The sequence below is a fragment of the Macaca nemestrina genome, chromosome 20 (assembly GCF_043159975.1).
Source record: "Macaca nemestrina isolate mMacNem1 chromosome 20, mMacNem.hap1, whole genome shotgun sequence".
Lineage (NCBI taxonomy): Eukaryota > Metazoa > Chordata > Mammalia > Primates > Cercopithecidae > Macaca > Macaca nemestrina.
In genome coordinates, this window is record NC_092144.1 from 54809298 (window position 1) to 54950003 (window position 140706).

The 140706-nt window shown below is 48.8% G+C and overlaps 4 protein-coding genes, 2 long non-coding RNA genes and 1 pseudogene across 16 annotated transcripts in view; 6 read left to right on the forward strand and 1 right to left on the reverse strand.

Moving 5' to 3' along the window:
• The first annotated feature begins 21700 nt into the window (after nt 1-21700).
• Nucleotides 21701-50333, forward strand: LOC105478511 (immunoglobulin superfamily member 23). 6 transcript variants are annotated; one of them, XM_011735898.3, is made up of 5 exons: nt 21701-21874; nt 38624-38893; nt 42113-42266; nt 46834-46898; nt 49150-50333. In XM_011735898.3, the coding sequence occupies exons 1-4, from the start codon at nt 21748-21750 to the stop codon at nt 46865-46867; spliced, it is 585 nt and encodes a 194-aa protein (XP_011734200.2). In that variant the 5' UTR covers nt 21701-21747; the 3' UTR covers nt 46868-46898; nt 49150-50333. The 6 variants fall into 6 exon arrangements, with proteins under 6 accessions (XP_011734200.2, XP_070943198.1, XP_011734198.2 ...); XM_071087097.1 differs by lacking the exon at nt 21701-21874 and adding an exon at nt 32077-33458; XM_011735896.2 differs by lacking the exon at nt 21701-21874 and adding an exon at nt 32077-33233.
• A 3759-nt stretch (nt 50334-54092) lies between these two features.
• On the forward strand, nt 54093-77114 carry LOC105478510 (PVR cell adhesion molecule). Of its 2 annotated transcripts, none has more exons than XM_011735894.2 (8): nt 54093-54439; nt 58120-58467; nt 60457-60753; nt 64533-64650; nt 68867-69015; nt 69845-70003; nt 72323-72354; nt 72753-77114. In XM_011735894.2, the coding sequence occupies exons 1-8, from the start codon at nt 54361-54363 to the stop codon at nt 72822-72824; spliced, it is 1254 nt and encodes a 417-aa protein (XP_011734196.1). In that variant the 5' UTR covers nt 54093-54360; the 3' UTR covers nt 72825-77114. The 2 variants fall into 2 exon arrangements, with proteins under 2 accessions (XP_011734196.1, XP_070943197.1); XM_071087096.1 differs by having other exon boundaries at nt 54096-54439; nt 58197-58467.
• On the forward strand, nt 55778-57426 carry LOC139360316 (mitochondrial import receptor subunit TOM6 homolog pseudogene; annotated as a pseudogene).
• A 3814-nt stretch (nt 77115-80928) lies between the features above and the next one.
• Nucleotides 80929-94262, forward strand: LOC105478514 (CEA cell adhesion molecule 19). Of its 4 annotated transcripts, none has more exons than XM_011735902.2 (8): nt 80929-81762; nt 82368-82736; nt 86008-86158; nt 88769-88852; nt 90193-90239; nt 91131-91216; nt 92494-92547; nt 93351-94262. In XM_011735902.2, exons 1-8 carry the CDS (start codon nt 81708-81710, stop codon nt 93405-93407), a joined length of 903 nt encoding a protein of 300 aa, XP_011734204.1. In that variant the 5' UTR covers nt 80929-81707; the 3' UTR covers nt 93408-94262. The 4 variants fall into 4 exon arrangements, with proteins under 4 accessions (XP_011734204.1, XP_011734205.1, XP_011734206.1 ...); XM_011735903.2 differs by having other exon boundaries at nt 93354-94262; XM_011735904.2 differs by lacking the exon at nt 88769-88852 and having other exon boundaries at nt 93351-94224.
• LOC105478513 (uncharacterized) lies at nt 84513-87369 on the reverse strand. Its single transcript, XR_003017335.2, has 4 exons — nt 87163-87369; nt 86687-86859; nt 86037-86301; nt 84513-84814 (listed from the first exon to the last, which is right to left on the reverse strand). It is a non-coding gene; the product is annotated as an uncharacterized lncRNA (long non-coding RNA).
• A 16120-nt stretch (nt 94263-110382) lies between the features above and the next one.
• Nucleotides 110383-121495, forward strand: LOC105478515 (CEA cell adhesion molecule 16, tectorial membrane component). Its single transcript, XM_011735906.3, has 7 exons — nt 110383-110492; nt 112357-112489; nt 114327-114671; nt 114998-115276; nt 116549-116827; nt 118779-119105; nt 121272-121495. Exons 2-7 carry the CDS (start codon nt 112453-112455, stop codon nt 121280-121282), a joined length of 1278 nt encoding a protein of 425 aa, XP_011734208.2. The 5' UTR covers nt 110383-110492; nt 112357-112452; the 3' UTR covers nt 121283-121495.
• A 13493-nt stretch (nt 121496-134988) lies between these two features.
• LOC105478516 (uncharacterized) overlaps nt 134989-140706 on the forward strand; it is a 6117-nt gene continuing 399 nt past the window's right edge. Inside the window, exons 1-5 of one of the 2 annotated variants that reach the window (XR_011617641.1) lie at nt 134989-135068; nt 135932-136031; nt 136598-136663; nt 139190-139354; nt 139998-140706. The exon at nt 139998-140706 is cut by the window's right edge and continues 399 nt beyond it. This is a non-coding gene — a long non-coding RNA (uncharacterized lncRNA). Of the gene's footprint in view, nt 135069-135452; nt 135605-135931; nt 136032-136597; nt 136664-139189; nt 139355-139997 lie in introns of those variants that run through there. The other variant, XR_985354.2, reaches the window with a different exon arrangement.

The following is a 140706-nucleotide window of genomic DNA, read 5'->3' on the forward strand; positions in this document are numbered from 1 at the left end:
CTATAAAACTCCCTGCATTTCACCATGGACCAGCGACCATTTTTCTGGGACCCCTCTCTGTAACAGACAGCTAGTCTCTTTCTTTCACCTATTAAACTTCCACTCTCAACCTCACTCTTTGTGTGTCTGTGTCCTTGTTCTCCATGGCTGTGAGACAACGAACCTCAGGTGTCACCCCAGAAACAAGGCCATTTCACAACTTCATCTTCTATAGGAGCTGGGTAAAATAAGGCTGAGACTTACTGGGCTACATTCCCAAGAGGTTAGGTGTTTGTAGTCACAGGATGAGATAGGAGGCCAGCATAAGACACAGGTCATAAAGATCTTGCTGATAAAATGAAATGTGGTAAAGAAGCCGGCCAAAACCAAGATGGTGGGTGACAAGACTGACCTCTGGTTGTCCTGACTACTCTAATTATAACACATTAGCATGCTAAAAGACACTCCCACCAGCACCATTACGGTTTACAAACGCCATGGCAATGTCCAGAAGTTATCCTATATGGTCTGAAAAGAGGAAGAACCCTCAGTTCCAGGAAATCCCTGCCCCTTTCCTGGAATACTCATGAATAATCCACCCCTTGCTTAGCATATAATCAAAGAGTAACTATAAGTATACTCAACTGAGGAGCCCATGCCACTGCTGTGCCTATGGAGTAGTTACTGTTTACTCCCTTACTTTCTTAAAAAACTTACTTTCACTTTACTGTATGGACTTGCCCAAATTTGTTCTTGCGCGAGGTCCAAGAACTTACTCTTCGGATCTGGATCAGGATCCCTTTCTGGTAACAGAACCATATACATCTATCACCTTTGCCATATTCTACCTTGGGGCCAACTCAGAGTCTGTTCCACACAATGGGAAAAGCCCACAGCCCAGAGCTGGACACCTAATGACCACTCACTAAACAGTAGCTGGAATACATTTTACACCTTTGAAACAGCCTCACTGTCTGGGGTAATACTCGAGGTTCGTTGTCTCATGGCCACAGAAATCAAGGACGCAGACACACAAAGAGCGAGGTTGAGAATGGAAGTTTAATAGGCAAAAGAAAGAGACTAGCCTCTGCTACAGAGAGGGATCCCAGAAAAATGGGTTGCTGGTCCATGGTGAAATGTAGGAGGTTTTTTAGATGAGCTGGTGGGGAGGCACTGTCTGATCTACATAGGGCATAAACAAATGGTTAGAACAAGGTGTGCTATTTGCATAGGGAGTGAATTTCTGGCAGCCCCCACCCCAATCTTTTATTATGCAGGTGGGTTCTCTGCCTGAGCTGAGCCATGTTGCCAATTTCTTTCTTACTGTACACGTGCTAACAAAAAAGGGAAGACAGAGCTTCCATGGTGAACATGCCTGCCCCCCAAGGAGTCCATTTATTTATTTTTTATTTATTTATTTATTTATACAGAGTTTTGTTCTTGCCGCCCAGGCTGAAGTGCAATGGCGTGATCTCGGCTCACTGCAACCTCTGCCTCCCGGGTTCAAGTGATTCTTCTGCCTCAGCCTCCTGAGTAGCTGGGATTACAGCTGCCAGCATTCCCCATGCAAGCTTTCCAGCTTGCTTATCCATGTTTGTAGCTCGATTTTTCAGGCTGTTCTTTGTTAGAAAAAAAAAAAAAAAAGATTTCTTGGGCTGTTTTTTGTTATAAGGGAAGCTCTATGGAGGACTCTTTTACCCCCACTATCTGCCTAAATAATTTCTTTCTACCTCCTGTATCACCTTCATGGTGGAAAAATTGAGAAATTCAGATTAATTAAAAAGATAAATTGCAAACCTCCATAATCACACTGTGGAGAGCTATTTAATTCCAGTTAACATTTTGCTAACTGGCATATTCTTCTAGTCTTCTCTCTTCGCATATTTATATGCACACTTTATTATTTTACAAAAGAATCCCCTTCACATCTCTGGGTCTCATGTTCCCCATCTGTAAAATGGACACAACCACACCCAACTCACAGCCCCATTCTGAAGATAAAATAGGACGTGCCTGCTGGCATTGCTGCTTTTTAAAATACTTAATCTCTTTTAACTCTATAGTGTGAAACCATTCCACCCATCAAATATTTAACAACTGGACCATCACCGCTACACAATGTGTAGAACCCCATTGTCCGGGTGGATTAAGCAGGTCGTGTTAACCATCCCCACTTTTGGGGATACACGCCACCATGCCTGGCTAATGTAGGGTCCAGCCCCACAGCATCAGTGAGTTTTTCTCCCTGTGTGTGGAGACGAGAGATTGTAGAAATAAAGACACAAGACAAAGAGATAAAAGAAAAGAGAGCTGGGCCCGGGGGACCACTACCACCAAGACGTGGAGACCAGTAATGGCCCCGAATGCCAGGCTACGCTGATATTTATTGGATACAAGACAAAGGGGCAGGGTAAGCAGTGTTAGCCATCTCCAATGATAGGTAAGGTCACGTGGGTCACATGTCCACTGGACAGGGGGCCCTTCCTTGCCTGGCAGCCAAGGCAGAGAGAGAGAGGAGAGAGACCATTATTTCTGCATATCAGAGACTTTTAGTACTTTCACTAATTTTGCTACTGTTATCTAAAAGGCAGAGCCAGGTGTACAGGATGGAACATGAAAGTGGACCAGGAGCATGACCACTGAAGCGCAGCATCACAGGGAGACGGTTAGGCCTCCGGATAACTGTGGGCAGGCCTGACTGATGTCAGGTCTTCCAGAAGAGGTGGAGGAGTAGAGTCTTCTCTGAACTGAATAGAGTCTGCTCAGTTGTGGGTGTTTTTCCTTGACACTGATGCTACCGCTAGACCACGGTCTGCTTGGCAACGGGCATCTTCCCAGACGCTGGTGTTACCACTAGACCAAGGAGCCCTCTGGTGGCCCTGTCCAGGCATAACAGATGGCTCACACTCTTGTCTTCTGGTCACTTCTCACAATGTCCCCTCAGTTCCTATCTCCATATGGCCTGGGTTTTCCTCGGTTATGATTGTAGAGCGAGGATTATTATAATACTGGAATAAAGAGTAATTGCTACAAACTAATGATTAATGATACTCATATGTAATCATATCTATGATCTATATCTTGTATAACTATTCTTATTTTATATATTTTATTATACTGGAACAGTTCACGCCCTCGGTCTCTTGTCTCGGCACCTGGGTGGCTTGCCTCCCACAGCTAATTTTTGTATTTTTAGTAGAGACAGGGTTTCACCATGTTGGCCAGGCTGGTCTCGAACTCCTGGCTTCAAGTGATCTGCCTGCCTCAGCCTCCCAAAGTGCTGGAATTACAAGCATGAGCCACTGTGCCCGGCCTCAAAAATTATTTTAAAATAGGCTGAGTGTGGTGGCACACACCTGTGGTCATGGGAGGCTGAGGTAAGAGTATCTCTTGAGCCCAGGAATTTGAGGTTACAATGAGATGATTGCTCCACTGCACTCCAACCTGGGTGACAGAGCAACACTATGTCAAAAAAATAAATAAATAACTAAAACAAAAAAAAAACTTAGCGAGCACTCCTGCCAGTTGGAACTCAGCTGATCCTTCATAGTTGAACGTTGAATGAATGAATGAGTTAATTAATTAATTAAGCCAGGCACTGTGCTGGGTGCTGGAGATGTGGCAGGGTGCAGGACCAAGTCCCTGCCCTTGAGGAGCTGACATCCAGCCGGGAGACAGCCAATGAACAAGGCAAATGGGCAAATTACAGGGTCTGTCTGAGGATGGTCGATGCTATGGAGAAGGCAGGAACGGGGAAGGGAGATGAGAAATGTTAGAATGCTAGGAGGTTGGGGAGGGGTTCTCTGAGGAGGAGATGCTTGAGCAGACCTGGAGAAGGTGAGGGAAGAAGCCAGGGCAGATCTGGGAGAGGACCGTCTAGACGGAGGGAGGGCGTCCCAGGGCAGAGGTCCACCTGGAGCTGGAGGGTAGCCTGGCTGTGTGAGGAACAGGGAGTAGAGGGTGTAGCTGGAGGAAAGTGAGTGAAGGGAGAGGGTAAAAGGAGAGGGCGGAGAACTGCAGGGCGAGAGGGGGTGAGTGTGGATTATATAGTCACTGTGGACTTTGGCTTTGACTCAGCCTGAGACTGGAGGCTTTGAGCAAAGAAGGGGCGAGATATGATTTAGGCTGTTTGTTTGTTTGAATGTTTTTGAGATAGTGTCTCACCCTGTCACCCAGGCTGGAGTGTAGTGGCAGGATCGCAGTATCATGGCTTAAGCAGCTTCAACCTCCTAGACTCAGGTGATCCTCCCACCTCAGCCTCCCAGGTGCGTGCCTGTAGAAAATATTTGCAAATCATATTTCTTCTTTCTTTCTTTCTTTCTTTCTCTTTCTTTCTTTCTTTCTTTCTTTCTTTCTTTCTTTCTTTTCTTTCTTTCTTTCTCTCTCTCTCTCTGTCTTTTTTCTTTCTTTCCTTCTTTCGATCTCTCTCTTTCACTCTTTCTTTCTTTCTTTCCTTCCTTCCTTCCTTCCTTCCCTCTTTCCTTCTTTCCTTTTCTTTTGAGAAAGGGTCTTGCTCTGTCACCCAGGCTGGAGGGCAGTGGTGCAATCATAGCTCACTACAGCCTTAAACTCCTGGGCTCAAACAATCCTCCCACCTCAGCCTCCCAAGTAGCTGGGACGACAGGTGTGTGCCACCCCATGCCTGGCTAATTTTTTAGATTTTTGTGGAGATGAGATCTCACTACATTGCTCAGGCTGGTCTCAAACTCCTGGGCTCAAGCAATTCTCCCAACTCAGCCTCACAAAGTGCTGGGATTACAGATGTGAGTCACCATGCCCAGCTGCAAATCATATTTCTGATAAGAGATTGATATCCAGAATATATAGAAAACTTCCAGAACGCAACAATTTTAAAAAAACAAATTTTTTAATGGGCAAAAAGAACTTGCATAGACATTTCTCCAAAGAACATAATAAATGGCCAATAAGCACATGACAAGATACTCAACCATCACTAATCATTACAGGAAGACACATCTAAACTACAATGAGATATTGCCTTGCAGCTATTAGAATGGCCACTATCACAAAAACAGAAAATAACAAGGATTGGCGAGGATATGGAGCAATTGGAAACCTTGTGTGCTGTTGGTGGGAATGTAACCTAGTATGGCTGTTGTGGAAGACAGTATGGTGGCTCCTCAAAAAATTAAAAATAGAGGTTGGGTGTGGTGGCTCATGCCTCTAATCCCAGCACTTTGGGAGGCACTTTGAGAGAGAGAGGGACACTGAGAGAGAAGTCCCTGAGGGGATTTGAGCCTCTGGTTCTGGGTGTCTCTATGCTCTCCTGTCTTGGAACTCATTTATAACAACTTTCCCTTTGTGTGTAAACTGCCTCAAGTTGGACTCCTGCCATCTAGACCCAAAAGACCCTTAAGAGTTACACCTGCCCTGACAGGATGCATCCTGCACTCCTCCTCCCAGAGAGAGCATTCTGTTAAGACTAGCTTCAGCTACAAGTAACAGAAAACCCCAAAATCAAATGTCCTCAACAAGATGGAAGTTTCTCTTTGACATAAATGGAGTCTGGAGATAGAGAGTTCGGGGCAAGTGTGGCAGTTTCATAATCCTGGGGACGCAGCCTCCTTCAATTATTATTGGTCTGTCATCTTCAGTATGTAACTTGGGGTCCAAGATGGCTGCCAGAGCTCCAGCCATCATATCCACAATCTGGTCAGTAGTGAAAGGATTAGGAACAAAAGTTGTCCTTAAGGCCAGTCCTGGCAGCCTCATATAACACTTCCACTTCTATCTATTGGCCAAAATTCAGCCACATGGCCACACTTAGCTCCAGGGAACCTAGAGAACATATTTTTTGCTGAACTCCCATGCATCCATTTAAAAATCAGGGTATGCATTACCAAGGACGTAGAGGACATAGACATCAGAAGCATCTCTTCTGAAACCTTATTCCTTCTGCAGAGATGGTGGGCATCCTAAACCTTCAGCCCCTGAGGGTCTCTAAACTGAAAAGTTTCCTGACAGACATTTGGAGAACTGATTCCACCAAAAACTACCCACAGTGGGCCAGTGGATGTCACTCACCTGGAGCAGATGGCGACCTGGGAAACAGGCCCAAGGCCAAGCAGCCATTCATCTCCTCTTGGAGCCCAGCCAGAATAAACTCTTGATAAGAATCCTAGCCCCAGCCAAGACCAGGTCCCTGACCTGCCCAGCTGGGAGCCAACGTGAATCAACAATTCACTCTTCCCGCGTGGCAGCCACAGGGAGTGTTTACCTGGTGATCTTCGGGAACTGTAAATGGGGTGGGTTCTGATCTTCTTCACCTCCCCAACCCAGAGATGAAAGATTCAGTCTTGCACCCCATCTAGATGAGCCCTCATCCCACCCCTGTCCTCACCCAAAATACATGCCTCCACCACCAGGGGACGCCATTCACACAGAGCACAATAAATGGCTCCCATCAAGGTGGGCAAGGCAGTGGTCCTGATTCTGGTCCACAGCCAACTGGGATGAGAGGGGGGTGTAAGAACTAGCTTGAGTGGGGTATCGCCCCTGTATCCACTTCCAGAGAAGGGCAGGGCAAGGTGGAGCAGGATGAGATAGAACAATAATAATAGTACTATATATCATTCATACAAGATAGATTACTCTTGTTACAGCCCAAATGACAGAGTCATAGACAAGCAACAGGAAGAATTTGGTGGCAAATGGAGGACAGTCTAGGAGAAGAGCAGAGGGCAGCCTGGCCCAGATAGCACATAACTATTCTCTCAGGCATACCTGTTAGGGTCCTGACCAGCTCTCTAGATGAGTGGGAATTGGGAGTTGGGAGCAGAAACCTTTGGGTATTCTTTGGACAGTTGGAGAAAAGGGAAAGAAGAATGGGCATGAGACCAGGTTCTGGCCAATGCCAAGTGACAGGAAGTCTGCTGGGGGCTGATGGGAGAGATTTTATTGGATCTTGAAGAGAACTAGGAGCAGCAATTCCCCTTTTGTGTCTATGGATGTGGCTGGCCACCATCTTGGACTGGGAGGGAAGTCACCATGAGAGGACAACCTGCTGAGGCTGGGGTAGGAAGATGAAGAACCTGGATCCTTGGTGTTATTACTGAGCCACTGTATCGACCAACATGGGAACTGCCCTTTCATTGGAATCCCTGCTACATAGGATAATACATGTCAGTGTTTTAAACCACTTTGAATTGAGTTATCAATTTTGTATGGCCAAAAGCATCCAAAAGTCATATTTGAGGGGCTGGTTTTCTCGTTGAAACATAGCCCAGTCTCATTTAAGCATAGGATGGGATGAGGAACAGGAACACAGGAGGCAGGGAGGAATGTCCCTGAAAATGTTTGTTAATGTGGGGTCGACACCAAGAGGCAGAGGGGAAACTCAAGTAAAACTTGAAGACTGCAAGTTGTCACCATTGTAGACGTCTCAGCTTTGCAAGAAGTCAAGAGTTTTCCAAATGCCACTCTTCAAGAGACAATTGGGCAGATGTGGATATTATTCCAAGATATGGGAAAACCTAATGTCATCATTAACCTTTGAATGAGATACAGCTGAAAGTGACAGGTTCTTCAGTCCAAATGACTGGCCCAGATTCTCAGGCATCCTAGCACAACACAACCAAAGTTTGCACTCTTCTTTCCTACTTTGTTTATTTATCTTGGGGATGCAAAACGCTGCATGCATCATCTTCTATTTATTAGTAATCCTGGTACTCCTATTTCCTTTCCCATATTGTTACATTTTTACTGTATTAGAGCCGCTTCTTTGTTCTCCTCTCAGGACTAAAAAAATGTGATTGCAAGAGTTTGCCTTGAAACTCTAGGCTGTTGTTAACTCCTGGAAATAAAAAATCTCAGCAGCCTAAAAAAGAGAAAATCATTCTCTCTTCTGCAACTATAGAAAAGCAGATGCTCTTTCCCTCATAAAACCTTCCTTGTAAATGTGGTTCTCACAAAGGAGTCCTATAAGACACCCAGACTTCAGAGACTGCTGTTGCTGCATCCTGCGAGAGCCACCTCTAACTTCCCAAAGCTGGGCTGATTGTCTTCATTTATAATTTGTTATTCCTGGTAATGACACTCCTTTTTCCTAAAAAGTACAAATAATTATGAGTTTTCATTGGCCATTCTCCCTTCCTCCACCCTCATAGAACTAAAAAGACCACCCAGGACTCTGCTAGATATTTTTATTAAAACATAAAGATAATGTAACAGTCTTCTCTCATTTAAATGAATATTTTCCTTTATGCTGATATATGGACGGCGGCTGAAAACAGCAAGATGAGAAAATTGCTTTCATTTGGAATGCTATTGCACTTGTGTTTCCCAAGATATTTCAGGGGTCAGTCTGTTGTTAGGACATTCTTGTGCTTCTAATTTGATTGAAGATTGAATTAACTCAAATTCTTTTTTGTTTGTTTTTTACTTTTTTAATTTTTTTTTAAAGACGGGGTCTCACTCTGCCTCCTGGGACTGGCTGGGACTGGAGTGCAGTGACAGGGATCATAACTCACTGCAGCCTCGGACTCATGGGCTCAAGCAATCCTCCCACCTCAGCCTCCTGAGTATCTGGGACTACAGGCATGCACCATACCCAGCTAACTTTTTTTTTAAATAGATGAAGTCTCACTGTGTTGCCCAGGCTGATCAGGAACTCCTGGTCTCAGGCAATCCTCCCACCTTGGCCTCCCAAAGCACTGGGATTACAGATGTGAGACCCTGCACCTGGCCTAATTCAATTTCTCAGAAGGCGAAGGGAACAGATCCATCCCTGGGACAGACATCTGAGTGTCCTCTGATGGAAAAGAGAAAGGACTCTGACTCCATTAGGCCCCCACGATGACCTGAAGCTGCAAAACTGACCCATCAGAGGAGCTGTTGTCTCCACCATCACAGGCAGGTGGGGAATCAAAAAGCTGCTGTTTTGCTGCTACTGGAATTGTCAGCTCCAGACCTATGCGGGCCTTGCTGAATTCACACAGGCAAGAGCCTCTCAAAACACACAAAGCTAGTCACTGGTGGTGATACAGGAGATAGAAAGAAATGATTTAGGCAGATAGTAAGGGCAACAGAGTCCTTGGTGGAATTTCTCTTTTAACAAAAACCAGCCCCAAAATCATTTCTTTTCTAAACAAAGAGCAGCCTGAAAAATCGAGCTGCAGAAATAGATAAGCAAGCTGGAAGCTTGCATGGGTGAATGCCGGCAGCTGTGCCAATAGAAAAGGGCTACCTGGAAGCCAGGTATGTTCAACATGGAGGCTCCATCTTTCCTTTCCTTTGTTACCACATGTGCGGTTAAAAAAAAAAAAAAAAAAAAAAGGCAGGCACATGGCACTGGCCAGGTAGACAACCTATCCACATAATGAAGCTGGGTGGGGCAGCCAGCTTCTTTGCACACTATGCAAACGGCACGCTTAGTCCTAACCAGTTCATCATGTGCTATGCAAATGGCACACCTGGTCTGACCAATCTTTCGTGCCCTATGTAAATCAGACACTGCCTCCTCAACTTCATCTATAAAACCTTCTGCATTTCACTGCCGAAGTGGCAACTTATTTTCTCCAGGACCCCTCTCTGCGCAGAGAGCTCTTCTCTTTCTTTCACCTACTAAATTTCCCCTCTTTATCTCACTCTGGCGGTCCATGTCTTAGTTTTCTGTGACTGTGAGACAACGAATCTCGGATATTTACCCCAGACAATGACACTGCTTCAGTGGTATCTCAAAAATATATATATAAACCGGGTGCAGTGGCTTACGCTTGTAATCCCAACACTTTGGGAGGCCAAGGCAGGCAGATCACATGAGGTCAGGAGTTCGAGACCAGCCTGGCCAAAATGGCAAAACCCCATCTCCACTAAAAATATAAAAAATTAGCCAGACGTGGTGGTGGGTGCCTGTAATCCCAGCTACACAGGAGGCTGAGGCAGGAGAATTGCTTGAACCTGGGATGCAGAGGTTGCAGTGAGCCAAGATCGCAATCACGCCACTGCACTCCAGCCTGGGCAAGAGAGTGAGACTCTGTCACAAAAGAAAAAAAAAAGAACCTTGGTCTCCACAACAACTTATCTTATCCCAGACACTCCTTTCTATTGATTCCAGGTCTTGAGATGATAACTTAACTCTTTCAACCAATTGCTAATCAGAAAATCTTTGAATCCGTTTATGACCTGTAACCCCTCTGCCCCACTTCTAGTTGTCCCACCTCTCCGGGCTGAATCAGTGTGTACCTTACATGTACTGATTGATGTCTGCCTATAACTTCTGTCCCCTTAAAATGTACAAAATCAAGCTGTAATCCAACCATCTTGGGCACACATTCTCAGGATATCCTGAGGCTGTGTCATAGGGCATGGTCCTCACATTTGGCTAAGAATAAATATCTTCAAATATTTTCAAGCTTAGCTTTTTTCATCAACAAATTACATCCTTAGTCCTGGCCAGAAGTCAGAACCAATTGAGAGAGAGAGACAGATCAGCATGTCATCAGTATTTCCTTTTTTTTTTTTTTTTTTTGAGCCGGAGTCTCGCTCTGTCGCCCAGGCTGGAGTGCAGCGGCTGGATCTCAGCTCACTGCAAGCTCCGCCTCCCGGGTTCACGCCATTCTCCTGCCTCAGCCTCCCGAGTAGCTGGGACTACAGGCGCCCGCCACCTCGCCCGGCTAGTTTTTTGTATTTTTTAGTAGAGACGGGGTTTCACTGTGTTAGCCAGGATGGTCTTGATCTCCTGACCTCGTGATCTGCCCGTCTTGGCCTCCCAAAGTGCTGGGATTACAGGCTTGAGCCACCGTGCCTGGCCATCAGTATTTCCTAAGCAATATGCAGTATCAGGGAATGTGGCCAAGCTGTGGAGCCCAATGGGTTTGTCATCACCTCCCTTGCCTCCTGTCACCTCCAATCTAAATATCTTAACATCAGATGTAAGTTTGGATGCTGGTGATAGATTAAAAATAACAGTGGTTTAAATTCCATAGAAATGCATTTTTCTCTGTCCTGTAACAGTCCTAGCTGGTATGCACCTCTGCTTTGTGAGGGTATCATGAGTCCGTGCTCTTCCATCTTGTTCTCTGCTATCCCTATGATGCTGAGCTTGTAAACCAAAAATATAATTCAACGCCGCCACCTACCGCACACCTAAACCATCTCAATGGACTGCCTCCTCAGCCAGGCCACCCCAAATTTAACCTGAAAGACTGGTTCAGCCCATGACGGGTGGGATGGGGGTAGGGGTCGAACGTGCTGAAGCAGGGTTGTTTGTCTTGGATAATACCTGAGATTCGTTGCCTCACACCAACAAAATCAAGGACGTGGACACACAAGGAGTGAGGTTAGGAGCAGAGGTTTAATAGGTGAAATAAAGAGAAAATTTTGCTGTCTTCTGCATTGAGAGGGGATCCCAAGAGGGTTTTCTGGTCCACAGTGAAGTGCAGGAGCTTTTATAGATGAATTTGAAAAGGCAGTGTCTGATTTACATAGGGCATGAAAGATTGGTTCAACCAGGTGTGCCATTTGCATGGCATGCAAAGAACTGGATAGGGCTAGGTGTATCTTTTTTTTTTTTTTTTTTTTTTTATACTTTAAGTTCTGGGGTACTAGGTGTACCTTTTACATAGCTGCTGAAAAAACTGGCCACCACACCCCAATCTTTTATTATGCAGATGGGCTCTCTACCTGGCTGGTGCCATGCCACCTGCTTGCTTTACTGTACATGTGGTGACAAAGAAAAGGGAAGATGGAGCCTCCATGTTGAACATATCTGGCCTCCAGGTAGCCCTTTTCTATTGGCACAGCTGCCGGCATTCACCCAAGCGAGCTTCTAGTTTGCTTGTCTATGTTTACAGCTCAATTTTTCAAGATGCTCTTTGTAGAAAAGACGTGACTTTGGGGCTGCTTTTTGTTAAAAGGGAAATTCCACCAAGGACTCTGTTGCCCTTACTATCTGCCTAAATAATTTTCTAGCTCCTATATCAGTGCCTCATTATGGCCTCATCCCTTTCGGAGTTCGGGAAAAACAGACCAGCATTTAACATCAACACAGACCTGAAGTCTGATAAGAAACATTTGCAATTTATTCTCTCTGAAGGCTGCTACCTGGAGGCTTCGTTTGCATCATAAAACGCTGATCTCCATGATCTCTTATCATAACTCAGACATTCCTTTCTATAGATGATAACTCTTTCAACCAATTGCCAATCGAAAAATTTTTAAATCTACCTATATGGAAGCCCCTCTCCCACCACTTTGAGTTATCCCACCTTTCTGGACTGAACCAATGTATATCTTAAATGTTTTGATTGATGTCTCATGTCTCCCTAAAATGTATAAAACAAAGCTACACCCCAACCATCTTGGTCATATGTTTTCAGGATCACCTGAGGGCTGTGTCATGGGCTATGGTCACTCATATTTAGCTCAGAATAAATCTCTTAAAATATTTTACAGGGCCAGGCACAGTGGCTCATGCCTGTAATCCCAGCACTTTGGGAGGCCAAGGTGGGCAGATCACCTGAGGTAAGGAGTTCGAGACCAGACTGGCCAACATGGTGAAACCCCATCTCTACTGAAAATAAAAAAACTTAGCTGGGCGTTGTGGTGCACGCCTGTAATCCCAGCTACTCGGGAGGCTGAGGCATAAGAATTGTTTGAACCTGGGAGGTAGAGGTTGCGGTAATCCAAGATTGTACCACTGTAGTCCAGCCTGGGCAACAGAGCAAGACTCTGTCTCAAAAAACATGTATATATTAGAGGACTTGACTCTTTTCATCGACATGCTTGTTTCCAGGGCCCCTAGCATGTCCCCATGCTTGTTCCCAGGTCACCCTAGCATGTCCCCACTTCCACCTGAAGGAAGGGAAAACAAGAAAGGGAGACCTTTATCGAAGGGCATGACCCAGAAATGGCACACAACTCTTCTGTTCACATACCATTCACCAGAATGTGCTCACATGACCACAGCTGCTGCAAGGAAGGCTGGGAAATTTAGTCTTTATTCCAGGCAACCATGGGCCAAACTTAAACTCCTCTAACTATGAAAGGACTCATAGATTGGGGAGGCACCACTGGCTTCTCTGCCATATATATTTACAACCCCAATAGTTGCTACCTCTGCTAGTGCAAGTACATTGTCACACGGTACGAGGAAGCAGACCAAACTGTAGTCTTTCTGGAGACAGGTAAATCCAAAAAATGGGAGAAGGAGAGGATCTGAACCAAGTAAGCTCATTTTCTTCTCCCAAACTTACCAATCTCATAGCAGGGGACAAAAGCCAAAAGCCTTATTCCAACTTCAGATTTCTAACTGGAGCATGATTAATATTTTAGCTGAGACAAGTTTCTGTTATATGGGACAGTCCCACCTATTATTGCAGGAGGTTTTGCCCAATAAATGTCACTACTGTTTCATCCTCAGGCACTGTGACAACCAAACTATAGGAAGACGGGCTGGGCACAGTGGCTCATGCCTCTAATCCCAGTGCTTTGGGAGGCTGAGGTGGGAGGATTACTTGAGGCCCCAAGTTCAAAACCAGCCTGAGCAACAAAATGAGATCCCATGTGTACCAAATAAATAAATAAATAAATAAGTAAAATTGTACGAAGATATTTCCAAAACCTCCAGGAGGGGCAGGGGATGCCTTCGACTGGGAATGATAGGGGCATTTGTAATCACACCAGACCAATCTGATTCAACTTTTATGTAACAAAATTGTGAGTTTTCAGTTGCCATGGACTCCCAGATTGAACGTCCGTAATTTAAGCATGCCCAGGTGAACCAAATGTGTAACCTTGAGTGGAACCTAAGTACTCAGACTGAGAAGTGAGGATTGAATTAAGAAGCGGACACTGGATGGTGGGATCCAGGATCCAATCACATCGAGCCCTGGCATCACCCCAGGGCAGGGTCCAATCAAATCATATCTCCCCACATCACCTCATTACAAGATCCAATCAGATCATGCCTCCCTGCAAATAATTACGAATATAGTACGAGAAACACTGAGGTTTGGGAAATGTTCACAATAAGGCAAGATCCAATCAGATCATGCTCATTACCCTTTTGACTATAAAACCTGTCCCAACCCCTAGCTCAGGGAGACATATTTGAGCCTGACTTCTGTCTCCTTGCTTAACAGCCTTGCAATACACTTTTCTCTCTACAAAATCCCAAGGTTGGCTAGGTACAGTGGCTCTTGCCTGTAATCCCAGCACTTTGGGAGACCAAGGCGGGCGGATCACGAAGTCAGGAGATCAAGACCATCCTTGCTAACATGGTGAAACCCCGTCCCTACTAAAAATACAAAAAATTACCCGGGCATGGTGGTGGGTGTCTGTAGTCCCAGCTACTCCGGAGGCTGAGGCAGGGGAATGGCATGAACCCGGGAGGCGGAGCTTGCAGTGAACCAAGATCGTCCCACCACACTCCAGCCTGGGTGACAGACTCAGACTCTATCAAAAAAAAAAAAAAAAAAAAAAAAAATTCCCAAGGCTTTGGTGTGTGGCTTTCCATTGTGTACAGGCAAACAGACCTAGCTCAGGTCGGTGACACATCCTTCTCACAGAGATGTGAGAAATGCAGGATTCCCTCACACAGGGCAGGAGGAATGATGACTGATGGTCTAGGGACTCAAGGAGCCGGGAGAACAGGTCTTGACCTTGAATGTCAGTAAATTCATTGTCTGAGGATGGGAGGAAGGAAGTGAGGCTGGCTCACAAGTTCATGGGTGAGGGCAGGAAATAAAATGTGTTCAGACCCAACAAGTGAAATTTAACCAGAGGAAGCCGAGCTGGTTCTCGGGTATAACTATGAGAGTGATCTAGGCTTTGTATATGGCTGTAAAGGCTGGAATGACTGCGGAGAAAATTGGAACCAGGAACTGACCAAGGAGATATAAACGGATTTCCAGAGGTTGCTGAGGGTCTGTTTGAAGCTGGGCACATGGATTTGTGGAATATGATGAGGTTTTTTTTTTTTTTTTTTAGATAACCCAATCAATCTTTTATATTTTTTAATTTATAGTACCCCCTCTTTTTTTGCCTTTGTTAAATGCTCAGACATGCCGCAGTACCAAGCATTATCAATACCAGCTCACATTCCTTTCCTTATTAAAAAAAAAATAATAACTTTCTAACTTATTACAAACACCCTTTCCCCTTTCCTCTCCACTTTCTTTTACGTGCCCACCTTATCTGAAAAAACACAAATGTTTAGCCAACCAAAATTAGTTTAAATTGTACAACCCAACCCCAGCCAATGGGGAAAGGGTACAGGAGCAAGACTTGCGTCAAAAATAGACTCTTGTGCCCCTTTGTTCAGGTATGCTCTCATGGCAACTGGCCAAAGACACGCCTCTGCACAAAAATAAAATTACTTTGCTAAAAATCCTTTGGTCAAGGGTTCAATTTCCTTAAAATTTTAAACGTTATTCCTAACAGATTCCAAGTGGTTCCAGGACGGAAGGACAAGTTGAACCTGTCCCTTCAACTTGGAATGCTCCTCCCACAGCCCACACTCTCACCCAACACCGACCTCTCTTCACCTATCACAGAGCCAAACTCAGGATTCAAGGTCCAAATCCCTAAGTCCAAATCCTGGTTCTGCCACTTACGTGCACATGACCTTGGACAATTCGTTTAACCTCCATGAATCTCTGTTTCCTCATGTAAAAAAATTGAAGCAATTTCTACCAGCTAGGGATGTTAGGAGATACAAATGACTTTAAAAGGTTGTTGCACTGGGCCGGGCACGGTGGCTCACCCCAGCACTTTGGGAGGCCGAGATGGGCAGATCACGAGGTCAGGAGATCAAGACCATCCTGGCTAACACGGTGAAACCCCGTGTCTACTAAAAATACAAAAAAAATTAGCCAGGCGCGGTGGCGGACACCTGTAGTCTCAGCTACTCGGGAGGCTGAGGCAGGGGAATGGTGTGAACCCGGGAGGCGGAACTTGCAGTGAGCCGAGATCGCGCCACCGCACTCCAGCCTGGGCGACTGAGCAAGACGCCGTCTCAAAAAAAAAAAAGGTTGTTGCACTTAAGACCACAGGCTCCAGAGCCTGATACCTGGGTCTGCCCATTGATTCGGCAGCTTTGTGGCCTGGATAAATCACTTAACCTCTCTGTGCCTCTGTTTCCTCTTCTGCAATAGGAGAACAGCAGCACCTGCCTCATAGTGTTATTGAAAGGATAAAAGAGCTAAATGATGTAAAGTGTGAAGTTACATAAACGAATATATGTAAAGCTAATATATGCAAAGAGTAGGACCAGGCTCAGAGCCAAATTCTTCATAAATACTAGCAATTGTCATGACTATTTCCTCCATACGGGGCTCCTGTTCTTTTGGTGACACACCAAAAATTCCACATGGTATGTGGACAGATATGTTTTATTTTCATTTTGTTACTGTCATCTATATTTAAATGTAATTAGCATATTCATAGATAATTTTGTGGATGTTATTGTTTAAAAAAAATGAGTGAACTTATTTTAGATGAGTCATTTTAAAGAAAAATATTGAGTAAAGAAAAGTGTAGCCGGAGGCCAGGCACAGTAGCTCACGCCTGTAATCCCAGCACTTCGGGAGGCCGAGGCAGGTGGATCACTTGAGATCATGAGTTCAAGACCAGCCTGGCCAACATGCTGAAACCCTGTCTCTATTAAAAATACAAAAATTATGGTGGTGGGTGCCTGTCATCCCAGCTACTTGGGAGGCTGAGGCAGGAGAATCACTGGAACCCAGGAGGCAGAGGTTGCAATGAGCTGAGATCACGCCACTGCACTCCAGCCTGGGTGACAGAGTGAGACTCTGTCTCAAAAGAAAAAAAAAAAAGTGTAGCCAGGTGTAGAGGCTTAGGCCTATAATCCCGGCACTTTGGGAAGCCAAAGCAGGAGGATCACTTGCACCCAGGAGTTTGAGACCAGCCTGTGCAACATAGGAAGACCCCAACTCTACAAAAAAAATATTTTTAATTAGCCAGCCGTGGTGGTATGTGCCTGTAGTCCCAGCTACTCAGGAGGATGAGGCAGGAAGATCGCTTGAGCTGAGAGGTCAAGGCTGCAGTGAGCTGTGGTCACACCACCGCACTCCAGCCTGGGCTACAGAACGAGACACTGTCTCAAAAACAAAAGAGGAAAAAAAAAGTGTAGGTGATGTGTGCATATGGAAAGAATTACCAATGTGGTATGAGAAACACTGAGGTTTGAGAAATGTTTGCAATAAACAAAGTGGGACATCAGTTAAAGCTATGAAAAAGATCTTATTCAGTAACCACTGGCAGTAGGGGAAAGAGCTGAGCTCCATTCAGATTACTGCAGAGGTGGCTGCGTGTCTAGAAGGCAGAATGAGGGATGGGGAGAGAAGTGCACTGCAAGGAAAAATCATAAAAAGTTGGCTGGCTCATGCCTGCAATCCCAGCACTTTCAGAGGCCAAGGCAGGCAAATCACCTGAGGTTAGGTGTTCGAGACCAGACTTGCCAACATGGTGAAGCCCCATCTCTACTAAAAACCCCAAAACTAGCTGGGCATGGTGGTGTGCACCTGTAATCCCAGCTACTCAGGAGGCTGAGGCAGGAGAATCTCTTGAACCTGGGAGGCAGAGGTTGCAGTGAGTCAAGATCATGTCACTGTACTCCAGCCTGGGCAACAGAGCGAGACTCCATCTTAAAAAAAAAAATTGTACAGTGTCAGTAGGATTAGGCCAGCTGTGTCTGCTAGTTGGCAATTGTCATAGTTAGAATTCTATCCTCCCACAGAGACCGGGAAACGGAGGTCCTCTCCTTCTGATGATTCTATTTCAAAGGAATGGCTTTCAGATCCTCTAGAAACACCCCTGAGTTGTAGGGTATAGACACATATACACACACTTTTGAAAGAGGAAGGATTCACAATTGTAGGCCCTTTTTAGTAAATGTTCTGAAAAGGGAAATTAGGGGTATATTGCCAGATGTTGGCTCGGTCAGACAGTAAATTCTCCTGGCAAGGTAGAGCTTTCTCAGGTGGCATTTTAATGGGGGGCTGGAGTCATCCTAAGAACATGACCTTATTCTGCTAGACACCCTGCTAAAGTTTGATCATCTCTCTTTCTTTCCTTTTTTTTTTTTTTTTTTTTTTTTTTGACAGAGTCTCCTTCCATTGCCCAGGCTGGAGCCCAGTAGCTCAATAATAACTCACTGTGGTCTCACACTCCTGAGCACAGGCAGTCCTCCCACCTCAGCCTCCCAAGTAGCTAAGACTACAGGCGCATGCATGCCACCATGCCCAGCTAATTTTTTTATTTTTTTGTAGAAATGGGGTCTCGTTATGTTTCCCAGGCTGGTCTCAAACACCTGGCCTCAAGCAGTCCTCCCACCTCGGCCTCCCTAAGGGCTGAGATTTCAGGCATGAGCCACTACAACTGGCCTTGGTCATCTCTTAATGCAGAGGTTTGCATGGAGTTCTGCAGTTCTCAGAAACAGTGAGCTGCTAAGTTCTCCTCCTCCCACAGCGGTCAGCTTCGCCATCTCTTCCCCAGAGTCTTCCCTTATTCAGCCTGAATCTCAGCTAGAGTAGAGAGTTAGATCCTTTCAAAGCTCTGTTTTCCATTTTTCCTTTTAATCAAAATGCTTTTTTTTGTTTTGTGTTTTCTTTTTTGTTTTTTGTTTTTTTCTTTGTTTGTTTTGAGACCGAGTTTCACTCTTATTGCCCAGGCTGGAGTGCAATGGCCCGATCTTGGCTCACTGCAACTTCCGCCTCCCGGGTTCAAGCGATTCTCCTGCCTCAGCCTCCCGAGTAGCTGGAATTACAGGCATGCGCCACCACGCCCAGTTAATTTTGTATTTTTAGTAGAGACGAGGTTTTTCCATGTTGGTCAGTCTGGTCTCGAACTCTCGACCTCAGGTGATCCGCCTGCCTCAGCCTCCCAAAGTGCTGGGATTACAGGTGTGAGTCACCGCGCCTGGCCTCAATCAAAGTTCTTTTGGGATTTAAAGTAATCCCAAAACAAACTGATTTCAGGGGAAACAATGAGAATACACAGACCAGCATAGCACACAAGCTGAAGGATCAGCATGGATATCAGGCACAGCTGAATCTAGGTGTTTAAATGATGCCATTAGAAATCTCTCTTTCCGTGCGCTGACTATGCTTTCATATGTGTTAGCCTCGTTTTTAGGCAACCTCTCTACTCATGATAGAAAGATGGCCCCCAGCAGCTACACACTGAGATCTCTTCAGCTCAGCAAACCCGGAAGCAAGAAAAAAATGCTTTTAGGCTGGGTGCGGTGTCTCACGCCTATAATCCCACCACTTTGGGAGGCCAAGGCAAGTGGGTCTTTGGAGGCCAGGAGTTCAAGACCAGCCTGGGCAACATAGTGAAAGACTGTCTCTACTAAAAATACAAAAAAAATTACCCAGGCATGGTGGCACATGCCTGTAATCCCAGCTAATCTGGAGGCTGAGGCATGAGAATCTCTTAAACCTGAGAGCTGGAGGTTGCAGTGAGCAGAGATCACGCACTGCACTCCAACTTGAGCAACAGAGCAAGGCTCTGTCTCTAAATAAATAAATAAAATTTTAGAAATAGAAAAAAAAAATTGCTTTATTCCCCAGAGTTCCAGAAAAATCCCCAAGAGACTGCTTCTCCTTGGCTTGTTTTGGGCGCCATGCCCAGCTCTCCAGAAATCACTGTTGTCGGGGGTTGAAGTGCTCTGATTGGTCAGTCCTGGGCCCCTCACCTCCCTGGAGCCATGAGGAGGTTGGTTTCCAAAAGAGAACTCCAGGTGCTGTTACTTGGATAAAAGAGAGCACTGGCTCGGCAGAAACCCCAGATGGTTATTAATTGCATTGCAAATATTTACTTTTTGTCTACAGTGGTCTCCTGACCTAGCTAATCACTCCATCAGAGGACTTCAGACCAACCATAAAAGAAGCACTTTAGCAAATGCTAATAAAGGAATAACTGTGTCATCTGATGACAACTATTATTAGAGACTCATGGGTGAACCTTAGCCCCTGGGTGGAACCTGAACCTCTCTGGGAGGGAAAAGCATGAGCTTCTGCGTCAGACAGATCTGAGTTCAAGTCTGAACACTCCCATTTCACTCACTTGCTCTTTATTTATTCACTAAAAAGAAAACATGTAAGCTGGGTAGGTGGTTCATGCCTGTAATCCCAGCACTCTGGGAGGCTGAGACGGGAGGATCACTTGAGCCCAGAAGTTCGAGAGCAGCCTGGTTAATATAGTGAGACTCTATCTCTACCAAAAAAAAAAAATTTTTTTTAATTGGCTGGGAATGGTAGCGTGAACCTGTAGTCCCAGCTACTCAGGAGACTGAGGCAGGATTATTGCTTGAATCCAGAAGGTTAAAGCTGCAGTGACCTGTGACCGTGCCAGTGCACTCCAGCCTGGCTGATAGAGTGAGACCCCATCTCAAAAACAAAAACATGTATTGAGGACCTGTTATGTGCAAGGCACTGTTCTAGTCACTAGGGACACAGCCACAAGCCAGACAACATCCCTCCCCTCCTGGATCTGACATTCAAGTTGGAGAGGTGGGACTAAGGAAGGAGAGGCAGATAACACAAGTGGACAAAGAAATAAATCATCTAAGATAGCATTCAATGATGTAAAGAAAACAAAACAGTGTGGCTTGCTAGCAAAGAGCTGGGGAACTGAGTTGCAGCAGGCATTAAGAAAGGCCTTTTTTGCCAGGCACGGTGGCTCACGCCTGTAATCCCAACACTTTGGGAGACCGAGGTGGGCGGATCACGAAGTCAGGAGATCGAGACCATCCTGGCTAACATAGTGAAACCCCATCTCTACTAAAAATACAAAAAATTAGCCGAGCGTGGTGGCGGGCACCTGTTGTCCCAGCTACTTGGGAGGCTGAGGCAGGAGAATGGCATGAACCCAGGAGGCGGAGCTGGCAGTGAGTTGAGAACGTGCCACTGCACTCCAGCCTGGGGGACAGAGCAAGACTCTGTCTCAAAAAACAAAACAAAACAAACAAAAAAAAAGGCCTTTTTGAAAGGGTGATATGCGTGAATTAAGCCAAAATAATAAGATACAGTCAGCTTTGAGATTACATGAGTAAGGTTCTAAGGAGAGGGAACGGCTCATGCAAAGGCCCTGTGTTGGTGCCTCCAAAAACTGGTAGAAAGCCCCTGTGAATGACTGTGTGACAGTAGGTGAGTTACTCAGCCCCTGTGCATCATGGGAAAATGGAGATGCCCATATCGACCCCTCGAGGTTGGTATGAGGATTCAATTAGGCAACCGTGTTACAGGGTTAATGCTGTGTCCGGCATGTAGTAGGTGTTCAACAAACACCAGCTATTAGTTTGAGCATGATAATTATTATTCGAGGAGGAAAGAATAGACCCAGGGAGTGAGAAGGGTGAGGAAAAAGGAGCTAGTGTAGCTTATCCTTCTAGAATCTAAAATTCAGGATATAGTCTGAGCGAGGTCCTGATAATGGGATTCTAAACATGCCTCCAGGACATCCTAGACACCAAATTATAATTAGCATTAACTTCATAGTGACTGCCATTCGTTGAATACCTACTACATGGCAAGGCACTACTCCAAGCGCCTCGTGTCCATGGCCCCGTCTGACTCTGGGGCAGGCACTATTATTAACGCCTCCATTTTACAGAGGAGAAAAGGTGTGGTTCAGAGTCCAGGGGAGAAGCCAGGAGGCCAGCAGAAAGCCCCGTCACCTCCTACCAGGTTGACCTTTGGCCATTCCTTAACTTTGACGTGAGTGATAGGAGCGGGCGATTCTGCTTCTCCCTCCATCTCCCCGTGGGGATTGTAGGGTGAGAGAATGAGAGCAAAGCCTCAGAGCCCCCTCCCCAGGGACACTGTCCCAGCCTGGTCCCCACCCACCACCACCACTGGCCCGATACTGGAGAAGGATGCGGCTGGAGGTGACTTCCGAGCCAACTTGGTAAGTCATGTGGGGAAGTGGCCAGGGTAGGGCATGGTCATCGTGGGCGGGGTCCTGCAGGGCGGGGCCAGGGCTGCAGACATGACTGTATAGGTCTATAAAGACCCCACATGTGACGAGGAGACCTTCTCTGCACAGTCCTTGGACAGAATACAAGATGAGGAGTCCTCTGGACATCAGCTCCAGCCACACCCCTGCCTGGAGGAAGCTGCTTTTAACAGGTGCGTTGGAGACAGTGGCTTCACCATGGGCCAGGGACAAGGAGGAGAGAGTCTCCTTACAAGTCCAAGTCGCCCCCACTCAGAGCTTCGACCCTGTCAGTTTGAGGCCCATGCAGCTCAGGCACCCAACTCATGGGAATTCTTGAATGTCACTCTGCCACAAGAGATGACCCTACTGGCTTCTTTTAGGAAGAAGGGAAGTGAGGTGCAAAGAGGGGACCAGGTCACCTACCCAAGATGGCAGGGCTGGCAAGGGGCAGGATCAGAATTTGAGACCCCAGCCCAGCCCCCTTCCACCAGAATGCCCTGTCTCACCCCAGCAATCTGCAACCTAGTAATAATAAATATAAATAACAGCAATCATAAAATAATAACATCAGCCATAATAGAAGGTCACTGTAACTGAATAGGTCTATACACCAGCCTGTTTGGGGCTTTTGTTTTTTTGTTTTGTTTTGTTTTGTTTTGAGACAAGGTCTTGCTCTGTTGTCCAGGCCAGAGTGCAGGGGCCTGATAATGGCTCATTGCAGCTTCAACCTGCTGGGCTGAAGCCATTCTCCTGCCTCAGCGTCCTGCATAGCTGGGACCACAGGTATACGCCACCAAACCCAGCTAATTTTTTATTTTTAGTAGAGATGAGGTCTTACTATGTTGTCCAGGCTAGTCTCGAACTCCTGGGCTCAAGAGATCCTCCTGCCTCGGCCTCCCCAGGTGCCGGGATTACAGGCGTGAGCCACTGCACCCAGCCTGTCAGCCTGTTCTAAGTGCTTTTCTGTAGTAACATTTAAGTCTTATCACAACTCTTTGAGATCAGGGATGTGTGATCCCTATTTCACAGAAGGGGAAACTGAGGTTCAGAGAGGTCATGTGCCCTCTCCAGGTCGCACACTTGGAAGTGGCAAACTGAAGATTTGAAGCCAGATGGGCTGGCTTCCCAGACCACACTTTCCAGAGACCACACACATCTGCCTCTCAGATAGTTAATGAATTGCTTCCTTATCCAGGTCTTAAAAGTTCAGTTCTGAGCCGGGCGCGGTGGCTCAGGCCTGTAATCCCAGCACTCTGCGAGGCCAAGGTGGGCGGATCATCTGAGGCTGGGAGTTGAAGATCAGCCTGACCAACATGGAGAAACCCCGTCCCTACTAAAATCACAAAATTAGCCGGGCGTGGTGGCGCATGCCTGTAATCCCAGCTACTTGGTAGGCTGAGGCAAGAGAATTGCTTGAACCCGGGAGGCGGAAGTTGTGGTGAGCTGTGATCGTGCCATTGCACTCCAGCCCGGGCAACAAGAGCGAAACTCCACCTTAAAAAAAAAAAAAAAAAAGTTCAGTTCCGTGTAATTTTAAAACCCCAAAGTCCACCTAGTTCAAAGCATTGCTCTGTCCCCAGCTCAGGCCTGTGTCTGGAAGGTGGAAAGGAACGCGGTAGGCCTCTTCCCTATTTCACCAGAGCCGTTGTCTTAGGCGTCTCTCAGGGCAGTAGGCAGAGGGGAGGAAGGAAAGAAAAGGAGGCTGGAAAGTTTCTCTTAGGCGGCTGTAGTTTTATGATGCAAACAAGGCATGCTGTGCGTTGCTGGCTCTTCCTGGGGTGGGGGCGGGGAGGGTGGGGTACTTTGGGAATTGGCTGTGCCACTGGATAAAATAGCAACCAGCTTTTAGAAAGTGGTTTACAACATGTTTGCAAAGTGAGGTGGGGGAGCTTACAAAACATTGTTCAAACAAAAACAAAGCAACTGTGCCGCAAACTTCAACTCTGTAAACACAAAATGTTCTCTCGATAACAGCAGGTGCCTGGAGAGTGTAATGAGGACAAGCGTAGGGGTGGAGGTCAAGGGAGATTTGGCTTTAGATGGGTCTACATTTTTTCCTAAGGAAAAGCTCTTGTATGATTAAAAATTAATTTTAAAAATTATGAAAAACCCTCAAAGAAAATATATTGCCCAAAGTGGTTATCTGAGTATTAAGCTTAAGGATTTGTTTTGCTGCTTTTTACCTTACTTTCCAAATTATTCTATAATGAGGAGCAAAGGTTATTTTCTGTGATGCCTTGTAAGAATTGCTGAATGTAATTCTACTTTTTGTTTAAAAGAAATAGAAACAGCCGGGTGTGGTGGCTCACGCCTGTAATCCCAGCACTTTGGGAGGCCAAGGCAGGTGGATCACGAGGTCAGGAGATCAAGACCATCCTGGCCGACATGGTGAAATCCTGTCTCTACTAAAATACAAAAAAATTAGCCGGGTGTGGTGGCGCGTGCCTGTAGTCCCAGCTACTCGGGAGGCTGAGGCAAGGGAATCAATCGCTTGAACCCAGGACGGGGAGGTTGCAGTGAGCTGAGATTGCGCCACTGCATTCCAGCCTGGCAACACAGCAAGACTCCATCTCAAAAAAGAAAGACAGAAAGACAGACAGACAGACAGACAGAAAGAAAGAAAGAAAGAAAGAAAGAAAGAAAGAAAGAAAGAAAGAAAGAAAGAAAGAAAGAAAGAAACAATAAGAAACATAAAGCTTAAAAAAAAAAATAGTAAGTTTCCAAAACATGGCCGGGTGCAGTGGCTCACGCCTGTAATCCCAGCACTTTGGGAGGCCAAGGCGGGAGGATCACCTGAGGTCGGGAGTTTGAGACCAGCCTGACTAACATGGAGAAACGCTGTCTTTACTAAAAATACAAAATTGGCCGGGCATGGTGGCACATGCCTATAATCCCAGCTACTAGGGAGGCTGAGGCAGGAGAATCACTTGAACCTGGGAGGCAGAGGTTTCGGTAAGCCGAGATCATGCCATTGCACTCCAGCCTGGACAACAAGAGTGAAACTCCGTCTCAAAAAAAAAAAAAAAAGGTTCCAAAACATAGTGTTTATCTCTAGGTGTCTAAGTTTTATGGTATAAAAATGGATATATACATATATGAGTATATATGAGTAATACTATATATAGAGAGAGGGAGAGAGAAAAAGAGAGAGAGGGAGAAAGGTCTTGCTCTGTCACCCAGGCTGGAGTGCAGTGGCAGGATCATAGCTCACTGAAACCTCTAAGTTCTGGACTTGAGGAATCTTCCCACCTCAGCCTCCTAAGTAGCTGGGACTACAGGCACGTACCACCATGCCCAGCTAAGTTTTTATTTTTGTAGAGACGGGGCCTCACTCTGTTGCCCAGGCTAGTCTTGAACTTCTGGCTCAAGTAATCCTCCAGCCTTGGCCCCCCAAAGTGCTAGGATTACAGGTGTGAGCCAACACACCAGCCTACTCTTATATTTAAAAAAACAACAAAAAAAAATCCCATCAGGAGTGAAAGGATTAGGGTGTGGTGCCCAAGAGACGCAGGGTTTTCCTGGGAGATGACGAAAATGTTCTACAATTGATTGTGGTGATGGTTGCACATTTCTGTGAGTATGCTAAAAGCTCTTGAATTGTACACTTTGAATGAGTAAATAATTGGCTAAGAAAGTAGATTTTATGTGTTCTCGCCACAAAAAAAATAAGGACATGAGGTAATGCATATGTTAATTAGCTCACTTTAGTCATTCCGCAATGTATACATATCTTAAAACATCACACTGTACACCATAAAAATACACAATTTGTATTTGTTAATTTTAAAAAGAAAAAATAGAGGCAAGGTTATAACTTAATCAGTGTCCAGAACAAACATTATGTCACCCTTTAAAAATGTACCATTCACATTGAATTATAACCCACTACTATTTCAAAAGAAGGTGGTGAGAACATGTTGGGTGGGGGTGCTGGGTAGGAGTAAATGGATTGGTATGTGCATTAGCTCATTTTGTGTTGCTATACAGGAATACCTGAGACTGGGTAATTTATTTTTTTTTTTTTAAAAGAAGATGTTGATTTAACTCACAGTTTTGCAAACTGTACAAGACAAGAAATGTGGTGCCAGCATCTGCTTCTAGTGAGGTCCCGGGAAGCTTACAATCATGGCGGACAATGAAGGGGGAGCAGGTGCATCACATGGCGAGAAAGGGAGAAAAGGATGCCAGGCCCTTTTAAACAACCCACTATCGAGTGAACTAACCAGGCTAGAACACTCACTACCGTGGAGAGGACACCAAGCCATTCACGAGGGATCTGCCCCCATGACCCAAACACCTCCCGCTAGGCCACAGCACCAACATTGGGGATCACGTTTCAGTATGAGATTTGGAAGGGAATATTCAAACTCTATCAGTATATGAATTACATATCAATAAAGCTGTAAATTACACACACACATACGTGCGTGCACACACACACACACACACACATACATATATAGGCTCTCAGTTAAAGCCATGTGTAGAAAAGCAGAGGAAGGAAGGCATGTTCTAGAGACAATGCCAGGTAGAGTATAGTTTTCACAATTTCCAGCAGAGGAGAGAGCAGTTAGGTTGCCCCAGAGAACAGGACCTCCTTACTGGGAATGAGAATGAGGATTTCTCACTGGAATGAGAATGAGAAACAGGTTTGGCCTGGGGAGGCCGATGCATTCAAGCTGAGAGTGCTAGTACCTAAGTTAGATTGACCTCAGCTGATATGATTTGGCTGTGCCTTCACCCAAATCTCATCTTGAATTGTAGCTCCCAAAATTCCTGCGTGTTGTGGGAGGGACCCGGTGGGAGATAATTGAATCATGGGCATGGTTTCCCCCATACTGCTCTTGTGGTAGTGAATAAGTCTCACCAGATCTGATGGTTTTATAAGGGGAAATCCCTTTTGCTTGGTTCTCATTCTCTTGCCTGCCCCCACATAAGACTTGCCTCTTGCCTTCTGCCATGATTGTGAGGCCTCCCTAGCCACGTGGAACTGTGAATCCATTAAACCTCTTTTTCTTTATAAATTACCCAGTCTCGTGTATGTCTTTATCAGCAAGGTGAAAACAGATGAGTACAGCAGCCCTAAAAATTCATGATCTCATTGCATCTCAGGCACTCCTGTGAAATGGTACTCTCACCCTCCCTCCTTGATGAGTGGAGAAACTAAGGCTCAGAGCCCAGAAATAATAAGTGGTAGAGTCAGAGTTATGAACCCAGGTCTAGCAGCCTAAAAATCTACAGGTAGAGCTATGCTTCCACACCAGATGGAGCAAGGGTGGCTAAGATGTGAGGTCTTCTGCTTAGGATGCTTTGGGGACACTGCCGGAATCACCAGGTACCTGCTGCTGTGTCAGAGTTAGAACGCAATTCCAGAATGCAGACTGCATGGCCTGAGATCTTCCTTTCTGGTCATTTGTTCAATAAACACTCCCCAAGTGTTCCCTCTGTGTCCAGCCTGCATGGGATGGTGGAGGGGACACTACCGCGACCAAGACAGCCTCAGCCCTGTCCTCCCAGGGCTCACAGTCCAGGGGGAAAGACAGAGCCATGTCCAGGAAGCAGTGACCCAGAGTGGGTGGGGAAGGACCATGCAGGGGGAAGAGGGAGACCCAGAAGAGAGGGCTGAGATCAGAAGCTGGGGAGGCAGTGACCAGGCAAGACCTTGAAGCTGTCGAAATCAAAACAGAACCTCAGAAAGTAGGGCATTGCTGACACAAACCGCATCTCTGTGTGCTTTGTTCCATGATAGTGTATGAATGCAGCATTTTATTCCATCAGAATAGAAAAGCAAAACCTTGAGCAGGTATTTATAAATTATATTAAAGTTATAAGACTTTATTCCTGTCATTTTGTGGCAAGACCTTCCATCACCCCCATCAAAGTCATTCGAAGTCCCCGTCCAAACATTGTAGTATGTATTAGCAAGCACGCCTAAGGGTCAGGAAGACCAGAAGAGGGAATGCCTGTGCAGAAACTTTCCTTCCTTCCTTTCCTTCCCTTCTTTCCTTCTTTCCTTCCTTCCTTCCCTTCTTTCCTTCTCTTTCCTTCCTTCCCTTCTTTCCTTCTTTCTTTCCTTCCTTCCTTTCTTCTTTCCTTCCTTCCTTTCCTTCCCTTCCTTCCCTTCTTTCCTTCATTCCATTCTTTCCTCCCCTCCTTCCTTCCTTTCTTCTTTCCTTCCTTCCTTTCCTTCCCTTCCTTCCCTTCTTTCCTTCTTTCTTTCCTTCATTCCATTCTTTCCTCCCCTCCTTCCTTCCTTTCTTCTTTCCTTCTTCCTTTCCTTCCCTTCTTTCCCTTCCTTCACTTTCTTCCTTCTTTTAAAACTTTTCTTCTTTCTTTCTTCCTTTCCTTCCTTCCTTCCTTCCTTCCTTCCTTCCTTCCTCTCCTTCCTTCCTTCCTTCCTTCCTTCCTTCTTTCTTTCTTTCTTTCTTTCTTCTTTCTTTCTTTCCTTGCTCTGTCACCCAGGCTGGAGCAATCTCAGCTCACTGCAACCTCCACCTCACAGGTTCAAGCAATTCTCCTACCTCAGCCTCCCCAGCAGCTGGAATTACAGGAGCCCACCACCACACCCAGCTAATTTTTGTATTTTGAGTAGAGATGGGGTTTTGCCATGTTGGCCAGGCTGGTCTCGAACTCCTGACCTCAAATGATCCACCTGCCTCAGCCTCCCAAAGTGCTGAGATTACAGGTGTGAGCCGCTGCACCCAGCCTATCTATGCAAAAAACTTTAATCACAGGAAGTTAAAGAGTCAAGACGAATGATATTCTAGGTGGGGAGAATAGCATTGGCAAAGGCCTGAAGGCCAAAACAACTGCAAGGAGTTCAGTCTGGCTGATGCAGAGAATGAGGGGAGAGTGCTGAGAGAAGTAGGGAGCAGTAGTAGGAGAACCAAGAGAAGGAATCTTCACTGTGTCCTAAGGTTACTAGGGAGCCATGGAAGATTTATGAGCAGGGTGGGTAAAAAAGTCACACCAAGGCCGGGTATGGTGGTTCATGCCCAGCACTTTCAGAGTCTGAGGTGAGAGAATCACTTAAGGCCAGGAGAGAATCACTTAAGGCCGGAGAATCACAAAGGCCAGCCTGGGCAACATAGCAAGACCTCCATCTCTACAAAAAATGTTTAAAAATTAGCTGAGCATGGTGGTGTGCACCTACAGTCCCAGAGACTCGAGATGCTGAGGTGGGAGGATTGCTTGAACCCAGGAGTTCAAGGCTGCAATGAGCTATAATCACAGCACTGCACTCTAGCCTTGGCCACAGAGTGAGACCTTGTTTCAAAAAAAGAGAAAGAAAGAAAAGAAAGAAAGAAAGAAAGAAAGAAAGAAAGAAAGAAAGAAAGAAAGAAAGAAAGAAAGAAAGAAAGAAAGAAAGAAAGAAAGAAAGAAAGAAAGAAAGAAAGAAAGAAAGAAAGAAAGAAAGAAAGAAAGAAAGAGAAAGAAAGAGAAAGAAAGAAAGAAAGAAAGAAAGAAAGAAAGAAAGAAAGAAAGAAAGAAAGAAAGAAAGAGAAAGAAAGAAAGAAAGAAAGAAAGAAAGAAGGAAGGAAGGAAGGAAGGAAGGAAGGAAGGAAGGAAGGAAGGAAGGAAGGAAAGAAAGAAAGAAAGAAAGAAAGAAAGAAAGAAAGAAAGAAAGAAAGAAAGAAAGAAAGAAAGAAAGAAAGAAAGAGAGAGAGGAAGGAAGGGCAGTTACACCAGCTGTTGACCTGGAGATTAACTCAATGGAGATGGGCAATGAGTGACCCCCCACAACTCCCAGCTCTCCACTATGACCTTGAATCTGAGACTCAAATTTGCTGTCCCTTAGTTTCCCTGCCTGTAAAACAGACCAGCACCAACTTCAGAGTTGTTCAGGGGGCTCAATGAGGTATCCTGGTCAGGATACCAAGTTGGTAGGGCTTGGCATGGTCCCTGGCACTCAGCCAGCATGCAGTGTCAGCTGATCACCTGAAGCTGCTTCTGAGATCTCACACACCCTTCCAGAGCCCAGCATGTTTGTATCTGGTGATGAGCTCCTGGGAGTGGTTATCTCTAGCCACCACATTTCATTCATTTAACCAGGAAGACAGCTGATGTTTTAACATTCATCTTGTAAGTGGATACTTCTGATCCTTAAAGGTAGCCATCTATTATATTGCTTTTTCAAGAGATTTTTAAAATAAGTGATTACCGTACACCCAGGACTTGCTGTTGAGGCAAGAATGATAACAATGAAAATAATGATAATTATAATGTCAAGCATTTAGCCACAGTCACCTTGTTAGTATACTGTTCTCAACACTTCACAAACATTAGAGCAGGGCTTCTCAATATTAACACTCCATTTTCTATCTAGAGTGCTCACTTGCACTTCTGCCATGGAATAACACAGCAAGAAGGCCCTTACCAGATGCCAGTACTATGCACTTGGACTCCCCAGCCTCCAGAACTGTGAGCCAAAATAAATCTTTTTTCTTTGTTAAAAAAGAAAAAAAAAAAAGAGCAAAAAATACATATGTTAGCACTTAAGGACAGATGGTGCTTTGTTATTGAGGACTGACCTGCACATGGTAGCATCCTTGGCATCTACCCAAAAGATGCCAGTAGGACACCCTCCCCCAACCCCAGTTGTAACAACCAAAAAGATTTCCAGACATTGCCATTGTCCCCTTGGTGGCAACACTGTCCCCAGTTGAGAATCTTTGTTCCTTAGATAAAAATCCTCACAAAGTCATAAAAAGGAGATATTATTCCCATTTTATAGATAAGGAAACTGAGGCCCAGAGAGGTTGAGTAACTTTCCAAAAGTCACCAGAGTTAGTAAGTTTCAAGACTTGCACCCAGACAGTCCAATTCTGGTAACTGCATTCTGGTGTAAATTTATGTGTACCTACATGCATGTGTGTGAGAGAGGCAAAGAAGAACCTAATTTATATTCTCATTTCTTTAATTCAAGTTTTTTTAATTTAGAGTAGGCTATACAATCTCATGGTTTAATCTCAAAGATATATAGAATACTTTGTCTTTTTATCCTATTCACATTACCCAGTTCCTCATGTCACTCCCCCCACCACACACACAAATTGTCACTGTTTTCTGTTTCTTTATCCATTTACAAACCAATACAAATACATATATTTTTTCTCCCTCATTTACACCAACAGTAACATATCATCTAGACTATTTGGCAGCTTGAACTTAGATTTTTGCGTGGGTTTTTGTTGTTGTTATTACTGTTTTTCTTTGAGAAAGGATCTCACTCTGTTGCCCAGGATGGAGCGCAGCTGCACAATCATAGCTCACTGCAGCCTCCAGTTCCTGGGCTTAAGTGATCCCCCTGGCTCTGCCTCCCAAGTGGCTGGGACTACAAGCATGCACCACCATGCCTGGCTAATATTTTTCAATTGTTTTGTAGAGATAGGATTTTGCTATGTAGCCCAGGCTGTCATTTGTATCTTAACTGCTTTCCTCAGTGATTTTTTCCCACTCAGTTCATAGAGTTCATGAATTCTTCCTCATTCTTTGGCATAGCTATATTATTCCATTGTGTGGAAATAATGGTTCATTATTTATTTAATCAGTCCTCTATTGTTGAAGAGTTGGGTATTTCCAATCTTTTGCATTGTAAATAAGGTGTAGTAAAAAAAAACACTATGCACTAGTCATTTTGTTCTGTGAAAGTCTATCTATAGAACACATTCCTTGACATTTAATTATGGGGTCAAAGGCTATAGGAATTTGTAGTTTTGAAAGACTTTGCCAGATTGCCCTCTGTAGTGGTTGTACAAGCAAAGTGTGGGAGTTCCTATTGCCCTCAGCATCACCATAACAACAAGTCATCAAACTTTTGGATCTTTGCTGAAAGGGTTATTTTGGTTTGTTTTAATTTACATTTCTCTTATGATGAGTAGAATTGAGCATTTTTTCTATGTCAAGAGACAGTTAAATTTTCTTTTCTATGAATTGCCTATTCATATGCTATGTGTATTTTTCTGTTGGGTTGCTGATATTTTTCTTATTGATTTCCAGGAGCTTTTTATATATTAGTGAAATAAGCTCTTCATGACATCAGTTAGAGTTTCTCCTGGTTGTCATTGTTCTTTTGACTTTGCAAATGATGGGATTTTTTTTTAACCTTTCAGGTGTTTCTTTTCATTTTATATCTTTTTTTTTCTTTTTTTTTCTTTTTTTTTTTTTTTAGTCTTTTATGGCTAGAGCTTGTATTCCTACCACACCATTCCACTGAGAGAAAGAATAGGTTGGGTAACTGCTGGGATCCAGAACCAAACTCCAAGGGTTTGCCTCCAATTTCTAAGCAATATGGAAATTTAATGAGAGGAAGTGAGAGAAACTAAGGCAAGAGTTGGGCAGTATAGTTTAGTGGCTGAGAATTTTGATTGCCTGCTTGTGGATCACAGTACTGCTGTTTACCACCTATGACATCCTGGAAAAATGTTTTAAATGTTCTGAGCCTCTGTTTCTTCATCTGTAAATTTGGCATAACAGTCCTATCAGGGTTGAGGCAAGAAACAGATGGTCTACTCTAAGGGAGTAGTAAGGAGAGTTTAAGACAGGGACTATTTGCAGCAGAGGTGTAGGTGAGGCATAGGAAGAACAACATGGGATAATACAGCACCCAGGGGCTAACAACAGCAAGGAACTGTCACCTCCCTCAGGCTAGAAGCCATAAGGAGAAAAGCAGATCCCAGAACCAGAAGACAGTAGTAGTATATGGAGAGGGACACTCAACAGGGGCTGTGGGCTGGAACAAAAGGACCCAGCCAACTGTAGGACTAATCCCTTCAAACTTACTTCCCTGCTGCCCTCTCGTCTTCTGCCAATGTGCCCGCTGACAGAAACCAACCAGCAGCAAAAGGTAAGGGGACCCCAACAACACAGCTCAGAGAAGTCAGCCTTTCAGACAGCAGAGTGGAGCAGAGAAGGGTAGAAAACCACTTTTTGCAACATCCAGTATAATATAAGTGTGTGCTTCATGGGATCAAGGAGAGGAATCAATGATTTGATACACATTCAGCACTTCGAACAGAGTCAGGCTTGTGGTGGGTGCTAGTGAATGTTCTCTGTTATTTCTACTCTACTTTTATCATTATTGTCACCGTCATCAGCAACTCTTGATGTTCCACGCTCACTTTCAGTGGCTTGGGAACGGTCACTTGCAGGGACAGCATTTTGCCTTTGGTCTCACTTGCTCCCCTCATCTCCTCCTCCTTCCCTGCTCCTCCAAGGCACCCTGCTCACATCCTGCACCTGCTCTGTCTTCTCGGAGCTGCCCTTCTCGGCACAGCTGAACACCTTGACTGAAGGAGCCAGTGTCCACCTTCCTGTCCCCGGAAGTCTTGAAGGTATTCTCACCACGTCTTGGTTCCGAGGGTATGACGCCCAGCCAGCAGCCATGATATTCTCCCCGGAGGGCCTCCCAGGACCTGCTCACACTGGCCGGGAGATGCTGGGAACCCAAGGCAGCCTGGTCCTTAGAAACGTGACGGCTCAGGACTCGGGCAGCTACACCGTTGTGCTGGAAACCAGCAGGGGACGCAGGAGTGCAACAAAGCAGATCCATGTCAAGAGTGAGTGGGGCCCCACAGTAGGAGGGATTGACTTCTCAGAAAGCAGACCCACAGGACCCCAGAAGAGCCCACAGGACACATTCTGTGCTGGTTATCCATTGCTCCCCATTAAACCACCCCAAAACTTAAAACGTCAATCACTTATCCAGCTGGACAGTTCTTGTGGTCAGCTGTTGAGGTGTCTGGGTGTTGGCTGATCGAGAATGAGCTCCTTCATGTGCCTGGCCATGGACCAGCTGGTGGCTGGAGTGATGGGGGTGAGAGGGCCGCAGAGCCTCCCAACCTCCAGCAGGCTATTCTGGGTTTGTGCACTGAGCAATGGAAGAGGAATAAGAGGTGAAGTTCCAAAACTCCTTCAGGCCCAGGCTCAAAACTGACCGCCATTGCTTCCGCCACCTTCCACTGGCCAAAGCAAGTCACATGGCCAGCCCAGCTTCAACAGGAGGGAAAGAGGTCCCACCTTTTAAGGAGAGGAGTTGCAATGTGTTGTGGCTATTTTTTGTCATTGTGTTAGGTTGTTCTTGCATTGCTATAAAGACATACCTGAGACTGGGTTATTTATTTTAAAAAAAAAAAAGAACAAGACGTTTGACTGGCTCATGGTTCCACAGGTGGAAGCGTGGTGCCAGCATCTGCTCAGCTTCTAGGGAGGCCTCAGGGAGCTTTTAATCATAGCGGAAGGCAAAGGAGGGGCAGGTGTCTCCCACGGTGAGAACAGGAGCAAGAGAGAGAGAGAGTCAGAGAGGAAGTGCCACATTTTACAACAATCAGATCTCATGAGAACTCACTACCATGAGGACAGCACCAAGCCATGAGGGATCCGCCCTATGGCCCAAACGGCTTTACCCAGGCCCCACCACCAACATTGGGGATCGCATTTCAACATGAGGTTTCGGCAGGGATAAATATCCAAATTATACCAGCCAAGCCTTGCAACAGACAATCATGAGATACACATTAATCGTCACTTGGGAAATGTAGAGAAGGTCTCTGGTAGCAGCCTTCAACCTCATCTATATTTTTATCACCTGGACTCAAACTTTCATATCTGAATTAGGAAAACAAAGTCCTGAGAGTAACCAGACCCATCCTCCTTTCAGAAGATAGTCCAGAGACTCTTAGTCAGCTTGGGCAAAATACTCTAGGCTTAATCAACAGAAACTTATTCCCTCAAGTTCTGAAGGATGGATTGCAAGATGAAGGTGTTGGCAGGTTTCATCTCCTCTGAGGCCTCTCTTTTTTGACTTGCAGAAGGGTGCCTTCTCATCCTGTCCTTGCATGGTCTTTCTTCTGTGTGTGCACATCCCTGGTGTCTCTCTGTGTGTCCAAACTTCCTCTTCCTATAAGGACACTGGTCAGGTTGGATTAGGGCCCACCCCCTAAGAACTTCATTTTAACCTAATCACCTCGTTAAAAAATAAAAAAAATAGTGAAGGGAGCCAGTTCACTGGGCATTCTTGACGTGCCAGACACTGAATGATTTCCCAGCAGCCCAAGAAGTGGCAGCTCTGAGCAGCAACCCAGCACAGGTGGGGAAACTGAGGCTCAGAGAGGTGACGTCAATGACCTGTGGTCATGTGATGAGCAAAGGACTGAGCAAAGGTCGTATGACGATTCATTGATCCTGGGGCCTCTCTACTTCCGTGCCGCCTCTCCAGCCCGGCAACATCTCCATGGTACAATGTAAAGGTGGGTATCGCGCTTAGAACCCCGCTTCTGCACAGAGGGGTTTTTACTCCCCTCCCAGAGAATTTATGGACCGCTGAGGTTCATCCATCTGTATTTCTGTGATTTGAAGGCTAATTTTTTTTTTTTTTTTGATTGGCTTGCTCTGTCACCGAGGCTGGAGGAGTGAAGTGGTGTGATCTCAGCTCACTACAACCTCTGCCACCCAGGTTCAAGCGAGTCTCCTGCCTCAGCCTCCTGCGTAGCTGGGATTACAGGCACGCGCCAACACGCCCGGCTAATTTTTGTATTTTTAGTAGAGACAGGGTTTCACCATGTTGGCCAGGCTGGTCTCGAATTCCTGACCTCAGGTGATCCACCTGCCTCGGCCTCTCGAAGTGCTGGGATTGCAGGCATGAGCCACCGTGCCTGGTCTGAAGGCTAATTCTTCTAAAGGCCTAGCTCCACACCTTTGCCTATGCCATTTTCAGCCCGAAGCGCCCTTTCTAAAGAGAGAGGTTGCAGGAACTCATGCTCGGTGGTGCAGGCTCTGCAGCCAGAACTCCCTGGATCAAATCCCTCTGCCATCCATTATGCCCCTGAGTCCCTGCAAAAAAGTAACTTTCTGTTTCCCCATCTGTGCAATGAGGTCATAGCAGAACGTACCTCATAGGTTGACTGTGAGGAGTAAGTGAGTTAATCTGTGCTAAATGCCTACAACAATGCCTGACAAACAGCAAGTAAATGTTAGCCCTGGCCAGGTGCTATGGCTCACACCTGTAATCCCAGCAGTTTGGGAGGCTGAAGTGAGAGGATTGCTTGAGCTCAGAAGTTCGAGACCAGCCTGAGCAACATGATGAGACCCCCCCCCCCCCCCCGCCTCCATCTCAGCAAAGAATTTAAAAATTAGCCAAGCCTGGTGATGTGCGCCCATAGTCCCAGGCACACAGGAGGCTGATATGGAAAGATCCCTTGAGCCCGGGAGGTTGAGGCTGCAGTGAGCTGTAACCTTGCCACTGCACTCCAGCCTGGGGGACACAGCAAGACCCTGTCTCAAAAAGAAAAAAATAATAGCCCTGTTTGTTTCAAAGGACTTGATTTCTTTGAGCCTTCCTTTTCTCATCAAAATGGGAATAAGGCCAGGCACAGTGGCTTACACCTTTAACCCCAGCACTTTGGGAGGACAAGGTGGGTAGATCACTTGAGCCCAGGAGTTCAAGACCAGACTGGGCAACAAAGTGAGACCCCATCTCTACAAAAAATAGCTGGGCGTAGTGGTGCACGTCTATAATCCCAACTACTCTGAAGAAACCTTTGAGCCCAGGAAGTGGAGGTTGCAGTAAGCTATGATTGCACCACTGCACTCCAGCCTGGGTGACAGAACAAGACCCTGTCTCAAAAAAAAGAAAGAAAGAAAGAAAGAAAAAAGGAATAATCATAATTACATCATAGGATTGTTGTGAGGATTAAATGAATACATCCAGTGGCTTTCGTAAGAAATGCTTTTCACATCATGCCCAGTATATCCCACAACTAACCAAAAGGAAAGTGTAATGACAGTTATTACTATGAGCAATGCTCTCTGATGTTTTCTATAATATTTCTTTCCATGTTTTAAATGTTGATCACAGTCTACTAAATGATTTAGACACCTGGGCCTGGGTCTTGCTTGCAGTATAACAAGCCATGGATTAACATGTGTGCTTGGCTCATGGTAAGAGCCCAATCCATGGCCAGGTGTGGTGGCTCATGCCTGTAATCCCAGCACCTTGGGAGGCCGAGGCGGGTGGATCACCTGAGGTCAGAAGTTCAAGACCAGCCTGGCCAACATGGCGAAACCCCATCCCTACTAAAAACACTAAAATTAGCTGGATGTGGTGGCGGATGCCTATAATCCAGCTATAGGGAGGCAGGAGAATTGCTTGAACCCGGGGGGCAGAGGTTGCAGTGAGCCGAGATCATGCCACTTCACTCCAGCCTGGATGAAAAAGCAAAACTCCGTTTCGAGAAAAAAAAAAAAAAAAAAAAAAAACCAGACCAATCCAGGTGGCTATTACACTGCCTCTTGTTCGTACACCTAGTGGGCTCTTTCTCCTCCTTCAAGGCTTAACTCAGATACCTCCTCCAGGAAGCTTTCCGTGAGCTCTCTGGTTGTGCTAAAGTTCTTGTCACTTAGAACATTGCATTGAAATCAGAAATCAGCTCTAAGTGGAAGTTCCCAGTACGGTCTGGGAGTTCAAATCCCAGATGTGTCCCTACTTAACCACGAACCCTGGCCCTAATGACCCCCAAACCTCAGAGCCTTTCACCTGAAAAATGCGGACAAGAAGTGGGGACCTCTTGGGTCACCTCCTCACTGGGCTGTTTCCACTCCTGCAAACTTAAAGTCAAGTTCTCACATGATAGTCAGAGTGAGCCTGTTCAAACCTAAGCCAACTCACGTCCCTCCTCTGTGCAGTCCTCCCATGGGTCCCACCGCACTCAGAGTCAGAAGCAGAGTCCTCACCCTAGCCCAGGAAACCCCAGCATGATCTGCTCCCATTATCTCTCTGACTTCTTCTCCCAGCCCTCTCTCCCTTTCCCTCCTCTCTATGCCCACCTTGGCTCACACCCACCTCAGGGCCTTTTACTTGCTGTTCCCTCTGCCTGGAACATTTTTTTCTTAGGAATCCACATGGCTCCTTCCTCTGCTTCTTCAGGACTCTGCTCAAACATTACCTCCTCAAAGAGGCCCTCCTTGACCCACCTTACCTGAAACGGGCTTACCCAACACCGCAGCCCTGTGCAGTTTTCCTCACAGCACTTACAACCACTATATGTATTTGTCTGTTTGTTGACCCTCTCCTCACTCAATCGTAAGTTTAATGAGGGCAGCGACTGCATCTGTTTAATCAATGCTGAGCCCCCAAGTCCTAGAGTCTTAGAGTCTGAGATTTGGTTCACCCAGATCCAGAGGCAAGGATTCAAGGTCAGATAGTCTGTTTGGGAGATGCAAGAAACTGGAGAGTGAGGAAGTTAGGCAGAGAAGCCAGGAAATAATAAAAGCTGTGTTCCCAAGCTGGTTACTATGGGCAACTGGAGCACAGTCCCATTGGGGAACTCAGGGCCCTGGTGTGGAACGATTCTGCAGAGTCATCCCACATGACAGCGAGGGAGCTGGGGAATTTATACACCAACCTGTCCCGGCATTGTGGAGGGCTGCTCTCTGGCTTGCTCATTCCCCAGCACTTCTAGCCTGCTGCCTCCATGGGCAGAGTAGGCTTTGGCCAGCAGTGAAAGTCCTCAGGCAACGGGATGCAGGTGCTGGCCATTGGAAGTGGGAAGAGCAAGGGGTTGGATTGGGGGCACTGGGCACAGACGAGGCTCTTCAAACACATTCATTGGTGAATTAATGAATGAATGAACACACGAAAGAATGGACATCTCTATGGTGGGCAGAAGAAATGCCCAGCTTTTCTGAGTGGTGTCCACTCTTGTGGCCTTGTTCCCTGTTTGCACAGACAGCCTCCAACTAATGCCACTGAAGACATTCCCAGCCGCTATCCGGGGAGTCATCCAGAGTGAGCTCAACTATTCTGTGATCCTGCAGTGGGTGGTGACAATGGACCCTGAGCCCGTGCTGAGCTGGACCTTCAATGGGGTGCCCTGTGGGATGGGAGAGAAGCTATTCATCCGACGGTTGTCCTGGGAACAGCTGGGCACCTACATGTGCATAGCCATGAATAGCAAGAAACAGCTGGTCTCCGAGCCTGTGACCATCTCGCTGCCAGGTGAGTCCCCCATCCCATGCCACCCCACCCAAGAGCCTTGCACCCTCTCCAGCCTGTGGCAGCCTCTCTGATTCCATTGAGCCACCTTCTATGACCAGTCCCCGTGACACCCTTTATAGGCAAAATGTCATTCCAATGTTCCATCCATCTGGCGGACTGTGCATTATTAGGCCCTTCTTTCCTTTTTCTTTCTTTTTCTTCTTCTTCTTCTTCCTCTTCCTCTTCCTCTTCTTCTTCTTCTTCTCCTTCTTCTTCTTCCTTTCTTCTTCTTCTTTTCTTCTTCTTCTTTCTTCTTCTTCTTTCTTCTTCTTCTTCTTCTTTTCTTCTTCTTCTTCTTCTTCCTTCTTCCTTCTTTCTTCTTTCTTCGTCTTCTTTCTTTGTCTTCTTCTTTCTTCTTCTTCTTCTTCTTCTTCTTCTTCTTCTTCTTCTTCTTCTTCTTCCTTTCTTCTTCTTCTTTCTCCTTCTTCTTTCTTCTCCTTCTTCCTTCTTCTTCCTTCCTTCTTGTTCTTCTCTCTTCTTCTTCTTCCTTTTCTTCTTCCTTCTTCTTCTTCTTCTTTTCTTCTTCTTCTTCCTCTTCTTCTTCCTTATCTTCTTCTTCTTCCTCTTCCTCTTTTCTTCTTCTTCTTCTTTCTTTATTCTTTCCTTTTCTTCTTTCTTCTTCTTTTTTCTTTTTTCTCCTCCTCCTTCTCTTCCTTCTCCTCCTCTTCTTCTTCTTCATCTTCTTCTTTATTCTTTCTTTTTCTTCTTTCTTCTTCTTCTTCCTTCTTTCTTCTCCTCCTCCTCCTTTTCCTTCTCCTCCTCCTCCTCCTCTTCTTCTTCATCTTCTTCTTCTTCTTTATTCAGTGGGCTGTGATCATACCACTGCACACCAGCCTGAGTGACAGAGGATGACTGTCTCAAAAAAAAAAAAATTCACCATTGTCATCATCTAAGGAGTGGTTCAAAGCAATGGCTTTGGAATTTGAATCCCTGGCTGTGTGACTCTGACCCAGTGCCTTGACTTCTCTGTGCCTCAGTTTCCTCATCTATAGCACTGGGAAGATAATAGTGCCTACCCCAGAGTGTGGTTGTGAGTATTCAATGAGATAAGCAGGTGAATAGCTTAAAACAATAATGTCTAGCACTATTGAACACTAATGAGTGCTCAATAACCATGAGCCAATATCACTGTTGCAATTAGCATTGTCATTATTAATTGTAGCTATTACCATATGCAGTCAGTATGTGGAGCCCTGGGTGGCAATCAAAATAACAGCAAGTTGTCAAGATCAGAGAAGTAGTTTGGGACCCGGTCAAAACTCAGTTCAGTCCCTGTTCCCATGCCTTCCTGGCTGGGTAACTTAGGGCAAGCGACTTCACCTCTCTGAGCCCCAGTTTCCTCACGTGTATAATGAGGGTAATCCTATATACCTCTGCAGGGTTGTTATAAGGAATGAAAACAAGGGGTGACTGAGTTTGGCAGAACAACTGTCAGGCAGCAGGTGCCTTGAATAGCAGCTGTTATGGTGAATATTGTTTTTAGTGTGTTATTTATGGAGGGACACATGGTGATATGGTTTGGCTGTGTCCCCACCCAAATCTCATCCTGAATTGTAGCTCTTATAATCCCCATGTGTCATGAGAGGGACCCAGTAGGAGGTAAGTGAATCATGGGGTCGAGTTTTTCCCATGCTGTTCTCATGATAGTCTATAAGTCTCACGAGTTCTGATGGTTTTACAAAGGGCAGTTCCCCTGCACACATTCTCTTGCCTGTTGCCATGTAAGATATGCCTTTGCTCCTCCTTCACCTTCTGCCATGATTGTGAGGCCTCCCCAGCCATGTGGAACTGGGAGTCCATTAAGCCTCCTTTTTAATAAAGTATCCAGTCTTGGGTATTTCTTCATAGCAGTATGAAAATGGACTACCATGGCTTGGAGTGAACTAGAGGTATGCAGAGGAACTGGCCAGGAGAGAAGAGAGGGAGGGTATTTGGGGTAGCAAAGAATGCATGAGCCAAGGTTCAGAGCTGGGACATGGAAATGGAAAGGGTGATGGGAATCTCAGCTTGGCTGGGTCCCAGAGAACCACCTCACCTTCCTGGCCAGGGTCCAGTGGGAGCTTCAGGACTGATGGACTGGGGGAAAAAAATGTAAATCTTATAGCACCTAGTGACCCTGATATTCATTGAGAAGGACAACACTTCCAAGACCTCCTTTGCTCATTCATCAGCTGCCCAGGAAATGTTTATGAGCACTTGCTGTGTGGCCAGCCCATGTTGGGCAGTGCTGGGAATGCTCTGGTGACCACGACAGCTGCAGCCCTGCCTTCACAAGACTCACAGTCCTGTGTCCACAGACAGTGATCACCAGAGTGGGCAGGGCTGGGATGGGGGAGACCAGAGAGCTATGGGACTCAGCCTAGGAGTTAAGGAGGGCTCCTGGAAGAAGGGACATTTGAGCTGGTACCACAATACATAAGAATTATGCAAGCTGGCCAGGTACAGTGGTTCATTCCTGTAATCTCAGCACTTTGGGAGGTTGAGGCGAGTGGATCACTTGAGGCTAGGAGTTTGAGACCAGGCTAGCCAACATGGTGAAACCCCGAATCTACTAAAAATACCAAAATTAGCTGGGAATGGTGGCACGTGCCTGTAATCCCAGCTACCAGGGGGGCTGAGACACAAGAATTACTGGAACCCAGGAGGTGGAGGTTGCAGTGAGCTAAGATTGTGCCACTGCACTCCAGCCTGGTGACAGAGGGAGACTCTGTCTCAGAAAAAAAAAGGAATTATTCCAGAGAGAGAGAGTGCAGCGTGGACAGGCCTGGAGGCAAGAGAGAAAGAAAGGGATGAGCTTGGAAAAGTGAGTGGAGTCCAGGGTTACATGTCTATAGAGGCAGGGCAATGAGAGAGATGAGGCTGGCCAGGTGGCAGGGCCTCGAAGGCTAAGGTGAGAAACTGACTTCTGCCCCAGGGTGCTGGGGAGACATAGCAGGGTTCTGAGCAGGGGAGGAACAGTGTCAGGTGCGAGCTTTAGAAAGATCCTCCTGGCTTCCATGTGGTAGGAAGGTGGATGGGCGCTGGACTGGGGCAGGAGAGCAGGGAGGAGAGGGGACCGGAGACCTGGAGGATGGAAGAGAAGGATGGAAGAGACACTTGGGAGGGGGAATGGCAGAAGGAGGGGTGTGCAGGGAGGGCGGGCAGATGGCTCCTCCAATCTCACCCCTCCTTGGTCCCCAGAACCCATTGCACAGCCCACAGAAGCAGAGCCCATGGAGCCGGACCCCACTCTGTCCCTGTCAGGAGGCTCTGCCATCGGGCTCCTTGTGGCTAGGATCCTGGGAGCCGGGACACTGATTGCAGGCGTGTGTTTCACCATCATCCAGAGCCTAAGGTACCTCCATCCCTCACCCCCGTCCACTGGGCAACATCCACTCAACCCCCATGAGACACAGAGCTGGCTCAACAAGGAAACAGAGATGAAACCAACACCCCCATCTGGGAGGGTGATAGGGACCCCTGAGGAGCGCATCTGACTCATTGGTTTCCAAAATGGGATCACAGCAACAAAGAGATAGAAGAGGACACTAGAGCTGGGCTGTCTGGCTTCAAGTCCCAGCTCCATAACTTACTAGCAGTGAGGCTGTGGGCAAGCCACTCCCCTTCTCTGTGCCTTAGTTTGCCCATCTGCAAAATGGGGATGATAATAACAGCATTTGACCCTCTGGGTTGCTGTTTTTTTTTTTTTTTTTTTTTTTTTTTTGAGACGGAGTCTCGCTCTGTCGCCCAGGCTGGAGTGCAGTGGCCAGATCTCAGCTCACTGCAAGCTCCGCCTCCCGGGTTCACGCCATTCTCCGGCCTCAGCCTCCCGAGTAGTTGGGACTACAGGCGCCCGCCACCGCGCCCGGCTATTTTTTTGTATTTTTTAGTAGAGACGGGGTTTCACCGTGTTAGCCAGGATGGTCTCGATCTCCTGACCTCGTGATCCGCCCGTCTCGGCCTCCCAAAGTGCTGGGATTACAGGCTTGAGCCACCGCGCCCGGCCTGGGTTGCTGTGAGTGAATTTTTCTTTTGCTTTTTTTTTTTTTTTTTTTTTTTTTGAGACGGAGTCTCACTCTGTCGCCCAGGCTGGAGTGCAGTGAAGCGATCTCAGATCACTGCAACCTCTGCTTGCCAGGTTCAAGCGATTCTCCTGCCTCAGCCTCCTGAGTAGCTGGAATTACAGGTGTGCACCACCACACCCGGCTGATTTTTGTATTTTTAGTAGAGACGGGGTTTCGCCATGTTGGTCAGGCTAGTCTCAAACTCCTGACCTCATGATCTGCCTGCCTCAGCCTCTCAAAGTTCTGGGATTACAGGCATGAGCCACCACACCTGTCCAGTGAGCAAATATTTCTAAGAAACTTAAAGCAGTGCCTGGAATGTAGTAAGTACTATGTTCGTCCTCTCTACACGTATCTGCAGAGTGACTGCTCTGTGCCAGGCACTGAGGATACCAAGGAAAGAAACAGCAGAAAGTCCCTGCCCTCAAGAAACTTGCATTCTGGTCGGGGATATCATCAAGAAACACAATGAATGAGTGAAATATAGATAGTGTATTGGATGGGCCAGGTGCAGTGGCTCACACCTGTAATCCCAGCACTTTGGGAGGCCAAGGTGGGCGGATCACTTGAGCCCAGGAGTTTGAGACCAGCCTGGGCAACATGACAAGACATCTTGTCATCTCTCTCAAAAATATAAAAATTAGCCAGGCATGGTGGCATGCACTTATAGTCCCAGCTACTCAGGAGGCTATGATGGGAGGATCACTGGAGCCCAAGGAAGTCAAGACTGCAGTGAGCTAGGATCAAGCCACTGCACTCCACACTGGGCACAGAGTGAGACCCTGTCTCAAAAAAGTAATAATAATAAATTTTTTTAAAAAGATAGTATGTTGGATGAGTGCTAAGGAGAGGAGTGAGGCTGGGAAGCAGGACAAAGATTGTGGAGTGGGGTGGCATTTAACGAGTCAGGGAAGGCCTCCCTGGGACGGTAGCATTTGAGCAAAGGAAGGGAGTGGGGAGCCATGTGAGGGTCTGGAAGAATGGCATATCCAGCAGCGGGAACAGCAAGTGCAAAGGCCCTGAGGCAGGATTGCCTGGCATGTTCAGGAAATAGTGAGGAGCCCAGGGTGGCCACAGTAGTGTGAAGAATGGGCAGAGAAGTAGGATGTGGGTCAGAGAGGGAGTGGGGAGGCAGGGGAAGGCAGCTAGACCCTTGTATAAGGCCTTTCTCCCTCTTTTTGTTTTTGTCATCCGTTGTTCATCTGTATGAAATCATAACTGAGCATTTTCAAGTAACTGTGGAATGACCATGTATAAAGAATCAGAAATCACATTAATAGGCATATGAAAAGCAGTCAATACCTCAATTATAGCTACAAGCTCCGCTTTCTAAGCTGAAGTATAGGGCATCTGGAAAACTTTACTTTTCTAGCCAAAATAAGAAGCTTTACCATTACTAGACCCATCTGTAAAACAATGAAAACACTTAGCAGGCTGCAGGTTGTTTACTGTAGGAATTGTAAATGCAAACCATTCACAGTCTTGCTCAGCTAAGGGGATAGTGAAAAAACAGTCTTTTAAATCTGTAACTATTAAAGGCCAATTTTAAGTCCTCTAAAGCCTCCAGTTTCTCTTTACTCAGCGGCCATTGTTCTATCCAAATTGGCTTATCTGTTAACCATTTTAAAGGTATAGGTTCTGGAAGCTTAACAATGACCACCATCAAAAATGATATTCTAATCTTTGGTGGGAACTTTGTCTTTCCATTTGAAGTGGTTCTTTCAAAACTTGCAAGTTTTTTTCTAGCCCCATACTAGGGACATCCCCCATTTCATACATCATATGTTGATTTTGAGGGATATGTAATTGTTCTGGAATTAGAACTTGTGCTCCCCATTGTTATAACAAATCTCTCCCCCATAAATTTATAGGTACAGAAGTTATAATTGGTTGAATAGTCCCAAAGTGTCCATTGGGCCCTTCACAATGCAAAATATAGCTACTTTGATATACTTCAGGGGCTTTACCAACTCCAACTATGTTAAATTGAGCAGGTTGAATTGGCCATGCAGACAGCCAGTGCTGTAGAGAAATGACTGAAATGTCTGCTCCTGTATCTGCCAAACCTTACAATTTCTTGCCCTGAATAGTTATTTCACAGGTAGGACGTTTATCAGTAATTTGATTTACCCAATAAGCTGCTTTGCCTTGTTTATTTGTGCTTCCAAATCCTCCTGTTGGTTTCATTTCACTTTTCCCCATTCCCACATATGGCACAATCAGGAGCTGTGCTATGCGCTCTCCCGGCTCCGCTTTCCAGGGAACAGAAGTAGATATAACAATTTGAATTTCCCCATGGTAATCTAAATCAATGACTCCTGTATGTATTTGTATCCCTTTTAAACTTAAAATAGACCTTCCTAAAAGTAATCCTATCATCCCTGCTGGCAAGGGTCCACAGACTCCTGTTGGGACCTTTTGCGGGGGTTCCCCAGACAGAAGGCTCACAGCTTTTGTGCAGCATAAATCTACTGTGGCACTACCTGCTGTGGCAGGGGACAGACATTGTACAGGGATGAGGGAATGGCCTGAGCTGGAAATGCCCCAGTTTGGAACGGGGCCCAGGACGGGCCCCTCATGGTGTTTCCTGAAATCGGGTTCCCATCTTTATCAAACTTAGTGTGACATTGATTAGCCCAGTGCTTTTCTTTTTTACATTTTGGACATATTTCCGGATCAGCAGTTTTCTTTTTTCCCCTATCTAGTGGCCTGACTTGCTGATTATTTCTACATTTTTTTTAGCATTAATAGCTTGTTTAAATTATTTGAGTAATTTAATTACTCAAAAAGGAAAAGGCTCAAATGTAGCTATAATATTTCCCTGTTGGTCTGGGGGATGTATTCTAACAGGGAACTGCCAAGCCTCTAAATCCCCTTCTCTTCTAGCTTGCTGGATTCCTGCCTAAATAGAACTGACAGCAGTTGCTTGAGACGCTGCTCGAACAGTCACTGGGGCAACTACTTTTTGCCAAGTGTCCTCCGGAAAAGAAAGATCCGGAGGGTCAGGCCACTGTTTAGGGGCAGTTTTGGGGCCAGTTTACGGCCAGATTTTGGGGGGCCTTTTACCAACAGAATCGCTTGAACCTGGGAGGCAGAGGTTGCAGTGAGCCGAAATAGTGCCACTGCACTCCAGCCTGGGCAACAGAGTCCGCTCCTGTATCTACCAAACCTTTCCATTTCTTTCCCTGAATAGTTATTTCACAAGTAAGACGTTTATCAGTAATTTGCTTTATGCAATAAGCTGCTTTGCCTTGTTTATTTGTGCTTCCAAATCCTCTAAAAAAAAAAAAGAAAAAAGGAAAAAAAAAACCCAGGAATATGATTATACTTCCCTCCAAAGACAGGAGTGAAGATTAAGTAAAATGGTGGGAGTCATGAGCTATTAACAGTGCCTGGAATGTGATGAGCCTTCAATAAACCTCAATGATGATGACTGTATTAGTTTGCTCCAGCTGCTGTAACAAAACGCCACAGACTGGGGGGCTTAAACAACAAAAATTTATTTTCTCACAGTTCTGGAGGCCGGAAGTCCAAGATCAAGGTGGCAGCCAATTTTATGTCCCATAGCGACCCTCTCCATGGCTTGTAGAAGGCCACCTTCTCACTGTGTCCTCACGTGACCTTTTCTCTATGCTCATCCCTGGTGTCTCTTCCTCTTCCTATAGGAACACCAGTCTTATTGGATCAGGATCCCACTCTTATGATCTCATTTAACCTTATTGTGTCTGAAGAATCTATCTCCAAATATAGTCATATTGGAGTGTTAGGAGTACATATTAATTTGGGGAGCAAATAATAATTCAGTTGATGATTCTCATTCTCTCTCTCTTTGTCTCTCTCTCTCTCTCTCCACTGCAGGACTGACAGGCAGAGAATAGGAATATGCAGCTGAAATGTGGGCAACTCTCCTGTCAGCTTAAGAGGTAATACCAGAAAGGGTGTGAAGGAAATCCTAGGTTTGGGAATAGAATGAGGTTCCTGGGCAGAGTCCATTTGCGACTTCCTCCCTCCTGGTTCCCTGATCATTTGTCTGTGAGATGTTCCCCTCCTGTGGAGAGCTCCAGGAGCTGCTTTTCTCTCCTTTTGCCAACTGCCAGCACCCCATCTGCCCAGCTCATCAAATTCCTGGAAGCGACCTAAACAAGCACTCTATATTTCATAAACCTCTTGGGCTCCATGCAAAAGAAACTCACTGAAGTAGCTCAGGAAAAACTAAAATGAACAGTTTCATCTAAGGACCTATGAAATTTTTCAGCAATCCATAGGTGTGACAGTCAGCGTTTGCTTTGTAACAAACTACCTCCCCAAAATTCAGTGGCTTGAAACAACAGTCATTTATTTAGCTTGCAATTTCATGGGTCATCCATTTGGGCTGGGCTCAGCTGGATAGTTCTTCTGGTCTCTGTAGGGCTCGCTCCTTCATCTGGGGTCAGTTGGCAGATTGCCCAGGGGCTGTGTGGACTAAGATAGCCTCATAGCTGGGACAACTGGCCTCTCCTTCATGTTGTCTCTCATCCTCCAGCAGGGTGACCCAAGCTTGTTCACATGGCAGAGAAAGGATTCCAAGAGTAAGAGTAGAAACTGCAATGCCCCTTAAGTCTCAAGCTCAAAGTGGACATGCCATCACTTCTGCCACAGAAAGGACTTCATTGGCCAAAGTCACATGACTGGCCAAATTCAAGGGATGGGGAAGTTGACTCCACCTCTTACTAGGAAGGGAAAAATCTGTGGCCATTTTTGCAATCTACCAAGAAATGTGGAAGTACACACAGCTCTCTCTGCCAGCCTCCCCGACCCACACACTTCACCCCCACCCCAAGCCCTTACAATTCCTTTCCTCCTGCACGTGGAATTCACAGTTCTCTGTCTCTCTCTGCAGATGGGCACTTTGTACTTCTCTATCCACGTGGGAAAAGACCCCATCCCACAGCTTCCAAGTCTATAACATCCAACATCCCTGTTCAAGGGAACAACCCAACTTAACCAGACTCCCTTTGCCCTGTTTCTGAAACACTTCAAGAAAGCATGTGATGGGTTGACTCGGTGCCATCCTTGGTCCCATCACTGTGACACGTTGTGCAAGCAAAGTATCAGAGGCTCATCCCTGTCTGTGGGAGCTCAGTGCTCAGCAAACAGGGGGGAGGTTTCACCTTGGAAATTGGCCAGACCCCAAAATATGTCTTTTACACATGTTGCTTTTTTTTCTCTCTTTTTCAAATAGAACCAAAAACTAAATAAAAACACCACCACTTCTCAGTGGTTTCTCATGAAGCCTCTCTTCCTGAGAGTGGGAGAGGCATGTTTGCAAATAAGATCAACCTTTGAGCTTTGCACTGTTCGAGTTTAATACCTCTCCATATAAGGATCCTGACAGATGGCAGGCACAGGGCACATAAATGTGGCTGAAACTCCTCTGGGGGATATATCTCACATTTGAGGAACATTCGGTACTTCTGTGACCAATGCAGAACCACCTAACGTGGCATCTGCTTAGCAATAATAGTGGCAGAACTCAGTCCAAGTCTTGTCTGTTGAGGGTTCTCCATGTGCCAGCCACTGACTATTTACGTTACATGATTGTGTCATAGCAGGCCAGGCACAGTGGCTCACACCTGTAATTCTAGCACTTTGGGGGGCCGAGGCGGGTGGATCACCTGAGGTCAGGGGTTCAAGACCAGCCTGGCCAACATGGTGAAGGCTTGTCTGCTAAAAATACAAAAAACTTAGCCAGACGTGGTGGTGCGTGCCTGTAATCTCAGCTAGTTGGGAGACTGAGGCATGAGAATCGCTTGAACGCAGGAGGAAGAGGTTGCAGTGAACCAAGATTGTGCCACTGCGCTTCAACCTGGGCACCAGAGCGACACTTGGCCAAAAATTTTAAAAGTTTAAAAATTGTTTAAACAGCAGCCAGGTGTCCATAGTGATATTTGTCAGGCATTGCACCAAAGAGCTTTAATGCATTATTCTCAGACAGTCCTCCCACCTCAGCCTGCCAAAGTGCTGAGATTTCAGGTCTGAGCCACTATGTCATGCTATGCCATTTTTTGGATGAAGAATCATAAGCCCCAGGAGATACCAATAATAATTGCTGCCATTTGTTAGCAGCTAAATAAATAACTTTTTAAACCATGTAATTTATTTCCTTTTTTTTTTTTTTTTTTTTTTTTGAGACAGGGTCTCACTCTCTCGCCCAGACTGGAGTGCAGTGGCACAACCTTGGCTCACCGCAACCTCCACCTCAAGTGATTCGGCCTCCCAAGTAGCTGGGATTCCAGGTGCGCACCACTACCATCCAGCTAATTTTTGTGTTTTTAGTACAGACGGGGTTTCGCCATGTTGGCCAGGCTGGTCTTGAACTCCTGACCTCAAATGTGTGGGGGAAAGGAAGAGATCAGACTGTTACTGTGTCTATGCAGGAAAAGGAAGACATAAGAAACTCCATATTGATCCGTACGAAGAAAAATTCTTCTGCCTTGAGATGCTGTTAATCCGTAACCCTAGCCCCAACCCTGTGCTCGCAGAAACATGTGCTGTATTGACTCAAGGTTTAATGGATTTAGGACTGTGCAGGATGTGCTTTGGTAAAAATGTGTTTGCAGGTGGTATGCTTGGTAAAAGTCGCCACCATTCTCCAGTCTCAAGTACCCAGACACAATGCACTGTGGAAGGCTGCAGGGACCTCTGCCCAAGAAAGCCTGGGTATTGTCCAAGGTTTACCCCACGGAGACAGCCTGAGATATGGTCTCGTGGGAAGAGAAAGACCTGACCGCGCCCGACACCCGTAAAGGGTTTGTGCTGAGGAGGATTAATGAAAGAGGAAGGCCTCTTTTTCAGTTGAGATTAGAGGAAGGCATCTGTCTCCTGCTCCTCCCTGGGAATGGAATATCTCGATGTAAAACCCGATAGTACATTCTATTTACTGAGATAGGAGAAAACCACTTTATGACTGGAGGTGAGACATGCTGGCAGCAATACTGCTCTTTACTGCACTGAGATGTTTGTGTAAAGTCACACATAAATCTGGCCTACGTGCACATCCAGGCACAGCACCTTTCCTTAAACTTATTTATGACACAGAGTCCTTTGCTCACATGCTTTCCTGCTGACCCCCTCCCCACCATTACCCTATAGTCTTGCCACATGCCCTTCGCTAAGATAGTAGGGAAAGTGATCAATAAATACTGAGGGAACTCAGAGACCAGTGCCGGTGCAGGTCCTCACTTGCTGAGCACCGGTCCCCTGGGCCCACTTTTCTTCCTCTATACTTTGTCTCTGTGCCTTATTTCTTTTCTCAGTCTCTCATCTTCACCTTGGAAGAAATACCCACAGGGGTGAAGGGGCAGGCCCCCTTCAAAATGATCCACCCACCTCAGCCTCCCAAAGTGCTGGGATTACAGGCATGAGCCACCATGCCCAGCCACATATAACTTGTTTCTAAATAACTTATTTAACTAACACCACATGTTTTCACGAGCCCGTATTTTGTGGATGAGAAAAAAGAGGCAAGAGAAGCGATACCGGTTGCTTAGGATTCCCAGCTACCAATTGGTGAAAGCAGAATTTGAACCAAGGGAGTCTCTGGAGCCCTCATTCCCCATCTCCTCTTCTTGCTCTCCATGTCTTTCTCTCTTTCTCTCCCTGCTCCCAGGCCTCCTACATCACACCCTTCTGGACAAAGCTTCACATCTGACATTTTCTTTTTTGGGGTGGACAGTCTCACCCTGTCACCCAGGCTGGAGTGCAGTGGTGCAATCATGGCTCACTGCAGCCTCAAACTCCAGGGCTTGAGCGATCCTCCAGCCTCAGCCTCCCAAGTAGCTGTAGCTGGGACTATGGGCATGTGCCACCACGCCTGGCTAATATTTTTAATTTTTTGTAGAGATACAGGGGGTGGGGGCATATCTGAAATTTTTAAACCTTCCCCAACTGCCATGAGCATTCCTGGGTAGAAGCCACTCCACGCCCTTACTTTGCTGGCATGGTTGCTGGACGGCAATTTGGCAATATCCTCTAGACCACAAATGTGCATGCCCTGTGGCCCAGGAAATCAGCTTCTGGGAATAAATATGACAGATACTGTCACATACATGGTAAATGCCATGGACATGATGACCCAGGGAAGCACAGTTTGCAAGTACAAAAGGGCTGGAAACACCCAAAAAAGCCCATCCCCTGAAGACAGTTTCAAAAATGATGGTGCATTCATGTAATGGAATACTACACATCTGTGAATGAGTGAATGAATGAATGAGGTAGCTCAATATATCTGCCTATGGGAAAATAACAAGATATGTTGCTAAGTGAAAAACAGAAAGAGAACAATGCCACCATTTTATTTTTTAATGGGAGACGGAAGAATAAGGAAATGGATTCATATTTGCTTAATTACACAAGTTTCTTGATGATCCTTTTGGATCCAGAAGTTTGAAAACCACAGCATCAAGAGGATGCCCATTGGGTGTTGTGGCCCACGCCTGTAATCCCAGCACTTCAGGAGGCTGAGGAGGGTGGATCACCTAAGCTCAGGAGTTCGAGAACAGCCTGGCCAACATGGTGAAACTCCGTCTCTACTAAAAAACACAAAAAAATTAGCTGGGTATGGTCGTGCAGGTCTGTAATCCCAGCTACTTGGGAGGCTGAGGCGCAAGAATCACTTGACCTGGATGCGGAGGCTGCTGTGAGCTGAGATCACGCCACTGTACTCCAGCCTGGGAGACAGAGCGAGACTCTGTCTCAAAACAAACAAACTAACAAACACACAAAAAATAGGATGCCCATTGGAGATCTCCATTCACTATTTTTTCAGATGATATTTCAGCACTTGAGTGAAGAAAATGTCTGGTCCAAACACTCAAGGAATTTAGACTCTTGACAGAGAAACACAGAAGCAAGCAGATATGCCCCGAACCAAACTTGCTTTTTCTTCAAAGCCTGCTTCTTCAGAGCAGCCTCTGACCCTCCAGGGCCCTGAGAGGAGGCTCTGGAGATAGGAACTGGGGAGCCCAGAGAGGTAGGGGAACCCCAGATGGTGATGGCATCGTCCAGAGAAGGAACATAACAATGGCCACAGATTCCCAATTTGGAAATAACTCAGCAGAACAAGAGTCACAGAAAATTCAGAGATTTCCAAGAGACCAGCCTCCATGTTTCCATTTAGAAATTCACCTACATACATCCAGGGTGAGAGACCCCAAGCATCAGATGTGTCATACACAAGAATCAGATCTAAGTTAGAGAGGGCACCCGGGGAAAGAAAGCTTCAAGCCAGCCAAAAGCCAAAGGAGAGATTTTACAAAAAGATACAGGAATGTGGGACCGGGCACAGTGGCTCATGCCTGTAATCCCAGCACTTTGGGAGGCCAAGGTGGGAGGACCGCTTGAGGCCAGGAATTCAAGATAAGCCTGAGCAACATAGCAAGACCCTGTCTCTACAACAAATTTAAAAACTAGCTGGGCGTGATTGCATATGCCCATGGTCCCAACTACCCAGGAGGCTGAGGGAATTGAGCCCAGGAGGTGGAGGCCGCAATGAGCAATGATGGCGCCACTACACTCCAGCCTCAGTGAAATAGTGAGACCCTGTCTAAAAAAAAACAAAAATAAAAAGGATATAAGGATGTCAGAGAACAGGGACAAGAGCTGTTAGTCAGCCTCATGGAGACCCTGGCCAGGACAGACACCTCTGGGGACCAGGAAGTCTCTTGGGTTCTATCTCTTAGGATTTGACTTTCTGAGTCTCTCTGTCACCTCTCATTTCAATCTCATCTCCCTCTGTCTATGCTGTGTCTCTATCTCTTTCAATCTCTCTCTATCTCTGTCTCCCAGCCCTTATCTCTGAGTGTGTCTCTCTGTTTCTATTTCTCTCTCTCTCTCCCCCTCCCTTCCTCCCTCCCTCCTCTCCTCTCCCTACTGCAGGTTGGTCTATAACCCTTATCTCCCCCAGACCTGCTGGAGTTCTGGTATTAATCTGTTTATGGTCTGTTTCCCTCCACCAGAACATGGTCTTCATTAAAGGCAGAGATTTTTGTCTGTCATATTTTCTGCTGTATCCCCAGCGCCTGGGATACTGACTGGCTCAATAAATATACGTTGAGTGAAGAATGAATGAATTACCATTCTCATGAACATTATTATTTGATGGCAACTGTAAAGCAACAATAACAATAATTGTCACTGCCACTGCTGCTATTGTTGGTATATCTGCTTTTTATTTATTACACACTATATCCCTGAAATTGAGCTAAGCAGTTCCTTGTTTAAGCTTTACAGACCACGCTGTATGCCCTTTTTGCTTTCTTTTTTTTTTTTTTTTTTTTTTTTTTTTTGACAGAGTCTCGCTCTGTCACCCAGGCTGGAGTGCAGAGGCCTGATCTTGGCTCACTGCAACCTCCACCTCCCAGGTTCAAGTGATTTTCCTGTCTCAGACTCCCTAGTGGCTGGGATTATAGGCATGTGCCACCATGCCAGCTAATTTTTGTATTTTTAGTAAAGATGGGTTTGTGTCATGTTGGCCAGGCTGGCCTTGAACTCCTGACCTCAGCTGATCCTCCTGCCTCGGCCTCCCAAAGTGCTGGGATTAAAGAGGTCAGCCACTGCGCCTGCGCCCCAGCCCCCAACTTTTTTTTTTTTTTTTTTTTTTTTTTTTGAGACAGGTCTGGCTCTGTCACCCAAGCTGTAGTGCGGTGGCGCGAGGGTGGCTCACCGCAGCCTCTAACTCCTGGGCTCACACAGTCCTTCCGCCTCAGCCTCCCAAATTGCTGAGCCACCGCGCCCTACTATGCCCATTTTTCAGATAAAGAATCTGAGGGCCCTCGAGGAGAAACCACTTGCTCAACATGAGCCCAGGTCTTGTCTGACCCCAAAGGCCATGGGTTTAGGCTGGGTGGAAGGACAGCCTGGCGGGCTCAGGATCTGTCCCATCACGAGTTGAAACCTCAGCTCTGCCACTTGCCAAACGCGAGTCGTTAGTAAGCTGCTGAATCTCTCCGCGTGCCTCCGTTTCCTCACCTGGGATGTGGGCGTCCTCACACGGGAAGCCGCCTCTTCTAGAGCGCGCTGAGGGAGCGAGCGCGCGTCTGTAGCGGGACTGAGCGCCCGGAGAGACCTGCGCAGGCGCAGGCGCGCCGGGACGTGGAGGGGGGCGCAGCCTGGGTGACGCCCCCGCGCCTGAGGGGACTCGCCGCCAACTCCCCTCGGCTCACTGGGTCTGGAATTTGAAGAAGTGGGTATTCCCCTTCCCACCCCAGGCACTGACGGAGCGGCCCCCCGGGGATTCCAGGACCTGAGCTCCGGGAGCTGGACTCGCAGCGGCCGCGGCAGAGCGAGCGGCGCCGGGAAGCGAGAAGGAGGCGTCCGCCCGAGGCCCAGCTGTCTGGAGCAACTGGCATGGCCCGAACCATGGCCGCCGCATGGCCTCCCCTGCTGCTGGCGCTACTGGTGCTGTCCTGGCCACCCCCAGGAACCGGTGAGTGACCTCCGCGCAGTCCGGCGGCCCCTCTCTCGCTTCCAGCTCCGGATCCAAGCCGGGTATTTGGCCCCTTGGGTCCCCGAAGATGACGGCGCCGCCCGGCGCCACCCACCCCCCATCTCTGCCCCGGGGTTTGAAGGAACACGGGGCGAGGGCAGGACCCTTCTCGTAGCCATCCGGAGAGCGGTCGGAGTTGGGTTTAGAACTTCCTCGAAATTGGCAGCAACACAGGGTGGGCACAAGACCCTCCTCTGGGCCCCTCGGAAAGGGGATGGAGTTGGGTGCGGACATTTCCCAAAAAGGCAAGAGAATCTCGGAAAATCAGCAGATGGTGACTCATGCGGGATTACCTTACCCAGGTTCCTGCTCAGCACACCCAGGCCATAACCCAGCAGCCTGCTGGCGGGCTGGGTCTGGACAGAGAGGATGGTTGAAGTTGGGGAGGGGGACAGTGGGTGACACTTGACACCGTTACCCCTCTGACCCCCAATGTCTGACTCCAAGGGACTGGCCATTCATTCTTTTTTTTTTTTTTTTTTTTGAGACGGAGTCTTGCTCTGCCGCCCAGGCTGGGGTGTAGTGGCTGGATCTCAGCTCACTGCAAGCTCTGCCTCCCAGGTTTACGCCATTCTCCTGCCTCAGCCTCCCGAGTAGCTGGGACTACAGGCGCCGGCCACCTCACCCGGCTACTTTTTTGTATTTTTTAGTAGAGACGGGGTTTCACCGTGTTAGCCAGGATGGTCTCGATCTCCTGACCTCGTGATCCGCCCGTCTCGGCCTCCCAAAGTGCTGGGATTACAGGCTTGAGCCACCGCGCCCGGCCTTTTTTTTTTTTTTTTTTTTTTTAATTTTGAGACAGTCTCACTCCATCATCCAGGCTGCAGTGCAATGTCCTGATCTTGTCTCACTGCTGCCTCCTCCTCCCGGGTTCAAGCGATTCTCCTGCTTCAGCCTCCCGAGGAGCTCGGATTACAGACATGTGCCACCATGCCTAGCTAATCTTTTTGTATTTTTAGCAGAGACAGGATTTCACCATGTTGGCCAGGCTGGTCTCCTGATAAATATATATATTATATATATATAATATATTACATATAATACAAATAATATATAATTTTATATATTATGTATTATATAAATAATAATATATTATATCATAATGTACAATATATTTCTTAGTAAATATTAAATATATTATATTTATAACATACATGTTATCTATATAATAAAATATATTTTATTGTACATTTAATGAGTAAATAAATAATATATATTTTATGTATTTATATATTTTGTGTGTTTGTATATATATATATTTATTGTGTATCTGTGTGTATGAGAGAGAGAGACAGGGTCTTGCTCTGTTGCCCAGGCTGGAGTGCAGTGGCACCATCCCGGCTCACTGCAACCTGGACTTCCCAGGCTCAAGTGATCCTCTCACTGTGGCTTCTGGAGTAGCTGGGATTATAGGTGCTCACCACCACACCTGGCTAATTTTTTTGTATTTTTGTTAGAGATAGGGTTTCTCTATGCTGCCCAGGCTGATTGCAGCCAAGCACAGTGGCTCATGCCTGTAATCCCAACACTTTGGGAGGCTGAGGTGGGAGGATCACTTGAGCTTAGGAATTCAAAACCAGCCTGGGCAACATGGCAAGACCCCATCACTACAAAAATAATTAGCTAAATAAAAATTTAAAAATAAAAAAGAAACCTCCACTGAGGCCCATGTGAAGCTTGCTACTATGGCTTCCTGTGGGGTCCAGGTGAGCGCTGCTGGCTCGGCTAACGAAACTCCCAAAATACCGGACAACGTGGGAGATTGGCTTTGGGGCGTATACCGCTTTGCCACTGATAGGAATGACTTCTGGAGGAACTTGATACTAAATTTGGGACTCTTTGCAGCCGGAGTTTGGCTGGCCAGGAACTGGAGTGACATCGACCCCATGGCACCTCAGCCGGGGGTATAGCCAAGTAGACAAATGGAATCCTGTGCTGAACCCGAATCTTCCAAAAAACAGCCTACAATCTGTGACCACCAGAAGATGTGCCCTGATAGCGGCTGAAGTTTGATTCAGATGGGCACTTTTCTTCCCTCTCCCTGCCTAGTTTCCTTTTGTTCCTTGAGTCCACGCAGAATTCCATTCTCTGGTCAGCAGACAGGCTTAAGCTAAAGTATTGCCTTTGTTCTATAAAGTTCTGTACATAGTTCCCAAGCTTCTGCAGGGGGTGATCTTTGCTCTTGTCCTGAGAAATAACAGTGCTGTTTTAACAAACATTTGAAATAAATACCGCACACACACAAAAAATAAAAATTAAAAAAATTAAAAAATAAAGAATGCATAAGACTATGTTTATTAGTGTCAATAAGCACTGACACATGTTGAGGACCTACTATGTGCTAGGGCCCTTAGCAGAAAGATTTTTATATAGGACCTGGGGGGTTAGAGGTCAGTCTCTGACCACCCAAGTTCAAATCCCACCTCTGCCACTAAACCTCTGTATGACTTGGAGGACGCTATACTCTGTGTCAGTTTCCCTGTCTGTAAAATGATGTTAACAGTAGTGCTGGCCTCAGGGGGCTATTTGAGGATTAAATGCCAAGATATATGTGAAGCACCCAGAATAGGCCCTGATCTGTGTCAGCGCCCTGTGAGTGTGCACTGTTCTAAGTCTCATTGTACAAACTAGGAAAAAGAATCAGACAGGTTAAGTAACCGGCCTGAAGCCTCACTATAATTGCCTTCCTCTTGTGCCACGATCCCCCACATTCTTCCAACCAGGATCCACCCAGAGTAATAATACAGCCTTTCATGGATTTGAAGATCCAGGATTTCTCCCCATTTTCTACATTGGGGGTATTCTAACCCCTAATGGCAATTGTGCTGTAAATAACAACAGTCATGGTATGTGAAAGCTACGACACCGGTGTGATGAAAAAGTTCTGGACCAGGTGCGGTGGCTCACACCTGTAATCCCAGCACTTTGGGAGGCCGAGGCAGGAGGATCACTTGAGGTCAGGAGTTCAAGACAAGCCTGGCCAACATGGTGAAACCCCATCTCTACTAAAAAAAAATTTAAAAATTAGCTGGGTGTGGTGGTGGGAGTCTGTCATCCAGCTACGCAGAAAGCTGAGGCAGGAGAACCGCTTGAGCCCCAGAGGCAGAGCTTGCAATGAGCAGAGATCGTGCCACTGCACTCCACCTGGGCGACAGAGCGAAACTCCGTCTCAAAAAAAAGAAAAGAAAAGAAAAAGTTCTGGAGCTGTATAATGGTGACGGTTGCACAACACTGTGAAATGTGCGTAGTGCCACTGAACTGTATGCTTTAAATGGCTTAAATGGTAAATTTAGTTTTTTAACCACAATATTTACCACAATTTTTTAAATCAGTGATGTTGAGATTAAGGGAAATACGGTAATAATAGAAGAAATATAGTAATAAATAGCCAAAGTGAAAGAACACGGCCAAGTTGCAGACCATCCCGGACGCCCTTACCTCCTCGCCTGCCTTGACCCCAACTAGTGCCCCAGTCCCCCCTCCCCCCACACCCCACCGTCCACCAGGTCTCCAGGGCCCCAGCGTGCAATTGCACGCCCAGGTGCCCAGGCTCCCGGAGCCCCTCACTATCTAGCCCAGGAACGCCCCGGGTCTGACACCTTCTCTTCGGTTCTCCACAGGGGACATCGTCGTGCAGGCGCCCACCCAGGTGCCCGGCTTCTTGGGCGACTCCGTGACGCTGCCCTGCTACCTACAGGTGCCCGGCATGGAGGAGACTCACGTGTCACAGCTGACTTGGTCGCGGCATGGTGAATCCGGCAGCATGGCCGTCTTCCACCAAACGCAGGGCCCCAACTATTCGGAGCCCAAACGGCTGGAATTCGTGGCCGCCAGACTGGGCACAGAGCTGCGGGATGCCTCGCTGAGGATGTTCGGATTGCGCGTCGAGGATGAAGGCAACTACACCTGCCTGTTCGTCGCGTTCCCACAGGGCAGCAGGAGCGTGGATATCTGGCTCCGAGTGCTTGGTGAGCAGGGGCTTTGGGGAGGCTGAATGAAAGGTGGAGACTTGGTGGGAGGATCAGGGAAGTCAGCAAAGAGTGGGGAGGCCTGGGAGGGAGGGGGATTCCCTCCACAGCAGATTCCCTGGGGACAAAAGGAGGGGCAGCGCAATGATGGGGGTGGAGTAGGGGGAGGCACATGGGGGGAGAGGCTGCAGGGCAGGAAGGGAGCAGAGATCTCCTGGAGTAAGGACCCCCAAGCCTCGGGTTAGAAGGCCCTTAGGGAGAGGGAGGTGTGTATTGGAAAGGGAGCTGGGAGGGGACCCAAAAGGAAGGGAGGAGGCCTGGGTGGCCTCTTCTGGGCCCCTCCTTTCCTCATCTGTAAAAGGGTTGGTGACAATAGTATCAACCTTGGAAAGCTGTCCTGAGTGTCCCAGTGCAGCCTTAGAGCTTCACCGCTGGCCCATGTGAGCCCCTTAGAGCTGTCAGTTACTGTTACTTTATTTGGTGAAAAAGGAGAAAGTTGAAACAGACAGACAGGAAAGCAAGGATCCTGATACCCAAAAGAGGAGGGGATCTGCTTTCATTTTCATGAGCTCTATGAGGCCCTCCTCTTGGAACTTGAGCAAGAAAGCTCTGTGCCTCAGTTTCCTCATCTGTGGGATGGGGATCACCATGAGGATTCAAGAAAACTGACCCTGTTTTTTTTTGAGCCAGAGTTTAGCTCTGTCGCCCAGGCTGGAGTGCAGTGGTGTGGTCACAGCAGGTCCTCACTGCAGCCTGGAACTCCTGCGCGCAAGGGATGTTCCTACCCTCCTGTAGCTGGAATTACAGGAATGTGCCACCACGCCCAACTTGTTTTTGTTTTGTTTGGTTTGGTTTGGTTTGGTTTTTTTAAGCTTATGTGCCAAGAACTATTCCAGGCCTGTGCATGAGAAACTCATGAAATGTCAAGGGCTTGGAACTGTGCCTGGCACACAACACCCGACCACAGGCAGCTGTTGTCACTCCAGCAAGCCTGGGATTCCAGGTGTCATGGTTTAGGATGAGGGTAAAACAGAAACAGCAAGTCAAGTTAAGGAGAAATCTTCGGTAAATAATACAGGTAATGATGGGGAAGCAAGTTCCAGGTTTGGGAATCACCAGGATGATGATTAAGAGATGGTCAAGGTGGTTTTGGAGTCAGACAGACCTTATGTGAAAGCCTAGCTCTGCTGCTTACAGCTGTGTCACCGTGGGCAAGTCACTTCCCTTCTCAACTTCAGGGCTCAGGCTTCCTCTCCTCCACTGAGCCCCAGACTAGGATAACCCCCTTTGGGTTTCCCCGTCCCAGCCCTGCCCTCTCCGAGTCATCACTGCCTAGGAAAGAGTCTGTCTGCCCCCTTGGACTGTACCCATGAGGGCAGAACCAGGGCTATTTTGGTCACTGCTGGGCCCCAGCACTTTCCAGCAAACAGTATTTATGGAGCACTTACTATGTGCCATTCTGACAGCTTCACCTGCATATTCTTATTGCCTATGGTGCCATCACTACCCTTGTCAACAGACAAGGAAACTGAGGCACAGACTTGCCCAAGACCACCCAGCTGCTCAGGGACACAGCAGGGGTTTAAACCATGCCATCCTGTATCCTTTTTTTTTTTTTTTCTTTTTCTTTTTTTGAGACAGATTCTCGCTCTGTTGCCCAGGCTGGAGAGCAGTGACAATCTCAGCTCACCGCAACCTCCACCTCTCAAGTTCAAGCAGTTCTCTGGCCTCAGCCTCCCAAGTAACTGGGATTACTGGTGTGTGCCACCACACCTTGGCTCATTTTTAGTAGAGACAGTTTCCCCTGGTCAGGCTGGTCTCGAACTCCTGACCTCAAGCGATCCACCAACCTCAGCCTCCCAAAGTTCTGGGATTATAGGCATGAGCCACCCCACCCAGCCACCATGCCTTCCTGTACCCTTAATGAATGCCTCCTTCTACCACGGAGGGGTTCATTGAATGACCTGTTGCTTTTGTTCCTCTTCCCAGCCAAGCCCCAGAACACAGCTGAGGTTCAGAAGGTCCAGCTCACTGGAAAACCGGTGCCCGTGGCCCGCTGCGTCTCCACAGGGGGTCGCCCGCCGGCCCACATCACCTGGCACTCAGACCTGGGCGGGATGCCCAATACCAGCCAGGCGCCAGGGTTCCTGTCTGGCACAGTCACTGTCACCAGCCTCTGGATTTTGGTGCCCTCAAGCCAGGTGGACGGCAAGAGTGTGACCTGCAAGGTGGAGCACGAGAGCTTTGAGAAGCCTCAGCTGCTGACTGTGAACCTCACCGTCTACTGTGAGTGTGTCCGAGTCAGTGACGGCAAGATCCCCTGCCAGGCTGCCCCTACCACTGTCTCCACTTACTCCCCAAGGCACTGTAGGCATTGCTTCCTTCATCTGCACTGGCTCCCCTGACTCCTGTCTACACGACCCACCCCCATTATCTGCACCAGCTCGCCTGGGCCATAAACAGCACTGTCCCTATTGCCTACACCAGTTTACTCGGGCCATAGTCAATGCTGGTACCCAGATTGTCTGCCCTGGCTCTTCTAGCCACTGTCTGCACGGATACCCCACACTCTGTTGACTCCTTTGAGCACAGTCTACACTGCCCCCAAACTGCCTACACCTGCTTCCCCAGGCAACTATCCACAATGACTTTCCCCACATTGCTACACTGGTTCTCCTGGCCACAATCAGCACTGCCGCCCTTCTTGTCTACACCCACTCCCTTGTCCATTTCTTTCTTTCTTTCTTTTTTTTTTTTTGAAATAAAGTCTCACTCTGTCACCCAGGCTGGAGTACAGTGGCACAGTCTCGGCTCACTGTAACCTCTGCCTCCCAAGTTCAGGTGGTTCTCCCCTCAGCCTCCCAAATAGCTGGGATTACAGGTGCATGCCACCACACCTGGCTAATTTTTGTATTTTTAGTAGATAGGGTTTCACCATGTTGGCCAGGCTGTTCTCAAACTCCTGACCTCAGGTGATCTGCCTGCCTCGGCCTCCCAAAGTGTGCTGGAATTACAGGCATGAGCCACCATGCCCGGTCTTTTTTTTTTTTCCTTTGGACAGGGTATCACTCTGTCACCCAGGCTGGAGTGTAGGGGCATGAGCATGGCTCCTACAGCCTCAACCTTCCAGGCTCAAGTGATCCTCCCCCCTCAGCCTCCCAAGTAACTGGGACTACAGGTACAGCCACCATGCCCAGCTAATTTTACAATTTTTTGTAGAGAGAGTTTTGCTATGTTGCCCAGGCTGGTCTTAAACTCCTAGGCTCAAGTGATCCTCCCGCCTCAGTCTCCCAAAGTGCTGAGATTACAGGCGTGAGCCACTGCACCTGGCCTCTTGTCCATTTTCTACACTGCCTTACCATTGTCTACATTGGCTCTTCTGGGCCGCAGACAGCACTATCCCCATTGTCTACACCAGCTATTTCGGCCATCAGCTGTGGGGTGTTTTCACTGTCTCACATGGTGTCTACACTGGCTCCTATGACCACTGTCTATATAAACACCCCACTTTTTCTACACTGGTTCTCCTAGGCACTCTCTAAAGTGCCCCTCGACACTGTCTACACTGACTCCCTGGAGAACTGTCTGCATTCACCTCCCACATTGTATCGACCAGTTCCCCTGAGCCACGATCGACCATCTCTGCCGGGTGCTGGCTGCATTGATCTTCCCACGTTGTTTGTGCTGGCTCCCCTCAGCAGTGTCTGCAGAGTCCCCCAGTGTAGTCTCCATGCTCCTCTGCCCAATGTTGTCTACACTGGCTCACTTACAGGCTGTTGAGTCTCGCCCCACATCACCACACTGGCCTCCTTGTGTTCTGTCTGCACGGCCCCTGACAGCATCTGTCCTGGTTCTCCTGCACAGCGTTACCTCCAGCAGCTCCCTCACGGCGTCATCGACATTGACACCCACACATTTATCTCCACTGACAGCCCCAGGGACTCTCTAACCAGTGCTGTCTAACAGAAATAGCACGCAAGCGCATATAGGATTTTAAATTCTCCAGCAGCCACCCCATTAAAAAGTTAAAAGAAAGAGACCAGGCACGGTGGCTCACGCCAGCACTTTGGGAGGCTGAGGCAGGTGACTCACCTGAGGTCAGGCATTCCAGACCAGCCTGACCTCAAGTGAGCCACCTGCCTCAGCTAATTTTTCTATTTGTAGCAGAGACGGGGTTTCACCATGTTGGCCAGGCTGGTCTCAAAAAATGCAAAAATTAGCCAGGCATGGTGACAGGTGCCTATAATCCCAGCTACTCGGGAGGCTGAGGCAGGAGAATTGCTAGAACCTGGGAGGCCGAGGTTGCAGTGAGCAAGATCATGCCATTGCACTCCAGCCTGGGCAACAGAGCAAGACTCTGTCTCAAAATCAAAAAAAGAAAAGAAAGAGATGAAATGTATTTGTTTATTTATTTATCTATTTATTTATTTGAGGCGGGGTCTTACTGTGTCACCCAGACTGGAGTGCGGTGGCACAGCTCACTGCAGCCTCAATCTCTTGGTCTTAATTGATCCTCCCACCTCAGCCTCAGTCTCCTGAGTAGCTGGGACTACAGGCATGTGACACCATGCCCAGCTAATTTTCGTGTGTGTGTGTGTGTGTGTGTGTGTGTGTGTGACGGAGTCTTGCTCTGTCACCTAGGCTAGAGTGCAGTGGCGCGATCTCGGCTCACTGCAGCCTCCGCCTCTCGGGTTCAAGCGATTCTCCTGCCTCAGCCTCCTGAGTAGCTGAGATTACAAGCCCTGGCTACAGTGCCCAGCTAATTTTTGTATTTGTAGCAGAGACGGGGTTTCACCACGTTGGCCAGGCTGGTCTTAAACTCCTGACCTCATGATCCACCCACCTTGGCCTCCCAAAATGCTGGGATTACAGACATGAGTCACCACACCCAGCCTATTTTTATTTTTTATAGAGACAGGATCTCCCTATGTTGCCCAGGTTGGTCTCAAACTCCTAGGCTCAAGCGATCCTCCTGCCTCAACCTCCCAAGGTACTGGGATTATAGGCATGAGCCTGGCCAAAGTTAATTTTAATAATTGCCCAATATACCCAAAATATTATTTCAACTTGTAATTGTTTTTTTTAATTATTCTTGAGATCTTTCCCATTTATTTTGCCCTAGTAAAGCCTTTGAAATCTGGTGTGTATTTCAGCCTGGCTATGTTTCGCGTGCTCAATGGTCACATGTGGCCAGTAGGTACCACATTGGACAGCGCAGATCTAGACTAAGCTCCCACATTGTCTACACTGGCTCATCCAAATACTGTCTACACACACACACACACAGGGCCTGTCTTAATTTCACCAGCTCCTGGGGTGGGGGTGATCTCACCCCCACCACTACATTTTCAACACTGGCCTGACAATGTAGCATCTACTGTAATATTCCAATATCCTGTCTACACTGAGCCCATCAGTAATATCCACACAAGCTCTTCTAGGCATCATTCATACTGTTCCTCCCATCATTGTCTATACTGCCTACTCCCCCGCCAGGCAAGTGGTACACAGATTTCCTCAGGTACTGTCTATCCTGGAGTCCCTCAACACTGTCACTGGGTCTAAGCGAGGAGGAGATCTACACTGACTCCTACCCCTCGCCCCCCAAAAAACCCTGTCTCATTGGCCTGCCCCCTGAGGACATTGAAATCACATCGGGGATGGCTGAGCAGCAGCCTAGAGCAGGGTTATCCAGGACTCTTTCCCGCAGGACTTGTCGGAGCCTTGAATACACTGCCGTGTGTTATGAGTGGTCATTGCCTATGAGTGAGAAAAGGAGGAGGCCTTTTCCCACAAGACACCCAAGACATGCCTGGTCCGGGCCACCCAGGAAAGCTAGTGGAGAAAAGCAGGTCCTCAGAAGCCCTCTCCATGTGCCCACTGACCACAGACTCCCAGGCTTCTGCTCTCTGCGGCACCCCATCTCCCTAGACGACTCCTAGGCCTCTGCAGCTCCCGCTGTTTTCCAAATATCCCCAGGCCTTTTCCTGCAGTGATGTGAATCCCACGTAGCCCTCGGCTCCCCAAAGTCTCCCTGTCTGAACCTCTGTGTCCATTTCCTGCAGACCCCCCAGAGGTATCCATCTCTGGCTATGATAACAACTGGTACCTCAGCCAGAATGAGGCCACCCTGACCTGCGACGCTCGCAGCAACCCAGAGCCCACAGGCTACAACTGGAGCACGTGAGTCCTGGGTCTCAGGGAGGAGGGCCTGGGGGTGTGGATTTGTGGGTCTGAGGGAGGAGACGCTGGGGGCCTGGACTCCTGGGACTGAGGGAGGAGGGGCTGGACCTGGACCCCTGGGTCTGAGGGAGGAGAGGCTGGGGGCCTGGAATCCTGGTCTAAGAGAGCAGGGGGATTCAGAAAAGAAAAAAAGAGGAGGTTGACTTCGGGGTCCCCCAATGTGGGGGCATCTCTGTTTTGACATCTCTGTTTTCCAGTTGAGGCGTTTAGCAGGTGGTTTAATCCTGGCTGGTGGATGCACCTGCTCTTGGGGTGTGCCTGCTCTGTGCCCAGTACTTCCCCCGAATCCCACGTGACCCCATGCTGTGCAGAGTCAGCAGCTGTTGTCATGCCCAGGTTAAAGACCAGCCACGAGAGGGCAGAAGCGGCCCTTGAATCAGCCCTGGCTCCAAAGCTGGTCCTCCGCCTCTTGGCCAAGCTTGTCTAACCTGCAGGCCGCATAATTTGTAAACTTTCTTAAATCATTATGAGATTTTTTTTTTGCAATTTTTTTTTTAGCTCATCAGCTATCATTAGTGTTAGTGTATTTTATGTATGGCCCAAGAGAGTTCTTCTTCTTCCAGTGTGGCCCAGGGAAGCCAAAAGATTGGACACCCCCACGCTAGACTGTAACCACCTCACCGTCACCTTGTGTAACCTACTTGGTTATCTCTGGATGGAGCAAGTACTATCCCCATTGTCTAGATGAGAAAGTTGAGCTCACAGCAATAAGATTTCTCCAGATTCATACTGAAACTGGGGTCAAGAGCAGGATGAGAAAAAGGCAAAGGGATAATACAAAATTTTATAATACATAATTTTACTGAACCGCCTTTTTTTCTTTTTTTTAAGAAGGGGCTCTGTCGCCCAGGCTGGAGTGCAGCGGTGTGATCATAGCTCACTGCAGCCTGGACCTCCCTGGGCTCAGGTGATCCTCCCGCCTCAGCCTCCTGAGTAGCTGGGACTACAGGCACACACCACCATACTCAGCTAATTTCATTGTATTTTTTTGCAGAGACAGGGTTTCACCACATTACCCAGGCTGGTCTCCAACCCCTGGGCTCAAGCAATCAACCCACCTCAGCCTCCCAAAGTGCTGGGATTGCAGGTGTGAGCCACCTCGCCCAGCCTTACGTCTTTTTCCTTATTACAAAAGTAACTTGTGTCCACTGTAGATATATCAACTAAATTAGTTATGAGAAAAAAGAATAAAGAAGCACCTATAGTCAAATGTACCCAGCCACCTCCAGAAATACCCAGTGACCACTTATTATACATCCTTCTGTCTTTTTTCTCTGTTTCTAAACAAAGACTGGAATTATGCTATACATATAATTTTGAAACTTTTCCTGTATCTTGTGAATATCTTCCCATGTCAAAGCACAGAGATCCGCACTCCATTTTCCCCCACGTTGTATTAGGAAGACTGTCAAACATACAGAAAAATCGTAGGAATTTTCCAGTGAACACTTAAGATTCCACCACGTGAATTCCCCCACTAACATTTTACTGTGCTTGCTTTATCATGTTTCTGTGATTCCTTCGGTCCCTCCATTCATCCATCAATCATATTATGCACTTCAGAGCACCCCCAGATCCCCTGTTTTTTGTTTGTTTGTTTGTTTGTTTGTTTGTTTGTTTGTTTTTTGAGACAGGGCCTTACTCTGTTGCTCAGGCTGCAATGCAGTGGCACAATCACAGCTCACTGCAGCCTTGAACTCCTGGGCTCAAGTGATCCTCCAGCTTCAGCCTCCCAGATAGCTGGGACTACAGGCACACACCACCACGCCTGGCTAACCTGGCCCCTTTTTCAATGTTGCTGGGATTCCATCACTTTAATAAAAAAAAAAAATTTTTAAGAATAGAGACGGGATCTCACTATGTTGCCCAGGCTGGTCTTGAACTCCTGTACTCAAGCAGTCCTCTCGCCTGGGCCTCCCAAAGGGCAGGGAAGGGATTCCAACATATGTGGATGACATCAGTTATTTAATCAGTCCCCAGTAGAGGACACAGATGTCATTTTCCATTTTCTTTTTTTTTTTTTTTTTTTTTTTTGAGACGGAGTCTTGCTCTGTCACCCAGGCTGGAGTGCAGTGGCCGGATCTCAGCTCACTGCAAGCTCCGCCTCCCGGGTTTACGCCATTCTCCTGCCTCAGCCTCCCGAGTAGCTGGGACTACAGGCGCCCGCCACCTCGCCCGGCTAGTTTTTTGTATTTTTTAGTAGAGACGGGGTTTCACCGTGTTAGCCGGGATCGTCTCTCGATCTCCTGACCTCGTGATCCGCCCGTCTCGGCCTCCCAAAGTGCTGGGATTACAGGCTTGAGCCACCGCGCCCGGCCCATTTTCCATTTTCAACTCTGCATATGCCATGGTGGTGACCATCCCCAGTGGTCACTTGTCAGCAGTTGTCAGTGGAAGGAATTGCTGGTCAAAGGTTTTCGATTGGTATGACGGTGCCTTTACTGTCCTGCCTCAAAGTGCCACAATTCAGACTCTTGATCCGGATGGCTGCGTTTGCATCCCAGCTCTGCAGAGTGCCCAAAGCCCGATGCTTCCATCTCCTCCACCTCTGTTCATTAAACCAGTATTTCTTGACTGCTTACTGTAGTAAGTAAGCCAGGTGCAACTAACCAACATATGCGAGTCAATAAAACAGACCAAATTTCCTCCCCATATGGAGCTTCCATTATAATGGTGAAAGAAACAAGAAGCAAGATTAAGTCATAAAGTGTGTAGTGTGTATGCAATGGTGATAAATACCATGGAGAAGATAAAGCAGAGAAGGGAATGGGACTGGGTGTCGTGGCTCATGCCTGTAATCCCAGCACCTTGGGAGGCAGAGATGGGAGGATCACTTGAGGCTAGGAGTTCGAGACCAGTCTGGCCAACATGGCACAACCCCATCTCTACCAAAAAAGATACAAAAATTGGCCGGGTGTGGTGGCACACACCTGTAGTCCCAGCTACTCAGGAGGCTGAGGTGGGGAGATTCTGTACACCCAGGAGGTGGAGGTTGCAGTGAGCCAAGATGGCGCCACTGCACTCCAACCTGGGTGACAGAGTGAGACCCTGTCTCAAAAAAATAATAATTAAATAAAAGAGAGAAGGGAATGGGAAGGGTGATCGTCACAGTTGAAATAGGGTGGCAGGCCGGGTGCGGTGGCTCAAGCCTGTAATCCCAGCACTTTGGGAGGCTGAGACGGGCGGATCATGAGGTCAGGAGATCAAGACCAGCCTGGCTAACACGGTGAAACCCCGTCTCTACCAAAAAAGACAAAAAACTAGCCGGGCGTGGTGGTGGGCGCCTGTAGTCCCAGCTACCAGGGAGGCTGAGGCAGGAGAATGGCAGGAACCCGGGAGGCGGAGCTTGCAGTGAGCTGAGATCCGGCCACTGCACTCCAGCCTTGGCGACAGAGCGAGACTCCGTCTCAAAAAAAAAAAAAAAAAAAAGAAATAGGGTGGCCAAGTGAGGTGTTACTAAGGTGACATCCCAGCAGAGGCCTGAAGGAGATGAGGGTGAGCTCTGCGGGTACCTGGGGGGAAAGCATTCAGGCAGAAGGAACAGCATGGGCAAACCCATTTCTATCCATCAGTCCCTGCATAAGCAAACACACCGGACACCTAACTGGAGAGTTTGAGGACCAACAAGGAGGCCACTGTGGATGCAGAGGCTGAAGCAAAGGGGAGAGTAATGGAAAACGTGGGCAGAGGTAGCAGGGACCAGATCACGTGGGGCCTGTGACAGGAGAAGACTTCGGTTTAACTCTGTCAGGCTGAGCCGCCAGAGGGTACTGAGCTGAGGGATGGGAACTGACTTAGGGTTCACAGGCGACCTCTGGTGGCCATGTGGGGAAAAGATGAGGGGGCCAGGGCAGAAACAGAGCCCAGTGTGGAGGCGGCTGCTGGGGGCCCGGATGCACCGCGCCAGAGCAGGGAGGTGGCCCTGGAAGCCCTGAGGAGCGGTGGGATTCTGGGTAGATCTTAAGGCGGGGCCGACAGGATTGGCTAATGGGTTGGGTGTGGGCATGAGAGGAAGGGAAGAGTTGGGGGGCCTCCAGAGTTGCTCTCCGCTTATGCCATAGAGGGTGTGAGGGTTCCTGGCACGCAGTGAGTGCTCAATCACTGTCACTCCGAACCTGCAGCAGAGGCCACCTCCTCACCTTTCTGTCACTCCCAGGACCATGGGTCCCCTGCCACCCTTCGCTGTGGCCCAGGGCGCCCAGCTCCTGATCCGTCCTGTGGACAAACCAATCAACACAACTTTCATCTGCAACGTCACCAATGCCCTAGGAGCTCGCCAGGCAGAACTGACCGTCCAGGTCAAAGGTGAGGAACTCCCTGGGTCGGGAGAACAGGGACCAAAGGAAGAGGTCGAGGCAGGGTTCCCTCTCCAGTGCTCTCTGGCTCCCATCGTTCTCCTAAGCCTTCTCACAAAAGGACCAGTGGGGCCAGTTGTACTCCCCTGTTAACTCCATACCTATACCACTGGTACCGTTGTTCAGCTGCCTGAATACACTCCCTCCACACACACAGGTTGGGATAGATGTGGAATCCCTCTCTCTCAGGGACTCAGGCCTTTCCAAATGTATTAGGCAGACCTCTATCAATTGCAATTGACAGAAACACAAAGTAGTCTAAACAAAAAAACAAACAAAACAAGACTGTATTGAAAATTCACCTTCAGTTTATGGTTAGATCCAGGGGCTCCAACCATGTAACCCAGAAACTTTTATTTTGTACATCTCTTGTCTCTTTTTGTTATACTGGCTTTATTCCCAGGCAGGCTTTGAAGCAAGATGGCCCTCAGCAGCGACAGGCTTACATCCTACCACAATAGCAACAGCAGGAGAAAAAAACACACCACTTTCAATAACTGTAGCCAAAGTCCCAGGGCTGGCTCTCATTGGCCCAGCTTAGGCCACAGCCCACCTATGAACCAATCATAGCAGCCAGGGAGAATGGAATATTCTGATTGGCCAGGCCTGTGTCAAAGTCCCATTCTAGGAACCAGAGGGTGGGATCCAGTCCACCTAAATTAACTAGACTGAGGCAGGTGGAGTGGCGGCTCCCCAAGGAAATTTGAGATGCCATTTCAAGAATGAGGGATAAACCCCAAGAGTTTTCTTACCTAAATACCTGTTTCCTTGTCTTTCAGAGGGACCTCCCAGTGAGCACTCAGGCATGTCCAGTAACAACATCATCTTCCTGATTCTGGGAATCGTGATTCTTCTGACCCTCGTGGGGATCGGGCTTTATTTCTATCGGTCCAGATGTTCCCGAGAGTTTCTTTGGTGCCATCATCTGTCTCCCTCGAGTGAGCATCACCAGAGCTGCCATAATTGAGCACCTACTATGTGCTGGGCTCTGTGCTGAGTCCTTCCCATGTGCTTCTCACTGAATCATCACCCCACTGCCATGAGGTTTCCCCCATTTGACCGATGAGGGTGCAGAGCCATTCACTGGTTCGTTGATTACATTTACAAATCTGATTTACAGAGTGGGAGAAGAGCATATAGGGCCTTAAGGCTGTGGTAGGGACTTTGAAATTTAATTCAGGTGATGTGGGAGTCCCTGCCAGATGGATAGAGGGTGAAATAATGCCTAACCCCTCAGCCTTACTCTATCTGCCTTGTTCAGGAGTGACTCCTAGGAGAAGTTGGCAGGAACTGGCACCTCTGATCCTCAGCTCTAAAAGGGTCTGATGCTATCACACCTCAAGAGATTTGCACAGGCCGTTCCCCTGGCTGGAGCACCCTCCCATGGCTCCTTCTGGAGAAGTGCGCCAGCTAATTCTGTAATCAAAGGAGCGATACTTTGCTGAGCACCGTCTACGTGCCACTTTGTGTGTGTAACCCCCTCGATTTCAATTTCTAATTTTTTTTATTATTTATATATTTATTTATTTTTGAGATAGGCTCTCTGTCTGTCGCCCAGGCTGGAGTGCAGTGGCGCGATCTTGGCTCACTGTAGCCTCCACCTCCCAGGTTCAAGCGATTCTCATGCCTCAGCCTCCCGAGTAGCTGGGATTACAGGCACGCACCACCGTGCCCAGCTAATTTTTGTATTTTTAGGAGAGACAGGGTTTTGCCATGTTGGCCAGGCTGGTCTTGAACTCCTGGCCTCATGTGATCCACCCACCTCAGCCTCCAAAGTGCTGGGATTACAGGCGTGAGCCACCACACCTGGCCTGTACAATCTCATCAAGGAGCACCCAGCAAAGTGGTTCTCCCATGAGCCCCGTTTTACAGAGGAGGAAATATTTGTTTGACAGATGAAGTTACCTGTTAATGGTCAAACAGCTGGAAAGTGGTTGATGGAGAGAAGAAGCCAGATCTTTGACTACCAAGCTTTTCCCTCAACCACTAAACAAAGCTGCTGCCTCACATCCCGGACAGATGCTGCCTCTTCCAGGAAGCCCTCCCTGACCCCCAAGCACGGGCCAAGGATCCACTAGGCTCTCCCACCCCAGATTGTGATTGCTATTATTACGATTATTGTTACTATTATTATCTCTTTTTTTTTTTTTTTTTTTGAGACAGAGTCTCACTCTGTCCCCCGGGCTAGAGTGCAGTGGCACAATCTCGGCTCACTGCAAGCTCCGCCTCCTGGGTTCACGCCACTCTCCTGCCTCAGCCTCCTGAGTAGCTGGGACTACAGGCGCCCGCCACCGTGCCCGGCTAATTTTTTGTATTTTTAGTAGAGACGGGGTTTCACTGTGGTCTCGATCTCCTGACCTTGTGATCCGCCTGCCTCGGCCTCCCAAAGTGCTGGGATTACAGGCGTGAGCCACTGCGCCCACCCTATTATTGTTATTATTAACATAAACTGCACAAGAGCAGGTTTTTGGTTTTTGTTTTTTGTTTTTTTTTTTCTTTTTGAGACAAGATCTCACTCTGTTGCCCGGACTGGAGTAGTGCAGTTGTGTGATCTTGGCTCACTGCAGCCTCAACCTCCCAGGCTCAGGTGATTCTCCCACCTCAGCCTCTCGAGTAGCTGGGATTATAGGCATGCGCTCCCATGCCTGGCTAATTTTTTATATTTTTAGTAGAGATGGAGTTTCGCTGTGTTGCCCAAGCTGGTCTCAAACTCCTAGACTCCAGCAATCTGCCTACCTCAGCCTCCCAGAGTGCTGGAATTACAGGCGTGAGCCACCACGCCTGGCCAAGAACAGGCATTTTTATCTCTTTTGTTCACAGCTATGTCCCCAGCACTTAGAATGTACCTGGCACAAAATAGACATTTACTATTTGCTGAATAATAACTACTATTTGCTAAATACACCCCTGTTGAATAGTCCAGGAAACTGCAACACAGAGAGGTTAAGTCACTTGTCCAAGTTCACACAGCTCCTAAAGGACAGAGATGGAATTTGAACCCATCCATCTGGTTCTAGAGCCAGGCTCGATATTTATGGATATTTAATAACCAAGTGAATAACTGAATGACCAGATCCTTACAGAGCACCCCCGCCATTCCTGTCTCACACACGTGTATACCATTAAGGGAAATGGTGCCCGCATGTAATAGCAGAGGCAGAACTTGACATTTTCAGGGCCCTGACACCCAGGCATGTCTTCTTCCCATGCTTCCCAGCATTATGCCTTCCTGACGACTTCCCCCCCTATTTCCCCAGGTAAGGAGCATGCCAGCGCCTCGGCTAATGGGGTAAGTGCAGTGTTGGAGCTAAGGAGGGTGTGGGGTCTGCACAGACTACAGACCAGACGTCTCCAGATGCCCGCAAGAGCCTGGGTCTTTTCTCCTGGTGCCCCAAGCAGCATTTCCCAACCCTTCCTGCTGGGCAGAATCCGCTGTAGAGTTTGCTAAGACGCAGCCCCAGACAGTCTGGTCTGTGATAGGGCCAGGGAATCTGCATTTTAATATCCACCGTCCCCCCGACCCCGCCTCAATTCCACCCGTGGCCACACCTTGAGAAGCACCGCCCTGGCTTCCAGGGAGAGGGGAGGGGATGGGCCTGCCGTTCTTTGCACATTGGGCTTTGGTGGGAAGGTGTTTGATTTTGTTCAAAAGAGCCCTGAGGCTAAAGTGTGAAAACCCTCTTCTAGTATATCTCCTATTCAGATGTGAGCAGAGAGGCCAGCTTTTCCCAGGATCCACAGACAGAGGGTGCAAGGTGACACCCTCGGGACTGAGCAGGGAGAGAGACTGGAGCTGGCAAGGACATGGGCCTCCGGAGTTGGACCCCGCCCCAATGGATGAAGACCCCCTCCAAAGAGACCAGCCTCCCTCCCTGTGCCAGACCTCAAAACGAGGGGGGCAGGTGCAAGTTCAGAGGTCTCCAAGACCACCCTCCGTTCATTTGCTAGAAGGACTCACTAGACTCAGGAAAGCTGTTAGGCTCACAGTTACAGCTTGTTACAGTAAAAAGATAGGGATTAAGATCAGCACAGGGAGGAGGTGCACAGCCCACACTCCAGGAGAGATGAGGCGCCGGCTACCAGCTGCTGTCTCCCAGTGGAGCCATAGAGGCAGCACCTGATTCTCACAGCAACGACATGTGACGACATGCAAGTACTGCCAACCAGAGCAGCTCACTCGAGATCTTCGTGTCCAGAGTTTTTTGTTTGTCTTGAGACAGGGTCTGGCTCTGTTGGCCCACTGGAGTGCATTGGTGAAATCACAGCTCATTGCAGCCTTGACTTCTCAACTCCAAGTCATCCTCCCACCTCAGCCTCCTGAGTAGCTACGACTACAGGTATGTGCCACCATGTCTGGCTAATCTTTTTATTTTTTGTAGAGATGAGGTCTCCCTGTGTTGCCCAGGCTGGTCTTGAACTCTTGGCTTCAAGTGATACTTCTGCCTTGGCCTCCCAAAATGCCAAATTAAGCAGCTCACCACCCACATGACTGACCTCATACATCAAGCCAATACCGTGTGGCCCAAGACCCCCACCATAAATCACATTATTTATGATGTGGCCCAGAGTGGCCCAAGACTCTCAGATCAGCTACCAGCAGGATATTCCAAGGGCTTGGAGATGAATGCCCAGGAGCTGAGGATAAAGGGCCAGATCTTTGTTTGGGCAAGGTTAAGCCTCTACTGCATAGCAGACCACACAGGAGGGTGTGGACCACCAGAGAATTTTGGTAAAAATTTGGCCTCTGGCCTTGAGCTTCCAATTCTCTGTATCCGTCAGACTTCTGTGGTTACAAGAAATAGCCGCTGACCCTGGTCACCAGAGGCTGCAACTCAGGCCGCAAGCAGCTGCCTGTGGCGTGTCCAAGGAGCAGAGACAACTACTGGACATGAACTTGAAGAAGGTAGTCAGCTGCAGCCACTTTCGGCCAGCATCTGCAGCCAGCAAGCTGGGACTGGCAGGAAATAACCCACAAAAGAAGCAAATGCTATTTCCAGCTCCAGGGGGAGGGGATGCAGGGGGAGGCGGCACTGCAGTTGCTCAGGACACGCTCCTATAGGACCAAGATGGATGCGACCCAAGACCCAGGAGGCCGAGCTGCTCAGATGCAACTGATAAGTTTACTTTAAAAAGGTCTATGATCTTGAGGGCAGACACCAGAATTCCTCTTATAAAGAAAACTGTTTGGGAAAATACCTTGAGGGAGAAAAGACCTTGGGCCAAGATGCTAAATGAGAATACAAAGCCTGAGCTGCTCTGCAAGAGAAAATAAGTGGGACGGAGGATCTGCTGTGGACAGAGATGGAAGAGTGGGGAACAGAGAAGTGTGGGGAAGAGATACGAACCAGCAGGATGGCAGTGGCAAAGGGTTCAAGGGGTGATGAGGCCAGTGGGACCCCACAGAGTTGGGGGTCAATGACAAAGGAACATTGGTTGCTTTGGTGGCACATAAGCTCCTTGTCTTTCTCCAGCGCCCAAAATCTCATTAAAACTTATTTATTGTACCTCCAGTGGTTGTGTGCAATGGGGTCTCTTGTGGAAATGAAGGAGGAGACGGGTTTCATGTGTACCATCACCACATGGGATGGAACCGGAGGCATGGAAGCAAGACGCTAAATGAAGAAGGCTGTGAGGGCTAGGATTCCCAGGCACCTTAGGAACAGCTTGTCTTTTTTTGTTTTTTTTTTCCTCTCCAAAAAAATTTTTTAAGAGACAGTGTCTACTGTCACCCAGGCTGGAGTGCAGTGGCATGATCATAGCTCATTGTAGCCTCTAACTCCGGACCTCAAGCAATCCTCCCACCTCAGCCTCCCAAGTAGCTGGGACCACAGGTGCCCCTCACCATGCCAAGCTAACTTTTAAAAATTAGATAGTACAGAAACTTCCCAAAACTGGAAGTTATAAAAAGACATGAGGGATCCGTTCTAATTTGTGTTTAGAGTGTAATGGTCCAGCTCCATTCTTTTACACGTGGATATCGAGTTTTACACAACACTATGAATGTAATGAATGCCAATGAGTCATACACTCAAAAATAGCTAAAATGGCAAATTTTCTGTTATCTCTTTTTAACCACAATTTTAGAAAATTAATTGCAAAACCATTGAATAGTACATTTTATTTATTTATTATTTGTTTATTTATTTTAGAAACAGAGTCTCACTTTGTTGCCCAGACTGGAGTGCAGTGGCGTGATCATGGCTCATTTCAGCCTAGACCTGCTGGGCTCACACGATCCTTCCATCTCAGCCTCCAGAATAGCTGGGACTATAGGTGGGCACCACCCCACCTGGCTAAATTTTAAAAAAATTTTTGTAGAGATGGGCATCTCACTATGTTGCCTAGGCTGGTCTGGAACTCCTGGGCTCAAGTGCTTCTCCTGCCTCGGCCTCCCAAAGTGCTGGGATTACAGATGTGAGCCACCGTGCCTGCCCTGGACCTTACTTTTGTTGCTCAGTTTCTGGTAATTCAGAGTTGTTGTTCTTACAACCTTAGTTGTTCTACAGCCACCTCATATTCCATGGGAGGGATTTACAGAGCTCTTTTAACGAGGCCCCTAAAGACAGGCGTTTGTATCATTTCCAGCCTTTTACTATTACAATGTTGTAGTGAATAACTTTAGACACTGTCATTTATTTTATTTATTTATTTATTTATTTCAGAGACAGGAATCTTGCCATCTTGCCCAGGCTGGTCTCAAACTCCTGGGCTCAAACAGTCCTCCCGCCTCGGCCTCCTAAAATACTGGGATTTATAGGCATAAGCCCCCATGCCTGGCCAATGCACACTGTCATTTAGCTTATGTCAACACCTGAGTGTAGGACACACTCCTGGAGGTGGAATTGCTGGGCCAAAGAGTTTGTTTCTTGTCATTGTGATAGATATTGACAAATGAACCCTCCCAGAAGTTGTGCTGAGTTCTGTTCCCACCAGCGACATAGGTGATGACCTTTTTCTGGAGGAAGGGGGCATCCTTGGGATCCACAGAGCCAGGAATGGAGAGTAGGCCCAGAATTTTGGTATAGATGTTCTATAAACTTATAGTAAGGTTAAGAAAACCGCAACTATCCATATCAGAGTCTTGGTGGGGGGCGGGGTATAACGGAGATCATAAAGGGGCTAAAACACTGGACACCCTCCCTCCGCATTGCTCCTGCATGGGAGTCGGGAATCTTTTCAGGTCGATATGATCTCACCTTGAGGAGCTGTGAGTTCCCAGAAGCCTCTGGGTTACTGATTGCTTGTGGTGAAAATACCTATGCTACTGAAATCTAACTTTTAAAAAAATTATGGGCTGGGCGCAGTGGCTCACGCCTGTAATGGGAGGCTGCAGCGGGTGGATCACTTGAGGTAAGGAGTTCAAGACTAGCCCATAGTGAAACCCTGTCTCTACAAAAAAAATTAGCCAGACGTGTCATGCATGCTTGTAATCTCAGCTACTCGAGGCTGAGGTGGGAGAATCCCTTGAACCCGGGAGGTGGAGGGTGCAGGAAGCCATGATCGAGTCACTGCACTCCAACCTGGGTGACAAGAGTGAGACTCCGTCTTCAAAAAAAAAAAAAAAAAGAACTGGATTGTCTGGCTCAACTCCGGGCACGGCATGCAGGGCCCAGTTCTGCTGTTCTGCTGTTTGTTCTGCTTTCCTCCACATATTGGCATCACCCTCTGGTGCCAAGATGGCTGCTGCATTCCAGGCATCACATCCAGACTCAGACCCAGAGAAGCTGCCCATCCCTACCTGGGTGAGCCTTTGTAGGAACGAGAAACCTCACCCAGCAGCAGAAACCTCACCCAGCAGCGTCTCTTCTGGTCTCATTCACCAGCGCTGCCCGCCGCTTAACCAATCCCTGGCCAAAAGAATAGGACCGCCTGGATGGCTGGACCAATCGCGACCTGCCCTCTGGGCCTGGGGAGAGGCCCGGATGAAGGCTGCAGGACAGGATGGAAGTCTAGACCTCTGTTACCAGCAGTGACTACTTCTGTCTGGGTTGTTGTAACATGTTTGAATTGTATTCTCTTTTAAGTACTGACTAAAAGTTCTGCATTAAACCTTGACTCTTCTTTTAATAATACAAAAGGAATCGAAGTCCTTGTTTGAAAGGGTGAAGAGAGAGAGGGGGGGGAGGGAGGGAGGGAGGGAGGGAAGTAGACAGAGGGGGAGTAGAATCCAGCCACCGGAAAATCCAGAGTAGCTGGCTTTGCTTAATCCATGCCTGGAAATAACTGCTGGGTTTGCAACAACCTCTCCCCAGGAGACAGACCAAGGAAACTACAAAACTGCAGGAAGGATTGAATGGCCGGGCACGGTGGCTCAGGCCTGTTACCCCAACACTTTGGGAGGCCGAGGTGGGTGGATCACCTGAGGTCAGGAATTCCAGACCAGCCTGGCCAGCATGGTGAAACCTCGTCTCTACTAGAAATACAAAAATAAGCCGGTCGTGATGTCGCACGCCTATAGTCCCAGCTATTAGGGAGGCTGAGGCAGGAGAATTGCTTGAACCCGGGAGGCGGAGGTTGCAGTGAGCTAAGATCGTGCCACTGCACTACAGCCTGGGGGAGAGAGAGAATTTGTCTCAAAAAAAAAAAAAAAAAAAGGATTGAAGGTGGATTCTGAGGGTACTCTGACCCCATGAACCCAGCATGAAATCTTCCTGGCATTAAGGAACATTGAGGCTGTGGAGGATTGGAAATCCCTCCAGGGAAAACACACTTCCCTTGAGCAGGGTCACAAGTGGTGAGGGCAATGTGGGAGATGGGGCAAGTCCAAAGACAAGGTCAACAGCAAAAATAATAATAACAATGACAGGCATTTGTTGCTTGTTTGCCGGGCCTCTTGCATCCAGTTCTCCCAACATCCCTGTGAGGTGGTGATGCTTATCTCCATTCTCCAGCGGAGGAAGCTGAGGCCCAGAGAGGTGAAGTCATTTGCCACAAAATCCCCCAGCCAAATGCGGGTAGAACCAGGTTTTCAGCCAGACTCACCAGCTCATGGCAGAGCTGCCCTGGAGTCTGCAGCCATTCAGTCTATAGCCGGGCCGCTCCATCCTTCAAGGCAGTTTAACGTCAAGATTCCTGATCTGCCTCAACCTGAGGCCTCTAGAAGATACATCACCCCTGACAAGCTGAAGACGTGTGTCCGGAACACTCAGACACACACAAAGTGCTATGGGTACGCCACACCCCGACCTAGCTGTCTCTTCCTGATGGACCTCACCGGGTAGAAATGCCTGGCACCGCTTGCCTCGGCTCCCAAGGTCAGCTCTCGCTCCCGAACAGAACTTTCTGAGATGATGATGAAAACGTTCTCCATCTGTGCAGTTCAGTGGAGTAGCCACTGATCACATGAGGCTAGTGAGCACTTGAAAGTGGCTAGTTTGAGGAACTGCATTTTTTAATGCAGTTAATTTTAATTACTTTGAATATATAAACACATGTATATACATTTATGTATACATATTTATACACATATATACACTTTTACATATATGTGTATATATATTTTTTTTTCAATTTTTTTTTTTTTTTTTGGAGATGGAGTCTTGCTCTGTTGCCCAGGCTGGAGTACAGTGGCACAATTTCAGCTCACTATAACCTCCACCTGTCAGGTTCAAGCGATTCTCCTGCCTCAGCCTCCCAAGTAGCTGGGATTACAGGTGTGCGCCACCACAGCCAGCTAATGTTTGTATTTTTAGTGGAGACAGCGTTTCATCCTGTTGCCCAGACTGGTCTCGAACTCCTGACCTCAAGTGATCTGCCTGCCTCTGCCTCCCAAAGTGCTAGGATTACAGGCATGAGCCACCACACCTGGCCTATTCAGTATTTTTTTTTTGAGACAGGGTCTCACTCTGTCACCCAGGTTGAAGTGCAGTGTCATGATCAAAGTTCACTGCAGCTTCGACCTCCCAGGCTCAGCAATCCTCCTGCCTCAGCCTTCTGAGTAACTGGAACTACAGTTGAAAGCCACCAAGCCTACCTAATTTTTTAAATTTCTTTGTCTGTAAAGATGGGGTCCTACTATGTTGCCCAGCCTGGTCTCAAATTCCTGGGCTCAAGCAATCTTCCCACCTCAGCCTCTCAGAGGGGTAGGATTACAAGTGTGAGTCACCTGTGCCTGGCCTAAATTTATATTTAAATATGACTAATAGCTATGATATTAAACAGCATAACACTAGACCCTCCATCACCCAAGCTCTGTTGATCCAACCAATAGAGCATAGTTGATCCTCCCACCTCCCAGCCTTACACACACATGCCCCACGCCCTCCTTCCTGCCTCCACTCACCCAAGATATTGCAACCTCCTCAATATGCCTTGATGACTATCTCAGCCTCCACATCCTTGCATTGCTGTTTATGCTGCCTGGTGCATCTCACGCTGCCTCACCCCATCATCTGCCTCATTTCTACTCTCACTCCAGGTCTCAGCTCAGATGCCCCCTCCCGCAGGAAGCCCTCCCTAACCCTCAGGTTGAATGAGGTGTGTCTCCTTGGGTTCTCCCAGACTTCTGGGCTCCTCCATCTCAGCCCTGATCACCCTGGATCATAATTGTGTGAGAGGGGTCTGCCCACCACACCCTACAGGACTGTGTGCCCTACTGTGGACGGAGGGCAGAGCAGAGATGGTCTCAATCATCACTGTGTCACCAACATCACCCAGCACCCACGACTGGGCACTGGGAGTGTATGCTGGAATGAACGGAGAATGCTTTTTATAAACTAGGCTAAGCCAGGTGTGGTGGGTCACATCTGTAATCCCAGTACTTTGGGAAGCCAAGGTAGGAGGTTCACTTGAGCCCAGGAGTTCAACACCAGCCTGGGGCAACATAGTGAGATCCCATCTCTACAAAACATAAAAAAATTAGCCAGGGATGTTAGTGTACAACTGTGGTCCCAGCTACTCAGGAGGCTGAGATGGAAGGATTGCTTGAGCCCAGGAGTTAGAGGCTACAGTGAGCAATGATCATGCCACTATACTCCAGCCTGGGCAACAGAGTGAGACCCTGTCTTCAAAAAACAAAAAACAAAAAACAACAAAAAAAAACAAGAATAACACACTTGGAATAAACATGATCCAGAAAAGTACAAAACATACACTCTGGGGCTGGGTGCAGTGGCTCATGCCTATACTCCTAGCACTTTGGGAGGCTGAGGCAGGAGGATCATCTGAGATCAGGAGTCTGAGACCAGCCTGGCCAACATGGCGAAACCCCATCTCTATTAAAAATACAAAAATTAGCCGGGCATAGTAACACATGCCTGTAATCCCAGCTACTCAGAAGGCTGAGGCAGAAGAATCGCTTGAACCTGGGAAGATTGCAGTAAACTGAGACTGTGCCACTGTACTCCAGCCTGGGTGACACAGCGTCTCAAAAAAAAAAAAACCACACACACTCTTAAAAACTACAAAATAATGTTCGTGAATGGAAAGACAGAGCAAGACCCTGACTCAAGAAAAAAAAAAAAAAAAAAAAAAAAAAAAAAACAGGCCGAGCACGGTGGCTCACGCCTGTAATCCCAGCACTTTGGAAGGCCGAGGTGGGCAGATCACCTGAGGTCAGGAGTTCAAGACCAGCCTGACCAACATGGAGAAACCCTGTCTCTACTAAAAATACAAAATTAGCTGGGCGTGGTGGCGCATGCCTGTAATCCCAGGTACTCGGGAGGCTGAGTGGGAGGATCACTTGAATCCTGGTGGCAGAGGTTGCGGTGAACCGAGATTACGCCATTGCACTCCAGTCTGGGCAACAAGACGAAACTCCATCTCAAAAAAAAAATTAATTAATTAAAATAAAAAACCACTAGGCTAACAGCTTTTTTTTTTTTTTTTTTTTTTTTTTTTTTTTTTTTTTTGAGACAATGTCTCGCTCTGTCACCCAGGCTAGTGTGCAGTGGCGCGATCTCGGCTCCCTGCAACCCCTTGCCTCCCAGGTTCAAGTGATTCTCCTGCCTCAGCCTACACAGTTGCTGGGATTACAAGCACCCACCACCATGCCTGACTAATTTTTGTATTTTTAGTAGAGACAGGGTTTCACCATGTTGGTCAGGCTGGTCTCAAACTCCTCACTTCATGATCTACCCACCTTGGCCTCCCAAAGTGCTGGGATTACAGACGTGAGCTACCGCACCCGGCCTGTCTCAGAGCCTTCAAGTGAGTCAGTCACAGGTGAAATCCCACCTCTGTCTATTGGCAGACTTGTTTCTTTTCCTGGGCCTCTGTTTCCACATCTGTGCAATGGGAACAGTTATTTATGGTGGCTGCTGAATGAGGTAGTGTGTGTTTGAGCAAACCTAGGGGAATTGCTCAAACAGCAGCTGCTATGACTATTGCTATAGTGACTGCTGTTGTAGTCACGCTGAGTGAGAAAAAGAGGTTGAAGAGGGTCAGGGGAGGAGTCCTGGGAAGTTCCCCAGTCACCCTGAAAAACTGGTTCAACCTCTGTCTGTGCTTCCATCCCAGGGAGTATAGGTGGAGCCTCCAGAGCCCATGGACAGGGCATGCTGGGGCTGGGCCAGCCTCAGCGGTGTCTCTAAGGCACCCCTGGGATCCCCACTGAGCTGGTCTACTTCAGACAGCCAGGGCCCACCCCTCTGGCCCCCTTAGTGTCCAGCTCGTGGCCCCTTGGCATTTCCACAAGACGCCAAGATGGAGATTCCCATGGGGACCCAGGGCTGCTTCTCAAAGAGCCTCCTGCTCTCAGGTAAGGAGGAAATAGACCCTAAAGGCCGAGGGGAAAAATGAGGACTCAGCCCAGAGATTGAAGTTTCCTCTTAGAAGTAGGGAAAGATTACCTGAGAGGATGAAATGAGAGTATGATGGGGGAGGGGCAACAGAATCACAGCCTCATTGCCATTTTATCTATGGAATTTTCTATAATGTTAGGACCATGAAGTCAGGAATTTATGTATGTTTGGTTCCCTGCTATATCTCCAGTGTCTAGAAATTGAAGGAAGTTTAGATGTATTATATATAGTTGGTATTATGGTTTATATATTACATATGCCTATAAGTATTAGTTGAATAAATGAATGAATGAATTCAGAGAGTCCATGTGTTTAGAAGCAGGCCACACAGCATCTCAAGGTAGAAAAACCTCTGGATCAATAGGATGGCAAATCTGTGGTATCTATGCCTATGTTCCCACGCCTGCACCCAGGGCAGACATCACTAATCAATCCCAGCATTGTTTCCAATGAGCAGCACTCAAAGTCCTTGCTCCTGCCTGAAGATCTCTATCTAGAGAGGAGCATGCCATGGTCCCTGGCAACACCCCTGATCTCAGCCCTTCCCTATAACTTCCCACAGCCTCAATCCTGGTTCTCTGGATGCTCCAAGGCTCCCAGGCAGCCCTCCACATCCAGAAGATTCCAGAACAGCCTCAAAAGAATCAGGACCTTCTCCTGTCAGTCCAGGGTGTCCCAGACACCTTCCAGGACTTCAACTGGTACCTGGGGGAGGAGATGTATGGAGGCACGAGGCTATTTACCTACATCCCTGGGATACAACGGCCCCAGAGGGATGGCAGTGCCATGGGACAGCGAGACATCGTGGGCTTTCCCAATGGTTCTATGCTGCTGCGCCGCGCCCAGCCTACAGACAGTGGCACCTACCAAGTAGCCGTTACCATCAACTCTGAATGGACTATGAAGGCCAAGACTGAGGTCCAGGTAGCTGGTAAGTGTTAGGGTCTGGGGATAAGGTGAGGAAGCTAATGAGCCCTGAGCAGCTACCATGCACCAGGTGCTGTGCAAACACCATTTCATTTGGTCCTCTCATTCATTCACTTGACACATATTGAGCGTCTACTGTATACCAGTCCCCAGAGATAGTCTTTAACCCTCACATGCATTAACTAATAAAATATCTATGAAATGCCTGCCTTGTGCCTGACACTGGAGAATGTACCATCTCGTTTACCTTTCACATGCACTGACATTAACCACATTTTAATTGAGCACTTACTGTATGCCTGGTTGTGAGGAATGCATCCCTCAATCTTTATGTTCATAAGGCGAGTATTTACTGATGAATCCACTCGGGGCAAAGTGTGAGGAACAGGATGGTGGACAATAATGACAGCTGGCATTTCTTGGATGCTTGTGAAGAGCCAGGCACCATCTTAAACCTTTTCCCTAAAGCATAGTTTCTCAGCTTCAGCACTACTGATGTTTTGTATTGGCCAGTTCTTCCCACTAGAGGGTTTGTGCGTTGCAGAGATTTCAGCAGCACCCCTGGCCTCTACTCACTGGGTACCAGTAGCACCTTCCTAGTCATGACAATCAAAAATGTCTTCAGATATTACCAAATGTCTCCAGCCTGGGATAAGAATCACCCCTGGTTGAGAACCACTACCCTATATTTACTCATTTTTACCTTAAAACAACTCCATGAGGTGGGTGCCATTATTGTCTCCATTTTACAGATTGAAAAATAGAGGCACGCAGTGGTTATGACTTGCTGAGTAAAGAACATGAACCAGAATGATGTGACATGGGAAGGGGGGTCATCAGGGAGACCTCACTCAAGAAGTGACCTTAGAGGAGAGACAAGAAGAAGGTGATTGAGGGATGGAGGTGCTGTGGCCCCTTGGCATTTCCACAGGATGCAGATCACCCCAGAATTCGTATGCTGAAATCCTAAACTCCAAGATGATGGTATTAAAAGGTGGGACTTGGGTCCCACCCAAGCACAGTGGCTCATACCTGCAATCCCAGCATTTTGAGAGCCTGAAGTGGGTGGATCACCTGAGGTCAGGAGTTCGAGATCAGCCTGGCCAACATGGTGAAACCCTGGCTCTACTAAAAAATACAAAGATTAGCTGGGCATGGTGGCAAGTGCCTCTAATGCCAGCCACATGGGAGGCTGAGGCAGGAGAATCACTTGAACCCGGGAGGCAGAGGTTGCAGTGAACCAAGATCATGCCACTGAACTCCAGCCTGGGCAACAGAGCAAGACTCCATCTCAAAAAATAAAAAAGTGGGGTTTGTGGGAGGTGATTAGATCATGAGGGTAGAGCACTTGTAAATAGATTGCATGCCTTTAAAAAAAAAAATTGTGGAGACAGGGTCTTACTGGTATTGCTCAGGCTGGTCTCAAACTCCTGGCCTCAAGCAATCCTTCCACCCTGGCCTCCCAGTCGTGGGATTACAAGAGTAAGCCATCATGCCCAGTCTCGGCTCACTGTAACCTCCACCTCCCAGGCTCAAGTGATCCTCCCACCTCACCTTCCCATGTAGCTGGGACTGTAGGCGTGTGCCATCACATCCGGCTAATTTTTTTTTATTTATTGGTAGTGACTGGGTTTCGCCATGTTGCCCAGGCTGGTCTCCAACTCCTGAGCTCAGGTGATCCACCCACCTCAGCCTCCTAAAATGCTGGGATTACAGGCGTGAGCCACCACTCCTGGTCCCTAGTTAAATTTTAAAATGGGTTTTGGACAGTGGATAGAAAAAATTTTAGAGAAACAGATGAAATAGGCAAAAGTTAATTCAACACATGCATTCATTTGATTACACAAATCTGCATAAAATGACCCTCTAGTCCGGTTGGAGACAACAGTCCTTACTTCACTCATGGAGCCTGAGGTGGCTTCTCCCCACGTTTCCGGGGCTCCCAGGTCACAGGTGCCCCTTTTGGAAGCTGCACAGCATGGTCATTAGGGAGTTCAGGTGGCCTGGGTATGATCCCAGCACTGCACTTATAGTGAGCCATCAGGCAAGGCAATTTACTGTTCCATGCCTCAGTTTCCTTATCTGTAAAATGGCATAGAGTTTCTTTGTTGGATCATTGAGAGAACAGTGTGTGTGTGTGTGTATTTCAAACTTCATAACAACCCTAAGAGCTAGGCATTCGTATTATTCTCATTTCACAGACGAACCAAGTCACAGAGAGATGGAGTAATTTGCCCAAGGTCACACAGCCAGTAGGCAGCATTAGGATCTCGTAATCTATGAGCTTAGCTGCCAAGAAGGGTTGGGATAGAACAGATGTCCAGTTTGAGAGTAAAGCGGGGAGGTCAGAGGGTAAGAGCCAGGTAGGCGTGGTCTTAATTCTGGCAAGTCCAATTTAAGAATCCTCCGAGTCCCCTACATCTCCTGCAAAACACAGCCCAGAACCTCATCCTTCTGCTAAAAGGATTCAGGTATCATCAACTGAGGTGAGAAAAAGCAAAGCAGATTGGCTCTGGGCTCGATGACTCACATCTGTAATTCCAACACTTTGGGAGGCCAAGGCGGGAGAACTGCTTGAGTCCAGGAATTTGAGACCAGCCTGAGTAATTTAGTGACACCTCTTCTTTACAAAAAATTTTAAAATTAGCCAGGAGTGGTGGTGTGTGCCTGTAGTCCCAGCTACTTGGGAGACTGAGGTGGGAGGATGGCTTAAAGCCCAGGAATTCGAGGCTGCAGTGAACCACGATCACGACATTGCACTCCAGTCTGGGCAACAGAGTGAGATGCTGTTTCAAAAAAGAAAAAAAAATCAGTTTGATGGGGTAGAGTTGGGGAGCTTGTCAGCAAACAGATTTTGGATGTGCTGAGGGTCATATGAAACCCTAGGGAACTGGTGACATTGAGATAGGGGAGAGCTGAGGAGTTCCATCTGGGACATGTTGAAAATTTTTTTAATAGAGATAGGGTCTCACTATGTTGCCCAGGCTGGTCTCGAACTCCTGGGCTCAAGTGATCCTCCCACCTCAGCCTCCCAAATTGCTGAGATTACAAGCGTGAGCAACGCGCCCGGCCCACTGGGACATGTTGGATTTTATGTGCCACCCAGATGGTTGGATACTCAAATCTGAAAAGCAGGAGAAAGCTCTGGGCTAGAAATAGGAAACTGCACCTCAATTCTCCAGGCAGTCACTGATACAGTCGGTGGGGGATTGGGGGAGCCCTCAGGAGACGTCGCACAGTCCCCCCTCTCTCTCTTTCTTTCTCTCATCCCTCAGAAAAGAATAAGGAACTACCCAGTACACACCTGCCCACCAACGCTGGGATCCTGGCAGCCACCATCATTGGATCTCTTGCTGCTGGGGCCCTTCTCATCAGCTGCATTGCCTATCTCCTGGTGACAAGGAACTGGAAGGGCCAGAGCCACAGGTACAGGGTCCCCAGGCGTCCCTCTCCTGTCTCCTCCCACTGTCTTCTCAAGCCCCGTGGATTCTTCCACAAGTCACATCATCCGGCTTATACACAATCTCATCAAATCTTGGAACTCCTGGGGTGAAAAGGATCTTTCTATCCTGTGTAAAACAGAATTCTGCATTGCAAGGGACAGGAAACCTATTCTTAAACTGACTTACCAAAAACAAGGAATTTTAGACAGGGTCTCGCTCTGTCACCCAGGCTGGAGTGCAGTGGTGCAATCACGACTCACTGCAGCCTCGACCTCCCTGGGCTCAGGTGATTCTTTCACCTCAGCCTCCCAGGTAGCTGAGACTACAGGTGTGCATCACCAGGCCTGGCTAATTTTTTTTTTTTTTTTGTAGAGATGAGGTTTTGCCCAGGCTGGTCTTGAACTCCTGGGCTCAAGTGATCTTCCAGCCTTGGCCTCCCAAAGTGCTGAGAATACAGGCATGCGCCACTGTTCCCTGCCCAAAAACAAGGAATTGTTTAATACTACATAACTTATTAACTTCAGGTAGGGCTGCATCCAGGGGCTCAGTGTTCTCAAGTGACTCCTTTATATACTCCTCAACTCTGTATTTTTCTTCGGTGGCTTCATTCTTAGGCAGGCTCTCCCCTGTTGCAACAAGATCACTCCCAAGGGGCAGGCTCATACTCCACCGGTTCAGCCATTCCTAGCAAGGAGACAACCTTGTTCCTGGTAGTTCCAGCAAAAACCCCAAGTCTACCTCTCATTGGCTTAACTCAGATCACTTGACTTTTCATGACCCAATCACTGTGGCCAGGGGTTGGTGGCCAGGGAAAGCCCTGATTGGCCAAACTTGGGCTATTTGTGCAGCCCCAGAGCCTGGGATAGATCCAACTCCGTTTAATCAAATGAATTGAGAGTGTAGACCAGCCCTCCAAAGGAAAACTGGATGCTATTGTCAAAGAAGGGGAGTGGCCAGCGGCAGGCAAAGCTATCAGATGCCACCTACCTCTTTGTGGGGAGAGAGAGAGAGTTGGGGTCCTGTTTCCCCCAGGGAGAGTCTATTCGTGAAAAATTCCTTTCTTATGACATCAGCGTCTTCAGAACTTTGTCTCTTGAAATTGATTCTGAACTGATTGTAGATAAAATGTCTAATTTTTCTGCCACTCACCAGTTCCCAGAATTTGAAAGCAGTAATTTTGTCTCCTTTCCTAACTCTTCCTTATGTGCCATGGATTTCTTCTTCTTCTTCTTCTTCCTCTTCTTCTTCTTCCTCTTCTTCTTCTTTTTCTTCTTCTTCTTCTTCTTCTTCTTCTTCTTCTTCTTCTTCTTCTTCTTCTTCTTCTTCTTCTTCTTCTTCTTCTTCTTCTTCTTCTTCTTCCTTCTTTCTTCCTCTTCTTCCTCTTCCTTCTTCCTCTTCCTCTTCCTCTTCTTCCTTCTTCCTTCTTCCTTCTTCCTTCTTCTTTTTTTTTGAGACAGTCTTGCCGCAGTGCAGTGGAGCAATCTTGGCTCACTGCAATCTCTGCCTCCAGGGCTCAAGCAATTTCGTGCCTCAGCCTCCCAAGTAGCTGGGACTACAGGCATGCACCACAACACCCGGCTAATTTTTTTGTATTTTAGTAGAGATGGGGTTTCACCATGTTGCCCTGAGTGGTCTCAAACTCCTAATCTCAGGCAATCCGCCGGCCTCGGCCTCCCAAAGTACTGGAATTACAGGCGTGAGCCACTGCGCCTGGTCTATTTCTTTTTTCTTTTTTAGAGAGACAAGGTCTTGCTCTATCACCCAGGCTGGAGTGCAGTGGCGTGATCATAGTTTACTACAGCCTCAGACTCCTGGGCTCAAGTGATTCTCCCACCTCAGCCTCCTGGGTAACTGGGACCACAGGCCTGTGCTACCACACCTGGCTAATTATCTGTATTATTATTTTTTGTAGAGATGGGGTCTTGCTATGTTGCCCAAGCTGACCTCAAACTCCTGGCCTTAAGTGATCCTTCCACCTCAGCCTCCCAAAATGCTCGAATTACAGGCATGCACCACCATGCCTAGCTTATTTTTTACTTTTTGTAAAAATAAGATCTCCCTGTGTTGCCCTGGCTGGTCTTGAATTGCTGGGCTCAAGCCATCCTCCCATCTTAGCTCCCGAAGTAGCTGGGACTACAGGAATGCACCATTTCCAAGCTTGCTTGCTTCTTGTTTTGCTCTTGTCGCCCAGGTTGGAATCCAGTGGCGCGATCTCAGTTCACTGCAACCTCCCCTTCACGGGTTCAAGCGATTATGCTGCCTCAGCTTCCTGAGTAGCTGGAATTACAGGCACCCACCACATCGCCTGGCTAATTTTTGTATTTTTAGTAGAGACAGGGTTTCACCATGTTGGCCAGGATGGTCTCAAATCCTGACCTCAGGTGATCTGCCCGCCTTGGACTCCCAAAGTGCTGGGATTACAGGTGTGAGCCCCTGCACCCAGTCAATTATTATTTTTTGTACTCAAAACCGCACGCACACCTTCCACCCCCTCCCCCCTCTCCATTTTCCTTCATAGGGAAGGAATGTTGCTCTCTGATATTCTACTGTCAATGCTTTACTCCAATTTTCTTCCCCTCTCTTTCCCCGCTAGACTGCCTGCTCCAGGGAGCCAGGGATCTCTGTCCATCTTGTGCTCTGCTGTGTCCCCAGTGCCTTCAGTGACGCCCAGCACATGGTTGGTGCTTGTAAATACTTATTTGGTGAATTAACAAACTCGCTATAGTGGTGTCAAGAGTACTTTTGTTTCAGACTCAAAGTCTCACTCTATTGCCCAGGTTGGGGTGCAGTGGTGCAATCATACTCACTGTAGCCTCGACCTCCCTGGTTCAAACTATCCTCCCACCCTGAGTCTCCCAAGTAGCTGGGACCCCAGGTGCGCACCGCCACGCCTGGTTAATTTTTGTAGAGACGGAATCTCACTTTGTGGGTCAGGCAGGTCTCAAACTCCTGGCCTCAAAAAATTATCCTGCCTTGGTCTCCCAGTGTGCTGGGAGTATAGTCATAAGCCACTTCACTTGGTTCCAATGTACTTTTTAAATTAAGGGTATTCAGGACGGGTGAGTGACTCACACCTGTAATCCCAGTATTTTGGGAGGCCAAGGCGGGTGAATCACTTGAGGTCAGGAGTTCGAGACCAACCTGACGAACATGGTGAAAACCTGTCTCTACTAACAATACAAAATTATCCAAGCATAGGCCGGGTGTGGTGCCTCACGTCTGTAATCCCAGCACTTTGGGAGGCCAAGGCGAGCTGATCACGAGGTCAGGAGATCGAGACCATCCTGGCTAACACGGTGAAACCCCATCTCTACTAAAAATACAAAAAATTAGCCGGGCGTGGTGGCGGGTGCCTGTAGTCCCAGCTACTAGGGAGGCTGAGGCAGGAGAATGTCGTGAACCTGGGAGGCAGAGATTGCAGTGAGCTGAGATTGCACCACTACACTCCAGCCTGGGCAACAGAGCGAGACTCCGTCTCAAAAACAAAAAAAAAATTAGCCGAGCATGGTGGCACACACCTGTAATCCCAGCTACTTGGAAGGCAGAGGCAAGAGAATCCCTTGAACCTAGGAGGCGGAGGTTGCAGTGAGCTGACATCACGCCATTGCACTCCAGCCTGGGCGACAGAGCGAGACTCTGTCTCAAAAAAAAAAATAAAAATAAAAATAAAAAATAAATAAGGATATTCAAATGAATCAATATAAAGAGAAACATTAAGGAAATCTAAGACAGATGGATGGAGCAGGACCATGTGGGTGATCTCTGTAAATGGTGATGTCTGTGATGTCTGGAGAACGTTGCTCATTGGCATGAGGTGGTGGCTAGGGAAACTGAGGGACTGCGGATGGGGATTATGGAATAAGAGTCTGGGATAGTTCAGGCCTCATCCTAGCTCACTCTGAAGGAGAGACCATGTGGCTTTCAGGGGCCTGGTGGGATTTCCAGCCTCTCTAAGTCTCTCTCCATCCACCCGAGTGTCTCTCTATCCTAATATCAATTCCCTCCATGTGTCCCCAGGATGGCGACCACAGAGAAACCAGAATTGGGCCCTGCTCATGATGCTGGTAAGGCAAGAGCCCCAGATCTCACTACCTAGCCCTCCTCTCAGCTCCTCCCTTCTCTCCCATAGCCACAAGCCCCCTTATTCTCCCTCACTCAGGGGTCTCCCAATGCACCTGCCCGAGACCTCCTTGGGGCCCCCTGAACTCCACCCACATAATCTGAGCACATCAGCACCACCCCAAACCTGCTTTCTCTCTTCTTCTCAGTGGCTGGCACCCCCATCCCATCATGTGAGTGGATCCTATCCACCCCCACAGGCCACTAACAGCCTCCTAGACCCCCCCACACCCAGCTCCTCACTGGTCTCCCAGCCTCCAGACACCTCCAACCCATCCCGAGACAAGATCTTTCTAAAATTCTGATCCTGTTACTCCTCTGCTCAAAGGCCCTCCATGGCTCCCCTGTGCCCTTGGGACAAAGTTTAGTCTCCTTAACATGGTTCTCAAGGCCCTTCATAAGACAGATCAAACATCGTTTCTGAAACACAGCTGGCTCTCTCACCAGACCTCTGCATTCACCCTCTCCTGCCTTAGCTTCACTCTTACTTCTCTCTACTATCTCAGATGCCCCCTCCAGGAAGCCCTCACTGAGTGCTAGGCTGCTTAGGCACCCCCTCTTGGGTTCCCACCCACCCCTAGTCCCCCCACTCCAGCCCTAAACACTCCAGGTTGTCACTCTGGAGATTGGTCTGTGTCCCCCACTGGACTGTGAGTCCCGGAAGGGCAGGCCCGGGATTGACATGGTCGCCACTGTGTCCCCAGCACTGGGTTTGGCTAGAAGAAGAATTTTCACAAATGTTCGTTGAATAAATAAATAAATGAATGTCAACAGGCAGCCAGAGTGGCCTGTGGGACCCATCTGTCAGCTGGTACCTCCCCTGTCCCCTGTTTCAGGTGACAACAACATCTATGAAGTGATGCCCTCTCCGGTCCTCCTGGTGTCCCCCATCAGTGACATGAAGTCCATAAACCCAGCCCAGGTGAGTCCCGTCCCCAGCCTCTCCCCTGAAGCCAATGCTAACAGGCACCTCCCCTCTGAGCTGGCCGTGGTCCTCTGGGCCACCTTGACACCAAGTCTGGGAATCTCAACTCTCTATATATTGTTCCCTGTTTGTAAAAATCCTAAGGAAAAGAGACTGGAAGGAAACAGCACAACAGAAGCAGCATTTGTCTCTGGGGTGTGAAGGCTGCTGGGTGGGTTTTATCTTCTTTTCTTTTATACTTGTCTGTGTTTTCTGCACTGAGCAGCTACTCCCTTTATAATGGGGAGGTTTTATATATATAACAAAAAGTGTATAAAAATGAGTTACTTAGGCTGTGCGCGGTGGCTCACGCCTATAATTCTAGCACTTTGGGAGGCCGAGGTGGGTGGATCACCTGAGGTCAGGAGTTTGAGACCAGCCTGGCCAACATGGCAAAACCCCATCTCTACTAAAAATGCAAAAATTAGCCAGGTGTGATGGTGCATGCCTGTAATCGCAGCTACTTGGGAGGCTGAGGAAGGAGAATCGCTTGAACCCAGGAGGTGGAGGTTGCAGTGAGCCGAGGTCATGCCACTGCACTCCAGCCTACGTGACAGGAGCGAGACTCCGTCCCAAAAAAAAAAAAAAAAAAAAAGAGGTTATTTAGATTAAATAAAAAGAAAAACTTAGCTGGGCATGATGACTCACACCTATAAATCCCAACACTTTGGGAGACCAAGGTGGGAGAATCACTTGAGGCCGGGAATTTGAGACCAGCCTGGGGAACATAGCGAGACAAATCTACAAAATTTTATATCTACAAATATCTACAAAATTTTAGCTAGCCATGGTGGTGTGCACCTATAGTCCCAGCTACCAGGGAGGCTGAGGAGGGAGGATCCCTTGAACCCAGGAGTTTGAGGCTGCAGTGAGCCATGATTGCACCACTGCACTCTGGCCTGGGTGACAGAGCAAGATCCTGTCTTTTTCTAAAAAAGCGAAAAATAAGAGAAACTTAAAACACTAAGGCTAAGAGCTTAGAACCAGAGGTGTTGACAGGGGTAGACTGAGAGTTAACGGAGTGGTTGACAGGATACCACACAAAGCTGGGGCCCAGTACCCATTTGTCAGAAGAGAACGCTGAGGTGCAAGGGAGCTAATCCCCTCTGCCCAGGGGCCTCGCAGTCTGGGAGGGATGATGGGGACTTGGAATCTGAGAGTGTCCCAGAACCAAAGGTCAAAGATTAGAGGGTGGGGGTGCCGAGCGCCCACTCACCTGTGTCCTTGCCTTGCAGCCCCTGCCCACGCTCCCACCCCTACAGGCGGGGCCAGAGAACCACCAGTACCAGGTATGGAGCTGGGAGCTGGGAGGGGTGGTGGGGATCCCATGGATCCAGGAGCCCCAAAGCCTGGGTGGGGAGGGGTCAAGACAACCAAAACTGGGGGCTCTCCTCCCCTTGTCCCCACAAGCCTCATGGTCTCAGCTCTCGGAGAAGCCCAAACCGCCTCCCTGAGAGACCCTGGCAAGTCCCTTTTCCTCCCAAGGCTGTGATTTCCTTCTTTGCAAAAGGGATCCAAAACTTTGAATTTGCACAGGAGGAACAAGGCCCAGAGAGGGACAGGGGATTGCCCGGGGCCACACAGCCAGTCGGGTCCCCAGTGAAACCCCACCACAGGGCTCAGTCCCTCTCCATCCCCTCCTGTCTGCTGTCTGTCCCTGTGGCTCTGTCTCTCTCTGAGTGGCCTACATATGTCTGTGTGTCTGTCTTCCCCTTTCTTAGACTCTCTCTCTCTCTCTCTCAATTTCTCTGGCTGTGTCCTTTTTAATCTCTCTTTCTCTGTTTCCAGTTTGTTCATGCTGCCTTGTCTAAGATGCATCTCTTTACACATCTTTGTTTCTCTGCATCTCTGTCTCTCTCTCCATTCTCTGTCTCTCCTGCCTCTTTGTCTCTGTCACTGTGTCCACCTCATTTCCTGGTTCTTCCAGGACCTCTTTTCTCTGCGTCTCACTCTCTTTCCACCTTGCTCTTCCATTCTTTCTCTCTATATATTTCTCCCCATCTCACTCTGTCTTTCATCCTCTGTCCCTCTCTGTCTCCCCAAGACTCTCACCCTCCACCCAGTCATAATTCTGTTCTCTCTTCCCCCCAAGCAGGACCTGCTAAACCCCGACCCTGCCCCCTACTGCCAGCTGGTGCCAACCTCCTGATGAGTCCTGGCCCAGGCCAGCCGGGGAGAAGACAAGGCCCTAGCCCTCCCTTGGGAGCCTCACACCTGAGACCAGCAGCACAAGGCCATGGGGAGCTGTGGGGCCGATGAGGTGGAGTCGGCCAAGGACTCAGCAGCACATGGGGCAGGTGTCCTGGCAGGGGGACAGGAGACTGTAACAGGCCTGGGTCCCTGTACAGCCCCTGAATGCATGCCCACCTTTGGTCTGTTCCTTCCAGCAAGCTGGCCTGGGCCATGTGCCTGTGAAAACCAGGCTCTGGCCCCTTTCTCTGCCAAAGTCCCCCAAGATCTGGATATCTGGGGACAAGGGGGTGGCCTCAGGCCTGCCTCCCAGGCAGTTGGCTGGGCTCCCAACTGTCTGTCCTCAATGCCCTACCCCAACTCCACCAGTGACCCTGAGTCTTTTCCCCTGGGGACAAGGCAGACACCTCGCCATGCAGGCCTCAGGTGGCAGAGAGGCCCAGCCTTACAGGCCTGTGGCCCCACACGCCAGTCCCAGCAAGGTGACCATGGCTGCCGGACCCCTTCCCTGTTCAGGCAGGCCCAGCCGCTCTCAGAAACCGCTGCCAGCTGCTGGCCTTGGCCCCCACCCTGAATCTCACCGAGTCCCTCTGGGCAGCAGCTCCCTTCTCCACCCCACCCCAGCCCCGGTCCCAAATGTGGCCTCACCTTGTCCTCCCCTCCCCCAATCTACGCATTCATTCAGCAATAAATGAGCCTTTGCTGTATGCCAGACCCAGTTCTAGACTCTTGCAGCCTTGATAGAAAGTAAAACAAAACTCCTGCTTTCCCAGAGGGTCGCTCTGGCAGGGGAGAGACTCAGGAAATAAAATAATGAACATGCACTGTCTGTCAGATGGGGATAAGTGTATTGGAGAAATGGAGGGGAGTCGAGAGTATTGGGGGACTGAGATTTTTAATTAGAGAGGGCAGAGAGGTCCTCGCTGAGAAGGTGACAAATGAGCAAAGACTTGAAGGAGGGGAAGAAGGGAGCCTTGTGGGGCTCTGGAGGAAGAGCATTCCAGGCAGAGAGAATAGCAAGTGCAAAGGCCCCGGGGCAGGAGCATGCCTGGCACATTTAAGGAGCAGCAAGGCGGCTGGGCATGGTGGCTCACGCCTGTAATCCCAGCACTTTGGGAAGCCAAGGCAGGCAGGTCACTTGAGGTCAAGGGTTCAAGACCAGCCTGGCCAACATGGTGAAATCCCATCTCTATTAAAAATACAAAAATTAGCCGGGCATGGTGGTGGGCGCCTGTAAATAAAGAGAGACTCAGGAAATAAAATAATGAACATGTGCTGTCTGTCAGATGGGGATAAGTGTATTGGGGAAATGGAGCAACTGGGGAGGCTGAGGCAGGAAAATTGCTTAAACTGGAAGGCGGATTTTGCAGTGGGCCAAGATCACACCATTATACTCCAATCTGGGTGACAGAGCAAGACTCCGCCTCAAAAAAAAAGAGCAGCAAGGAGGCCAGTGTGGTGGAGAGAGTGGGGAAGCAGGAAAGGGTGGGTGGGTGTTGATGTCAGGAGATGGACGGAGGGGCACGTGGCGCAGGGCCAGGAAAGGCACTGCCGAGACTGTGGCTCTGGGAGGCAGGGTGCTGTGAAAGGCTGAATAACGGGCCCCCAGTGACGTCTACATCCTAACCCCTATGAATGTTACGTTATATGACAAAAGAATGCAGCTGTGATTAAGTTCAGCATCCTGCTTTTGGGAGATTATCCTGGATTGCCCTGGCAGGCTCTTCATGTAATCACACAGGTCCTTATAATCAAGAAGGACACAGGAAGCGTGAGTCAGAGGGGCTATGACAACAAAGGAAGCAAAACCCTTTGAAAATGGGAAAAGGAGCCGAAAGTCAAGGCAGCACTTCAGAGTCAGAACAATTCAGTGTGAGAAAGATTCCGTGGGCCATTGTGAGTGTTGAAGACAGAAGGGGGCCATGAGCTAAGGAATGCAAGAAACTTCTAGAAGCTGGAAGAGGGCCAAGCTCGGTGGCTCACGCCTGCAGTCCCAGCACTTTGGGAGGCCAAGGTGGGAGGATCACTTGAGGCCAGGAGTTGGAGACCAGCCTGGGCAACATAACAAGACCCCGTCTCTAAAAAAAAAAAAAAAAAAAATCAGAGCCAAGGGTGGTGGCTCACGCCTGTAATCACAGCACTTTGGGAGGCCGAGACAGGGGGATCACTTGAGGTCAGGAGTTCAAGAACCAGCCTGGCCAACAAGGGGAAACCCCATCTCTACCAAACATACAAAAATTAGCCAGGCATGGTGGCAGGCGCCTGTAATCCCAGCTACTGGGGAGGCTGAGGCAGGAGAATCGCTTGAACCCAGGAGGCGGAGGTTGCGGTGAGCCAAGGTCACGCCATTGCACTCCAGCCTGGGTGACAGAGCGAGACTCTGTCTCAAAAAAAAAAAAAAAATCAGAATTGGGGAAAGGCAAGAAAATGGATTCTCTTCTTAGAACCTCCAGAAAGCAACAGTCCCGCTGAAACCTTGGCTTTAGTACAGCAAGGCCCCTTTTGGATTCTTGATCTCCAGAACTGTAAGATAAAAAAACTTGTGTTGTTCTAAGCCACTGAACTTGTGGCAATGTTTTACAGGAAACGGGAAACTAATACAGAGGATGAGGAAGAAATCACAGAAGGGGAAGTTGCGTCTCATGCTAACTCAATATGCAAATACTCCCTGGAAGACTTCTCCTTCCCCAGACCACTCTAAACACCCAATGCCTGGGCCTTTGACCGCCTTGCTAAGATGGTCAACCAGGTCAGCCAGGTAGCCAGGGCCCAGGGCTAGAAGTGTGAGGGATTCCACCTTTTCTCTCTCTTCTTTTTTTTCTTTTTTGAGACAGAGTCTTGCTCTTTCGCCGAGGCTGGAGTGCAGTGGCGCGATCTCAGTTCACTGCAACCTGCGCCTCCCAGGCTCAAGCAATTCTCTTGCCTCAGCCTACCACGTAGCTGAACTGCAGGTGCACACCACCTCACCCAGCTACTTTTTGTGTGTGTGTGTGTGTTTTCAGTAGAGACGAATTTCACCATGCTGGCCAGGCTGGTCTCGAACTCCTGGCTCTGCAGGCAGGAGGACTGAAATCCATGGTGGCAAATGCCTGTAATCCTAGCACTTTGGGAGACCAAGGCAGGCAGATTACTTGAGGTCAAGAGTTCAAGGCCAGCCTAGCCAACATGCTGAAACACTGTCTCTACTAAAAATACAAAAATTAGCCAGGCATGGTGGTAGGTTGAGACAGGAGAATCACTTGAATCCGGGAGGCAGAGATTGCATTGAGCCGAGGTCATGCCACTGCACTCCAGCCTGGGCAACAGAGCAACACTCTAAAACAAAACATTGACAGAATTCGGTTCTGGTTTGGATACAGGGGATTGGAGAGAAGAGTGTGCCAATCATTGGTTTGTTCATCATTTCAATGAACATTTATTGAGCATCTGCTGTGGACAGCCCTATTCTAGGCTCTGGGGAGACAGCCATGAACCAGACAGTGATGCCTGCTTTTGGAGAGCTGACCTGCTAGTGGGAGAAAGGCCACAGACAAAGCGCATGGAACACAATGTCAGGGGTGATGAAGCTATGAAGGAATGGAGCAGATGCTGGAACTGGCATGCTGAAGAGGTGCTGGAGAGGGTCATCTCCTGGGGGACTGCTTCGAGCAATGGGAGGGTGTGGAGCAGGAGTGTTGCACACACTGTGACTGGGCCAGGTTTGCAAGAGAAATCAAAACATGGCCACACAAACACTTCTGTGTAAATGTTCACAGCAGCACTATTCACAATGGCCAGAAAGTAGAAATAACCCAAATGTCCATGAGCAGATGAATGGGTTTTTTGTTTGTTTTGTTTATGTTTTTGTTTTTGTTTTGAGACAGTCTCACTCTGCTGCCCAGACTGGAGTGCAAAGGTGCAATCTTGGCTCACTGAAACCTCCACCTCCTGGGTTCAAGCCATTCTCCTGCCTCAGCCTCCCGAGGCCATTCAGGCCTGCACCACCATGCCCAGCTAATTTTTGTATTTTTAGTGTAGACGCGGCTTCACCATGTTGGCCAGGCTGGTCTCAAACTCCTGACCTCAAATGATCCACCCGCCTCGGCCTCCCAAAGTGCTGATTATAGGCATGAGCCACTGCACTCAGCTGGATATGTATTTTTTAAAATAGAGATGGGGCACACCAACATGGCACAAGTATACATATGTAACAAACCTGCACGTTATGCACATGTACCCTAGAACTTAAAGTATAATAATAATAAATTAATTAAAAATAAATAAAATTAAAAAAAATAAAATAGAGATGGGGTCTCACTATATTGCCCAGGCTGGTCTTAACTTTCTGGGTCAAGCAATCCTCCTGCCTCAGCTTCCCAAAGTGCTGGGATTATAAGCATGAGCCATCACTTCAAGTCAGGATAAATGAATAAACATATATGGTACAGTCAGCCTGGCACAGTGGCTCATGCCTATAATGCCAGCACTTTGGGAGGCCGAGGTGGACCGGATCACCTGAGGTCAGGAGTTTGAGACCAGCCTGGCCAACATGAAGAAACCCTGTCTCTACAAAAATGTAAAAATTAGCCGGGTGTGGTGGCAGGTGCCTGTAATCTCAGCTACTCGGGAGGGTGAGGCAGGAGAATTGCTTGAACCTGGGAGGTGGAGGTTGCAGTGAGCCGAGATCGTGCCACTGCACTCCAGCCTGGGCGAAAAGAGTGAGACTCTGTGAGACTCTGTCAAAAAATATATATATATGGTACAGTCATGCACCACGTAACATTTCCATCAACCACTGACCACATGTATGACAGTGGTCCCATAAGATTATAATACCGTTTTTTGTTTGTTTGTTGTTTTGTTTTGTTTGTTTGTTTTAGAGAAGGTCTCACTCTGTTGCCCAGGCTGGGGTGCACTGGCACAATCTCAGCTCACTGCACCCTCCACCTCCTGCGTTCAAGTGATTCTCCTGCCTCAACTTCCTGAATAGCTGGGATTACAGGTGTGCACCACCATGTCCAGCTAATTTTTGTATTTTTAGTAAAGTCAGGATTTCATCATGTTGGCCAGGTTGGTCTTGAACTCCTGACCTCAAGTGATCCACGTGCCTTGGCCTCCCAAAGTGCTGGGATTACAGGCAGGAGCCAGGACACCTGACTGTCATACCGTATTTTTACTGTATCTTTTCTATGTTTAGATACAGGAATATTTATCATTGTGCTACAATTGCCTACAGTTTTCAGCGCAGCCACAGACTGTGCAAGTTTGTAACCTAGGAGCAATAGCCTGTACCCTATACCCTAGGTGTGTAGTAGGCTTTACCATCTAGGTTTGTGTAAACACATTCTATAATGTTCACACAACAATGAAATCGCCTAAGGACTCGTTTCTCAGAACATATCCTCATCATGAAGCGATGCATGGCTGTATTATCCAGGGGAACATTATTCAGCCATGACAATAAATGAAGCCCTGATACAAACTGCAGCAAAGAAGACCCAGAAAACGCTGTGCTAAGTGCAAGAAGCCAGATGCAAAGGACTCCATATGGTAGGATCCCATTTCTATGAAATGCCCAGGCAATTCATCAAGACAAAAAGTGGATGTAGTAGTTGTTAGGGTTGGGAAGGAGGGCGGAATGAGGAAGTGACTGCTCGTGGATACAAGCTTTCTCTTAGGGGTGATAGGATGTTCTCAATTTTTTTTGTTGTTTGTTTTATTTTGTTTTGTTTTTTGAGATGGAGTCTTGCTCGTTCACCCAGGCTGGCATGATCTCAGCTCACTGCAACCTCCACCTCCCGGGTTCAAGCGATTCTCCTGCCTCAGCCTCCCGAGTAGCTGGGATTACAGGTGTATGCCACCATACCTGGCTAATTTTTGTATTTTTAGTAGAGACAGGGTTTGTTGGCCAGGCTGATCTCGAACTCCTGAACTCAGGCAATCCGCCCACCTCAGTCTCCCAAAATGCTGGGATTACAGGCATGAGCCACTGCATCCAGCCATGTTCTCCAATTGATTGTAACTATGGCTGCACAACTCTGTGAATATACTAAAAGCTGTTGAAGTATACCCTTTATTTTGGTTTTGTTTTCGTTTTAAGAGACAGGGTCTTGCTCTTTCACCCAGGCTGGAGTGCAGTGGTTGCGATGTGGGCTCATTGCAGCCTCAACCTCCTGGGCTTAAGCAGTCCTCCTTCCTCAGACTCCTGAGTAGCTAGGATTACAGGCATGCGCCACCATGCCCAGCTAATTTTTGTATTTTTAGTAGAGATGGAATTTCGCCACATTGCCCAGGCTGGTCTCGAACTCCTGACCTCAAGTGATCTGCTTGCCTTGGCCTCCCAAAGTGCTGGGATTACAGGTGTGAGCCATGGCACTCAGCCAACATTGTATGCTTTACATGGATGAATTGTGTGGTATATGAATTACACCTCAAAACTGTTTAAAAAAGAAAAAAGGATGGAGACTTTCTGAACCTAATCTGGTTCAGAGGCTGCCAGATTCGCAAAATACTTTTAAAAAGAAAGAAAGAAATGGGGTGGGGGGGGAGGAGGAGTGGGGGGAGGGAAGAGGTGGAGAAAGAAAAGAAAGAGAAAGAAAAAAGAAAGGGAAAGAAAGTGAGGAGGGAAAGAGGGAGGGAGAGTGGAGAGAGAAAGCAGGCGGGTTTGAGAATTCAGTCCTGAGTCTGCAGGAGGGGACAGCTGGAGACCGGGGTCGGGGTGTGGGAGTGGGGACAGTGAATATGAGTGCTCCTTGTAGCACCTGACTCATTGTCGCTCCAGAAATGTCACCTTCTTTCACTGTTTGGGGTTTGTGCTTATTGGGTCGTCACTATTGCCAGACTTGCTGCAAGACAGGGTCAGCCCGGAGCCAGCAGGGGGCAGCAGAGGACCACACAGACCCAAGCACAAGCCCAGCAGCTACCCGGAGCCCCTCAATGCACCCACCCTGTCTCTGCTCTTTTTTACCCCGCTGGGAACCCAGAGAGTCTATCCAGCTGCCCAAGGCCAAACCTGGACACCTCCCTCCCCACTCTCACTGCAGGCACCAAGCCCTGCCCTCCAGGCCTCTTGAACTTGGCCTTCCCCTGTCCCTGCAGCCCAGCCCTGGGCCAGGCAGCTTCTCTCCTCTCCCTGCCCCAGCCTCCCACCCGGACTCCTCCCCACTCCCATTCTCCTACCACAAAGCAGCCCAAAGGATCTTTCTAAAGCCCAAACTCAACCTAGCCCACTCCTGCTCAAAACCATCCGTGGCTCCCCAGTGCCCTCAGAGTCCAAGCTCCTCACCACAGCCTCTAACACCTGCAAAGTCCAGGGGATGCTCAGTCTCACCTCTCAGCACCCACCACCCTCTCACCCTTGCCCCTCGTCTACAGTCCACCGGATTTAACTTCTTTCTGTTTCCCCCCACACTGTGTTCCATCTCACTTCTAGGCCCTTGCACACCCCCAGGCACACAGTTCCACTCTTCCTGCCCACCCCATTCACCCTCCAAGTCTCAACTCATCTCCTCCTCCAGGAAGCCCTCCTTGACTCCCAAGCTGGGTCAGATCCCTCCTGTGAGCTTACCCACCCCAGCCCTGCCCACTCTGGGCCATCACTGCCTGGGGATGGGTCTGTCCCACTGGACTATGAGCCCTATAAGCACAAGTGCTGTCTCCATCACTGAAGGGCTCCAGCACTGACCAGCACAAGGCAGAGGCCCAAGGAGTGTGGATGCTCGTTAAACACATCCTTCCCTTTCCCAACCTAGCAGTCCCCATTCATTCATTGACAAACATTTATTGAGCAATTACTATCTCCAAACTCTGTTACATGAACTTGACTGGCATGAGAGAGGTGAAGATGAACCAACCCAGCTCCTACCCTTAGGAAGCTTGAGGTCTAGTAGGGGAGATGACCTGGAACTAATGTAATAATAATAATTAATAATAAACATTATTGAGCACTTACTATACGCCATGCACTGTGCTAAGGGCTTTACATTTATTCACTGATAACCTCACAACTGTTCTGGAAGGAAGTTTTTCCATTAAAAGTAATGGCAAGCCAAGTGCAGCGGTTCACGCCTGTAATCCCAGCACTTTGGGAGGCTGAGGTGGGCAGATCACCTGAGGTCGGGAGTTCGAGACCAGCCTGACCAACATAGAGAAAACCCGCCTCTACTAAAAGTTAGCTGAGCATGGTGGTGCATGCCTGTAATCCCAGCTACTTGGGAGACCGAGGCAAGAAAATCGCTTGAACCCAGGAGGCAGAGGTTGCGGTGAGCTGAGATCACGCCGTTACACTCCAGCCTGGGCAACAAGAGTGAAAATCCATCTCAAAAAAAAAAAAAAAGGAATGGCAAATTGGCCGGGCACAATGGCTCATGCCTGTAATCTCAGCACTTTAGGAGGCTGAGGCGGGCAAATCACAAGGTCAGAAGTTCAAGACCAGCCTGGTCAACATGGTAAAACCCGGTCTCTACTAAAAATACAAAAATTAGCTGGGCGTGGTGGCAGGTGCCTGTAATCCCAACTACTTGGGAGGCTGAGGCAGAAGAATCGCTTGAACCCGGGAGGTGGAGGTTGCAGTCAGCCAAGATGGTGCCACTGCACTCCAGCCCAGGCGACAGTGCGAGACTCTGTCTCAAAAAATAAAATAAAATAAAATAACTCACACCTGTAATCCCAGCACTTTGGGAAGCTGAGGCAGGTGGATCATGAGATCAGGAAATTGAGACCATCCTGGCTAACACAGTGAAACTCCATCTCTACTAAAAATATAAAACATTAGTCGGGTGTGGTAGCATGTGCCTGTAGTCTCAGCTACTCGGGAGGCTGAGGCAGGAGAATCGCTTGAACCCAGGAGGTGGAGGTTGCAGTGAGCTGAGATGGTGCCACTGCATTCCAACCTGGGTGACAGGGCAAGACTCTGTCTCAAAAAAAAAAAAAAAAAAAAAAAGTAATGGCAAAACTGCAATTACTTTTGCACCAACCTAGTACTATGATTATTCCCATTTTACAGATGAGGAAATTGAGGTTAAGTAAGTGAAGCTGGCCAGGCACAGCGGCTCATGCCTTTAATCCCCTGACTTTAAAAGGCAAAGGCAGAAGGACCTCTTGAGCTCAGGAGTCCAAGATGAACCTGGGTAACATAGTAAGACCCAGTCTGTACACATAAAAAAATTATTTATTTACTTTTATTTATTTATTTATTTTGAGATGGAGCCTCTCTCCATCACCCTGGCTAGAGTGCAGTGGCATGATCTCGGCTCACTGCAACCTCTGCCTCCTGGGTTCAAACAATTTCCGGCTTATTTTTGTATTTTTAGTAGAGATGGGGGTTTTACCATGTTGGCCCCGCTGGTCTTGAACTCCTGACCTCAAATGATCCACTCACCTCAGTCTCTCAAAGTGCTGGGATTACAGGCGTGAATCACCACACTGGGCCAAAAAATTTTAAAAATTAGCCAGATGTGGTGGTGTGTGCCTGTGGTCCCAGCTACTTGGGGGACTGAAGTGGAAGGGCTACTTAACCCCAAGAGGTCAAGGCTGAGGTGAGCCGTGATTGTGCCACCACACTCCAGCCTGGGCGACAGAGCGAGACTCTGTCTCAAAAAAAAAAAAAAAAAAAGGTGAGGTCACACAGGGTATCAGTGGACAAGCTGAGAACGAAACCAAAGTCTTTCTAACGCCGAAACTTTGTCTTCTGCTCATTCCAACCTGAAAGGAAGGTGAACCAAGATGAAACCAGTGCCCATTCAAGCGGGGTCTGTGTGTCCAAGGAGAGCTGTCTGCCCTCTACAAAGGGCACAGAGGAGAGAATGATGCTTAACCCAAAGGAGGTCTCGCTGATGGTGGAATTTCAGGCACTGTAAGTACGTTTGGCCTAATTAGGTTGAGACCAATGTCCTTGACTGGAACTAAGATGCTCCTCCATGCCCATCCTCGGCTCCCAGGCCCTCCACCCAAGTTCTGCCCACCAGGGGACACTGCTTCCCTCTGCCACCTCTTCTTCCCACGAGCCTTGGTACACCCTACATTCTCAGGGCTGTGGCTCCTTGCTTTACAAATGAGTAAGTTGGTGGCAGGGAAGGAAGTGGGCTGGGCCATGACCAAGAGTCATTATGATTCACGGGGAAAACCCTGCCCTCCCGATTCAACTCTGTGTGCAAAAAGGCTTTGTGCGGGTTCCCAGGGTCACACAGTCAATATATGTAGATAGACCACTAGAGGTATACACAGCCCCCTCACCACCGTCCACCAACTCCCCCACCCCCAGGTCTGCCTACAGCCCTGGATGGGGATCCTGTACCTGGGGGAGGTGTGGACAGGTATGGGTTGAGGTTTTGTTTATATGTTGAACACACTGGGGTTCCAGGTAAGTTTCTGTCAGCAAAAAGCACTTCACTGCTGAGGCAGAAATTTCAAAATATTGAACCACTTTTGGATCCTGGCAGAAGAGAATTTTCCCAGGGTGATAAAAGTGTTCTAAAATTAGATTTGAGTGATGGCTGCCCAAAAGGAATTATGATATTATTAAAGAAATCATGGCTTTTCTGAACAACTGAAAACTCGAACACTGAGTATTTGAAGATATTAAGGAATTGTTGATTTTTACGTTCACTGTTTTGGTGAAATGATGGCATTGTGAGAGTGTTTATAAAATGAGTCCTTATCTTTTAAAGATACAGGTGGAAATAGCTATAAAATGATCTGATGGCTGGGATTTGCTTTCAAATAATACAGGAGAGGGCCGTGGGTGAGGAGAGGGAACCAGATTGCTCATGAGCTGAGTGACGGGTATGTGGTTGCTAGGGGAGACACTTCTCTCTGCTTTCAATGGGTGTGTAAAATTTCCCATAATAAAAAAGTGGTTTTTAAATTGTTTTAACCATTGGCCTGGTGCAGTGGCTCAGGCCTGTAATCCCAGCTAGCACTTTGGAAGGCAGAGGTGGGCAGATCGCTTGAGGTCAGGAGTTTGAGACCAGCCTGGGCATCCTGGTGAAACCCCATCTCTATTGAAAAAATATAAAAATTACCTGAGTATGGTAGCATGCACCTGTAATCCCAGCTACTCGAGAAGCTGAGGCAGGAGAATCGCTTGAACCCAGGAGGCAGAGGTTGCAGTGATCTGAGGTTGTGCCACTGCACTCCAGCCTGGGAGACAGAGTGAAACTCCATCTCAAAAAAAAAAAGAAAAAATTGTTTTAACCATTCTAATGGAACGAGAAAAGAATTCTAAAAAATTCTTTTTTTTTTTTTGAGACAGAGTCTCACTCTGTCCCCCAGGCTGGAGCGCAGTAGCGCGATCACAACTTACTGCAGCTTCCGTCTCCTGGGTTCAAGTGATCCTCCTGCCTCAGCCTCCAGACTAGCTGAAATTACAGGCATGTGCCACCACACCTGGCTAATTTGTTTTTGTTTTTGTTTTTGTTTTTGTTTTTGAGACAAAGTTTTGCTCTTGTTGTCCAGGCTGGAGTGCAATGGTGTGATCTCGGCTCACTGCAACCTCCGCCTCCTGGGTTCAAGCAACTCTCCTGCCTCAGCCTCCCCAGTCGCTGGGATTACAGGCACACGCCACCACGCCCCGCTAATTTTGTATTTTTAGTAGAGACGGGATTTCTCCATGTTGGTCAGGCTGGTCTCGAACTCCTGATCTCAGGTGATCCTCCCGCCTTGGCCTCCCAAAGTGCTGGGATTATAGGTGTGAGCCACTGTGCCCGGCCTTTCTTTTTATTTTATTTTTGGTAGAGATGGTACTCACTGTGTTGCCCCAGCTGGTCTGAAACTCCTGAGCTCAAGCAATCCTAACACCTCAGCCTCCCAAAATGCTGGGGTTATAGGAGTGAGGCACCATGCCTGACCCAGGCCTAACCATCATTCCCAATCAAGTCCAACCCCTTCCCACTTTCCTGAAGGGAAAAATGAGGTGGAGAGAGAGGAAGGAACCCCTAACCAGGTCCCTTTAGGGTCCTCACAGAACCCTGGCACTCTCTGCTGGCCTCTATCCCCCTAACTCTGACCTTCACTCCCTCCCCTCCAGCACCTTCCAGAAAAGCTCTAGGTGGCTGGTCCCCCTCTGACCACCTTCTCCCACTTTCCCCTGCCCCTCACTCAGCTCCGGCCACACCAGGCTCCCTGACGTCCTTATGCTCATCAAAGCCTCTCCTGCCCCAGGGCTTTGAATTCACTTGTACCTTCTACCAAAAACACCGTCCTCCCACAGACCCACAGGCTCCTCCTCTGTCACCTCCTTCAGGCCAGAAAGCGCCACCACCACCTCCCAAACTAAAACAGCAACCCCCGCTCCTCTCTACCCACTTGCCCTATTTTATTTGATTTTATTTATTTTGAGACACGATCTCGCTCTGTTGCCCAGGCTGGAGTGCAGTGGTGCAATCTCAATTCACCACAATCTCTGCCTCTTGGGCTCAAGCGATTCTCCCACCTCAGACTCCCAAGTAGCTGGAATTGAATTATTATGTTTTTTTGTAGAGATAGGATATCACCATGGTGCCCAGGTTGGTCTCAAACTCCTGGCCTCAAGCGATCCACCCACCTTGGCCTCCCAAAGTGCTGGGATTACAGGCGTGAGCCACTGCACCTGACCTATTTTACTTTTTATAGCTTTTATCTCTGCCTGGCATTAAATGCCATATCAGGGTTGTTTTTTTTTAATTATTATTGCCCATCTCCCTCCAATAGGATTTAGTCCAACAAAGGAAAGGATGTGCCTTTGCAAACAGCCTGGTACATAGTCCATGCTTGATAAATATTTGTTAAATGATTGAATGGCTTGGAAAAACCCAAATGAATGAGGTGAGGAGGGTGGGGACAGGTATCCAGGCACAGGGAACAGCCTATGGAAAGGTCTGGGGCTTCTCCAATCCACCTGCCTCCTCTCCTGCATGGAAGCCTGCATGGAAGCCTGGGTGCTCTTTTTTTTTTTTTTTTTTTTTTTTGAGACGAAGTCTTACTCTGTCACCCAGGCTGGAGCGCAGTGGTGCGATCTCGGCTCACAGCAACCTCTGACTCCTGGGCTTAAGTGATTCTCCTGCCTCAGCCTCCTGAGTGTCTGGGATTACAGGTGCCAGCCACCATGCCTGGCTAATTTTTTTTTTTTTTTTTTTTTTTTTTTTTGTAGAGATAGGGCTTCTCCATGTTGGTCAGGCTGCTCTCGAACTCCTGATCTCAGGTGATCCACCCGCCTCAGCCTCTCAAAGTGCTGGGATTACAGGTGTGAGCCACCGCACCTGGCCGCCTGGGTGCTCTTTCTAGGATCAGGAATTAAGGGGACATTTGGTCCTTTCTCCCCAAGAACAACCTCTCCAGGCCCAGACAGAGTCAATTTCAGGCCTTGCTAGGCTGGCACAGGAAGCCACACCCTGAGGTCAGATCCCTGAGCAAATATTATGGCCCCCGCTGCCCCACCCAAGATAAGGGGAGGCTGAAAGGGGTTCGGAAACCTGCTTCAGCCTAAGAGATTAGCTCCAGCCAAATCCTCCGACTCGAGGCCTCCCCATCCCTGCCTAGGGAGGATGGGACACGGATTGTGCCATGGAGGCCCAAGTCCACCGTTTTCATCTAATACATATTGATGATGTCAGTGGTGGGCAGGGTCTTGAAGAGGAGATAAAGGAGTTCCCAGCCTCCCTCCCACTCCCGAGGGAACTAAGTGACTGGTGAGATAGGAGGGCTGGCGGGCAAGGGGCAACCCTGACCAAACAAGGTCATAGACCGTGTCCCCAGATGGCTGTGCAGAGAAGTTAAGACTCACCTGCTCCAACCTCATGAGGCAATGGCCTGGGGCCTCAGTTTACTTGTCTGCAAAATGGGTTTTCTTGGGGGTGGGCAGCGGGGAGCTGGATGAGATAACAGGAAAAGCTGAAGCTGTCAAAGAGAATAATGGACCAGGCACAGTGGCTCACACCTGTAATCCCAGCACTTTGAGAGGCCAAGGCAGGTGGATTACTTGAGGGCAGGAGTTTGAGACCAGCCTGGCCAACATGGAGAACCCCATCTCTACTAAAATTACTAAAATTAGCCTGGCATTGTGGCACATGTTTGTAATCCCAGCTACTCAGGAGGCTGAGGTGGGAGAATCGCTTGAACCCAGGAAGTGGAGGTTGCAGTGAGCCGAGATCGCGCCACTGCACTCCAGTCTGGATGACAGATCAAGACTCCATTCCAAAAAAAAAAGAATGATATCAGCAGAATACATCTACAAGCTGACCACTTCTCCCATCCCTGGTTCAGTCACCACTGCCTCCTGCCTGGTCCAGCACTGCCCAACAGGAACAAGACTGGAGCCACGAACACAGTTCGACCTTTCCCAGCCTCATCTCATGATGAAAAGCAAAATGAATGTATTTAACACAACATATGCAAAATGTCATTTCAGCACAGAATCAATGTAAAAAAACTGATTATCTGTTTTACGTTACTGTGGGTGTGTGCTTTTTTTTCCTTAATGAGGCAAGGTCTTGCTCTGTCACCCAGGCTGGAGTGCAGTGGGGAGATCACAGTTCACTGCAGCCTCAATCTCCTGGGCTCAAGCAATCCTCCTACCTCAGCCTGCCAAATAGCTGGGACTACAGGCGTGCAACACCACTCCTGGCTAATTTTTAAATGTTTTGTAGATAGGTGTTGCTACGTTGCCCAGGCTGGTCTTGAACTCCTGGGCTCAAGTCATCCTCCCGCCTCAGCCTCTCAAAGTGCTGGGATTACAGGTGTGAGCCACTGCGCCCGGCCCCTCTTATTGAACCTCTACTCCAATGTCTCTCTGACAATGTCACCTTGCTGCCTTGCATAAACCAGTGCCCCGACCACCTCCATCCTTTCCCCTGCTTTATTTTTCTCCATAGTATTGTCCCCACCTGTTCTAATACTGCTCATGTTTGTATTCGTCTATTAACTGTCTCCCCAATCAACAGGTCAGCGTTATGTCTATTTTATTCATGGTTGTAACCCCACAGCGCCTAGTGCAGTGCCCGGCACATAGTAGGTACTCCATAAACGTTTGCCAAATGGTGGAGGAACAACGGCCGCAGTGCCCCCAGTACGTGATCTGAGGCAGGCCCAGCACCGAGCGCCCCATGTGCCTATTTTAATCCTCAGAAGAGTCCCAGGGAAGTCGGTGTCATGACTGCCCCCCACCCACTGCACAAGCAGGCAAAAGCCCCTGCCCATGAGAACCCTGTCTGCTTTCTGCCCAGCTGGGCGGCGCACAGCAGGTGCTAAAGAGCCTGCAGCTGTTGCTTGAACCAAGGATCTGGGCTCACAGCCGGAAGCACCAGAGGAGGGGCGGGGGGGTGGAGGATGGGGGCGGACTGGGAAGGGTGGGTGTGACGCTGCAGTGCCTCTAGAGCCCAGCCTGGTCACACTCTGCAGGCAGACAGCAGATCACAAGGAACCTGAACCTCTCTGAAGACTTCTCTCTCTGTGTCATCCACACCTGGTGTCCAGTTCCACAAACATGCTCAGAGCCCCTGCGCTTGCCAGGCGATTTGCTGGGCAGTGCTGAGGACATGGTGGTGACAGCTCAGCCCTGCCCAGCTGAGGCTCCTAGGCCAGTGGGGGGAAAAGACCCAGCCTCAGACAGCGAGAACCCAAGGCAGTCAGGGCTGGGACAGGGAATTCCAGGCCTTGGAGTCCAGGAGGGCTTCCTGGAGGAGGGGGTTTGGGGAAGGCAGTGGAATACAGCAGAGGGAAGCAGGGATATTCTGGATAGAGTGCAAGTGAGACAGAAGAACTGAAGCAGAGGGTTCCCAGAAGCAAGAGGTGTTCCATGTAGCTGGTCAGGTGGGCAGGAGTCAGGCCGGGCAGGACCTCCTGGGCCACAGCGAGGAACCTGGGCTTCCTCCCAAGGGCACTGGGGAGCCACAGCAGGTTCTGAGCAGGGAGGGGCAGAAGCAGGTTTTTGTTTTAGAAAGAGCCTCTGTCTGCCATGTGGAGGGGCAATGGGAGACGGGGAGACCAGGGCCAGAGACTAGGGAGGAGGCTGGTGGGGAGACAGGAGGACCCACGCAAGGTGGGCTGGTGGGGTGGTCACCTAGACCAGGGCGGGGGCTTCAGGGACGGAGAGAAGATATACTTAGAGTCAGCTGCCAGAAGGGGTGGCATGTTCGGGGAGTAGGGGGAGGCATCAGGGAGGAGGCCCCACGTCTCTTTTCCCAGTGATGAGGTGGGTAGTGGCGCCTTCCCTGACAAGGAAACCAGGAGAAGAAACACTTCTGGGGGAAGACTCCCAGGTCAATTTGGGACAAGGTGAGTGAGAGGTGCCCAGGGACATCGGGGAGGCATCCTGACTGATACTGGGATGAGGTCCCAGGGCTCTGGGCCAGGATGGAGAAGGGTGAGGTGAGGTCACAGGTGGGGAGGGGGGAGCAGGAGGTGCCAGGACGCTCTCTGTGCCTCTCACCTGCACTCACCCATGACTCCTCGGGGCCTCCTCCCACTTGTCAGTACCCTACCCCGTGAGGGCAGCCCAGGACACAGTGCTGGAGGCAAACCAGGACAGGTGAGCACAGATGTGGCCCCCTGCCCAGAAGCAGACTGTGGAGGCCTCAGAGGAACCAGGACTCAGAAGCCATCAGGATGTGAGTGATAAGAACACAGCTATCAGCAGCTCCAGCACCACAACCCCCTCGGCTCCTGCCCAGCATCATCTCAGAGACGCCTTCCCTGGTACCCTCCCTCCACCCCAATTTAAAGTAGCAAACCAGGCCAGGGGCAGTGGCTCATGCCTGTAATCCCAGCACTCTGGGAGGCCAAGGTGGGAAGATCACTTGAGGCCAAGAGTTTGAGACCAGCCAGGGCAACATAGCGAGACCCCATCTCTACAAAAAATAAAATGGTAAATCCCCTTTCTGACTTTATTTTTCAATCTGACGTGGAAGACATTTACCTTTCCTTTATTTACTCCCCAAATGTCGGCCCCCCAAGGACACGGATTTCATCTGTCTTGTGCACGGCTACATCCTCAGCACTTAGAACAGCACCTGGCAAACAATAGGTGCTCATTCAATGTTTGTCCAATAAATGAATGAGTGATTTACTGAGCATTTACTCTGTGCCAGTCGTGGCAAGTACCATACTTTACACGTGTATCTACTTAATCCTTACAACAGCCCTGTGATATGAGTACTATTGTTTTCCCCATTTTACAAATAAGGAAACTGAGGCCTGGCAGATTCCATAAATTGCCCAGGGTCCTGGAGGTAGGAAACAGTGGAACTATGTCCAGAGCCTATACTTTTTTTTGATGGAGTTTCACTCTTTTGCCCAGAGTTCAAGCGATTCTCCTGCCTCAGCCTCCCAAGTAACTGGGATTACAGGTGCTCACCACCACACCCAGCTAATTTTTATATTTTTAGTAGAGACAGGGTTTCACCATGTTGGCCAGGCTGGTCTCGAACTCATGCCCAGCCAGAGCCTATACTTTTAATAACAGTTACACCAATCAGATCCACGTCCACCAGGTCCTGGCTTAAATCCCTGACTTGTAGCATCTCACTAACTGCTGTCAACAATCCTGAAGTAACGTCCATATCATCTCTATTTTTTTGTTTGCTTTTGAAATGGAATCTTGCTCTGTCGACCAGCCTGGAGGGAAGTGGTGCGATCTTGGCTCACGGCAACCTCTGCCTCCTGGATTCAAGTGATTCTCCTACCTTAGCCTCCCTAGTAGCTGGGATTACAGGCATGTGCCACCAAGACCAGTTAACTTTTATTTTTTTGTTTTTGTTTTTATTTTTTGAGATGGAGTCTCACTCTGTTGCCTAGGCTGGAGTGCAGTGGCGAGATCTCAGCTCACTGCAACCTCTGCCTCCCAGGTTCAAGAGATTCTCCTGTCTCAGCCTCCCGAGTAGCTGGGACTACAGGCGCATACCACCACGCCCAGCTAATTTTTTATATTTTTAGTAGAGACAAGGTTTCACCATATTGGCCAGGCTGATCTCGAACTTCCGACCTCGTGATCCTCCTGCCTCTGCCACCCAAAGTGCTGGGATTATAGGCATGGGCCACCACACCCTGCTAACTTTTGTATTTTTAATAGATACGGGGTTTCGCCATGTTGGCCAGGCTGGTCTCGAACTCCTGACCTCAAATGATCCGCCCACCTCAGCCTCCCAAAGTACTGGGATGACAGGCGTGAGCCACCACACCCGGCCATCATCTCTATTTTTCAGAATAATAAATGGAGTCTCAACAAGGGACTGTCCCCAGCCCCACTTTGGGTAAGTGCAGGGCCGGTGTCAAAACTCAGTTCTCCGTGGCCCCAAAGCCTCCGAATATGCCCATTTGACAGAGAGGGGAAAACAAGGCCTCCGAAGAGGGAGAAAGAGAATGTGAATTTCTGAGCACTTTGCAGGAAGCCAAGGAGAGCCCCAAAGAAAACATGTAGCCATACAGCCTCCTGCCCTTCTATCTGGGTTTGCACACAGAACAGGGCTCAAATCCCCTCTCCCCGCGGGAACCTGGACAAGTGGGAGTCCCCACCTGGCACATCTCAGTCTGCAAAGGGGGAGTCCGAAAAGTGCCCACTTTACAGGGTTGTTTCGCCATCCACTGATATAACACCTACAGGTCCCCTGCACCAAGTGGGGCTGGGAAAGGTGCAGTGACTTTTTACTGATTTTATTCCTTGGTGACTCCCAAGCTCTCTGAGGAGGCCATGGGCCTGGGTGGTCGGTAAGCACTACCCGAAAATCTTCCCCTACTTTTCCTCTCTTCTCGGCGACCTGGTTCCTCTCCCAGTACCAAATCCGGGCCCTCGGCACAAAGAGGGTTAGGCGGCTGCCCCAGGAGGCCTGCCCAGGTCACGGCCTCTGGCCGGTGCCCGCCACACCCACCCTGGTACCCAAACTGGGCCCCAGATCCTTGGTGACTCGATCCCTCCAAATTCAGGTGATCTCCCCTGGCTCCAAATCACCAAACCCTCCCAGGTCCTGCGGCAGACGGAGCCGAGCCCCAACCAGGAAGGGAGTCCGAGCTCTGGGACTTCAACGCCACCATCTCCAAGACTCGGTTTGGGGTGAAAGATGGCGCTGACTGGGTACAGCTGGCTGCTCCTCAGTGGTGAGCGAGAATGGCACCCCCCAGCACCTCAGTCCCTTGAGGACCCCAGGGAGGGGAGGGGACCCCCCGTCTGAAAGAGGGAAGGTGTGAGCAGAAGTCCAGCGTGATAGGGAGGGAGGGCAGCCCTGCTTCACACCAGCACAGTTCACCCCTCCAAGAGGCACCTGCACCGGGCAGGCTGGGGACAGCCACCTGGAGAGGTTTTCAGGATGGGCTTTGGAGATTTCTAAGCCCAGGGCATGAGCCAGGACAAGGGAGCCGCTGTTGCTCCTTCATTCCTGCGGGTTTCTGTTTTATCAGCTATGGAAGCCTTGACGAGGCTAAACTCTTCCCAGAAGCTGTTTCTCCTGGAAGAGGCAGCTTGGGGCAGTGGCCTTTCCCTTCTCAGCCTCTGTGTGCCTGTGAAATAGGCCTCACTGACAGAGTCATGTAAAGACCATTATAAGCAGCACAATATCTGCTGTGTGCCCGGAGCTGTTCTGAGAGCTTCTCATGTGTTTAAAAGCACCTATGAGGGGCCGGGCGCGGTGGCTCACGCCAGTAATCTCAGCACTTTGGGAGGCCGAGGCGGGTGGATCACCTGAGGTCAGGAGTTCAAGACCAGCCTGGGTAACATAGTAAAACCCCATCTCTCCTAAAATACAAAAAATTAGCCAGGTATGGTGGCACATGCCTGTAGTCCCAGCTGCTCGGGAAGCTGAGGCAGGAGAATCACTTGAACCCAGGAGGTGGAGATTGCAGTCAGCCAAGGTTGCACCACCGCACTCCAGCCTGGGCAACAGAACAAGACTCTATTTCTAAAAAATACCCCAAACCATCTATGAGGGAGGCCCACACATGAACCCCCACTTCATAGGGAGAAAACGAGGCTCAGAAAGGTGAAATCATTGGCTGCTGTCACACAGCCAAAAAGTGGCAGGACTGAGGGCTAGCCCCTCACTCCTAGCCACACTCTAACAGCCTGGAAAGTACCAGAAAGCTGGCCAGGCATGTAAGTCCTTTTTACGTGAGCACTGTCACAGCCGCCCGTTCCAGGCAACCACACGTCATTCAAACCCAAGCAGCCCCAACCATCTCATCAGTCTTGGGGCTGATCTGCTTGGTTGAGAAGGAAAGGGATGGAGCGTGTTCATCTTACCCCTGCTTTCCACTGTAGGCGAGCTTGGAGAGGCAGAGGAAGAGCCCCCGACTGGGAGTCAGGACCCAGGGGGCAGGCCCTGACGTCCTACATGGGGCCATACAATTAGCTGGGCTGGATATGCAGCCGAATCTCATGAGACTTGGTTTGGTGACTGTCACGATGGGAAAACCCTTTGGGTCCTGCTTAAAGCCACAGGTCCTGTGGGCTGAGCACTTGCTTTGCACTTGCTGTATGCAAGATGTGATGCTAGATCCTTGGCACAGTCCGTCAAACCCAATCCTCACAACACATCCCTCCCTCCCTGGGACTGAGTCCCTCCCTGGGACTGAGCTCCTGCATCTGACTAACATGTATTGGGCATTTACTGTATACCAGGCATTCTAAATGTGTTATGTGTACAGGATCCTTACAACCTTAAAGGCAGGTAGACCTGTCATCCCCACGTGACAGTTGGAAGAACAGAAACACAGAGAGAGTGTACTCAAAGCCACTCTATAGATAAACTCCCAGAAAGATTAGGTGGCTGAGATGTTGAGAGTCAGAGAGTCGCAGGTTCAAATCCTGGTTTTGCCTGTCCTCGTTTATACAGAAGGACATTGGGCTGGGGACGTGCCCCGAGCCTGAGTCTCTTCTTCTGTCAAATGGGGCAATTGATCAAACCTGCCTCATCCAACCCCTCTGACTCCTCTTCCTCAGCCACATTCCTGAATGTGGGGGCTGAGATCTCTATCACCCTGGAGCCTGCCCAGCCGACCGAAGGGGACAACATCACGCTGGTCGTCCACGGGCTTTCGGGGGAACTGCTCGCCTACAACTGGTACGCGGGGCCCACGCTCAGCGTATCGTACCTGGTGGCCAGCTACATTGTGAGCACAGGCGATGAGACTCCTGGCCCGGCCCACACGGGGCGGGAGGCTGTGCGCCCCGATGGCAGCCTGGACATCCAGGGCGTCCTGCCCCGGCACTCAGGCACCTACATCCTGCAGACGTACAACAGGCAGTTTCAGACTGAGGTGGGCTACGGACACATGCAGGTCTATGGTGAGACACCCCCCAACACCCGCCTCTGCCCCAGCCGGGCCTTCCAACCTCCTTCTCAATCCTTCTTAAAAAAAAAAAAAAAAAAAAAAAAAAATCCAACAATGTTTAAACCATCAGGGAAAAAGTTTCTAAAATAACCTCAAAATGCTCATCTCCTTCAGGATGGCCTCCAGGATTAGACCTGCCTCCTAAACCCATTCTTTGTCCCTCCGGCTGAGGGTGTAGGGGCACAGCCACAATCCGGCCATGCCCCTTGTCTAGGGAAGGGAAGGCCCTCGGAGCAGGCGGTGCCTGGCCCCCTCCCCCTCTGTCTCTTGCCTCCACAGAGATCCTGGCCCAGCCCACAGTCTTGGCCAACAGCACGGCACTGGTGGAGCGTCGAGACACCCTACGCCTTATGTGTGGCAGCCCCAGCACCACAGCTGAGGTCCGCTGGTTCTTCAACGGTGGGGCCCTGCCCGTCGCTCTCCGCCTGGGCCTGTCCCCTGACGGCCGGATGCTGGCCAGGCATGGCATCCGCCGGGAGGAGGCCGGTGCCTATCAATGTGAGGTGTGGAACCCGGTCAGTGTCAGCCGCAGTGAGCCCATCAACCTGACCGTGTACTGTGAGTCCTCCTGGCCCTACCAGAGATACCCAGTGTCCAAACCTCATGGATGGGGAAACCGAGGCCAGGAGAGGGGGCCCAAGGGCACACAGCGAGTCAGCAGGCAAGCTGGGGTTGGGGAACAGGGGCCTCTCTTAAAGTGCACTTGCCCTGGCCAGGCACAGTGGCTCATGCCTGTAATCCCAGCACTCTGGGAGGCCTAGGTAGGAGGATCACTTGAACCCAGAAGTTTGAGACCACCCTGGGCAATATAGCAAGACCCCGTCTCTACCAAAAACATAAAAATTAGCCAGGCATGGTGGCACATGCCTGTAGTCCTAGCCACTCAGGAGGCTTGAGCCCCAGAGGCCAAAGTTGCAGGTGCAGTGAGCTATGATTACACCACTGCACTCCAGCCTGGGCGACAGAGCAAGATGCTGTCTCAAAAAAAAAAAAAAAAAAGAAAGAAAGAAAGAAAAAAACATACACTTGCCCCATATCCTAAAGGACTTCTACAGACCACCTTTACTATTGAATAATCCTTCAGTTAGGAGCAATATCTGCAGAGAAAGCAAACAGGGCCAGTTGCTTTGAAAAGGGAGCGGGGGAGGAAATAGTGTAATCGGAGGGGACACAAAATTTAACAACATAACCAAAGCACACAGTCATTCCCAGGGGCAGCAGATGTGCAGTGTGGAATCCTGGGAAAATAAATCACCGAGGTACATGAGGACCCGTGATGTAGAAAAACTTAGTGCCTAGAATCCTAGAATCCTACAACCAGAGAATTCTGGACTTCAGAAGCACTGAATTCCAGACTCTGAGAATCTTAGAACCTCTAGATGCAGAGTTTCTTAGAATCTTAGAATCTAATCCTGAAATCTTAGAGTCTAGAATCTTGGAAACAGATTTCTAGAACCTTAGAACCTTACAACCTAGAAGCACCAATTCTTAAAGCCCTAGAATTCTACACTCTTAGAATGGCTTTGTCAGAAAAAAACAAAAAATCATTTAGGCTTTTTTTATTTGTCAATGGAGCCATAGATTTCAAAAATACCTTGAAATGTTATCTGGCCCAACACATTCTTTTTACAGAACAGAAAGCTGAGATCCTCTGAGAGGGAGTGATTCTCAAGATCCCAGAACAAGTTAGAGTTAAGGCCAGAGCTTTTTTTTCCCCTCCACGAGGCCAAGATATTCCCAGGGACCTAGCCTGGTGGAGAGAAAACCAGGGGTTCCCACCTCCACTCCTCCTTCCCTATACTGCCCCATCTCTCCCTCCTGCCCTCACAGTTGGCCCAGAACGTGTGGCCATCCTCCAGGATTCCACCACCCGCACAGGCTGCACCATCAAAGTTGACTTCAACATGTCCCTCACCCTGTGGTGCGTGTCCAGGTCCTGCCCAGAGCCCGAGTATGTGTGGGCCTTCAATGGGCAGGCCCTAAAGAACGGTCAAGACCACATCAACATCAGCAGCATGACAGCTGCCCAGGAGGGGACGTACACATGTATTGCGAAGAACACCAAGACCCTGCTATCTGGATCTGCCTCAGTCGTGGTCAAGCTCTCTGGTGAGTCACCCCCAGCCTGACCAGCCCCCAATCCCCATGGAGGCCTCATCAGGCTGTGAGGGTTAAGCCACCATTTGCCCAAAAGAGAATCGGAACATGGTAGATTCACAGTTCATTGATGAGCTGTGACAAAGTGGCATATCAAGTGGATCCCTTTGCATCTGGGTCTAAAGGGAGACAGCCCATGTCCTGTTCACCTGGAGAACAAATGGCAAACCATTGTGGGTTGACAGAGTGGAAAATCACTCAGATGTCACTTCAGGTGGGTGCCACTGTTCTAAATTCAGTCACCAGCTGCTTAGGGGCTTGACCTACCCCCCCACCACACAGACAGCTGAAATTCTGTGCAGCCAACTAGACTACCCAGTTATCTGACCCAGATGACAGGCATACACACACACACACACACACACACACAATTGGAGAATCACAGCCAATTGCTGGCAAATGGAGAAACAGCTGGGGAGGCATTGTCACCTTGCTTCTGTCCTAAAATGACCTGAGGGCTGGGGCAGTGCAGGTGGTTGTCATTTCAGAGCCATTGCGATCCTCAGGCAACATTTTCTCATCTTCCGGGGATGGCGGCTTTGAATATTAAGGCCTCATTAATTCCACCTCGGTTCCTTCCCAAGTGGCCATCATCCCCGGGGGACAGTGGGAAATGGTCCTTCCCTCCCTCCCACTAACAGGCTGGGTCTCATCCAAGGGGTGGATTTTCACCCAAAGCTGAAATGGCATCCCCAGAGGTAAGTGTGCCTCCCGCTCCACTCACCTGGGGCTTTGGCAGCTGGTCTTGACGGGAGACAGGGGGATGGACCAGATGACCTCAGGCACTACCCCAAGCCCTGCCTGTGCAGGCCAAGATGGGGGGTGTCCAAGGTATGCAGGTATGTTTAGGGAGTGGATACACTGCTCCCAAGGGCTTCTAGTACTGTCAGCAACTCTGTGGCAGGTGCTGGGAGAGAGACAGAAGAAAAGGAGACTAATCCGATGGAGGAGACATGGCCTCTGTCCTTGGAGAGACGGTCCTGGGACAGGGAAACATGGCTCCCTTATTCAAGGAATTGCTGCTCAAAGAGAACAGGCAATACCTCATCCTCCATGAGCTTCCAACCAGTAATGAGGGAGATATGACAACTCACCCTCAGTGGGCTCCTAGTCAGATGGAGGAGACACAGTCTGCACTTGGGGAGAATTTTCCTTCTGATGGGGAGACGTGGTCTCCAGGAGACATGGCCCTGTTTTTTTAGCGTTCCTAGTCTGATGGGGTATCCACCTTTGGGGTACTCCTAATCTGATGGAGGAGTACAGGTCCCCACTTTCTAGGAATTTCCAGTCTGATAGAATAGACATTTCCCTCTAATTTCTAAGGTCCCCAACTTGATTGGAAAAACCCAGCAACAATTTAGAATTTCTCAATCTGATGGAGGAAACAGGGCTGCCACCTTGTAGGAATTTTCAATCTGATGGAGGAGACATGGCCTCCCACCCTCTAGAATCTTTCAATCTGATGGAGGAGCTATGGTTTACACATTCTGGGGTCTCTCGGTCTGACAGACGCAAGTCCCAACCATCTTATGGGGAAGACATGGTCCCCATTTTCTGGGATTTCCACTCTGATAGGGGAGACATGGCCCCTATATTTCAGGAATTTCCATTCTGATGGAGGAGACATGACCTAACCTTCCAGGGTCTTCCAGTTTGATGGGAGAGACACCTCTCAAAGGCTGGGAATTTGTAGTCTGATAGGGGAGACACAGTCCCCTAGCAGACACTACTGGGACCCAGAATCCACCTCCACCACGACACAAGTCACCTCCTTCCTCAGTCTCCTTCCCAGCACCCTACAAGAGGAGTGCCAGCCAGCTGGGGGGAGGCCAGCAGGGAATGGGAGGGGGACACGATGCCAGATGCAGGCCAAGCTGACCCAGCCCCTTCGCTCTCTCCCCAGCTGCAGCAGTTGCCATGATGATCGTGCCCGTGCCCACCAAGCCAATGGAGGGCCAGGACGTGACGCTGACCGTGCAGGGCTACCCCAAGGACCTGCTGGTCTACGCCTGGTACCGCGGGCCTGCCTCCGAGCCCAACCGGCTGCTCAGCCAGCTGCCGTCAGGAACCTGGATTGCAGGCCCCGCACACACAGGCCGGGAGGTGGGCTTCCCCAACTGCTCACTGTTGGTGCAAAAGCTGAACCTCACAGACACTGGCCGCTACACACTCAAGACCGTCACACTGCAGGGCAAGACCGAGACACTGGAAGTGGAGCTGCAGGTGGCCCGTGAGTGTGTGGGAAAGGGCAAGGCATGCCCCTTTTTAGACAAGGGCTCCCAAAAGGAGCCTTTGCTTCCTCCATCAGGCTGGGGGACATAGACCAAAGATGGATATCCCTCCCCCATCAGACTGAAGGAAGAGGCCTTGTCTCCTCCGTCTAACTTGGGAGTCCCCAAATACGGCTCTGCCTCTTCTATCAAACTAATGACCTACACTGTGGGTAGACTGGACTCCTCCATCAGACTGAGGGTTGATAAAGGGGACCCCCATGCCTTCTCTCTCAAATAAGAGGTACAGCAGACTGAAGGTTTTAAAAGAGTCTGACGGTGGAGCATCCTTTTTCCCACAGACAGGTGGACCCTAAAACATAGGGTCCATATTGGGGAAATGGGTTAATGATGGGAGTTTACCTCTCCTATCAGACTGCAGGCATAGAGTAAGGATGAATCAGACTGGGAGATCCTATGCAATGGGGATCATGTCTCCTCCTTTCTATTATCGTGAGGGCAAAGTTTCTATCATCAGATGGTGGAGTTTCTCTTTCAAACTGAAATAAGGATGATCGACTCCATTAGGATGGAGGCTTCTATGTGTGGAAGTTGCGTCTCCTCCATCAGAATGGAAGTTCCCAGATGCTGGGCACCATGTTTCCCCATTGAACTGGGAGCTCTTAGAAGTCAGGAGCAATATCTCCTCCATCAGACTGGGAGCTCTTAGAAGTCAGGAGCAATATCTCCTCCATCAGACTGGGAGCTCTTAGAAGTCAGGAACAATGTCTCCTCCACTGGATTGGGAATTCCCAAATGTTGAAGACCATGTCACCTCCCTCAGACTGGGAGCTCTCAGATGTTGGGAACTGTATCTCCCCATCAACTGGGAGCTTCTAAAGTCAGAAACTATGTCTCCTCCATCAGACTAGGAGCTCCCAGAGTCAAGATCCATGTCTCCTCCATCAGACTAGGAGCTCCCAGAGTCAGGATCTATGTCTCCTCCATCAGACTGGGAGCTCCCGGAGTGACGGTCCATGTCTCCTCCATCAAACCGGGAGCTCCCAGAGGCAGGGACCATGTCTCCTTCATCAGACTGGGAGCTCCTGGAGTCAGGGACTATGTTTCCCTCATCAGACTGGGAGCTCCCAGAGTCAGGGACCATGTCTCCTCCATCAGACTGGGAGCTCCTGGAGTCAGGGACTATGTTTCCCTCATCAGACTGGGAGCTCCCAGAGTCAGGGACCATGTCTCCTCCATCAGACTGGGAGCTTCTGGAGTCAGGGACCATGTCTCCTTCATCAGACTGGGAGCTCCTGGAGTCAGGGACTATGTTTCCCTCATCAGACTGGGAGCTCCCAGAGGCAGGGACCATGTCTCCTCCATCAGACTGGGAGCTCTCAGAGTCAGGGACCATGTCTTCTTCATCAGACTGGGAGCTTTCAGAGTCAGGGACCATATCTCCTCCATCAGACTGGGAGCTCCCAGAGGCACAGTCCATGTCTCCTCCATCAGACTGGGAGCTCCCAGAGGCAAGAACTATGTCTCCTCCATCAGACTGGGAGCTCCCAGAGTCAGGGACCATGTCTCCTCCATCAGACTGGGAGCTCCCAGAGTCAGGGTCCATGTCTCCTCCATCTGACTGAGCATCCCCAGAGGTCTATGAGTCCATGTCCCTACAGTAGGGCCAGGTTTCCCCCATTAGCTCTCAGACACTGGGGATGAGATCATTCCCCAAGTCTGGAATCTTGCCTCCCCCAGCAGCCAGAGCACTCTCAGAAGCCATGTCCCTGAGTTCGGGATGGTGCCTCCCCTATCACTGGAAATTTCCAGGATCAAGGACTCAACCACTGCCAGTCACCCACTTTCATCCATTCACTGATCAAACCCTGGTTTTCTGGGTCAGTGTTAAGGGAGAATGCTGTTCAGTGGCAGCAGGCCACCCCAACAAAGCATCGGGATTCCTTTTCACCCATTCTCTCTTCTCACAGTCAACCTCCCTCCCTCGCACAAGGACCAACGCTACCTTCCTGAACCTGAACCTGGCACAGGCTGAGCGTGGGGTGGATTGGGTCACTGGGTGGCCCGGGGTGGGCAGGGGAGCAGAAGGGGTGGGGGCACTGGGGACCTGGTCCTCCATCTCTCTGACAGCCTCCTTCGTCCCCTCGCCCCATCTGCCCCCACAGCCCTGGGGTAGCAGCGTGACCCTGGAGACATCCAGAGAGAAGAGCTCTTCGCACCATCCTCTGGTCCTCGCCCTCTGAGTGGGAACCGCTCCCCCCACAGCAAGGATGCCAGGCTGTGGTCCTGCTGTTCTCCTGCCTCCACCCTAGAGCTAGAGCCACAGGGCCCCACTCCCTCGCTGAGCTGTTGGGGAGCCACCGAGGCCATAAAAGTCCTGGTTAATGCACATGTGTGTCAGCCTGTCCTTCCACCACCGCTAGCCCCGCCATTTCCTGGTGGCCACACTCATTTCCTTTCCCGCCCAAGACTTTTCTCAGTCTGGGTGTGCACATGCAGGAGGGTGGGCCCAGATCACCGTGCTCCACACCCCACTGCTGGATGCCAGGGCCTTGTGCCCCTCCCGCAGTGCCCCAGGTTATATGTGAGACTCCTGCTCCCCAGCTGGCCAAGGACTGCCCCTCTTGAGGCACCAGCATTCTGTGGGACATGGCTCTCCCCTACACTGCACCTCACTTTGTCACCTGGGCCCCAAAACAGGGCTGCTTGTGCTTAGGAAATGACCATATTTCACAAGAAGACTTCCATCACCTTCTGGTAGTCCTCACCCATTTAATCAAAGACATAACTTTGTCCTGGGATTCCCCGCACGTCTCTCAAACATTACCTGCACAACCTGAAAATAGCTCCATCCTTCTCCAGCCACAGAAAAGACCCTGTGGGTGGATGAATGCAAGCGGGGAAGAGGTAGAGGCCAGGAGTGGAGAGCTGGGAAGTGGGGGCCAGAATGAGTGTGTTTTCTAACTCTTCTCATTGATGGGAGCCACAGGCCCCACCCAGCCGCAATGCCCCACTGGAAAGAGGCTCTTGGCATTGGTCAGAGTGGTGATGGCCGAGTCCAGGCTTAGAATAGAAAGACAGGTTTGGGCAGGGACGAGAAAGGCCCTTTTGGGGATGATTGTGTTGAGTTGGGGTGATGGGTGGTGAAAGACCTCCAGAATGTGGATTACAAAATCTGGATCATAATCCTGAATTTGCCACGGATTCACTGGAGCCTCAGTTTGCCCATCAGTAAAAAGGTGTGGACTTGAGGTAGACCAGACTTTTCCAAACCATTTTTAAAAGACTCAGAGCCCTTTCTTCAAATGCAAGTTTACACAGCAGGTCAATTTATTATTAATATTTAAAATAGCAATGCAACAAATATAGCCGCAGCACAGTGGCCCATGCCTGTAATCCTAACACTTTAGGAGACTAAGGTGAGAGAATCGCTTGAGCCCGGAAAGTTGAGACCAGCCTGAGCAATATGGCAAAATCCCGTCTCTATTTCTAAAAATAAATAAATAAATGAAACCACCTATAGATACCAATTCAATAGCTACACTCGTCTCCTCCAAAGTTTCTACAGAGTTGAAAAAGAATTCCTTAAATTTAAATAACATTGGGATTAGCCAGACATGGTGGTGCATGCCTATAGATCACTGGAGCACAGGAATTCGAGGCTGCAGTGAGCCATGACCGCACCACTGCACTGCAGCCTGAGCAAGAGTGAGACTACATCTCATAAAAAATGTTACATTTTACGAATAAAAGGTAACCCTTGGGGCCAGGCACAGTGGCTCAACCCTGTAATTCCAGCACTTTGGGAGGCCGAGGCGGGTAGATCACGAGGTCAGGAGTACAAGACCAGCCTGACCAACATGGTGAAACCCCGTTTCTACTAAAAAGACAAAAATAATCCAGGCATGGTGGTGTGCGCCTGTAATCCCAGCTACTCAGGAAGCTGAGGCAGAATTGCTTGAATCTGGGAGGCGGAGGTTGTAGTGAGCTGAGATCACACCACTGCACTCCAGCCTGGGCGACAGAACAAAACTCTATCTCAAAAAAAAAAAAAAAAAGTGACACTTGGACTACAGAAGCAACTAAAATACAAAATATCAACCGGAATCAAATGACAGTAAAAGCATCATATACATCAAACCTGTGGGATATGGCCACAGCCATCCTTGAAGAGAAAAATGATAGCTTATCAGCACTGAGAGTACTAAAGGAAAAAGACTTGAAAATGAACAAAACAAGCTTTCTACTCAAGACACTAGAAAAAGTCCACAAAATGAGCCAAAGAAAAAAGCTAAGGAATGAAGAAAGGTAAAAGCAGAAATAGATGAAATACAAAACAAAACATGACCAATAAAACCTAAAGCTGATTCTTTGAAAATGTAAATGAAATAGACAGACCTTTTGCAGGTGTGATCAAGAAAAAAAAAAAAAAGAGAGAAGTATAAATAAGAAACACAAATAATAAAGAGCTAAGGAGATTAATATGTAAGATAAAAGGCCCTGGGGTGGGTGCTGTGCTCACACCTGTAATCCCAGCACTTTGGGAGGCTGAGCCAGGAGGATCACTTGAGCCCAGGAGTTCCAGACCAGCCTGAGCAATGTAGCAAGACCTCATGTCTACAAAAATTTTTCAAAAATTATCCAGGAATAGTGGTGCATGCCTGTAGTCCCAGATACATGGGAGGCTAAGACAGGAGGATTGCTTGAACCCAGGAGGCCAAGGCTGCAGTGAGCTATACTCACCCTACAGCACTCCATCCTGGGCAACAGAGCAAGACTTTGTCTCTAAAACGAGAGAGAGAGAGAGAGAGAGAGAGAGAGAGAGAGAGAGAGAGAGAGAGAGAGAAAGAGAAACTGATCTGGTTGAAGCAAAGGTTGCTCAATAAATATACATTGACTGAAGAGGGATCTGTTGGTTGCTCCCCATACCACTGCCCACCCTGCTTCCATGACACAGACACTGCCTCCCTCTCTAGAAGCTGAAAACGTCAGGTACTCACTTTCCCAAACTGCCTTGCAGCTACAAGCAGCCATGTGACCAATTCAAGCCAATGAGGAAGCAGAGAGTCTAAAGTTCCACCCACTGACTCCACCTCACCTGAGGGGACCCTGAGGGAGCTCTATGGAGTTTTAAAGCTATTATCTAAATTAGTGGTCTCCATTGTGGGGCTTCTAGCAGGGACATGAGGATGGACTTGAGCCCATGCTGCTAACCCCAACACTATCCAGCCCAGAAAGAAGAAGTAGCATCCATATTCCCACCCTCACCCAACCCCTATCCACCCAAGTTCACATAAAAACTTGACATAGATGGGGCTAGAGTCTAGATATAACAGAAATTCTTGGCCAGGCACGGTGGCTCACGCCTGTAATCCCAGCACTTTGGGAGACCGAGGCATGTGGATCACGAAGTCAGGAGATCGAGACCATCCTGGCTAACACGATGAAACCCCGTCTCTACTGAAAATACAAAAAATTAACTGGGCGTGGTGGCAGGCACCTATAGTCCCAGCTACTCGGGAGGCTGAGGCAGGAGAATGGCGTGAACCCAGGAGGCAGAACTTGCAGTGAGCCAAGATCACACCACTGCACTCCAGCCTGGGCGACACAGAAAGACTCCGTCTCAAAAAAAAAAAAAAAAAAAATTATCTTCAGTGGCTAGGCTGGGCGCTGTGGCTCATACCTATAATCCCAGCACTTTGGGAGGTTGAAGTGGGCTGATCATCTGAGGTCAGGAGTTCGAGACCAGCCTGGCCAGTATGGTGAAGCCCCATCTCTACTAAAAATACAAAGAAATTAGCCAGGCGTGGTGTGATCAAGAAAAACAAAAACAAAAACAAAAAACAGAAGTATAAATAAGGAACACAAATAATAAAGAGGCAAGGAGATTAATATATAAGATAAAAGGGTGGCCTGTAATCCCAGCTACTTGGGAGGCTGAGGCAGGAGAATTGCTTGAACCCAGGGGGCAGTGAGCCGAGATCACACCATTGCACTCCAGCCTGGTAACAAGAGTGAAACTCCATCTCAAAAAGAAAAGAAAAGAAAAGAAAGGAAAAGAAATTATCTTCAGTGGCTAGTAAGAGATATTGGAACTAACATAAACAAATAGATGAAATAGATATACAGGGATTCATTTATATGGCTAGAAGATTATTTTTCTCACACGTAAAAAATCTCCAGAAGCAGATTGTTCAGAGCTGGAATGGAGGCCCTGTAGTGTCATCAGGGACACAGCTCTATTTTTCTGTTCCATTTTCCTTACCTTGGGGCTTCCCTCCTCTCCATCACCTCATGGCCCAAGATGGCTGCTGGAGTCACAGCTGCCTCATCCATATTCCAGGCAAGAAGCACAAAGAAGGGGACAAAGGGAAACAACAAAAAAATTCCTCCTAGCCAATTTATGAACTGTGCTCCTTTTAAGGGAACTTTACCTAAGGCCCATACAACAACCCCTGCTTAGATCTGTTTGGCCAGCTCATAGTACCATGGCCACCCTAGCTGCAAGGGAGGCAAGGAATTTCAGTCATTGCCTTGGGTATGTTGCTGCCCCAATTCACATCAAGGTTCTTGTATTAAGAAAGACTGAAAGAATGTCCCAGGTGGGCAGCTGGCAGGCTTGGCCACTCCAAGCCTTGGAACTTCTACCTTCCCAGCTAGGCAAAATGGCCTTCCTCACCTGAGCCCAAGGAGTAAGAGTCACAGCCCCAGTAGCAGGGGTTTGGGAAAGATGGGAGCTGCTGCTCTGAGCTGTAATTGTGTGCAGTTGATGCAGAATGAGGCCAGCAGGAGGGGTAGAGGGAGGGAAAGAGAAGCAGCTCAGGTTTCTAGGTCAAGTCAGATCCCATAGCCTCAGGGTGTGGTGGAGGCTCAGATGTCCCCAAGACTAGGTCCTCCGTCCCTCTGGGCATCTCTGTGCTCTTTTACTGAATTATCCCAAGTAGTACAATCCCCTTCATTAAGAGTCTAGGAAAGAATAATAACAATAACCACAAAATAATAATCACTCCTATATCTCGAGCATCAGTGTATTAGTCCATTCTCACATTGCTATAAAGACATACCTGAGACTGGGTAATTTATAAAGAAAATAGGTTTAATCAACTCATGATTCTGTGGGTTATACAGGCTTCTGCTTCTGGGGAGACCTCAGGAAACTTACAATCATGGCAGAAGGTGAAAGGGAAGCAAGCACATCTTCACATGGCCAGCAGGAGAAGAAGGTGGGGTGCTACACACTTTTAAACAAGCAGCACGAGGGGAATGGTGCTAAAACATTAGAAACTATCCCCATGGTCCAATCACTTCCCATGAGGTCCCTCCTCCTACACTGAGGATCATAACTGGACCTGAGATTTGGGTGGGAACGAAGAGCTAAACCATATCAACTGGTTTTGTCCTTTTTCATGCAAGATCTCAATTCCTACAGCAGCTCTTAAGAGAAGTTACTATCATTCCCCCAACTTACAGGTGAGGAAACTAAGGCACAGAGACTTGAAAACTTTGCTCCAAGTCTCACAGTTCCCATGGGTCCTAGGTGGTGGTGCTGGTGGGGAAGTCCTCTCCATTGTTCAGCAGAGCAGGGGGTTTCAGGGCACAGCTCTGAGGTCAGACAGAACTCTTTTTAGCTGTGGGATCTTGGGTACATTGCTTGCTTTTCCTCCTTGTAAAATGGAGATGATAATACTGCCCCTGCCTCCTAGGATTGTTGAAAAGATTACATTAGTTAATACAAGTAAAGAGCCTGGAACATGGATGCTCAATAAGTGCCTATGACCTGGACTAAGTTGTTAGCTTTTTTTTTTTTTTTTTTTTTGAGACGGAATCTCGCTCTGTCGCCCAGGCTGGAGTGCAGTGGCCGGATCTCAGCTCACTGCAAGCTCCGCCTCCCGGATTCACACCATTCTCCTGCCTCAGCCTCCCAAGTAGCTGGGCCTACAGGCGCCCGCCACCTCGCCCGGCTAGTTTTTTGTATTTTTTAGTAGAGACGGGGTTTCATTGTGTTAGCCAGGATGGTCTCGATCTCCTGACCTCGTGATCCACCCGTCTCGGCCTCCCAAAGTGCTGGGATTACAGGCTTGAGCCACCGCGCCCGGCCAGGTGTTAGCTTTTAACAACAGGCAGATGGAAAAAGCAAAGATAACATTTTTCTTTTACTTTTTCTTTTTTTTTTTTTTTTTTTAGATGGAGTTTCACTCTTGTTGCCCAGGCTGGAGTACAGTGCACGATCTCGGCTCACTGCAACCTCTGTCTCCTGGGTTCAAGCAATTCTCCTGCCTCAGCCTCCCCAGTAGCTGGGACTACAGACATGTACCACCATACCCAGCTAATTTTTTTTTTTTTTTGGACATTTTTAGTAGAGATGGGGTTTCTCCATTTTGGTCAGGCTGATCTAGAACTCCTGACCTCAGGTGATCCTCCTGCCTCGGCCTCCCAAAGTGCTGGGATTACAGGCGTGAGCCACGGCACCCAGCCTCTTTTTTTTCTTTTTTTCTTTTTTTTTTTTTTTTTCAGACAGGGTCTCAGTATTATCCAGACTGGAGTACAGTGATGTGATCATGGCTCACTGCAGCCTCTCAAGCAGCTGGGACTACAGGCATGAGCCACCATGCCTGGCAATTTTTATATTTTTTGTGGAGTCAGGGTCTTGCTATATTGTCCAGTCTGGTCTCAAACTCCTGGGCTCAAGCAATCCTTTCACCTCAGCCTCCTAAAGTGCTGGGATTACAGGTGTAATACCTGTAATTACAGATAACATTTGTCCTGGCAAACTTAATCCTACTAAGCAGGTTTGCCTCGATTTATGTAATATATGATGTTCTTTACATTGTAATCACTGAGATTTGCTTACAAAAAGTAATAATAGGCCGGGCGCGGTGGCTCAATCCTGTAATCCCAGCACTTTGGGAGGCCGAGACGGGCGGATCACGAGGTCAGGAGATCAAGACCATCCTGGCTAACACGGTGAAACCCTGTCTCTACTAAAAAAAAAAATACAAAAATAATTAGCCAGGCACGGTGGCGGGCACCTGTAGTCCCAGCTACACGGGAGGCTGAGGCAGGAGAATGGCGTGAACCCAAGAGGCAGAGCTTGCAGTGAGCTGAGATGGCGCCACCGCAGTCCAGCCTGGGCAACAGAGTGAGACTCCATCTCAAAAAAAAAAAAAAAGTAATAACAGGCTGGAAGCGGTGCCTCATGCCTGTAATCCCAGCTACTTGGGAGGCTGAGGCATGAAAATCACTTGAACCCAGGAGACAGAATTTGTTGTGAGCGGAGATCGCACTGCTGCACTCCAGCCTGGACAACAAAGTGAGACTCCATCTCAAAAAAAAAAAAAAAAAAAGTAGTAGGTGGATCACGAGGTCAAGAGATTGAGACAATCCTGGCCAACATGGTGAAACCCCATCTCTACTAAAAAATACAAAAATTAGTTGGCTGTGGTGGCGCACACCTGTAGTCCCAGCTACTTGGGAGGCTGAGGCAGGAGAGTTCACTCGAACCCAGGAGGCAGAAGTTGCAGTGAGCCAAGATTGCGCCACTGCACTCCAGCCAACCTGGAGATAGAGTGAGACTCTGTCTCAAAAAAAAAAAAAAAAAAAGTAATAAAAGTAATAATAATAAATGCATATGAAGTTTTAGAAACACAATGCTCATCATCACAGGTTCCAGGGTTAGGTGCTGTCAGCACAAATTCTCTGACTTGCTCCTCAAAGCTTCCCTTTGAAATGGAACTATCAATACATTTCCCAAATCTCCTAGATGTTTATTAACATAAACGTCCTTGCGAGGAACACTGGCTAACGCCTATTATCCCAGCACTTTGGGAAGCTGAGGCAGAAGGATCACTTGAGGCCAGCAGTTCAAGAACAGCCTGGGAAACATTGCAAGATCCTGTCTCTACAAAAACAAAAAACAAACAACAGAATGAGCCGGGCATGGCAGCACTTGTCTGTCGTCCCAGCTACCTGGGAGGCTGAGATGGGAGCATTGCTTTCACCTAGGATTTTGAGGCTGTAGTGAGCTGCGATGGTGCCATTGCACTCCAGCCTATTAGACAGAACAAGACCCTGTCTCAAAAAATAAAATACAATAAAATAAAATAAAATAAAAAATTATATATCCATGGGCCCAGAAAACCTGTCTCTCCAGGGCGAGGACTTAAAAGCGGAATTTGTTTTGTTTTATTTTGTTTTGTTTTGAGACGGAGTCTTGCTCTGTCGCCCAGGCTGGAGTGCAGTGGCGCAGTCTCAGCTCACTTCAACTTCTGCCATCCGGGTTCAAGCTATTCTTGTGCCTCAGCCTCCTGAGTAGCTGAGATTACAGGCGCTGGCCACCACGCCCAGAAAGCAGAATTTTTAACAAAGGGTCTAGGGAATTTTTGTCAGCTGGAAAGCTGGGGGACTCAGATGCAGAGACTGTTTGACCAAAAAAAAAAAAAGGAAAGTGAGACACCACAAAGAAGAGGAGGTGACTTGCCCATAGTTACTCAACTAGAAAGGAGCGGGGGCCAGGATTTGGCCCAGAGAGGAGCAGGAACTAGTCCAGGGTCACACAGCAGGTTTCAGACAAGGGCTGAGACTGGCGCCCTTCACTGTCCTGAGCAGGTCCACAGTGGCTCCTCGCCTCCCCCATAAAGCCACGAAGCTCTATGGCACCAGGGGCCCTCAGATGCCACCAGCCATAGGCGGGGAGGCAGATCACACCCCTCTCAGCCCCAGTCCCTTCCCCCTTACCCAAGCTGCCTTTTCTCAAATAACCGCACTGGGGAGGGCAGGGAGTCGGGGTGACCTTGAGGCCAGAATACACAATGGCCCAGTCCCTCTCTGGAGCCCTGCCAGGGAGAGGAAGGAAGCCTGCCCTGTTTTTTTCCACGGACTGGAATGTTGATTCAGGATGGAGAGCAGGGAGGAGGGAAGGGGGAGGAGGGAGAGAGAGCAAAAAAAGAGGAAAGAGAAGGGAGTAGGAAGAGGGTGGAGGAGGGAAAAAAGGGGAACGGGAAAAAGGGAGAAGAAGGAGGTGGAGGAGGTGGAGGAGGAGGAGGGATGGGGGAAGAAGAGGAGAAGAAAGAGGAAGGAGACAGACGAGGAGGACAGAGGAGGGGGTGCCAAGGCAGGCCAGACTTTGGGAACCAAGGAGTGAACCCCATCAGCTTCAGCCCATCCTGACACACAGTGTGGAGAATGCCGAGTCCAGAGAGGGCACCCCAAATCTGCAAGGTTGCACAGGACCAGTGCAGCCAAAGGGCCTCACCTGTGCGGCTGTCTCCTGCCCGTGGAGGCAGGAGCTCCCTGAGTCCCCATGCGACCTTCAGACGCAGGCGTCATGTTGCACATTTCTCAGAAGAGAAGACTGAGGCCCCGAGAGGTAGAGTCACATTTCCTGGAGCATCTCCCCTTTGGATCAGACTCCAGGGCCCTTACAACGGTCTGCAGGCCTACCCTCCCCTCATTCCCTTCATCCTCTCCTCTCCTTCACTCACTACAGCCACCCTGGCCTCCTGGCTATTGTTTGAACAAATCAAGCAACTCCTTCCTCAGGGCCTTTGCACTGGCTGTTCCCGCTGCCAGGAATGTCCTTCCCTCAGACACCTGCATCACCCCAGTCAGGTCTCTGCTCAAATGTTACCTCCTCAGAGGGGTCCCCTGTATACCCAAAGTTGTCTGGCTTTATTCTTCACAGTGTTTATCGCTTACACAACTAACCCAACTTTACATTTTATATTTCTTCTTTTTTTTCTTTTTTGAGACAGAGTCTTGCTCTGTTGCCCAGGCTGGAGTACCACGGCACAATCACAGCTCACTGCAGCCTCGAACTCCTGGGCTCAAGTAATCCTCCTGCCTCAGTCTCCTAAGTAGCTGGGACTACAAGTGCTCACCACCATGACCATGATCTGCTAATTATGTGTGTGTGTGTGTGTATATATGCGTGTGTGTGTATGTATGTGTGTGTGCGTGTGTGTGTGTGTGTGTGTGTGTGTGTGTATATATATATATATTTTTTTTTTTTTTTTTCTTCCTGAGATGGAGTCTCACACTCTCGTCCAGGCTACTAGAGTGCAGTGGTGCAATCTTGGCTCACTGCAACCTCCACCTCCCAGGTCCAAGCGATTCTCCAGCCTCAGCCTCCTGAGTAACCAGGATTACAGGTGCCTGTCACCACGCCCAACTAATGTTTGTATTTGTGTAGAGACGGGTTTCACCATGTTGGCCAAGCCGGTCTTGAACTCTATCTAGAATATACAATATATCAAACATTTCAACAGAAAAAAAAAAATCTGACTTTTTTTTGGGTGGGTTGGGGGGAGATGGAATCTCAATCCGTCACCCAGGCTAGAATGCAGTGGCATGATCTCAACTCACTCCAACCTCTGCCTTCCAGGTTCAAGTGATTCTTCTGCCTCAGCCTCCTGAGAAGTTGGAACTATAGGCTTGCACTGCCTTGCCCAGCTAATTTTTGTATTTTTAGTGGAGTCGGGGTTTCACCGTGTTGGCCAGGCTGGTTTCGAATTCCTGACCTCAAGTGATCAGCCCGCATCGGTCTCCCAAAGTGCTGGGATTATAGGATTGAGCCTTGGCCGGGCGCGGTGGCTCACGCCTGTAATCCCAGCACTTTGGAAGGCCGAGGCGGGCGGATCACAAGGTCAGGAGATCGAGACCATGGTGAAACCCCGTCTCTACTAAAAATAGAAAAAAATTAGCCGGGCGCAGTGGCGGGCGCCTGTAGTCCCAGCTACTCGGGAGGCTGAGGCCGGAGAATGGCGTGAACCCGGGAGGCGGAGCTTGCAGTGAGCCGAGATTGCGCCACTGCACTCCAGCCTGGGTGACAGAGCAAGACTCCGTCTCAAAAAAAAAAAAAAAAAAAAAGGATTGAGCCATCACGACTGGCCATTTTTTTGTCTTTTTGATGACAACATCTTGCTCTGTCATCCAGGCTGGAGTACAGTGGCACAACTACAGCTCACTGCAGCCTCCAATTCCCGGGTTCAAGCAATCCTCCCACATCAGCCTCCCAAGTGAGTAGCTGGGACCACCCTGTGCACCATCACACCTGGCTATTTTTAACTTTTTGTGCAGACAAGGTCTCACTGTGTTGCTCAGGCTGGTCTCGAACTCCCGGCTTCAAGCCGCTGTCCTACCTCTGCCTCCTAAAGTGCTAGGATTATAGGCGTAAGCCGCCATGGCTGGTCAACAATATAATTTTTTAAATGGGCAAATTATCTTAACAGACATTTCTCAAAAGAAGACATACAATGGCCAACAAATATATGAAAACATACTTAACATCGTGAACTCATCAGTGAAACGCAAATCAAAACCACAATGAGGTATTATTTCACCTGAGTTAGGATGGCTGTCATCAAAAAGACAAAAAATGGCCTGTTGTGATGGCTCACGCCTGTAATCCCAGCGCTTCAGGAGGCCGCTGTGGGCGGATCACTTGAGGTCAGGAATTCGAAACCAGCCTGGCCAATATGGTGAAACCTCGACTCTATTTTTGTAAAAATACAAAAATTAGCCAGGTGTAGTGTTGCAAACCTGTAATCCCAGCTACTTGGGAGCCTGAGGCAGGAGAACCACTTGAACCCAGGAGGCAGAGGATGCAGTGAGCTGAGATGGCGCCATTGCACTCCAGCCTGGGCAACAGAGAGAGGTTGGTTCCCTCTCAAAAAAAAAAAAAAAAAAAGGAACAAGGATTCAACAGCTTTGAGGGCCATGGTGAGGATTTTGGCCATCATCCCGAGTGAGGTAGGAGCCACAGAGGCTGGATGGGTTCGGATTCAGATTCTTCGGATTCAGGTTCTTTTTTTTTTTTTTTTTTTAAGATGGAGCCTTGCTCTGTCACCCAGGCTGCAGTGCAGTGGCTCACTACAACGCCCTGCCTCCGGGGTTTAAGTGATTCTCCTGCCTCAGCCTCCCCAGTAGCTGGGATTATAGGCATGTGCCAACACACCCAGCTAATTTTGTTGTTGTTTTGTTTTGTTTTTTGAGACAGAGTTTCGCTCTTGTCTCCCAGACTGGAGTGCAATGGCACCATCTTAGCTCGCTGCAACCTCTGCCTCCTGGGTTCAAGTGATTCTCCTGCCTCAGGCTCCTGAGTAGCTGGGATTATAGGTGCACACTACCACGCCAAGCTAATTTTTGTATTTTTAGTAGAGACGGGATTTTGCCATGTTGGCCAGGCTGGTCTAGAACTCCTGACCTCAGGTGATCCACCCGCCTCGGCCTCCCAAAGTGCTAGGATTACAGGTGTGAGCCATCATACCTAGCCCTGATTCAGATTCTAACAGGATCCCTCTGGCCATCAGGTAGAAAGAGACTGTTGGGGGCAGAATTGTGCTGCAAGGGATGAAAAGAGTTAGGGGTCTCCAAGCTTTGAGCCTGAGCCACTGCAAAGATGAAGCTGCCATTTCTGAGGCCAGAGCCTGCAGGCAGGGCTGGGTTGGAGGTCGGAATGAAGATATGCCTTGTTTAAGGCCAATGAGCAGGGAACCTCACCCGAGGCACACAGGCTCCAGGCGGGAAGTTGGCGACGAGTTGTGGACTGTGGTTTTCACCCGCCTCGTGGGGCCCCCTCATCCTCTCCCCGAACTTCCCCTCACGACCTGGTGGAGCCAGCTTTGTTTGTTTCCCTCCTATCATCCGTTTCTTGATGGGGAAGGCTGGTTTTCCCCTAACCCAGCAGACACCTCTTCCCTCAGCCTGTCCCTGACCCTCCCACCTCGGGAAGCCCCAGGCGGGCCTCCCAGAATGTCCCGGCAGGATGGGGTTACTGCTACCATTCATCCAGCCAGATGAACCCCAAAAGGGGAAGTGGGTCACCCATAGTCACCCGGCCCATGGTCAGCTGGGGACTTCAGGATCTCATCTCTTCACTGCCCCACCGCAGCGCTGGGAGGCTTTCCATGCACGCTTCTCATCCTCCCCACATTTCACACGAGAAAGCAGGGGCTCCAAGAGAAGCCCACACTCACCTAAGGATCTCCAAAGATGGGGGTGTCTGGATTTGAACTTAGGTCCTGGCAGATGTTGTAAGCTCAGAGGAGAAGGCAGAGAGGGTGAACAGAACCCAGCCCTGCCCTCCCAGATCCAGTGGGAAGGCAGACTTGTCCCCAGGTAATAATGACTCAGTAGAATTCACAGCCTGGGATGGAGGAGCCCAGGAGGCTGCAGGAGCTCAGAGCGGGTGCCTGACCCAGACTGGGGTCAAGGAGGGCTTCCTGGAGGAAGGGACAGCTCATCTGATACCTAGAGGATGAATGGGGGTTACTAGGTATAAATAGTGCAGGGAGAGGGAAGAGTATGTACAAAAGCCCAGGGTTGAGAGGGAACCTAGGGGCTTCCAGCAAGGCGCAGCGGCTCACACCTGTAATCCCAGCACTCTGGAAGGCTGAGGTGGGCGAATCATCTGAGGTCAAGAGTTCAAGACCAGCCTGGCCAACATGGTGAAACCCTGTCTCTACTAAAATACAAAAATTAGCCAGGCGTGGTGGCCTGCACCCACAATCCCAGCTACTCAGGAGGCTGAGGCACGAGAATTGCCTGAACTTGGGAGGTGGAGGTTGCAGTGAGCCGAGATCACACCACTGCACTCCAGCCTGGGCAACGAAGTGAGATTCCATCTTTCTCTCAAAAAAAAAAAAAAAAGTGGGAACCCAGGGGCTTCTAAATCCAACCATGTCCTGGCCCTGATTAAAATCTCCTACGACTGCCCTGGCAAACTCTTTAGTTTGGCATTCATTCATTCATTCAATAAACATTCCCTGGAGTGCATTGTCAGTGTCAGGCCCCAGGGGAACACAGCAGTGACCACGACAGCCCCACCAGACCGTGACCCTGACCAGGGAGCTCACGAGTGCAGAGACATCTACTCCAAGACCTGAAGGAGGAGTAGGAGAGATGCTGGGGAAGAGGCAGGGAAGGGTGTTCCTGGCAGAGGGAACAGCCTGTGCGAAGGCCTGAAGGTAAGTTTTGCATATGACACCTTTGAGAAACTACTCATTGTTCAACTGAAGCAGAGGCTTGTTCAGAAGAAGTCAGCCTTGTGGCCGGGTGTAGACTTCCTCCCAGGGCACCGGGGAGCCACCGTGGAGTTGTGAGCAAGGGAGAGACAGGGGTAGGCTTGTACTTCCCAGAGACTCCCCCAGCTGCCATGTGCAGGGTGAATGGAGTGACGCATAGAACCCAGTTTCAGGGGGTAGTTTGGGACTTGGACCCAGGTCCCAGGGAGAGAGTCCAAGGAGCCCTTCTCTGGTCTTCCAAGGCGCCGCTCTCCCCACGTTCCAGATGGAAGGCGTGCCCATGGAAACCGCTAGGTGGTGCCCGTACACCACCAGCCAGGTCTTTGTTTGCCAAAAGTAGATCAGGCCCAGAGCTGGACAGAACTGCCCCGGGATCAGGAGAGCAAATCCTCTCTGTCTTTAGGTCCTGGCTCCCTGGCCAGGCATCCTGGGCCCATTTGACTCCCGGGCTCAGGAAGGAGCTGGCTGAGCTGCAGCGAGTATGTTCTTTGTCTCTTTCCTTACCTTGGAATCTCAGACTGAAGCCACGTCTCTTTCCTCACTTTGGAATCTCAGACTGGAGCACCCTGGCTCCCACTTCAGACAGGGGGATTCTTACCTCCCTCATCAGACTAGCAGACTCCTTGTCTCCCTACCAGTTTGAGGAGTTCCCCATTTCTATCATTCATTTGGAAGCTCATCAGCTCTCCCAGAAGGCATGGGAGCCCTTCAACACCCCCATCAGACTAGGACTACCCATCTCCCCCATCAGATTAGAAATGCATTGTCTCACACATCATAATGTTGCTCCTTACCTTCCCTGACAGACCGGAAATACAGACTGGACACTCGTTCTTGCTGCAGGGGGCTGGAGCTTCTTATCTGCTTCACTGGATTTGGACAATCCTGTCTCCCTCATGGGATTTGGTGAGAGCTCCTTAGTTTCCTTATTTTTCTCACTGTGCTGGGCCACCTTGTCCCCCACCATCAGATTGGGGAACACCTTGTCTCCCAGTCAGACCAGAGGGTTGGACTCCTCCGCCCTTGCAAAGGTTCCTGAGTCCTTCTTACATCCATAGAAGGAACCATGCCTATTTTACCAAGAGGGAAACTGAGGCACAGAGAAGCAAATACCACTTCTCTGTCGAGCTGCAGATGCCTCCCCCTCCTCCTCCGCCGGCTGCTCTGCCCCCACCCTCTCCCGCCCCCACCCCTGCCCTGGGTAACTCCCCTGGCACCGGGAGTAGGGGAATTTTGCCCTGCTGGCCTCTGCACCAACCACCTCCCCTTATCGGCAGCGTCGCCAGCCACCGGTGGCAGCCCAGGGTTAAAGTCCGGAGACAGCTCGGGCGCAAAGCGGATAGGGAGGGAGGAGTGGCGCCCAACCCAGAACGGGGACTCCCCGGAGGTCGAGCTCTCACGCTGCTGGGAGCAGAGGGGATGGGCAGGGCCGTGTCCTGTGGTAAGGTGTGGGTTCAATTCTTCTTTTCTAGTGTGGTCTTGAACCTGGAACTTCACCCCCACTGGGAGCCTCAGCTTCTCCAGCTTTAAGGAGTCAGGTGTGTGAAAACGCCCCAGCTCTGGAGTCAGACTCCAGGCGTTTGAATGCTGGCTCCTATAACCTGCTGTGTGAGATCTGGGGCCATCGAGCGCGTCTCTCTCAGCCTCAGTTTCCCCAGTTGTGCAATGAGGATCCCTACTGGGTGGTGGTGAAGGCTCCATGAGTTCACGCACAAGAAAACCTTGGGACAGTGGCTGATAGTGGCGTCAGCAAGCCAGCATGCACCCCACCCTTTCCTTCCAAGAAAATTGCCTCCTAAATCTATGGTTGGTAACCTTCACCCCTCCCTCTTTGACCCACCTCCTAACCCAGGCCACCTGGTGTCTTGCTACACAGCTGGTCTCCCTGCCCGCACCACAGTCAGAGGCGTCTTTGGAAACCCAATCCTGACCCCTGCTCAGAATCTGCCATGGCTCTCCAGTGCCCCCAGGAGAAAACCAAGTGCTGTACCACAGCCACAGCCTGACCACTCGCTGCCTGTATTTTCTTTCTCTTTCTTGCTTTCTCTTTTTTTTTTTTTTTTAAAGACAGGGTCTTGCTCTGGCCCCAGGCTGGAGTGCAGTGGCGCCGTCATAGCTCACTGCAGCCTCAACCTACTGGGCTCAAGTGATCCTCCCACCTCAGCCTCCTGAGTAGCTGAGACTACAGGCACATGCCACCACACCTGGGTAAATTTTTTAATTTTTTTTTTTTAGAGATAGGGTCTCACTCATTGCCCAGGCTGGTCTTAAACTCCTGGGCTCAAGCCATCCTCTCACCTCAGCTTCCCAAAATGCTGGGACTACAGGTATGCACCACTGCGCCCAGCCTCCTTTCTGGTTTCCTAATAAAGCCTTTTGTTCACCTCCTTCAAACACTTCCCCGCACTCTTCAGGTCTCAGCTCAAACAGGGCAGGCCCGGTCCCCTTGGTCCTCTCTGTCCTCCCTCTCCTGGTTCCCTGTACCTCTCCAAAAGCCCCCATCACCGAAAGAAGTAAAGATGTGGGGCCGGGCGTGGTGGCCCACACCTGTAATTCCCAGCACTCTGGGAGGCTGAGGTAAGTGGATCACCTGAGGTCACAAGAATTGATTGAACCCCAGAGGCAGACGTTGCAGTGAACTGAGATTGCGCCACTGGACTCCAGCCTGGGCGATGGACAGATTCCATCTCAAAAAAAAAAAAAAAAAAAATTGGCCGGCCATGGTGGCTTATGCCTGTAATCCCAGCACTCTGGGAGGCCAAGGCAGGCAGATCACTTGAGCCCAGGAGTTCGAGACCAGCCTGGGCAACATGGTGAAAACCCCATCTCTGCAAAAAATACAAAAATTAGCTGGGCATGGCGGTGTCTCTACTAAAGAATACAAAAATTAGCTGGGTGTGGTGGAATGCACCTGTAATCCCAGCTACTCAGGAGGCTAAGGCATGAGAATCACTTGAATCCGGGAGGTGGAGACTGCAGTGAGTCAAGATCACGCGACTGCACTCCAGCCTGTGTGACAATGCAAGATTCTCTCTTAAAAAAAAAAAAAAGTCCCCACTCTGGTCCAGCCACCATCACGGACGGCCTGGACCATGCAGTCACCTCCTCACGGGTCTCCCTGCCTGGGTCCTTGCCGCGTGCCCGAAGGGACCTGTCTTTCCCCTACATGCAGCCACAGGGATCCTGTTAACACCTAAGTCATCAGGAGGCTGAGGTGGGAGGATTGCTTGAGTCCAGGAGGTCGAGGCTGCAGTGAGCCAAGATGGCACCTCTGTACTCCAGGCTGGGCAACAGAGTAAGACCCTGTCTCTAAACAATAATAATAACAACAAATTAAATTAAATTGAAACCTGGCCTGGGCGTGGTGGCTCATGCCTGTAATTCCAGCACTTTGGGAGGCCGAGGCAGGTAGATCACCTGAGGTCAGGAGTTGGCCAACATGGTACGTGGCCAACATGGCGAAACCCTGTCTCTACTTTAAAAATATAAAAATTAGCTGGGCGTGGTGGCGCATGCCTGTAATTCCAGCTACTCAGGAGGCTGAGGCAGGAGAATCGCTTGAACCTGGGAGGCGGAGGTTGCAGTGAGCCGAGATAGCGTCACTGCACTCCAGTCTGGGCAACAGAGTGAGATTCCATCTTCAAAAAAAAAAAAAAAAAAGTCAGATTATCCCTCCCCTGCCCAGAACCCTCCATGGCTCCCATCTCCCTCTGAGTAAAAGCCTACGTCCCTACAGTGGCTCATAAGATCCTGATCCATCTCCTTGCCACCATCTCCCCCGCCATCCTCCCTTCCACTCTCCCCCAGCTCATTCTGCTCCAGCTACACTGGCCTCAAAGAGCCGTTCCGACCCACCTCTGGGCCTTGGCACTTGCTGTTCCCTCTGCCTAGAACACGCTTCCCCCAGATGTCCACATGGTTCATTCCCTCCCCTCCCTCAAGTCTTAGCCCCAAACGTCATTCCTTGGAGGGCCTCCCTTGGCCGCTGGATTTAAATAACAGCTTCGACTTCCTACCCTCCATCTCCCTCATTCCCTCACCAGCTTTATTTTTCTCCATAGCAGATACCTGCCATTGGCTGTATTTTCCTTGTCTTGTTGACTGTCTCCTGGATGGATGGAAGAGTCTGTGACTCCCCAAGGGCAGGAATCTTATTTGGTCAACACCGGGGCACGGCCTGAAAAACCTGTTAGCAGAGTGAATGAATCGGATGTGTTTGTTTTGAAAAGGTAAGGCGTTCACAAGTTCCAAAATTCAAAAAGGACCAAATGGCAGTGAGCAGTCGCTTCCCTACTACGACTCTGCCCGTCCCCTCCCCAGTCCCGTTCTCACCTCCCAGTTTCTGTTCTTTTTCTTTTCTTTTTTTTTTTTTTTTTTTTTTTTTGAGACAGGGTCTCACTCTGTCACCCAGGCTGGAGTGCAGTGGTGCCAGCATAGCTCACTGCAGCCTCAACCTTCTGGACTCAAATGACCCTCCCACCTCAGCGGCCCTAGTAGCTGGGACCACAAGCACGCACCACCATGCCCAACTAATTTTTATATTTTTGGTAGAGACGGGGTTTCACCATGTTGCCCTGGCTGATCTCGAACTCCTGGGCTCAAGGGATCCATCCATCTTGCCCTTGCAAAGTGCTGGGATTACAGGTGGGAGCCACTTCGCCTGTAATCCATGTGTCCTTCCCTCTTTATGCAAATTGTGCATGGTCTTGCTGTGGCCTGCATCTTCCCCTAGCAATACAGCAATACATCTGGAAGATCACACCGCATCAGCACCAGAAAAGCTTCCTCCTTCTTTTTTTTTTAATAGTTGCACGCACAGTGTCGACTGGTGGACAGAAGACAGCTCTTGCGGCAATTGTTTTTCTATTTCAGGACGGGTGTGGCTTGATGCCGAGGAGCTCAGCATCATCTCTCAGACCCGGACTCACGTCGTAGCTCTACAGCCAGAACTTCCACAGGCTGCTGGTGGCATGCAAGCCCCGAGCAGCCACTTTGGAAAATGGTTTGCCAACTTCCCGCAAGATTAAATATACACTTCCCATAGGACCCAACAATTTTATTCCTTGGTATTGACCCGAGATAAATGAAAACTTATTTTCACACACAAAAAAACTGTATGCACACACTCACAGCAGCTCTGTTCATAATTGCCAACAACTGTAAACAACCCAAATGTCCTTCAGCTTGTACGTGCGTAAGTGAGCTGTGGTCCATCCACAGAGTGGAATATCACTCGGCAATGAAGAGGAACTGCTATCGATACACACAACAGGGATGAACCTCAACTGTGTTATGCTGAGTGAAAGAAGCTAGGCTCAAACATTACAGCATTCAGCCGGGCGTGGTGGCTCACGCCTGTAATCCCAGCACTTTGGAAGGCCGAGGTGGGAGAATTGCTTGAGCCCAGGAGTTTGAAACCAGCCTAGGCAACATGGTGAGACCCCATCTTTATAAAAATAATGATGATGATGATGATGACGATGATTATAATGATAATAACTACATTACTCCATTTACAAGACATTCTGGAAAAGGCAAAATTATAGGGACAGAAAACAGACCTGTGGTTGCCAGGGGTGGG

Excerpts from the sequence above, each read along its gene's own strand:
- LOC105478514 (XM_011735902.2), top strand. The coding sequence starts at position 81,708 with ATGGAGATTCCCATGGGGACCCAGGGCTGCTTCTCAAAGAGCCTCCTG. Across the intron at positions 88,853-90,192 it reads TCAGTGACGCCCAGCACATG|GATGGCGACCACAGAGAAAC; the intron begins GTTGGTGCTTGT and ends ATGTGTCCCCAG. Across the intron at positions 91,217-92,493 it reads AGTCCATAAACCCAGCCCAG|CCCCTGCCCACGCTCCCACC; the intron begins GTGAGTCCCGTC and ends CTTGCCTTGCAG.
- LOC105478511 (XM_071087097.1), top strand. The coding sequence starts at position 32,945 with ATGTTCTCTGTTATTTCTACTCTACTTTTATCATTATTGTCACCGTCA. Across the intron at positions 33,459-38,623 it reads AAAGCAGATCCATGTCAAGA|ACAGCCTCCAACTAATGCCA; the intron begins GTGAGTGGGGCC and ends CTGTTTGCACAG. Across the intron at positions 42,267-46,833 it reads ACCATCATCCAGAGCCTAAG|GACTGACAGGCAGAGAATAG; the intron begins GTACCTCCATCC and ends TCTCCACTGCAG.
- LOC105478515 (XM_011735906.3), top strand. The coding sequence starts at position 112,453 with ATGGCGCTGACTGGGTACAGCTGGCTGCTCCTCAGTG. Across the intron at positions 112,490-114,326 it reads CAGCTGGCTGCTCCTCAGTG|CCACATTCCTGAATGTGGGG; the intron begins GTGAGCGAGAAT and ends CCTCTTCCTCAG. Across the intron at positions 116,828-118,778 it reads AGTCGTGGTCAAGCTCTCTG|CTGCAGCAGTTGCCATGATG; the intron begins GTGAGTCACCCC and ends CTCTCTCCCCAG.
- LOC105478510 (XM_011735894.2), top strand. The coding sequence starts at position 54,361 with ATGGCCCGAACCATGGCCGCCGCATGGCCTCCCCTGCTGCTGGCGCTA. Across the intron at positions 64,651-68,866 it reads ACAGGCTACAACTGGAGCAC|GACCATGGGTCCCCTGCCAC; the intron begins GTGAGTCCTGGG and ends TGTCACTCCCAG. Across the intron at positions 70,004-72,322 it reads CCATCATCTGTCTCCCTCGA|GTAAGGAGCATGCCAGCGCC; the intron begins GTGAGCATCACC and ends CTATTTCCCCAG.